This window comes from Phascolarctos cinereus, unplaced genomic scaffold, assembly GCF_003287225.1.
Source record: "Phascolarctos cinereus isolate Bilbo 61053 unplaced genomic scaffold, phaCin_HiC Scaffold_2;HRSCAF=192, whole genome shotgun sequence".
NCBI lineage: Eukaryota > Metazoa > Chordata > Mammalia > Diprotodontia > Phascolarctidae > Phascolarctos > Phascolarctos cinereus.
The window spans coordinates 46,762,708-46,906,886 of record NW_027555625.1 but is presented as its reverse complement, the minus strand read 5'-3'; the positions used below and the strand labels follow the sequence as shown (position 1 = coordinate 46,906,886).

The 144,179-nt window shown below is 41.2% G+C and overlaps 1 protein-coding gene across 1 annotated transcript in view; it reads left to right on the top strand.

The window, feature by feature from the left end:
* Positions 1-140,091: 140,091 nt before the first annotated feature.
* The window catches only part of ZFHX3 (zinc finger homeobox 3), a 318,956-nt gene continuing 314,868 nt past the window's right edge, over positions 140,092-144,179 (top strand). The window contains 1 exon segment of the mRNA XM_020963589.2: positions 140,092-140,168. The gene's annotated coding sequence lies outside the window, so the exon portion shown is untranslated.

The following is a 144,179-nucleotide window of genomic DNA, read 5'->3' as shown; positions in this document are numbered from 1 at the left end:
AGAAATCAAGGCAAATAATAGTGTGGAATTATATTTTATAAATAAAAAACCATTTAATTGGAACAAAAACTGAAACATAAAACAATAAACAACATCCTCAGTACCTGTTCCTCAAAGAGTACATTCCCATTAGTCCAAGAAGGAAACTTCCTCCCTCCAGGTTCCTGCCTACAAACTAGAGGAAGCAGGGCAAAATCTCCCAGTAGGACCAGTGCCCAGTGCCCAGCTGCATGGCCCCAGAGTCAGGATCTGTTCCTGCTTCCTCTTGCTCGTTGACTGCCTGTAGGTCTGGTCATCACTCTGCTCCCTGGCTGTAGCTCCACCCACAGTAGATCTGGGCAAATTTTTACAGTTCTTCTGGGTCATCTCCCCACAGCCCAGCCAACATCCTGCCCATGAAGCCCTTTCAGGGCTCTGCTCTTGGTTGGTTCCATGACGTAGAATCCACCACTGTCTGGGTTGTGTGGCTCTGCTGCTTCCTCCTAATTATCTCTTTGCTCTTTAACACAATCACCCTGCTTCATAGACAGACAGTCCTTTAGGAACCCAAATCCCGAGAATCTCCATTAGGCTCACCTGCAACACCTGGCATCACATGGGAAATATAGTCCTTTCACTTAGCTATTTCCCCTCATGTCTTCCCCAACCTCAGTTTAAAAAAAAAAATGCAGTCCCTTCAAATTGTAATTAGACTTACGTACAAGGTACGTGATACACCAACCCAGAAGTCACATGGCATCCAATATCAGAGTTGTACAGTGGTTCCATATACAGATCACATATGAAGAAGATGGCATCACATATCAAAGCTGGATACAGAGTATCACTACATATACTTCTTCCATAAACGTTGCCTGATTATACTTAACATCTTTCCCCATTCCCCTGGGAGCGTCATATGTCAGTCTGGTCATTGGTCAGACAGTCCTGGTACTTCTGTGGTGACCCCCTGTCATTTCTACATCCAGGGTATTCTCAGGTCTGTGGCCTGCAGTCCCATTCTGAGGCTTGTAGATGGCCTGGGCTGACTGGTACCATTTCTACCCCCTAATGAATCTGGCCCTGTAGGAGGTGGCTTCAGTTCCCTTAGGGACTTTACAGCTAGAGCACTAGACACAGAAGGGCTGCCTCAGAACTCAGCCCTGACACCGCTTAAACAGATGACCCCTGGACTGGTCTCACAAGGTTTCCACAACTCCCAAGTGAGGCACAATATTTCATGTTCTTCATCTGGATCATAATCCAGATCCTTGAGATATTAGCCAGTACCTGGTGCCATTTATGATTGGCTCTTTAGAGAGCCCATTTCTCAGTTTTCAATTATTCCTATTTTCCTGATCATCAGAGTCCAACTATATTCCCCATGGGTAACAGGCAGGTGGTTGCAATGTATTATCTTTGCATTGGCGATGTGTATACAGCATGATAACACTACCTTGGACTTCTGTTTTGGATCTCTTTGCAAACTGGCAGATCATCCAGTTTGTCAACTACTTGTCAGGAAATGGCTGTTTTCTTGGATTTTCCCTGGACCAGGTTTCATAGCGTATTCTATACACAGGCTAGAGGTCTTGATGGCTAACGACCTTCATACCATTGCTTGTTTCTCTTTGCGCTCTGCTAAGCTGATGCCATAAGTCAACAGTAGGTCCCAGCTCAGTAATGTAGTGTGAGTTTCCACATCTTCTACATCCCCTGAGACTCTGAAGTACAGATCAATAAGTAAATGTGGCTCTCACCCAAGCCTCAGGTGGTACAGAATAAATCCCATGATATTGTTCTTAATATCATTGTATGTTGCTGTCATTCAGTCATTGTCCAACTCTCCGTGACTACATTTGGAGTTTTCTTGGCAAAGTGACTGGAATGGTTTGCCATTCCTTCTCCAGCTCTTTTGATCAATGAGGAAAATGAGGCAAATAGAGTTAAGTGATTTGACAGGGGTCATGCAGCTAATAAGTAAATGAGGCCATATTTGAATTCAGGTGTTTCTGACTCTGGTGCTCTATCCACTGTGCCACCTAACTGTCCTATCATTATACATGCATACAATAAAAGGGCACAGATTGACTCTGCTGAGCCTTCTGCTCAGGCACTGGGGCCCTATGCATGTTTAATACAGTAATGGGTAATTAAAATACTCTGTCTCTATGTCTCCTTAAGGATGACATGGCATAACTTTAGATGTCATGATTCATGCCAAGTTATGCAGCTTCTTCAGCAATTTGCTTTCCAAAATTTGACCTTGATCAGGATGGACACTGGCAGGAAAGCCATGCACTAAACAATACCTCTCCAAGATGTTTCAGCTTCTATAAAGGCCTTGTGGTTTCTCAATGGATAGGCCAAGTGAAATGGACGGTCACCAGTAGGATGTTACTTATGTTCCTCTTGTCCTTCTCCACAGATAGGAAATCTGTTATACACATGCAGGCTTCCAAGTCAGACTGGTTCTTTTCCTCTCCAGGGATTGGTGGGTGGCCCTTTTTGTTGAACACACCAAGCCCAGGACTCACTTTTAGCATACATCTGGCACTATCTTGGGACAATAGAACCTTTTTTACACCAACCTCCAGAGCTTTCTCTTGTCCCAAGTGTCCAGAGTCATCAGACATTGCTTTCACAGCCATGGATCAGTGGGACTTCTCTAGTGCCAACTGCCTTACTGCACCTCACTTACCATCTGATACAAAACTCCATTACCAGCTTCCAATTTCTGCCACTCACTCAAGAACAAGGAAAGCTAAGCTTAAATCCCTGACATATTATTTCATATAGATATTCAACCAGCAGCTAGGCTCATTGACAGTCATTTACAAACAGTCAGGGCAAGGGGAATGGTTTGATGCCATAATCTTTTTTCCAGTGATGGCACCCTCTCTGTGCAAAGCCCCAAACCCTTAGATGAACTGTTCTTTATTTATATCCTATATCCCTTTATAATATGGGGATGTGATATCCCTACATTCACCCCTTCCATCAATATTATACTGAATTCGGACATGGAAGACTCCAGTGCATCTACGTTAGTCCTTCCTAGCTGGTAATGTATGCTAAGTTCATCTCCAATACTTATCTCTTACTAATAGCATTCAACTTCATTCTTGTCAAAATATATATCAATGGAGTGTTCTCCATCCATATGTGGACTTGAGTCCCATACACATGATCCCAGAATATGTCCGTGATGGCTCACTTCAAATTCAAGAACCTTAAATTGTGGATAAAATAATAAGTTTCATTGTAAATAAGTGAGTCTGGCAAATGTAGTAGGCTTTGGGTGGTTGTCATTCCTGAGTCAGATATCTCTAGGCTGGCATCAACTTGTAATAAATAGGTTGTGTTTGTATCTGAAAATGTCAGCACTTGTGCGTATGTGAGACACCTGATTAAGACCTTAAAGGCATGCTTCCTCCTTTCCTCCCAAGAAATTCCGAATGTGACCAGAGAGTTCTTCCCTTTTTTTAATCTTCTGCTTTGAGTTCTTCTCAACCACAGCCCACATCATCAAGAGGCTTTATAATTTTGACTTCTTTCTTTATAAATTTCCAATCATAGCCACCAAATCTTTGACTCTAGATAATTCTTCTGATCCAGACAGGTGATTGATACTCCTGCCTCCTCATGGTCAGCACTGCATTCAGGCTATAACAGAACAGTTCTGGATTTCTCTCTCACGTGTACCCAGAGCACAAAGGAACTAGAGGTGGAAAGTATCAGAGGCTCTCTGTTCCAACACCCTCATTTTAGACGTGAGGACACTGAGACCTAAGAAGGTTAAGTGTCTTACCCACAGTTGCAGCAAAAATACAGTGTGATCCCTTTGGGTGCATTCTCTTGATGGTGTTCCTAAACTTTCCAACTTTGACCTCTGACCTCTGGTTCTGGACTTCCTTCCTCTCCAGAAGTGGCTCTGCATGTTTTCCAGCTTCCAGAAGGCTCTGCCCATGCTTCCTCACCCTGAATTCATTGATTTCGGCCAACCTCCCTCTTGGTCATGGCTTCCTGCTCGTGATGAGATTTCCTGGGACCAACATGAAATATTTCTTAATATTCTTTCTGTTGTTCTCCTTGACTGCTCATATCAACTAGAAGTAGTTAAGAGGCTGTTCTCTCTGCTGAACCAGCACTATACACAGAAGCATAGTGTCCCATCATCTGCTGGCCCTGAGATCTGGGTCATCTCGGTGTGGTCCATACTATTGTTGGCCTTTTAATTGCTTTTCTGTGACGTAGCCTCTCTAAACTAAACGCAGAGTTGTAAGCCTTTCCCCCTCACATTCAGAGGTAACAAGGAACATCCCATACCTGTCCTCTACATTCTCAGCCCCACCAAACTAACTCTCCATCTCCCACAAACATTCAGGGGAAATGCATTTTCATGGTACGTACAAGATGGAAAGCAAGGCCCTTGAGGTTCCCCAGAATCCTCTTGGCTTCTCCACTTTGTTCAGTCAAGAAGCATTTATGAAGCCCTTACCATATGCCAAGCACTGTGCTCTGTCCATATTTCCTTGCTACCTTCATATATACTTGCATGTCCTCTCTGAGACTCAGTATTCCTTTCCAGGTAGGAACACACTCAGGGCATGCTGTCCTGAAACCTGGTAAACCTGATTTGACTGAATGGGTCATCTGCTGCTGTTGCTTCAGGCATTAAATCATTAGCTCCAGAAGAGAGTGTTTCTATACCGCTCTGACCCCACCTTCATTTTACGTTGTCCTCAGTGCTCTCCCTGAGAAGAATTTAAACTTACTCAGCAACTAATGATCCACAGTGGAAGACTTGACAACTGATTTCCAAGGGTCGTTTTTCCAGATATCTCTCTTTGAGTTTTGGAAGCTCCTACATTGTGGTTCTTTACCCTTTTTGTGTATGTCCTGGACCCCTTGAACATTCTGGTAAAGCCTGTGGGTCCTCTCAGTTGTGTGCTTGCATGCATAAAATAAAATACGTAGAATTAAAAAGGAAATCAAATATGACTTTTGAAATGTTAAAAAATGTTTTGAGGTAAAAATTTAAGAACACCTGCAAAAATATATATGCAATATATGCATATGTGTATGTATGTATGCATGTATTAAGGGCAGCTAGATTACATAGTGAATAGAGCACTGGCCCTAGAGTTAGGAGAAGCTGAGTTCAAATCTGGCCTCAGACACCTAATAGCTGTGTGACTGTAGGCAAGTCACTTAACCCTATTTGCCTCAGTTTCCTTATCTATCAAATGAGGTGGAGAAGGAAATGGCAAACCACTCCAGTATCTTTGCCAAGAAAACCCCAAATGGGGTCACACAGAGTCAAACAAGACTGAAAGGACTCAACAACAAAAGCCTTATATATTATAGTCACCTCATCATCTTCTTACCTATACTCTTTCCTCAGTATTTTACATGCCCTCAATGAGCTATAACATTGTAATGCAATGTGATTTCAATACTAAATTCATCTGAGACATATGTTTTTGGGCATGGCCAACATGGGAATTTGTTTTGCTTAACTATACATATTTGTTTTTAAAAAAAAAAAGGATTTTCTTTTCTTGTATTTTCTCTCAACAGGAACAGGTGGAGGGAGAGAAAATAAATGCATATTAATCAAAAAATACTGGATTCATCTCACTCGATAGGTCAGTCACTCAACTGGCATTTAAGTGCCTACCATGTCATTGCCAAGGGCATAATGCCATAACTGTGTACTGTTTCCCCAATAATTGAGTAGTTGTGTTGACTACTCACCCTACATATGAGAATCTAGTGTCACACCAGTGCCCAATTACCCAGTGTCATTTCAGCACAGTTATACAAGAATCACATTTTCCTAGATTGTTAGAAAGGTGTTTAGTGAATAAAATAGTGATAAACTATTAGCCTGGACTCACAAAAAAAAATTTAATTTAAAAAAAATAACTGAAGCCTAAACCCCAAATTTCAATATAGCTTAGAGTCACAAAAAAAAAAAAACCCCTACAAAATTACTGTTGTCACAGTAGCCTGAGTAGCTCAAGGCTACTCAGGTATAAGCAATTTATACTTCAGATCCATCGTTTATCCCAGATGAGTGCCCATGGTGTCATTCATGTGCCAGATGAAACCAGACTCTTAAAGACTTGGGTTTATGGAAAGAGGAAAGGAGGTGGGGGGAGAAGGATAACATGGTAATCTCTTTTCTTGGTGCACCACACTTTCATCTAGGTAGAGATCATCCACTTATGAAGTCAACTCAGGTCTAAATATTCAATTACTATTATGCTAGAAGAAACCCTGGCAAATAGCAGCCCAAAACCAGAATTTAAATGGAAACATAGAATAATGGAAATATTCTCAGCATCTATCCCTCAATTGAATACTCTCTCACTCCATCTCCCCTAACAGAGATAAGGAAGGAAGCTTTCCTACCTGAACACAGGAAAAAGCTGGGAAAAGTGATGGACTTAAGGTGTAGAATGAGGCATTAATTTTTGGACAAGGCCAATGGGGGGATTTGTTTTGCTTGACTATACATATTTGTTTTTCTTTTTTTCCTCATCAGTGGGTGAGAGGAATAGAAGTTAAGTCAACAAACATTTATTAAGTACCTACTACTATGTGTAAGGCATTGGGACACAAAGAAAGGTAAAAATAGTCCCTACCTTCAAGGAGCTTACAATTCAATGGGGAAATTACATCCAAGCAACTATGTACAAACTAGATAGACAAACAGATAGATAGATAGATAGATAGATAGATAGATAGATAGATAGATAGATAGATATGTATAAGATATAGATATAGACAGATAGATATAGATATAGGGATATAGATATAAATAGAAGATAAATTAGAGATTGAAAAAGAAAGAAAATAAATCCATGTTCATTGAAAAATAAAATTTAATCTCAAAATGAAAAAAAGCAGGACAATGCCTCCAAAGCCATGGAAATCCCTATACAGAGCCCAAATGCACTCACCCTGAGTCAGGTTTTAGTGGATCATTTGGTCATTGGATCTCTACTACCCACTGCTCATAACTCTATGCCATCATTCTTCCCCTTGACTACAGCTCATCACAGCTTCTACAGGGTATTTGTACACCCTGGCAGTTTTTGCAATAGTGTTGGCTAATCACTTCATTATCTTGGCTGACCGGGTACTCCTCTGGTCAGTTGGCCAGGTGAACTACATCCTCATGTCTTGAAAGAACTGATAGATGTGATTATAGAATCATTGTCAGCAATACATGAAAGATCATGGAAAATGGGAGGAGTACTACGAGATTGGAAAAGGACAAATATAATCCCAGTTTTCCAAAAAGGGAAGAAAAAAAAATCCACATTATAGACCAGTGAATTTGACTTTGATTCCTCAGAAAATTCTCTAAAACAACATCAAAAAGATGATTGGAAAATATCTAGAAAGAGAAGTGGTGATTATGAAGAGTCCACATGGCTTCATCAGGAACAGGTTGTGCTAAACTTACCTCATTTCCTTTTTTGATAGAATTACTGAACTAGGAATATAAGGGGAAGAGGATGCCAATTCTAGCAAAGCTTTTGAAAAAGTATATAATACTAATCTTGTGAAGAAGATGGAGAGAAGGGACCAAGATGAGAACGCGATCAGATAGGTTCAGAACTGGTTGGATGGCCAGACTCAAAGACCAGTTGTTTAATGATTCATTGTAAACATGGCAGGAGGTCTCCTGTGGAGCACCCCAGGGATCTACGCTTGGCTGTGTGCTATTTAACATTTTTATAAGTGGCTTGGATAATAGACATAGATTATATACTCATCAAATGAGATCATCAGATGACACAAAGTCAGGAAGGAGAGTCACAAGGGCATGATAGAACCAGTTCATATTGGCTCAAGAGAACCAATTATGAAAGTTTCAGTGTGACCATTTACACCTTGGAAATCAGCACATGGTCACACTGAAACTTTCATAATTGATTTATTGTTTTATTGATTGTCTAGATTTAATAAAATTATGAAGAAAGTGTGGATATTGCAGATAAAACTTAAAAGCGTATGGCATGTTCATTTTTCCAGAGAGCTGGTTGTAAAACATTTACTAGCACACTACTGGATAGCTAAAAAAATGAATGACAGTTAGGATTCAAAAGGATGTTATTAGGCTCACACATAGGGATGAACCTAATAAAATGAAATTCAATAGGGATAAAGGTAAAGTCTTATACTTGGGTACAAAAAAAATCTATTCCATCAATATAAGCTAAGGGATGGGAGGAGGAGAGTGGGAGACATGTATAGACAGCAATTCTGAAAAAGTACTTGTCATCTTATTGGACTATACATTCAATATGGGCAGACAGTGTGATATGATAGCCAAAAAATCTAGTGTGATCTTGAGCTTCATTAGGAGGAAATCAATTCCAGGAACATGAAGGTGGTAATTTCCCTGGTCTCTATTCTTGTCAGACTTCATCTGAAGTATTGTTCAGTTCTGGCCTGGATGGTGTCCGGAGAAGAAGAACCAGGATGGTGACCTTTAGTTTAGCCTGGAGAAAGATGAGAAGAATGGAACATGATAATTGTCTTCAAATATTTAAAGGGTTGTGATGGGAAGAGAAATTAGACTTGTTCTCTTTGTCTTCAGAGGCCCAAACCAGCAGAATTTGGGTGAAAGTTGCAAAGAAACAAATTTAGACTTGGTATCCAGAAAAATTTTCTAATGCTTAGGGCTGTCCCAAAGTTGAATAGACTGCTTCTAGAGCAGGGGTGGGGAACCCATGGCCTCAAGGCCACATGTGGTCTTCTAGGTCTTCGGGTGCAGCCTTTTGACTGAGTCCCCATGTTTTATAGAACAAATCCTTTTATTAAGGGGATTTGTTCTGTGAAGTTTGGATTCAGTCAGAGGGCCGCACTTGAGGACCTAGAGGGCCACATGTGGCCTCGAGGCTGCAGGTTCCCCAGCCCTGGAGATGGCTCATCAGATATGTTGTAGTGTGCATGCCTTTGTATATAGGTTGAATGCGATAGACCCTGAGGACCCTTCCAACTCTCAAATTCAGTGATTCTGTGATATCTGAGGCTCTGTTCATGGTCAACTTCATGACTAACGACCCGTTGCCATTGCTGATGTGTGGCTCAAATTCTCTTTTCTCCCACCTGTCCCTGTCACTCCTTGATGTGATCACCCTGAGTTCATATTCCAAATGTTTTAAGTTTGATATTTATTTCATCAAATATTTGGGTGTGTTTTATTTTTTCTCAACTGAGAATTTTCTCAATTTCTATCCTTCTTTCACATCTCTTCCTCTCCCCACCAAAAAAAGAAAAAGGAAAGGAAAGGAAACCCCCATATATCAAATATTTATAGTCACACAAACCAAATTCCTACATTGGCCATATCTAAAAATGGATGTGTCATTCTTCATATTGAGCCCATCATCTCTCTGCCAAGAGAGATGGTCCACTGGAATCATGGTTGGTCACTGAATTGAACATAGTTCTTAAGTCTTTCAGAGTTGTTCATTTTTAAATGTTTTTATTGTGTAAATTGTTCTCCTGGTCCTGCTCCCTTAGCCTGCATCAGTTCATATAAGTCATCCAGATTTCTCTGAAATAATACCTCTCCTCATTTCACAAAGTGCAATAATATTCCATTGCATTCACATGCCATAATTTGTTCATCCCTTCTCCAATTCTTTCCAGTTCTTTGCCACCACAAAAAGAGCTGCTATAAATATTTTTGTACATCTGAACCTTTTTTTCTCTTTCTTTGATGTCTTTTGGGTACTTTCAGATCACTTTAGTGTTTTGAATTAAGGTCTTATATTGCCTCAGGGGCACTAATAAAATAGAAATGCTTCGTGTCTTAATTGTATTGATGTCATGAATCTTAGTGAAGCATAAGGTACAACAACCAAGGACGTATGGGCTATACTTATTCTTTGCATGAAAAGAGGAGTCTCTGAAACCAGCCATGTAATCTTTTACATTATTACTGTATTATCTCTGATTGCAAAAAGCAGCAGGATTGCATTGGACCAGAATTTGATTGCAAGGCCTCTCTTGAAACTTAACTGTTGTTCAACTTATATTCTATCATTTTGCCAAATTCCATCCAAGAGGTGGCAGCATTTGGTGGAAAGAAAGAAAGAAAGGAAGAAAGAGAGAGACAGACAGACAGACAGACAGACAGAGAGACAGAGAGAGAGAGAGGAAGGAAGGAAGGAAGGAAGGAAGGAAGGAAGGAAGGAAGGAAGGAAGGAAGGAAGGAAGGAAGAGGAGAAGGAGAAAAAAGGAAGGAATGAAGGGGAATGAAAAGAAGACAGTAAAAAGAAAAGGCAAAGTGGGTTCTAAAAAAATAATTAGCAAAGTACATTAAGGATCTTTTTTAAAAGTAGGTTATTAATCAATAAATAATTTTAAAAATCACTTGAGGACATTTTCCATTTTGGTTTTCATGGCTGTGTCTGAGGTAGGAAGATTCATGGGGATAGATCAAGTTACCCCTTATTTAGCTCATGTTACCCAGTCACAATAATGCAATGTAGATACATAATGGGATGTGATAGGGATCAAAAATGGAAACTGTAATTTTGCCTCTACCTGGTTTCCTGCACTTGCTTCATGCATTCAGGTAAGGTGGCAGATACCCGATCTTAGAGTTTTCCAGACTAATTGCATAGGCATTGATCTTTTAATGGTGGAAGATGAGCTTAATTCATCCCCAAACCCTTCTAACTTAACAGCAGAAGAGGAGTTATTACTCCTTGCACTCACCATGGGCACTACATATTCTATTATTTATCATTTACATATTAATGAAAGTGTAGAAGAGTGAGCCTTCCAAAAGGGAAAATTAGCTTGCAAAGAATAGAAGACCACATGACTGAGGTGATAAGGAAGATCAGGGACTGGAGCTGCCATGAAGGATTTGGAGATTTGACATCACTGAAGGAACTTAAAAAGTGAGTTGGGGACGATTTGAGGAGAAGAGAGGAAGCACCAGTCAGAGCATGAGGTAGAGCTGGTTGAGAATGGCATCCATCATGAGAACATAGGAGTGTAAGGTGGTTGAATTGACCAGGGATCCGATAGAGAGCCAAACTCTGAAGATGCAGGAGAAAACATATGGATTCATTCCAAATGCTGGCCATCAATGCTCCCCAAGGACTTATGAAAGAATAAGATTTAAGAAATATTCTCCCTGGAACTGAAAACATTTCAAAAACCTACCTGGAATGTGGCTTCATTATCAATACAAGACACAAATACCTGTTCCTCTTGCGTTGACTGCCCTTCCTTTTCACATATGTTTATATTAAACACTCACAACTACATATCCACAGATCTCTCCTGTTTTATTGGGACTTTGGAGGGGGGGAGGCAGTAGAGAAGAGTCTTCTCCTGAGGCAAAGAACCCAGCTACCAAAGAAGCCAAGTCTCCCTTCAGTATTCATTTCAGGCATGGGAAATCAGGACAGTCTTGGCCCATTGAAGAAAAACCAGACAACAGGAAGGCGGAGATGAACAGTCACACTAAAGTATCCGAAGGGAGAGAAAAAAGCAGTGAGGAAGGCTTGACAGTTGGGAACATCCCCAGACTAACCTTCGAGGCTGAATATTCCCCTTTGCCGTGTTTGAAACATGAAGAAGAGCTGTTTTTCATTTGGGGAAATACAACCTAACAGAGGAATTTGTTTATTTTAAGACCAATGCCTGGGGAAGAAATATAAAGGGCAAAAATAACAGATACCAAAGGTTTTAACTACTTTGAAATGACTTGGAGCCAGTCACAACCTCTGTGGGTCTCAGTTTTCTCATCTGTAAAATGAGGGGGTGGAGCCAGATGACCTCCAAGGTCCTTCCCAAGTCTGAGTCTATGATTCTGTGACATTCTGCCCAGCTCCAGCTTTTAATCAGGTGCATCTAATTATGCTAAAGGAGCAGACTCTTGAAGGGATTTGTCTACTAGGGGCTTTGTTGCTTGGACTCAGGGCAGTTCAGCCTAGCCACTGCCTGATGCTTATAACCATTACATTTTCTTAATGGGAAATGTCAGTGTATAGATCTGTGGCCATTTTGCAACTTTGGCCAAACGATCCTCCCCAACACTTCTGTGATGAGTTTTCCGGGCCATGTTGGCCGTCTGAAGTTGCTGTCTGGTTCAGAACAGTAGCCACATCCTGATCTCCTGGGATATCATCTGGGTTTCATGTGATACTGCTCTTCATCTGGGGTTTATAGAGAACAGGGGTCTCGACCTTGGGGGCAGGAAAGAGCAAAGCCTTGTTAGGAATTGTCCAGGGAAAACTCTTGGGGAAAAGGAATGGTGTGGAGGAAAGGGAAATGGGAAGGATTGGGGGAATATAGACACTTCATTAAGTACCAGTGACTAATGGATCAGCTGGGTGTGGCCTTCAGACTGAGGTGAAATCATTTCCAACTCCACTGGATGTAGCAAGGAGAAAGGACAAAATATGTTAAAAATAAACTGTTAATATGACCAAATGAAAGTGGGTGCTCCAAGCCGGAGCACATCACAGACCTTAGGAAACACAGCTTTAAAAAGTACAAAAGGCCTTCAGTGTGAGGTAATGAGGCGCATCTAATTATATTTAAGAAAGAGCAGCGAGAACTCCTCAGGAACACAGAGCCCTCCCCTTTATTCTCTCCCAAACCAGTCAGAATTTGGGGCTGAGAGACACCGTTATTTCAGGGAAGGGTGAGGAATTTAGAGTGTATCACGGAAAACAAGGTTGTTATTTTCCCATAACTGGAAGAGAAAAAAAAAAATCACAAACCCTTCCCTGTCTGTTCTCTTTCCCCTCCCCAAAAACCTCTCATCAGGAAACAAGAAAAAAAAAAAGAAAAGAGAAAAAAAAAAAGAAAACCAAAGCAAACAAGCAGTACTACCGCCATGAGAAATCAAGGCAGTCAGAATGACATTTGACACCACCAGGCCACAGCTGAAGAACAAGGGAAAAGTTTTCGGACGACTGTCACTGACCCATAGTCCCTCACTCCTAACCTTGCTCTCCAACATATGTTTCTCATTTCCCTGCTTCTAGCTGGCCCAAGCTAATGATATGTGTTTTGGCAACCATCCCGTGCTTGGCATACAGCCTGCCTTGTTCTCATTGTCCCAGCTACTTACAGAAACCTCTTTCTCTGTCTCTTTCTCTCTCTCTTAGAAAACAGCTTTAAAGAACAGTAAATATGCAAAACGACCCATGCTCTATACAGCTACCATCTTGAATACTGTCCCCTCCACCCTAACACACCCCATCAATAAAGGCCTGAAGAGACTGCCCACGGGTGAGGGGTAAGTGAAATACAAAGGCAGTGGAAATTCAAACAAATTGGTCCATTAGAGTCTCGCACTGCTATAAATACTGTGGAACTTGGCTATTTTGAGGGACATGGCATGGGAAAGTTCGGCCTGAAATCTTGAATCTGTCAGAAGAGACAGATCTCCCGCTCAGACATGGGAAGAGGAACGGAGCTCGTAGCCTGCGGGAGGGAGAAGGGCATCAAATCTGGCAAATTCCAGGCTAGATTAAAATTGGAATAGGAGATGCTGTTACATCAGGTCTAACCCTTGTTCTGCAAGAGCTGCCAGTCTGTCTGAGACTTGAGCCTCTGATGTCACTTGGAGTGTCTGTAATCTCAAAAAAAGCCACACATGCCCTTTTGCTTCTCAGGGGTCAACGGATTTCTCCATTCTTCCTAAAGGAGCAGTTAGGGAAGTGGAGGAGGGGTGGGAAAGAAAGCCCCGGGATGATGCTCTGCCCTACCTTCAATGAAACAGGTTGGAATTTACAATTTAGGCTCTGAAATTGGCCGATTGGATCCCAACATTTGGCTTAGGATTTTGAAAATCAGATAGAGACTCAGTTGTCTGATTTACCTAAATACATTTGCATGGGAAAAGCCACAGTGAATACATACCAAAGCGGGCATGCCTGCTGCACTTGTCCAAGTTAAAATGCCTTGACGTTCTTTCCCAGGGTTTACTGGTAAATCTCAATAAAACACTAACATTCCATAATGAGTATGCACATTTATGGACATACATGTATGTACTGTATACATGCCCTTATCACATCCATATATACTTCCTCATTCACTCTCTCCTGCCAACTGACATCTGTGAAATTACCCAGAACCACCAGCTACATTCTGCCTTTTCTATCTCTACTGGGTCCCAGCTACTTCATATTTAGAAAGGAAACCCAATGGCCCCACTGTGAATGGATGTTGTGTGTCTATCCCCTCTATTTTTTATATTTTTAAAATAAATAATAACACCCCACATTTATGTGCACTCAGATTAGATTTGACTCTTTGAGACCTGGATGGATCTTGGCAGGATTACCAAGGAAATTATTTTGGCTGATTAGAGGACGATTTGTTGGCTATCAATAGCAAGTCTAGAGAAGGATTCCTTTTTATCTTACAGCCTCTATAAAAATGGAACAAACTATATTAGATGGCTTTTTGCGCTTTCAAAGAAATAAAAAATTGACTTCATTTGGCAGACTATCCGTGGCAAACCTAAGCTCCTAAAACTATCTTCCTATTACCACTGAACACAGGGGAACTGGGATAAGGGGTAGGATAGGTTGTCCTCCCCACACACCTCTGCTGAAAACCCTGGAGTGGTGCTCCATAGGGAAGCAAGAAGCACTGAGGGAGAAAAGCAGCAGCAAAAGAAGCATGTGTTCCTTACCAGCTCCACACCTGTCCCCTGCCCTCTCTGGCTTTCATCTCTCTCTCCCTCCCTCTCTCTCTCTCTCTCTCTCTCTCTCTCTCTCTCTCTCTCTCTCTCTCTCTCTCTCTCTCTCTCTCTCTCTCTCTCTCTCTCTCTCTCTCTCTCTCTCTCACACACACACACACACACACACACACACACACACACACACACACACAGAGCAAACCAAGTATCCCAAAAGACACTTAAGGCTACAATTGCTTTACAGACATGTTACCTTAAAAGTCCATATTTGCTTATGAAAGGAGAATAACATTCTAACATTACTTAATGTAATACCTTGAGAATCCATGAACCCACTGGTGTGGGGCTCCCTCCATCAATACAAGTTTCAGTCTTTCAGTACTCTAATAGATATAATTCTTGAGTTGCTGTGGTTGAAGACTTCATCATCCAGTGATGAGCCTCCCCAAACAAAGCTAGCTTAGTCCTCAGACAACAGGCAAATGGTAAGTACTTAATAAATGCTTCGTGAGTGACTGACACATAGTCCCTACTGGTTTCAGGCTCAAAGTCATTCCAGCTTGGTCAGAACCTGCCTGAAATTGCCCTCTGTTGGCACAGGTTTTGAAAACCAGCATCACCTCTGCTCCACAAAGAAGCAACAAACCAGGATTTTAGAGAAGGAATTTTAGCCAAAAAAAATTTACCAAAGATACTTAGAAAAATAAAAATAATTCCAAAATTGTGCAATACATTACAAAGCCAATATTAAATAATATTTTATTATCATAGTATCCATGTATTATCACATTATGTTTGTATTATATCAGTTACTATGTAATCTGTGGCTCAAAACCATAGCTCTGAGCTTGCCTGTACCAAGAATGATTTTATATATACATATATATACACATATATACACATACATATACATGTATTTATTCATAACTAGAACTCAAATAGTGCTTTAAGAGTTATAAAATATTTATATGTATTATAAAATAGTACATAGAACACTATTATTATCCCCATTTTTCAAATGAAGGAGCTGAGACTGAATGATCTGTCCAAGGTCACACAGCCAGTAAGTGTCAAAAGCCAGATTTAAATTCACACCTTTCCTGCCTCCAAGTCCAACCCTCTACCCAGGGTGCCACCTGACTCCTGAATGGCTCTCAATGATTGATATTCTCTTTGACTTCTTTTGATAACACCCAAAACTTAGAAACATCAGGATTTGATTCCTCCCTAACACTCATCAAGGTGTGCAAATCCAAGCACTCACTAACAATATATGGAACACAAAATAAATTGAGTAGATACAACAAATAACAGGGGGAAAATTGTGCCCAATGCCACCAATCAAAAAACTTTTCCTTTCTGGCAAGCCCCATGTTCTTCCAGTTACCCAAGTAATCACTGCCAAACGATAGTACTAACTGAGGTTGAAGTCTTTCCCCAAAGAGTGAAAAATCTCAGGGCTGCTAGGGATTTAAGCAACCCAGCCCTCTGGTAATTGCCACCTCCCCTCCATGACCTATACTGCCATCCTGGAATCAAGTCCTCCATGCCTAAATAGGGAAAGAACTAAAGGGAGCTGGATGATTTCTCCTGGGATTGCCCAAGTGATATGACTCATGGGATTGCTGAAGGCCAACGTCCCCATTGGCTCCTTGCCATCAAAGTCACAGATCTCAGAGGGACTCAAACCCTCTGCCTCATCTAGGAACTTCTCCATCACCTGGCCACCAATGACTCCACTATTACCTCATCATAGTGCTCTGTGTGTGTGTGTGTGTGTGTGTGTGTGTGTGTGTGTCTCCCCCTCTTTCCCTCTTTTGCTTTGCCAAGACCGTGGAAGTTTGATGACCCAATCTGTTTCCTGCTGCCATTGCCTGCTCCCTCTACTTCTGGGTCTCTTGCTGTCATGAGGTTCCCCACTGTAAATCTCCTCAGAGAAGTGTTACATCTCTGACATAGCCAGGACCAACCACAATCTTAGTGATACATTTCTAGCTTCTCTGTTAGGCCCACAAAGCATATGTGCAAATGCAAACACACACACACACTCACACTCACAATCACACCACCTATACCCTCACTGCAAAAGGGTCATCAAAGTCTGTGAAGATCTGTGTTGACTCATCTTAACCAAAAATCTCTAACCTTTGTGCCCAACCTCGCCAAGGGGAGAGACAGACAGCAGACAGACAGACAGACAGACAGAAGGAGAAGGAAGGAGAGAGAGGAGAAAAAAAGAGAGAAGAGGAGAGAGAGAGAGAGAGAGAGAGAGAGAGAGAGAGAGAGAGAGAGAGAGAGAGAGAGAGAGAGAGAGAGAGAAACATTTATTAAACACTTACTTAGTGCCAGGCATTGCTCTAAGACAGGAGATACAAATACTAGCAAGCATTAGAATTCCTGCCCTCCAAGAACTTGTGTTCTAATGGAAGAAAATAACCCAGGAAGGGAAGTGGGAAGCTGAAAAGAGAGTCATGGACAGTGTGGAACAATAATGCCCCAGAAGAAACATGGAAGCCTGGCTCCAGGTCAAAGAGAAGGGAAGAGCTGACAGTGAGAGCTTAGCGTGCCAAAGTCTGCATAGGGAGGGATGGCTATGAGACCCAGAGTGCAGGAGATAGGCAGGAATAAAAATTGAAATTCCATTCACTTGGTTTCTTCTGTGTCCTGTGCTACACACAGTCATTAACACTTGCTAACTCTCTGAGGATGAGGAAAAGCACCGTGTTTCTGTCTATTCTAAAGGTGGCAAATTTATTTCTGTGAAGGCAAAACTCTCCTCTGCTGCTATCAACTCTACCATAATGGCAAAGATTCATCCCCATCACAGTTGTTTTACTACTTTGATTCACCAGGATTAACTTGTTTAATTTTTGTATATTTATATTTAATCTCCCTAAAACTTTGGATATTTTCTCTATGATTTGCTGCAGGGTTTTGCTCCCAAGCCCACGATGATCCCCATTGCATCAGACTGGAGGCATGCCAAAAGCTCCTTTTTACCTATGCCTAGTAGTCCTAAGCATGAGTAACCTATATCCCATTCCACCATTCAGAGATGCTCTGTCTAGGATAAGAATATCCTCTATTTGGAGAAATGTGAGGAAAGTATCAGTGGCAGGAAAATGATGAAGGAGAAGGCCAGAGGAAAAAAAGAGATAATAACGCAACACCATCTATGTGAGGTCAACAGTATTTTGGTATGTGACAGCTGTCATTAAGATGCAGGTTCTCAGCAAAAATGTTTATAGGTTTTCAAAACTTTGGCTGTGACATCCTCAGGATTCTTTGTGACTCTAGTTGTACAACCAGTAATTCCATTCACTTCAGGAACATTCTGCTTAGAAAATCTAGCAGGCTGGTCAGATAGGGGAGCGTAATAGAGGCCCCCCTCAGATGGTGAGATATTCTTTGGGAACATCAAACAGATTCTGAGGGCAAGAAGGGATCTTAAATGGAGTTCAACACTAATCAGGCATGGCCTCCTGGCCTCAATGTACTTATAGACTCAAGGGCTCTCCTATCATGTCACTTCCCACACTGATCAGGACAAGGTCACAGTAAAGTACACCGGAGACAGAGAGAGAAAGAGGAGAGAGAGAGACTGAGACAGAGACAGAGAGACAAAGAAAGGGGAGACAGACAGACAGAGAAAAGACTGGACCTATGATTTCATTGGCATAGAAAATTCCCAGATGAGTAAGCTCTCTCTACCAAGGGCAGGTCAGCATTTTCATGTCAGTGGTGGGACTTAGGCACCATACAGGGAAAGAAAAAAAATATGCTAGAAAGGGTAATCCCAGTGAAAAATAGAAGGAACTGAGAAGAGAGAAGAGTTGTAGGAGAAACTGAACCAAGTTTATGACTGACATTAATAAAATCTTGAAAGATGTTGCAAATCAGCAGGATTGTTTTACAATGGAAATAATATTGCAACACCCCCACATTGGAAGAACTAGGTTGTGGCAGGGATGTACTAGAGGGAATTTTAGCAAAGGATAGATTAGAACCAAAAAGTTTCATTAAAGAGAAAGTTAAGACACATTGCAAGTGGGCTGTGGGGAGGGGGGAAGGGGGGGAGGGGTATTCATAGAGAAAATATTCCAAGGCAAACAATGTAGGAAATGAAAAAAGTTCATGTTAATGGGCAGCACAAAATTGCCTGACAATGGAAGGACATGAGATATCTGTGATGAGGAAGGAAGCAGGGGAGATGCATTTGTATTTTAGGAGGTTCCTCTCCTCTAAAATTAAAAATAAAAATTCTGTCTGAACTATTTAGATAAAGGAAGTTAAAGTGAAGGTATGAGTTTCCTTGCTCAAGTCAGGCAGCTAGAGTGAGAAGAACCATAGAAAAGAAGAGATGGAAAGTTGGGTCAGTTTCAGTGACATTTACTTTAACTTAACATAGAATTAAGATGAGGAGAGAAAGCAAAATTATTGAAAAGTATGAGGTAAATAGGTAAGAGAAGGACCAAAAGAAAGGCTCGTAAGGGTCCATGACATATGGGAGGGCTTTTTAATTATTACTCTGTTGAGTCCCCAAAGTACAGTGCAATCTGACAAGTTATGTAATTATGTCAGTATCTGTCTAGGGGGCAGCTAGGTGGAGCAGTGGATAGAGCACCGGGCCCGGAGTCAGGAAGACCTGAGTTCAGATCTAGCCTCGGACACTAGCTGTGTGACCCTGAACAAATCACTTCACCCTGTTTGCCTCAGTTTCCTCATCTGTAAAATGAGCTGGAGACACAAACAGCAAACTACTGCAGTCTTTGCTAAGAAAACCCAAATAGGGTCCAAAGAGTTGGATATGACTAAAATGACTGAACATCTGTCTCCATGACTTCCTTATAACAGCGCCATGAACATCTTTCACCAGCTACTGTTGGCCTGAAAACAACAACAACAAAAAAAAAAGATGTGGTGAGCAGGAGATCAGGACCAATTAATATGTTATTGGGAAGCAATGTAGAATAGAGAAAAGGGAAGTGGACAAGATCCAAGAGACTTGGGTTCCAATCCTGCTCTGCCATTTCATTGGAACATAGGATTTACAGCAAGAAGGCACTTTAGAGGTCATCTGGTCCAGCCCCACAGATGAGGAAACTGAGGCCCAGAAAGCCACACTGGTAGCATATAGCACAGCTGGCTTTAGACAACAAAATTTTAAAATTTCTTGCATTACACCCAAGGATACTGGCTTTTTAGCTGTGTTGGAACATGTTGACATTACTGACTTTGCTACATATTACAATTGCCAATACTTTCTCCTTAATTTTCTCTGACCACTAGGACTGAGAGTGAACTTTTGTAAACTGTGAGAGGAAAACCCACCATGGGTTTATTTGAGCTAGTGCTCAGGATCCTTCTTTTCTTCCAGCTTTACGGGTCACCAACCTTCACCTCTTCTCACATCTCGATGTACTTAAGGACCTACAGAGTCGTTTCCCTCACAACAGCTCCAGAAAGTAGGTAACAGAAATATTGTCATCCCTTTTTACAGATGAGAAAACTGAGGCCCCAAGAGCTTCAATCACTTGTCCAAGGTCACACAGCAAGTGTGAAGGAATGGACTTGAGCAAAGCCTTCTGCCACCCAAGTCCTCTTTTCATCCCACTATACTACGAGCCCTTAAATGGTTAAAATATCAGCACATTTCACTGGTCTTAGGTTTCTCATAAACATTCAGCAAACCAATTTCACTCAATCGCTCATATTAACTACTTAAGTTCTTCTCTCAGAGGATGTGGATTGTTATTTTATGCCCAAAGTCCTATAATTACATTTGACATAAGCACATGGATTAAATATGTGGTTGGGGGGTGGGGGTGGGGGGAGGAAAGGGAGTAGAAGGTTTCCTTCTCCTTCCTCTTCTCCCCATACAGAGACTGTAACCATGTAACCAAATCATGGGCACAGTATTTTAAAAATAAGAACAGTTTTCAATCTCATTAGTCAGTTTATTGTTTATTGGGAAAGTTTCTGGGCTCAGAGTTCCAAACCCTTTTCCCTCTACTGATTAAACAACAGCAACTACAACAAATTAACCATAAAAAATGCTCAGAGATTTCATACTTTCCACTGGGGGTGGGGAGGATGGGAAGTGTGTGTTTAGCACGTCATACAGCTATTAGAGCATCTGTTGATGGGCAATAGATAATTGTGAGAATTTGTTTGGAGCTAATTTGTCAAACTGACCTAATTCATGGGAACCTTTTAAAGGTTGGAACCATAAGGAGGAGGATGCGCATTTTACAGTTTTGTTAATTACATTAACTTACGCATCAGATCATCCATTTCACTCTGATGGGGCTTTTATTCAAGGTTTCCAAATGAGGGGTCCTCAGGTGACTTTGAAAGGAGCCCTAATTGCCTAAGCAGCACGCTAATAAATGTGCTTCTCATTTCGGGCCATCGTCTTGACAATTTCTTGTGGTTTCCAAAAAGAATCCTTTCTCCTCTCCCTTCTGAAAAACAATGGGAAACCACTTTTTTCAAATGTTTGATATAGAAAGCAACCTCCTTAGTCGATCATAAAACATTTATTACAAACCTACTGTGTGCTAGGCACTGTCTTAAGTGCTGGAGACACAAGGAAATGCAAAACCAGGGTCCCTGCCCTCGAGAAGCCCACATTCCAATGAAAGAGAGAACATGCAAAGAATTATATATACACAAGATATGTACAGTGTAAAGTAATCTCAGACAGAAGGCACTAGAAGCTGAGGGGAAAAGGAGGAGAGCCTCCTGCAGAAGGTGGGATCTGGGCTGAGCTTTGAAGAAAGCCAGGAAAGTCAAGGGGTAGAGGGGATGAAGTAGAGCATTCCAGGCAGTAGGGACAGCGAGCCAGGGAACAGGCATGGTGGCCCTGGGAGATGAATGGACATGGGTAAGGTAGGCAAGGGCCAGACAGGTCACTTTGTTTTTGATCCTGAAGGCTTTAGGGAGTCAGATAAATTCTTCTAAATCCATATACCCAGGAAGTAAAACTTTAAAAGAATGTTAGGGAGTGATCATTTGTATCCCTCCCCTTTTACATCCAACAGCACTTGCCCAATCTGAACTCTGATTTTCCTTTTAAAATTGTTTTACCTAATCTGGCCGCTTCCTCCGTTGGCATCTTCCCTCTGCTAACGTCCTTTAGTTCTCATGAAATATTACCCAGATTCCTGCCAGGCCCTGCCCTTTCTAGGATGACGTCTTTTATGTTTAACTGTCATTATGTGAAGAAAAAAAAATACTCCTATCTATCCTTTCTCCCTTCTGAATTGCCTCTCTTGCTATGAATTCCACTCTGCATCTTTTCCTGCTGTGAGGCCACAGACCATATTTCTCCAAGTTTTGGCTCCCATAAATCTGGCCGTTGGTACAGTGCTTCTGACTGCTTTCATTTCAAACTAGGTGGCTCAACCCATCTACAGTGTTCAGACAAAGCCTTGGAAATCCCCTCTATGAGGGCTAGCGTAATTCACTTAAGCTCAATCCTACTGTCCCGTAGTCCCCATAATTTTGATAATTGTTTCTTTTATTAGGCTGAAGGTTTTGGTTTATCTACCGCATCCCTCCAATGCTGATCCCACACCCTCAAGGTATGTTCTTGTTTCTTGGTTTATCTTTCTAGTTTCATAACTTATATTTCTGTTCATTCAATTACATAAGCCTGTTATGTGGCCCACAGCCCTAATCTAGTCCAGGCCTTTCTGAACTCTACTACCTTCCCCCACATTATCCCCCAATTTGCTATCAAATGCAATTACTGCAGAGCGTACTATCCTCTCTGGCCAGTTTACTGGAGTTGTTTGCCTTTTTTGAATTGCTTTTAAAAATGTCCTCACTTTAAAATCCTGGTTAGATCTCTTTTTACTCCAAAGCCACACTTCAGACTCTCTTGTCAACAAACAGGCCCAGTGACCAAGTGAGCATGTTTCTGGTGGCCTTCGGGGTCTTCTGTGTCAGCAGGAGAAAGACCTTCGGTACCCCTCCCATCTCTTTAATTCCCACCTAATAGGCAGAAAGTGTGAGGATATTCCCAATCCTCTTTGTGGGAAGTAGGCCAACTCTTCTTCTCTGGCTATGGCCGCTACTACCTTCTAAGGCCCTGAAGTCAGCCGTTTTAGTCAAAGCAATACTATATTCCTCTTCACTGATTCAGTTCAGTGTCATACCAAGGCTTTGATGAGTGTGGACTTTGCCACGAGTAATCAGGGTCTCTTGTGATTGGGGGTGGAGGGGGAAGGGGAAATGGAGTGGGGGAGCCTAAGTATTGCTTGTTTAGTTGGTGTTAATTGAGGGAAACCACAGAATGCTGTCTAGCTGCAGGCTTAGCAATACCTAAGCTCGGTCTTTCTCGATCCATCCTCTTCTCCCAGGTCCATTTAAGCATTTCTGTGCTCAAAAGTCCTTTCTACACTGATGATCTAATAAAGGTAAAATTAACCAATTTGCCCCCTCAGCACTAACCCCGTATAGTGTTCTTGCATATAGTAATATATTTCAATAAATACATGAGCTCCTTAGTATAGGTCCTCTTTCCTCTCAGCATAGAATGAAACCCATCCCTGCCATCTCTTCCTGGGCCACTCTTGCCCATGCTTTTCCAATGATAGTCCACTAAGGATTTCCCCAAAGTGCTTAAAGCCGTCCTTTGGGCTCTTTTAATTTGGGGGCACACCAGGAAAGCACTCCAACTATCCTCCTCGGTGCAATATAACTGACTTGCCTTATCGTTCATTAGTGCCTAGTATATGGTGAGCACTTCATGCTTGCTTTATCTATCTATGTGATTTTAATAGCTTGGTATAGTGGAAAGAGCACTGAGTTTAGGGCTTAAGTCCCATTTTTGACACTTTCTAGTTATGTGATAAAGAGAGAACCTCTGAAATTTCAGTTACCTCATCTCTAAAAATGGGGACAATAATAACATCGACCTCATAGGACTGTTGTGAGGATCAGATGAAATAACACATACGAGGTACTTTACGATCTTTAAAGGGCCATAGAAGGGTTAATTATTATTTTATTATCTCATTCTCACCTTTTCTGGATGAGTTTCACATTGAAACAATCCTGAGAGAAGTAGCCATTATTCTTTTATATTTAATGTTGTATAGACTGTTCTCAGTTAGATAAAATAACTTCTTTTTGTAGGTGAATAAAAAGTATTAGGATGTAAACTCATCCTTGGAGGCTCGCCGAAAGCATCTTTGGGGCAGCTCTGATAGCACACAAGAAGATGGGGATGATCTGTACCTCATCCTTGTTCCCACATGATTTTTATCCCCTCTTCTGGGTTCCATATTTTTTCATTTATATTTGTTAAGCTTTTCCTTCCATCCTAGAAATCACGATTATTTATGATTATTTATTTTATATTATTTATCTAATATGGTGATATCTCTTTAAAATGCTGTTCTTTTTTATACCTCATACCCAGCAAGTTGGCAAAGATGACAAAAAGTGAAGAATAGTCCATGTTGAAAGGGTGGTGGGAACATAGGTACACCAGTGTATTGTTGACATAACTGTGACTCAGCATAACAATTTTGGAAAACCATTTAGAATTATACAACTAAAGTGACTAAAATGTCCATATCCTTTGACCCACAGATGTCATGACTAGGCTAATAGCCCAAGGAGGTCATTGATAAGAACAAAATCCATATATACACCAAAATACTCTTAGCAATACTTTTTGTGGTAATAGAAAATTGGAAACAAAGTAGATGCCCATGGATTAGGGAATGGCTTAATAATTTGTGTCATATGAATGTTATGGAATATTGCTATATTATAAGAAATAACAAATATGATGAATGCAGAGAATAATGGAAAGAAAAGTCTGAAATGGAGTAAAATAAAAACAAGAAAACAATATCCACAATGACTACAACAGTGTAAATGGAAAGAATAATCACAAAATAATCAAAGGTTGCTGCTACAAAATTATAAATAACAAGCATGGCTCCAAAAGAAAAAGCTATGGAAAGATTGCCCCACCACACTCCTTTGCAGAGTGACAGATCCACAAATGTGACACACTGAATATGTTTTCAGACTTTTTCCTATATATGGGTGAGTTTTGCTGACATTTCTCTTCTTCCTCTTTTTTTTTCTTTAAAAATATAATTTGCTACATATGATAGTTCTCTAGGAAGATGGAAGAGTACTAGGGGAAATTCTGATCATATAAAGCACAAAAGATATTGATAAAATGTATTTCGATAAAATGTTGTTTTTAAGTTTTCATATATATATATGTATATATATGTATATATATATGTATATATATATATGTATATATATGTATATATATGTATATATATGTATATATATGTATATATATGTATATATATATGTATATATATATGTATATATATATGTATATATATATGTATATATATATGTATATATATATATATGTATATATATCTATATATATATATATATATATGTATATATATATATATATATATATATATATATATATATATATCTATCCAGGCTATCCAGGGCAACATCTCAGTCTGTGGTTATGGTCCAATTCCACTACAGTTTATTAGTTGAATTATCTAGTCTATTGGGGGATTTGTCATTTGTCAGTCCAATAATGATAATCAGCTTCTGATGAATAAATTCTAGCCACCAGAAAATATCTTGCTAGACATTCAGTAGGTGCTAATTTTCTAACCCTGAAGCAATAAGTTCCAAGGTTTCTAACCCTTCCTTGTATACTCTAAATCCAGGTTCCCTAAGGATAACCCTGCTGCAGTTTCCAGTGGTGAAGATGTAGTGCTTTCCATTCTAAGCCTCTGTTTCCAAAAACAAATCTGCATGAATTGGCTATTTGCTTGATGCTTCTTGCTGACATATTGCTGGTTAATTTCATGGAGATGTCACCCATAGATGGCCCTTTTATTCCCTTTTTGAATCTTATCCATTTCATTAGCTCTATGCAGCCACACACAAAAAAACAATCCTTCTGGTTATACTCAACAAATCCACTGTGTACCTCTTACCAGCCTTTACTGCTTATTACTCATTGAAGTAATGTACAAAAGTACATCTGTAGAATTTCCATCCTCTTATTGTTTGTTCTAAAAATGACTATGAATCTTCTTCCTATGTTATATCAATTAGGTGTTGATTTTTCTATAGCTTCCCTAGGATAATTTTGTTAATATTGTACAGGTTTTTGAGAGAATATTTTCCAAATATGTGTCATTCATTTTATAACTCCAAAAGTCTAAGTTAAGTCTTGTATTATGGAGTTGTTGGTTGTATTTAACATGTACTTCTCATTCATCTCTTATTTAGGATACCAGTAAGTCTTTTAACGTGTTTAACCACAGCCTCGTCCCTGATATCCTTATGTTTAATGTGTCTGTCAAAGTACTTCCTTTATGCATTGATTCAGAGTGTTTTCTGGATTCAAGATCAAAACCTTCAATCTCTATCTTTCCTTAGTGTACATTAAGAATTTTGTATTTATCAAGTCCAAATTTTGTTGCTTTTAATCATTGAAGAAGGATTTCACGAAATGAAAGAACTGTTTAATGTGTTTTTCAATGGCACCATATGATGTTGTCCGTTACTAATAAGAGATTCTAATTCTACTAGTTTGAAAGTCACACTTACTCCTAGTGGATTTAGTACTAGGAAAAACCAAAACAAACTTAAACCATCTCCCTAAATCAGTCCACAATTTGTATTGATTGTTCTTGATAGCATTGTGCAGGTGGCATGTATTAATTAGAGAACATATTTTTTTGTGGATATCAAGTGTCGTGTCATTTCCATTACGTTTGGGTCTATTTTGTGCTTTTGAAGTACATGAATGGTCATGAATTCAGAATTGAATCAAAGGCTTTGTGATCATCAACAGATACACACACACACACACACACACACACACACACATATATAAAGTTATAGGTCTTTCTTGCAGCTTGTTCAATAATTATTGAATTGACGTTTTCTAGTTCAAAACTGTGTTACTATATACATACATATGTGTGTGTGTGTGTGTGTATACATGCTATCTCCCCTAATAGTATGTAAAGTCTCTAAAGGTAGGGACTATTTCACTTTTTCCTTGTATCACTAGCTCCTAACAGTGTCTGGCCCATAGTAGGTACTTAATAAATGCTTGTCAATTTATTAATTGATAGTGTGTATTAAAAGAAACTCCCTAGCCATTGACAAGGTGGCTCTAAGCTAAAGTTTTCTATCTTACTATCGTTTTCTGGACCTGGACTGGCACATCCTGATTACCACTAGTTTCTTTGTGGTCCCCTAGATGGAACGGTGTCTCCTGCTCTCCCCCTCCCCAAATGTCTGAGGTGATGTTGAACTTTATCCGCCTGGGCTTTCTGGCCCAAGTTTACAGGGCTATTCTCCAAACCTAGTGCCATTCTCACTTTTTTAAAATTATGTTTTCTTTTTTTTTTAAATCAGCTAATTACTGAATTGATAACATTATTCTTTATACTACTGGGACTTCTAAACACATCTTTTTCACTCCTAAGTCAATATGTTGTTTTCTTGTAAGTCGTCATAGATGTTTGAATGATGCACACTGCAAATCATTTGTATGAATGCACAGACATGTAATTCATCATTTCTGACATACAATAATATTCTATTAAATTCATACACTCCAATGTGTTTCCCCATTTCTCAATTATCTAAAGGCAATATAAGGCATCCCCTTATAGCTCTTTTTTTCCTTTTCTTTTCTTTTTTATCCTTTCAATTCCCCTCTTCAAGATCTGGTCATTTGGATCATTTTTTTTTTTATGCTGCTACTTATTTCTTCTCTAGTATTTTCCTCTCTCCACCATTATTTGTTTCCTTGTTAAGTTTGATGTATTTATATGCCAAACCATTTGTGTGTGTGTGTGTGTGTGTGTGTGTGTGTGTGTGTGTGTTCAAACTTCCTCTGGACATTTCAAATAAGAGTGAGGTTCATTAGATGACCGCATCCACACCCTTTCATATTTGTATGCTTTTCTTCATATATGCTCCAGATATGAGAAATATCAAGTTTCACCCTCATCTTTCTCTTCTCTATTCTGGTGTATTCCTTCTACCCTCCCTTCACTTTTCTCTCTTCAACCCCTCAGAATAGAATCTAGCAACCTCAAGACTTTTATTTTCATTTTAAATTTGATCCCTTTAACAAACTTTGAAGTTCTAAAGGGACATTTCTTTCTTCTCTTCCTATTGGAATATTGGCATCACATCATGATTTAGCTCCTTTCAATTATTCAACAAATTTTATCTTTCTATTATTTCTCTGCATTCTCATGTTTCTGTTTCAAAGTTCCTACTCAATTCTGGTCTTTTCATCAGAAAAAATTTGAAAGTTTTCTATTCCATTAGAAAGGTTCATTTTCCCCCCTGCAGGATTATACTCAGTTTTGCAGATTGAGTTATTCTTGGATGTAAGCCTTTATATTTTGTGTTTTAAAATATTGTATTCAAGTTGTGTTTACAGCAGATGTTTCACATTTTCTTCTATTTTTCAGAATTTTGATTTTGTTCGAATATTTCTTGCTATTAGTTCTTCAAATTCTTTCTTCTAAAACTTTTATTTCATTTCATCTCTTGCTTCATTTCTTGTGCATATTCATATAGTCCTTATGGAAAATCTTTTTTTTTCTCTATTGAGTCTTGGCTTACAGTTTTTATAGTTATTCATTCCTATGGGGATTTGCAATAATTTTCGATACTGATTGGTGTGGGGTTTTTTTTATTTATTCATCTCTCCAGGCCTTTAACTGATGCTTTGCTCCAGGGCCAGACTCTGCCCCCTTGGCTATGCTTTTGTGTCAGCTGGAGAGTCATTTTTGGCTTCACCTCAGATTCCCCAGGGTTCCTGCACTGACCTCTACCTCAGAGGGTTAACCTCCCCCCCAACCCTAATCTTTGATGTGGAGAGTTCTGGATCATCAAGAGCCTCTCTGGTGTGTCAAGATAGCGTGTGAGGGATCTCATAACCTCTGGACTTGGGTTATCCCAGTCTGAGCACTCCAGTACTGTACTGGCTGCTGCCTACCGCACCTGCTCTCCTACCCCATTCTGGGGCTTTCTGGTTACCCCGGGGCTCTCTCAGAGAAGCCCTCTTCCCTTGTTGCCCCTAGACACAGAGCTTTGTAACAAGGTACTCTTATCGCCATTTTAAAACACATGAGGAAATTGAGATGAAAAGAGGTTAATTGGTTGCCTAGGGTTATACAACTAGTAAGTGTCTAAAGAAGAATGTGGACCCAGGTCTTCTTGATGCCAAGTCTAGCATTCTATCCAATATGCAATGGAACTTCCTCCTCCATCTAACATTTTCTCACACTGTATGACTCTCTCTCTCTCTCTCTCTCTCTCTCTCTCTCTCTCTCTCTCTCTCTCTCTCTCTCTCTCCTATCTATATATATTATATGTATGTATATGTATGTATGTGTGTATATATATGTATATATATACATATACATATGTGTGTTATATATACATATATACACATATGTATTATGTATGTATGTTCTTAGAAATCCTTCATAGTGCTTCACTCAACAGGTGGGAAGCCTTCTTCTAAACCATTTAAAATTATCTGGGTATTCACACAGTAGTGGGAGTGCCCACCCCTTATCCTTCCCTCTTGATCAATGCCTGACCCACCTCCTTTTCTAACCATATCTTTCAACATCACTTTTTGAATGAGCATCATCACTGATAACAGGCCGTGGCCGCCTTGTGCTCAGCACACATCTCTCCATCACCTTTCTCGCCATTCCAGCCTTTCACAGATGGTGATGTCCCATAATTCACAGCCATCTAAAGTCATCAGAAGAATATTAGTGTTTAAAAGACAGAGTTTTATCAATAAAAAGGTAACCTGAAAGTACATGCCCATAATGATATATACACAGCTAAACACAGAATCCTCCAGATCAAAGAAGTTATAGAGAGAGTTATTGAACAATTACCATTGGTGACTTTTTAAGTTTGCCTTTCACTATTGGAGAGCTAATCAAACACATAGAAATGTAAGCTGAGATCCTCTTGCCAACTTCTTCCCATTTTTCTTCTCTGATCTCGGTGTACCGAATGTTTGCTCACAGGTTGGCCTGAGATTCCAGTGCACTCTTGCTATTTTTCACTAACACTAGGGTTTTTCTTTCTGAAGGGCTAACAGAGCGGAGAACCTGTTGGGCTTCACTTTTTGAAATCTAACACTGTCAGTGAGGAAGCTGGTAGCAATCATCACTGAATTTTACACAAAGTGCCCTTCAGGCCAGACCTGCATAAGCTGGAGCGCAGATTCACAAGGGACCCCACTCTTTTTTAAAGCCTGTCTTCAATTCGAACTTTTCCACAAAGTATTGGAAAGGGCATCTTTGACATTTTTACTAGAATCGGCCTCTCAGTGCTAAGGACTCTCAGTGCCATGAGTGGTGAGCAAAACTGAGCCCCCCACATTGCAGTTCTGTTTATTTAGCAAGATAGGGTCACCATATCAAAGGGAAAATTGCTGTCAAGTAATGGCACACCAGTCCCAGATCTTATCTTGTGATGAATATCTCAATTTTGGAAAGAGGAAAAGCAGCATACATAGTTAATGCAATTATTTAATTTAAGCATTTCCATGTAAACAACAATAATAGAATTTATAGAGCACTTTAAGGTTTGCAAAGCACTTCACATATGTCAACAACAACAATAACAATAATAATAATTGGCATTTATCTAGCTCTTACTACGTGCCAGGCAGTATGTTCAGTACTTTATAATTATTATCTTATTTGAGCCTTGCAACAACCCTGGGAGGTAGGTATTATTTTGTTTCCCCCTCTCCTTTTACAGATGAGAAAATAGGGAGGTGAGAGAGATGAAGAAACTTTTGCCCATTGTCACACAGTTAGTATGTCTCTGAGGCTGGATTCAAGCTCAGGTCTTCCTGATTCCAAGCCTATATACCCTGGCTGCCTCCAGAACCTTGCCAGAATCCAATAATGGGACAGTATGGACAGAAACTCTGTTCCCCAGTTCTGCCACATAGCAGACATGTACCCCTGGACAAGTCATCTAACTCCTTTGAGCCTCAGTTTCCTTATCTGTAATATGGGCATAGTAATACCTACTCTGACCAAATCAAAGAGTTATTGTGATAAATAAAAATTACATGTGAAACAACTTCTTTAAAATTGTGAAAGGATAGACAGGGTATCATTAACAATAAATATTTTTAAATCTATGTTTGTGACTTCATGGGTAAAGGAAATTCCTAGTACAGATGCGGATTTGTTAATAATAAAAATAATAATAAATATAAATATTATAAATAATATTGTAAATATATTGATAAATATAAATAGTATAAAAATATAATGAATATAAATAAAATAAAAATAATAATAGCATTTATATAACACTTTCAGGTTTGTAAAGTGTTTTATACATATTATCTCATTTGATCCTCACAACAACCCTGGAAAGCAGGTTCTATCATTATCCCCATTTTACAGATGAGAAACCTGAAGCAGATGAAGGTGAAATGACTTGCCCAGGGTGGGACAGCTAATAAGTATCTGAGGATGGATTTAAACTCAAGTGTCCCCAACTCCAAGTCCAGAGCTCTATCCACTATACCACTTATCTTCCATTTATAGTCTTAAGGAGTCATCTACATCATTGGAAGGTTACATGAATTGTATACAGTCACGCAGCTATGACATGTTGAACCCAGGCTTTCCCAACTACCCTCTATCCACTCTACCACACCCCTTCCTTACTACCCATAATTTGGTGTACCTGTTAACATTTGAAAAATAAAAAATATAACTTTACATATTTGTAATGGTTTCATGCTCCTTGGTTATCTTTCCCCAACCTCTGTGCCCATCCAAACCCTACTCGCCCTCAGGATTTGACTCCTCTCTGACATCAACCCAAGCTCCTTCAGTACATGTGCTTTCTTTGTCCTCTGAACTCTTGCATCATTCACTGTCCACACCCCCCATTTTGGTACTTAATCATGTTTTGTTATTTAACCTTGATCCCAATAAATTATAAACTCCCCAAGTGAAGGGACCATGTCTTAAACTTCTTTTGTATCCTCATCACCAACATCTATCTAGTACAGCACTGGATCCAAAATAGATTTTTTTTTACCTGCTCAATGAGTTTCATCATTTCATGAGGAAACAGAATCAGCATTGTGAAGAAGTAGTTGTCCACAGGCAACTCTAGTAAAAAGGAAAATGTTTGTTTAATTAAATCCATAAAGAATACAAACATAGTGAAATGATAAAGAATTCATAGTCACTTCTGAATAAGAGATGGCCAGATGTCTTCTCTATCAAAAATGGAAACGTTGTGACTGTTTGGGAAATATGTTTGTAAATCCAATGCAAAACCCTGTGCGTAGAACTAGGGGAAACACCTGAAGAGTGTGTGTAGTTCCATGCAGAAACAGTGTCCTATAATGCCAAGAACATGATCCTAATGTCTCTTTCCTAAAGGTGGAGTTCCTGCATTCAAAAGTGTCTGGATATCTTCAATGGTCTATACAACTAAAACTATATTACTGAGATTAAAAGAAATCCTGCAGAGCTATGAAGTGGGAGCACCTCAGAATTAGAGTCAAATCTCATTATTCGTAACAATAATAATAGCTAGTATTTATATAGCACTCTGTGGTTTTCAAAGTGCTTTACAAATACTAGCTCATTTTATCTTCATAACAACCCTAAGGAGTTAAGTGCTGTTATTAACCCCATTTTAAGATGAGGAAAACTGAGGAAGACAAAAGTTAAGTGACTTGACCAGGTCACATTGCTATTAAGTGTCTGAGGCTGGATTTGAACTCATTTCTTCCTGATTCCAAATCCCACATTCTAGCCTCAGTACCACCTAGCTGCTAGAAACATTACTCAATAGATTCGAAGAAAGCAGACATTTCCTTAAGATAATGATGCTACAAATCTTGGTACTTCATTAGCTGTGCTCAATATTATCTAAGTGCCCAGAAAATCAGGCAGAAGTTTTTCTAGTTTAAGGATAACCCCCCAAGGGAGAATCCACTATTTGTTGTATACAGAAAGACATACAGGGTTAATTACAAGTGATTACTTGGAACTATAAAATCAATGACAATTTTAAATGTTCGGGTTTTTGTCTTTGTGTCCTCGGCACCTAGCTCAGTGCCCGACACGAAAGGAGTAGGAGCTAGATTTGTGATTATTCCCTGCAGGTAGAAACTTTCTGCAACTTCAGTCTTAAAAGGGTCACCTAGAATACTCAGATGTGAGTGACTTACCCAGGGTCACACAGCTAACGTGTCAAAAGCAGCACCTGAACCCACATCTTCCTGGATCCAAGGCCATATTTCTATCCAGTACACCGTGTTGCCTCAGCTGGCATGTAGTGGGTGTTTAATAAATGCTCATTGAATCAAATCTATAAGAGCTGCAATGAATTGTGAGATTGCAGCCAATCGCACAGACAACATACAATGAGTGAATTATGTTGATTTCAAAGGAAGAGGAATCTGTCACAAGTATTGCATTTAAAGTTTGTAGCTGCTATACACACATCCAGACTCTTAATCAAGGCCACTCTTGAGGTCCATTTGCACACTGGAATTGCCCCAGAGAACAATTGGGAAAGTACCTAGTTGCCTTTGAGGTGACCTGCAATCTTATTTCATTTTCAGAGATGTAAGATTGGAGTAGCGACTTGCCATCCCTAAAAACTTTGACACCTTGGCATTGTAAGATTCTTCCTTCTTTGTAAACATTATCCTACCCAGTCTATCTTTATACAATATATTGGGATCAGGAGCACAGAAATCTGACCTTAGCCCAGTCTCCAGGGACCCAGCAATATGTCAGAGCTACAGATGTCTGCAGGCTGGAAAGACCACAGTTAAGGAGAGGTGTGATGAAATTATATAAAATCACAGAGAATTGGGTAGAGGGAGGACGCTGGGCTGAATTTCATTTGAGCATCCCATCAGTGCTTTTATTGATCCCAAATTACTTGCTGCTGTTGAACTTTAATAAGAATATTCTCCCAGTGATATTATAATGCTCTGATATTAGAAGAATCAAAATTACAAATAACTTGGAACACGATGAAAAGAAGCAGAAAAGCTATAGGTAGACTGAATTGTGTTACCAATGGTGACATATGCAAGAAGAGGCAGAAAAATATATTGTCAGGAACACAGGAAAGACTGCAAAGAAACAGATCAGATGTATACTGAGCATGAGACCACAAGTGTACACAGATGTTCCAAATGTTCTAGGCTCTCCTTTACGTGCATACACCCTTCAATGATACAGATTCCCATCCATTACGCCCTTTAATCCTGTGTGACTCTTGTCCATGTTCTCCCATCAGTCCTCTAAATGTTGTCCTTCCAATATGGCAGTGTGATACCTCTAGACCTCTTGACATTGTTTGGATTTCAGAAGAGCACACAGACTGTCCGTCCACTGTTTGCAGTGTTCCATTTCTCTGGTGACATTTTTTATGTCACTTCTCTGATGCAATTCTTCAGTGGTAATATGATACCTACTGCTAATATCTACCTTGTCCTTTGGGTAGCCCTTGCCGATAATTCTGAGACTATGACAGTCTATTAATTTCAGCCATACGATATCCCCTGAAGAATATTAATGTTAAAAGATAGATTTGTTTCAGAAAGAAACTTGGGATCGTGAAGAAAAACAAAACCTCACCGTAATTTCCCAAAACCAATCCAGTTTTCTTTCTTCCTGCTCAACTCTGGACCCAGCTTATTGTCTGTGGTCTGAGAAACATACTGATAGACTAACTCCACGGGCTGTCCATCCAACTGAATGTTATAGTTTGGGCAATAGACATTCTTCATCCACTTAGTTTTTCCTGTATGAATAGTTAAGCCAAAACCTTGAGTGATCACAGATCTCGTTTAGGAGACTCTTTAATATTTCAGGGCTGGATATAATCAAAACAATGTCATTCACAAGCAGAAGCTTCTAGAAGACATCATCTTCCATGGGAGATCTAACTTCCATTTGGACTCTACATTGAACAACCTCCATAACAGTAGCAAATACTTCTAGCAAACATGCATCTCCTTGCTTTATTCCTCCACTGATATTAATGTGAGAGAGGTGTTCCATACTCCTACTTTAATAATTATGGGCAACCTAGACTTCCTGAGTGAGTCATTCAACCAGAAGTATGAACTCGGTTTGAAAAAGGCTTTAACGCTTCTCTTGAATCAATAGCCTTTCTACTGGTACAAAAAGTCCTTGATTAATTTAGAAGTCTTTGAAAGCAATTGAAATGATGCCACATAGGAAGAACTGACATTGATTGGGGAGATTCAGCCATAGGCTATGGATTTTAAAGAAAATAGCAAACCAGTTCAGAACCCAGAGATTTAAGTGCCTCAAAACAGAGAGGAAGGAGCTCAGACCTCAAAAGCTGAGTCAGAAAGAATGAGCAAGACAGGGGTAAAAGGTGAAAGGGAAAATCTGAGCCATGGCTGAGAAAGTAGAGACTGAGGAAAACCACCGGTCCTATAGACATCTCAGAGCGGATGACCTGGATGGCAGCCAGTGATATGTACTTCCTCTAGTATCATCAGGGAAGTTCTGAGAAAAGGTCTGCTCTTTTCCCAAACTCCCCACCCACCACCTGTTTATTAACATTCTTTGCTTGGTTCTTTATCCAACTACTTCTTGGTAACCTGAATTTTTCAGTCACAAAAAGGCCAAGGGTTACTTAGATAAAACTATAAATTTAAATTAAGGTACAAAACCAAATTTCTGGCTAAACATTAGGAATTTTCCGAACTGGAGACTCTAAATGATTATGTTAACATTACTATCTTTTCATTTTAAAAACAGTAGAGGAAGGAAGCCACATGGACCTGGAAAGATATTATATGGCCCTAAGGTTTTAAAATAAGCTGATTACTCTAATGGGTGCAGTTGATTACTTTCCAGAGACAAAAGAGGGAATTGAGGAAAGAGAGATGACAACTATCACTGATCACCTGCACCCTCCAGAGAAAGACTCAAATCCCCTGGTCAGAATTCCCCCTTCATCCCTCTGCCCCTTCTTGGTACTACTGGCCCTTTGTTCCTTACCAGCCCCTCAGTTGGCTCATGTCTTCTCTTGGGTGAAACAAAGGAAAGACATTACTATGATTCTACCTTTTAAAACATAATAGAAACAGAGCCATTTCATATTTACTAGTATTATAATACCTATTCATTTTATAAGTGGGAATTAATACACAACACCTATATCCATTGGTGTTTGGACCTATAGCGCATCCAAGGTTTCCCCATTGTTGCCTCTTGCATGATCTTTGACATATTCAAAGGACACCTCTGCTGTAACCTACTGTGTCCAACACAGTGCTGAGGCATACACTAAGATCTCAAGAAGGATTGTGTAGGCCTTGCATGTTAGGTTAACGACTCTGACTTTTGTCCTGCAGTCATTGGTTCCGAATGTGGGTCATAGAATCATAAACATAGAGTTGGAAGCAGCGTCAAAGGCCATCTAGACCAACCCCCTTCATTTTGCAGGTGAGGTAACTGGGATCCGTGGAAGTTAAGTGGCTTACTTGAGGCTACACAGGTAGTAAACACCAGAAACAAGATTTAAACCCAGTCCTATGACTTCAACAATGTTCTTTCCGTTGGACTACACTGATTTCTGAACTGGGGATTACCACTGAATCATTGAATCTTAAAATGCTAGAGTTGAAAGGGTCTTTGGTTCAATGCCCAGATTTTACAGAGGAGGAAACTGAGGCTCAAGCTAAAATCACTTAACTACAGTCACATGAGTAATTAATGGCAGAGCAGGGCCTAGAACCCAGTTCTCTTGATTCCCAATCCCACGTTCTTTCTACTCCATCATGCTGCCCAATGAGGAAAGAAGTGTTTTAGTAAATGGAACCTGACAGCCTTGTGTGAAATGAATTAGAGGGGAAAAGGAGACCACTTAGGAAGATCATTGCAACCATTTAGGAATCACATGCCCATCTTACCCCTCCTCACGAGTAGCCCTAATTGTACTATATTATTACATAATACTATATTATAAAATGAATGAGTATTATAATACTAGTAAATATGAAATGGCTCTGTTTCTATTATGTTTTAAAAGGCAGAATCACAGTAATGTCTTTCCTTTGTTTTACCCAAGAGAAGAAATGAGCCAACTGAGAGGCTGGTAAGGAACAAAGGGCCAGTAGTACCAAGAAGGGGCAGAGGGATGAAGGGGGAATTCTGACCAGGATGCAGAAATGGTGAATGAGAGAGAAATAGAGGGAGAGAGAGAGAGAGAGAGAGAGAGAGAGAGAGAGAGAGAGAGAGAGAGAGAGAGAGAGAGAGAGAAGGAGGAAAGAGAAAAAAGGAAGGAAGGAAGGAAGGAAGGAAGGAGGAAGGAAGGAAGGAAGGAAGGAAGGAAGGAAGGAAGGAAGGAAGGAAGGAAGGAAGGAAGGAAGGAAGGAAGGAAGAGAGAAAGAAGGAAGGAGGAAAAAGAAAGAACAAAGAAATAGGCAGGGAAGGAAGGAAGGGAGGAAGGAAGGGAGGGAGGAAGGGAGGGAAGAAGGGAGGAAGGAAGGAAGGGAGGGAGGAAGGGAGGGAGGAAGGGAGGGAGGAAGGAAGGAAGGAAGGAAGGAAGGAAGGAAGGAAGGAAGGAAGGAAGGAAGGAAGGAAGGAAGGAAGGAAGGAAGGGGGGAAAGGTGATTGTGGCATGGGGAGGAGATGGTTCCAGGGAGCTGAGCTATGCTGTCACCACCAAACACATGTCAGGAATTTGTAGTTCTTGTCTCCGGGAAGTTCCTCATGACTCCTCAATTAAGAAACACTATTTTCACCAAAAAAAAAAAAAGTGGAACTACCACGTCAAGAAGCAACTTTAGAAATGACAACATCTGGGACATTCGGGGACAGTACCAAAGAAAAGGTTCAAAATCAGCAAGGGAAGCATGTTGTCTAGCAGTTAATATTCAAAGTACACTCACAAGCAGCCGAGTAGGTAATGCATTATAGTCGAGGGAAGACATCAGTGGTTGTAAAGCATAAAGAAGGAAAATAACAAGCTTGGTAATGTGTCTAAAATAGCATCCCCCTCTCAGGAATGTTGAAGGAAATGGTAATTACCAGTCTAATTCTGGGTAAGGATTTAGAGAGCCTGGTAAGGATATCAGTCTCTGTTAGGCCTCGGCTTGTCCCAATAGGTAGATCGTAAATACATCGAAGTGATGTAAAGTAAAAAACGCCTTCTTGGCATATCCAGTTTCTGTACTTTACATTGGCAGAACTCAGCCCTACAAGTCTTATAAACATCCTAAACTATTTAGTTGTCATTACTTGTCTTGTAAAATATCCTTCCTATCTCCTGAAACCTGTACAGATCGGATTTCTGCTGTTGCAGAGTTGCTCAGCAGTTTGAGTCCTTGAGGGGCTTCGGAGAACAGAACCATAAATTTCCATTAATCCAAGTGGTAAACGTTCTCTCTGTTTGCCTGGCCTCCACCCGGGTGCAGAAGTGGATGACTGACACACTCTTCTTGAGGCATAATTAATGCCACTGTTAATTTTTTTTTTTTGCATCAACAAAGAGTAACCAAAATACCACATGATTTCCTTCAAAAATGTGGCCCTCCCTTTCCTGTCTCATTTTTCTTTTCCTGGATTTAGAAGTGGTTTCCATCGCCCTTACAAAAATAGCTATTTCTGCTCATTTTCCTTGACATGTCTCAGTTCCCGCTAGCCTGCGAGCCCAGCTCCAGAGTGTTCCACAAGGCTGCCTGTTACTGGGGACTGACTTGGCTGCCTCAGTGGCTCCGAAGCACCATTGCTCCATTTCCTCTTGATGATGCTGACGGCATCTCTCTCAGTCTCACAACAGGCCTCATGCTGTTTAAAAAAAAAAATCCTACCAACAAAATAATACCATAGGAATGCTTATGACTGGGCTCATTTTCCAAGCAATGTGACATGGGATTTTTCCAGAATTTATACATTCCAAAACACAAGATCAAATCTCATTATTATTATTATTATTAATATCCTATTATTATTATTAAAGCATTTAGACATAATTTCTACTGCTCAACATTTGAGTATAGTTTGCTTATTTTTAATTTCACAAGGTCAGAAATAATGACCCATTGCAAAGGTTAGTAAATTGGCATTTTCTTTTATGGGGAGGGGCACAAGTTTGAAGTAACTTATCTGTTCCCCTCCTTGAACCTATCTCCCTACTCTTACCCATGTATTGTACCGTATAAAATTATTTGAAGATTGTCCATATTGTACCTAACTTTTGCTCTTTCCATAATATTTTATGTCAACTTGATGGTATCATGCATGGAGCTGACATTCAAGGAATGAACAGTTAAGTTAGTGTCGATCTGTAGTTTTAAAACTCCATAAACTTTAGCCACCGCCATTGTTAGTGCAGAAGAGAAAAGAAGCCACACACGACTGAAGGCCCTTTTGTGTTTTTCTTGGCTTCATGAGTTTCCATGACCAAAGCATTGATCCCCAAGTTACTGATGTTGAAAGTTTCTGAACTTACCTAGATTGGGCCTCAGAAAGCAGACATAATCTGTTGTCAGGACTGTGGTCTTTGGAGGTATCATCTTCTAGAGCCCAGGCTCAACGCTGGAGGAGATATTGGAGGAGGTTTCCATGGAGATTGTCAACGTTTTTATAGTTAACTAAATTCACAAGGCAGCTCAGTGGCCCAATGGGTAGAGCAGTGGGCCTGGAGTCAAAAAGACCTGAGTTCAAATATGACCTTGGATGCTTACTAGGCATGTGATCCTGGGCACATCATTTAACCTCTGTTTGCCTTAGTTTTCTCATCTGTAAAATGGAGACAATAACAGCACCTACCTCCCAGAGCTGGTGTGAGAATCAAATGAGACAACACTTTTAAGCTCTTAGCGCAGTGCCTAAAACATAGCGAGTTCTATATAAATATTAGATATTATTATTTTAGAAATGCCAGAGTAACTACCAAGACCCAAAAGACTTATGTTGTTATTTATTTAGTTACCATGGAGGCCCCCCCACTATCAAGGTATAATTCCCAATATCTACATCGACTACTTCAGGGAAATAGGCACATCTAAAGAGTGCTGAGTTATTCATATGCCCCCAAATCATTCAATTCTTGCATTGGTTTGAATTGAAAAATTGGAAAGAACAATAGTCGTTTTCACTCCACATTCTTTTAGTTGTTTACCAACCTGGAGATGACTACTCCCCCTCACCCCCCCCACCCCCGCCTTATGTGCCCAGCTTAGTAATGTAAGAGCAGGAGAAGGAAATGCTGAAAAACAGAACAGGAAACAGATGGGAGAGATGATCTTTCAAAACTCCAAAAATTCTGAAAAACCTCAGACAAGCCGGGTCCCCTGAAGATCAGCGTTTGTCCTCAGTGTCCCTAGATTTGTACACTTACTCAAGGACCCAAGAAAGAGAAAATGAGGCGTTCATCCCAGGTGAACACCAAAACTCCAACCAAGTACTGAAGGAAGGTTAGAAAACAAGACAATTATTCAGACAATTTAGGCCCCTGAAAAGGTTTAAATTTCCCAGATAATTGCTTCAACCTTCTGCTTTCCATTAGCGCCAGTAATTCAGCCTAGCATAATGAAGAGCTCAGCAATTGTCTGATATTCCGTTATGAACTAGAATTGTACTTGTCTATTCCTGTTAAGGGTGCCCCCATCCTTCCTGGCACCCAGGTTCATAACCTCAAACCCCTTGAAAGTAGAGATTGTTTCTGTCCCCAGCGTCTAGCCCACTGTTGTACACAGTAGGAGTTTAATCAGTGCTTGCTGATTGATTGACCCTGGTGTCCTCACTCCATGTCACCTCACATATCCAATAACTTGCCCAATCTCGTAGGCTTTATCTATAGAACATCCCACATAGATCCCTTCTGTCTAGTCGCGTAGCCAGCACTCTGGAGGAGGCCCTCACCCCCTCTTCCCTGGACTATTGCTATATCCTTTCACTTGGTCTCCATGACTTAGATCTCTCCCCATCTAATCTCTCCTCCACACGGCCACCAAAGAGATTTTCCTAAAATTCAGATCTGACCCCATCACTCTCCCTCCCCCAACTCCATAAACTCCAGTGGCTCCCTATTACCTCCCAGATGAAATTTAAAATCCTTTGTTTGGGGTTTAAAGCCCTTCATAATATCACCCCTTCCTACCTGTCCAGTATTCTTAGATGTTATTCCCACACACTGATCTCCAGCCATAAAGGCTTTCTTGTCATCCCTTGCACAAGACTCCAGCTCTATACCTTTGCACGGGCATAATCCTCCCTCTTCTCCTCTCTGCCCCTTTAAATTCCTATTTCCCTTCGAACACTCAGTTCAGGCACCACCTTCTGCATGAGGCCTTTCCTAATCTCTCCCTCCCCCCTCCTTAACCACTTCCTAAAAATCTAGGGCCAGATCTTCCAAGATGACTTTGTGTCTGCTTTGTAAGAAAAAAAAAATTATATGCCTATAGATGTGAGTATTGTTTCCCCTACTAAGATGTAAATTCTTTGAGAAGAAAACTATGTCAACATAGAGGAAGAGGTAGATATCCCAAGAACCACATTTTCATTTAAATTGGACCACAAAGAGTTGAATACACACACACACACACACACACAGAGTGAGGTTTGGTGTAGAAATACATTAAAATCAACAGAAAATCAGATAGGAAAGAAGAGAGGGGAGAAGATTAAGAGAGATGGTAAATTCAGGGAGAGATTGGTCTTAAGCAAAACAGACTCTATGTTCAGAGGGTAAAGTGTGAAGGGAGAAGAAAAGGAAATTTTAAAAGGGTAAGAACCTATGACTGAAGACTGTGAAAAAAGAAGAGATGAGTAGTATATGGTGGAAGATTGTATCAAATATGGATAGCTAGTGTTGCAGACCCTCCTTATCTTTCAAAACCTTCTTCTTTCTAAAGAGAAACAGAAGTCAAAGAGAAGGAAAATTATAAAGGATCAGATGGAGAGAGATACAAAATTGATACTCGTAACTGAAAATGTGAATGAGACAAACTCAACTGGAAAATGGAGGAGGGCAGTAGAATAGATTAGAAAGAAGAATCTAACAATCTGTTATTGACAAGGAGCGTAACTTGAAACACAAAGCTTCACACAGAGTTAAAATAAAGGATTAGAGCAAAATGTATCCAGCATCAAGTGAACTCAGAAAAGCAGTGGAACCAGTCCTGAGTCCAAATAAGCCAAGAATAAAAATAGGCTGAATTACAAGAGAAAAACAGGGAAATCATCCTATCTTTAAGGACATTATAGACAATCTTGATAGGTAATATATATATATATATATATATGTAAATACTGCAACATTTGTCAAGTTACAGAGAAAAATAAAGTAAAAATCTGATTGTAGGGGCAGCTAGGTGGCACAGTGGCTAGCCCACCGGCCCTGGATTCAGGGGGACCTGAGTTCAAATCCGGCCTCAGACACATAAGACTTACTAGCTGTGTGACCCTGGGCAAGTCACTTAATCCCCATTGCCCAACCAAAAAAAAAAAATCTGATTGTAGAGAAACTAAGTGTACCTTTTTTCAAATGCAGATGAATTGAAAAATGAGATACATATACTCTTTGCAAAAACAGGAAAAGTGATCCTATCAAATTCCTTCTATGATATAGTATATTATTAAAAATTAGGGAGAGACAAACCAGAGGGAAAAAAATCATACCAATATCCCTAATGAATCGTGGAGGTAAATAAATAAAATATTAACAGTTTATATCAACACATCAAAAAGATTGTTCATTATGACCACATATGATTAATGCCAGGAATGTACATTTGGCTTAATATTAGGAAAACTATAAACATGTTAGACCATATTAATGAGAAAAACAGTAAAAATCACATAATTACATTAATAGAAATTGGTAAAATGCAACATCCATTTCTTTTATAAAAACACTCAAAAATGTATAGAAATAAATGGACCTTTTCTTAATGTGATAAACAGGATCTTTCTAAAACCAAAAGTCAGCAAGCATAAAGCAAAGTTGTGTATTATCATCATATCATTTAATATAACACTAGAGATGTTATCTATAACAAGACAAGGAAAAAAGCAATGGATTAAAAAAAGATAAGTAATGAAGAACCAGAACTATCACTTTGTACAGACGATATGAAAGTCTCCATAGAGGCCCCCAAGGGAGTCAACTGAAAATTAATTGAAGCAAATAATAAGAAGGTTGAGCCAAGATGATGGAGTAGAGGCAGGAATCCAGCTGAACTCTCTCCATGCTCCCAACTCTAAAATAATGCCTCAAATCAAATTTTAGAGCAGCAGAACCAACCAAGGTGTGGGGTGAGGCATTTTTCCAGCCCAATACAACTTAGGAGGCCAGTAGGATAGATCTGTGACACCATGATAGGGACCAGCCCAGAACACATGCACAGAGAGCACCAGCAGCTGTCTCTTGGAGGCAGCTATGACAGCAGCAGCAGCTTCAGAAGCTGTCAGCCTGGAGACAGGAAAGGGGTCAAACAACTGGTCAGAAATAGATTACAGGACACCTTAGGCTGGCATGAGGTACAGCTGGCACTGATTGGCACCTCTACTGCCCATACACAGCTCTAGGTGGCAGTTCCAGTGTGAAGAGAAGTGCTTGTAATCAGTCACAAGGGAGCAGGGGCCCTGGTCACAGTTTTGAGGTGGAGAGGAGTACTAGCACTGTGGTTACAGGAGAACAGAGGTCTTGGTGACAGTTCCAGGGCCTAGAGGGGCAGGAGCCCTTCCTGTATAAACACCAGAGCTCAGACCAGCAGAGCACTGGCCATACCTCTCCCCAGATCACACCATCTTGCAAGCACTGAAAATGTGTAGACCCCCAGAACTAATTCTAAAAATAGTAGTATGAAAAAGCCTGAAGCCTGGGACAGTCTCCCACATCCAGTGAGCAAAGCCCAACTTTAAACATAAAGTTCAAAGACAAGAAATAACTGGGGGAAATGAGCAAACAAAAGAAAAAAGAACTTCACTATAAAAAGATACTACAGTGGCAGGGAAAAACAAGACACAAATCCAGAAGAAGACAACAATGTGAAAACAGCCACAAGCAAAGTCTCAAAGAAAATGCTAATTAGGCAAAAGCCCAACAATAATTCTTGGAAAAGTTAAAGAAAGAGCTAAGAGTGGTAAAGGAAAAATTGGGAAAAGAAATGAGTGATACAAGAGAATTAACAGCTCAGTAAAAGAGATATACTAAGACATAAAATACTAAGATATACAAAAATATGTGTAGCAGCTCTTTTTGTGGTAGCCAAAGAAATGGAAATTGAGGGGATGCCCATCAGCTGGAGAACAACTGAATAAGTTGTAGCATATGATTGTGATGGAGTACTATGTTCTATTAAAAATGATGGGGAGGGGGAGAACATTTTTCAGAAAAACATGAGAAGACCTATATGCAAAATGAAGTGAGCAAAACCAGGAGATCATTGTGCACAGTAACAGCAATATTGCAGCGATGATCAATTGTGAAAGTCTTAGCTACTCTGTTCAATGCAATGATCTCGGACATTCCCAAAGACTTATGATGAAAAATTCTACCCACCTCCATCTCTGAGTGCAAATGGAAGTTTAATTTTCTCACTTTATTTTCCTTGCCTTTTTTTTTGGTGGCATGACTAATATGAAAATGTTTGGCATGTTTTCACATGAATAATTAATTGATACATTGTTTGCCTTCTTGGTGAATAGAGGAGGGGTGGAAGAGAAAGAATTTGGAACTCAAAAAATATTTTAAAGAATGTTAAAAACAAGTAAATAATAAATATTTTTAAAAAGCAAATAATAACCTCAGCAAAGTAGCAGGATATTAAGTTAAAAACCATATAAATTGCCATTCTTTCAATATATTGCCAACAAAATTCAGCAGGAAGATAAAGAGAAATTCCATTAAAAATAATTATAGAGTGCATGAAATATTTAGAGGTTTACCTACCAATAGATATAAAAAAAACCTACCTGAATAAAAAGGTTTAAAATACTGTACAGAAGTAAAGACAGGCCTGAATAAATGAAAAGATATTGATTGCTCATGGCCGGGTCATGCCAATAAAACAAAAATGAAAATACCACTCAAGTGAATTTATTTATTCAGTGCCATCCTGAGCAAACTATTAAAGGATTTCTTTGTAGAACTAGAAAAAAAAATAACAAAATTCATCTGGAGGAAAAAAAGATTCTCAAAGGGAAATAACGAAAAAAGTGGGAAGGAAAAGGGTCCAGTAGTACCAGATCTCAAACTTTACTGAAGAGCATTCATCATCAAAATTATTTGGTACTTACTAAAAAAAAAATAGAAAAGTCAACCACTGGAACAGATCAAGTACACAATAGAAGTGAAATGAACATTGTCACATAATGATAAACCCAACAACCCCAAATACAGAAGTAAAGACTCATTATTAAACAAAAACTGCTGAAAAACTAGAAAGCAATCTAGCAAAATTTAAGGACTGGATCAAACTCTCATAACCATATGCCCAAATAAGGACCAAATGGATACACAACCTAAAAATAAAAGATCACATCATCAACACATTTGAATAGCAAGGAAGAAAATACATTTTGAAACAATGGGTAGGGTAAGAGTTCATGAACAGACAAGGGATGTAGAAGATCGTAGAAGATAAGTGGAAATTTTGATTCTATAAAATTGAAGTTTTTGTGCAAACAAAATCAATACTGTTAAAATTATAAAGATACCAATCAGCTCAGAAAATAAATCTTTGCAGCAAATTTCTCTGATAAGGGTCTAATATCCAAGCTATGTAAGAAACAGATTCAAATATGTAAGAATGAAAAGTGTGCCTGATAGACTAAAGGTCAAAGGGCATGAAGAGATAGTTCTCAAAGGAAGAAATCCAAGCAATCAACAGAAAAAAAAAATGCTCCAAGTCAGGAATAATTAGAGAAATGCACACTAAAGCAAAGCTAAGGTTCCATCTGACACCTATCAGATAGCCAAATATTATAATTAAGGAAAATGATAATTGTTGGAGGGAAAGATAGATGCAAAGGTGCCTTGTGGTGGAGGTATGAATTGGTAAAGTTATTCTGGAAAGTAATTTGGAACTATGCCTGAACAGTCACTAAATTGTGTATACCCTTAGAATCAAACACTCCTACGCCTACCTGTATTCCAAAAAAAAAAAAAATCGAAGAAAGGCAGGGAGGGAGAGGGATCTACCTATACAAAAATATTTATAGCTCCAAATGGAAATATGACTTGAATATAAAAAGGTGTATCATACAAAGAACTAGAAACAAAAGAGGTGCCCATCCATTGGGAATGGATGAACAAATTGTGATATATGAATGTAAAGGAAATTTTATTTCACTGTAAGAAATTACAAAAGAAATGGTTTCAGAGAAACCTGGGAAGACTCATGTGAACTGGTATAGAGTGAGATGATAGGGGCCAGGAGAAAAATGTATACAGCAATGATGATATAAAGAAAATATTGGAAAGATTCAAGAGCTCTAATGAATACAATGGCCAACCCTAATTCCATAGGATTCATTAAAAAAAAAAAAAGCATGCCATTCATCTTCTGACAGAAAAGTGATAGACTCAAGGTGCAGAATTGGGCATGCATTTTTGGATACAGCAAGTATATGGCTTTGTTTCTACAAGGACTGTGGCTATCTTTTTATTGGTGGGAGGGGAAGGTTAGAGGGAAGGTTGCCCCAAAAAATAAGAAGAAACAAAAGAAAAGGGAATCATCAAATCATATTTTAAATGCACTGAAGAGAGCTAAATAAAGGTCAAAAGGAAATACAGTTAAGTAGGACAGCTTTGAAAGTAGCATTTTGAATTAAATACAAGACTTTTTAAAAAATGTACAATAGAAATGCACATTTTCATATATAATCCCCTTTTTGTTGTTTTGTATATGTGTGTGCATGTGTGTGTATATATATATATATATATATATATATATCAACACATGTAGATATATATATATATATATATATATATATATATATATGAATGTTCTTTTTTGTTGTTTGTTAAATCCAGAATAAAAAAATAAAATTTAAAACGTGAGGGAAGGCTTGAGAGTAGGACCTATCTTGCTTTTTGTATTTGTATTCTCAAAGCTTAGCACAGTGCCTGACACATACAGGGTAAGACTTTAATTTTTTCATCCATTGCCAAAATAAATATGAGTTCCTCGAGGGCAGGATTGTTTTGCGTTTGCTTTTGTATCCCCGGACTCTAAGATAGTGCGTGGCACATGGTAGGCATTTCATAAATATTTGTTGATTGATTCATTGATTTCCCCATGTAAAATTGATGCTTTCTTGAGAGAAGGCAAAGAATAAAGAGAAATTGAATCAAAGTCACTCTAAAAATGAAGACTATTTGAAGAAGGATTTTTTAAAAAATCCTTTCCATCATCGGCAGTCTTTATCTGTAACGTAAGAGAGCCAAGTGAGAATGGTATCGGGGCCACCCTCAGTGACGCTTGGGAAGGACCATCAAACCATTCGAATTTGGTTGTAAGATTCTGATGCCCAAATACAGAGAGCGTGGGCAGGGTTGGACGGCTCACATCAGTAGGTGTCTGGGGAGCCGAGTGGGTACCACAAGAGCTGGCCTCCGACTGTAACCCTAACCCCTAAATCCCTCCGCCTCTAACCCTTGATTAGATGCAAAAACCTTGTGTTCGGACCAGCCTCCTCCTAACAAAGCCTGAGAGCCAAGCTGTCCGAAAATCTCTGACACCCCTCCCCCTCCTCTGCATCTGCATTTCACTTGTGACCTTGCACAGCCTGTGGTCAGGCAAGATCCTTTGAACACAGCCCCAGAGCTGTGGTGATTAGAAGCCCTTTGATTACCCAGCTCAGCTGGTCCTCAGTTCTTTATAATACTTCACCCCCTCTCCCCCACCCCTGCATCTCCCCTCACCCATTAGCCCAGGCTGTTAAAGCAACAGATTTTTTTTCCTCTTTTCATTTTCCTATAGCATACTAAACCCCAAGATTCAGTTAACACTAATCCTGATTTATTTCAGACTTATCTGCATTATTAATTCCAGTAGGTGGGGGTGGGTTGGGGGGGGCGAGAAGAGTACTAAAGTCTAGTTTGTCCACAAATGTTGCATTTGAGAGAGGGAATTTACCTGCGGAGAAGCCATTCTTCCAGAGTTACTTAACCCTACACTTTCCATTTTTAAAAATATACTTTGAGATGGGAGGTAGTCATAATGTCATTTTTTATTATTTTCTCCCAGCAAATATTCTTTGGGCAGCTTCCTGCGTTAATCTGGTCTTAATGTGGATTTAAACATTTACAATGAAAATAATTTGGGTTAAAAATAATCTCTCTTGATAATGCAAGAAAAACCCTAGAACTGTCACCATCTCTGACAGCTAGAAATAGAAGAAGATGCTTGAATATGCAAAATGTGCCAAGGGGTGGTGGGGAAGGAAGGGAAGGGAAGGCCAAGATGGTGGATATCTTTATGTTATAACTGACTAGTGTTGACTGAAATGCAGGATTTTGGGGTATTACGAGAATGAAGTCATCATTTACTTTAAACATGTCGACAATTGCTTAATACTCTCTGTGGTAAATTCAAGAGAACTTCAGTTTGAGGAAGGGACTTCTTTCTCTCCAAGATGTATCATTTCACACATTATCTTACCCCCGTAAGAAGCATCCTTAATAAGACGCTTCATCTTCTCAGTAACAGACAAAATACAATGAAGCCAACTGTCAATGCAAGCATCTTGCCTGTCATTTATCTGAGAGAGCATTTGTTGTTCTAACCCAGGAAGGAAGGAAGGAAGGAAGGGAGGGGGAGGAGGAGGGAGGAAGGAAGGAAGGAAGGAGGAAGGAAGGAAGGAAGGAAGGAAGGAAGGAAGGAAGGAAGGAAGGAAGGAAGGAAGGAAGGAAGGGAGGAAGGAAGGAAGGGAGGGAGGAAGGGAGGGAGGAAGGGAGGGAGGAGGGAAGGAAGGAAGGAAGGAAAAAAGAAAGGGAAAAGACAACACACAGAGGAGGTTTCAACTAGAAATCAGATGAGAAGGTCTGATGCATAATGCAGCAGCAAAGCAGATGTTAATGCAACTTCTTTACTTTCATTTCCACCAATAAAACCGTAACTTTCTGATGTCGGTCTTTCTTAACACTGCCAAGAACCTTGGTGGTGAGAACTTTCTTTTCCTAATGTGTGGTAGCTGTGGCTGTTAAGGAGGCAGGGCCTGTCACTCAGTTACCAAGGTCATGTCTCCATGGCAGTTGCTTCCTATGATAATGGATCTGGGAGCTGGGCTAGAAGTAGGGTTGATAACACTTGAGAGTAGGTCTACATTTCATCATAGACCTGCAGGAAGGATAGTATATCCAGGTAAATGATTCCTTATGGTTCTACCCCAGGATCTGGCTCACTTAGAGAAACCCCAGGAAAGTGAACTATTTTTCAAGATCACTTTAGAGATTAAGGCCCAAGAGTTTCCCCAACTGGCTGGATCCTTAGACCCGCCCTTGTATACCTGGACCACACCTAGAATTTCCTTTGCCTTTCTTGGTCCTTCGTATTAAGGATGATAACCCAAAGAATCACTGAAACTTGGAGGTTGAGGGGACCTCAGAGGTCTTTGCCTGGTCAGGAATCCCCACTCCAGCCTCCCCAATAAGCAGGCACTCATTCTCCACTTAAAGACCTCTAGTGATGGGCAGCCATTGCTGTATTGTTGTATGAAGTGGCCCATGCCACTTTTGAGTGGCACCATTTGGAAGTTTTACATTCCATAGACCTGAAATGTACTGCTGTAACCTCCGTGCACTGCTCTTAAGTCTGGTCCCTATAGTCAAGCTAAAAAAACTCATCCCTCTTCCATTTAATGCAGTCCTTCAATTAAAAGACCCTACCTCAGTCTTTTCCCAAATAAATAGCCCCATTTCCTTAAACAGGCACTTTTATATAAGGTGGTTTTCTGTTTTCTTGCCATCTTGCTCACCATGGTGTGGATGCGCTAGTTCTCCCATGCCCTTCCTAAAGGGGAACAGATTGAGAACATAGTACTTCAGAACAGAGTACAGTCAACAACCTCCCACATTCTTGACACTATGCCTCTTGGCTCTTATAGCCTAAGATCTCATTCACTTTTATTGGCTGCCATATCTCCCCACTGATTCTTCTTAAGCTTGAAGCCTATTAACACTCTTAGAGTTTTTTCACACCAACTGTTATCTAGCCATGCTGCTCTAATCCCTTACTCTTACAAGAATTTTTTTAACCTAATTGCCGGGCTTTCCATTTGTCTCCCTATTAGACTTTAGCATGTCAGATTCAGCCCATTACTAGCTTGTTGAGCCTTTCTGGATCTTGACTCTGTTGTCTAGCATATTAGGCATCCCTACCAGCTTTGTATTAGCTATAAATTTCATCATCAAGCCATCTATAACTTCATCCAAGTATCTAATAAAAATATTGAACAGAATTAAGCCAACAATTGTTCCCCACAGAACTCGGCTGGAGATTCCTAACCAGGTTAACATTCCATTGCTGTTTTAGGAGGACCCATCATTCAACCAGTTCTCAATACCTCAAATTGTACCATCACCTAGCCCACAACTCTTCATCTTGTCCACAAGGATAGAATGCGACACTGTCAAAAATCTCGCTGAAGATTACACTTTGTCTATAGCATTTCTTTGTTTTACCAGTCCAATAAGTTTGTCAAAAAAAAGAAAAGGAGATTGATATGGCACGATGTGTATTTTAATGAAGCTGTGCTGGCTTTTAATGATCACTTCCCTTTCTAAATGCTCACTTACCCTCATTTAATAATACATCCTAGAATTTCATCAAGAATCAAAGTCAAGTCCACTTGGCCCCATCCACCTCCAAGTTCTGAAGTACTTCTCTATTTCTACAAAATTTTTCAAAGAGCAGCAAAAGCAACTTAGCAATCTTATATACCAATTCTTTCAGCTCCCTGGAATGCGGTTTACCTGGGACAGGTAAATTGAATGCATTGGAGCACTTAATGTCCTAGATACTCTACTATCATCCTTTTACTTCATAGATTTCAACTTCTTGCTAAGCATTTTCATTCTCTCCTTCCCCAATCTAAGATTCCTCTTCCTAGTAGAGAAAAGTGAAGCAATGTAAGATTGCATAGTCCTGCCTTTTCTCAATCATCCCATCTATCCCAAATAGCAACCCTCTCCCTTCTTTGATCTCCCCCTTGCCTTACACACAACTAACCTTGCTTCCATTTTCTACACTTGTCTTTTTAAAATCTAAGTTGTCCCAATCCAGGCAATTATGCTGGGAAATCTGCCACTGCAACAGACTTATCACTCCTATCCATCCTATACATAATTGAGAGATTTCTACTGTCCTCCATGAGGAAAGAAGGAGGCCTGTGAAAGACACACACACGCGCACACACACACACACACACACACACACACACACACACTCTTATATTGCTAGTGCATTTCCTCTGAAATTAATTTCCATTTATACTATATATGTCTTATATGTTCATGGCTGTTGCATGTTATGAGCTCCTTGAAAGCAGGTTCTGGGTTTTAGCCTTTCTTTGTATCCCCACACAGCAAACATAGAGCTTTGCACGTAGAAAACACTCAATCAATGCTCTTTGACTAACTTTTAAAAAAAATTTTATCGTTCTTAACATTTGTCACCAGCGTCAATTCCTTCTGAGCTCCAGCAGTCTTGACAGAAACCATTGGTGAACGCACCCTCGGGTATATGCACCTACTTCCATCCTCTCTACATGTGTTCTGAAAATCTAAGCTGTCCAGACCCAGAAAGTTCCAATGTGAGCTGTGCTACTTATTGTCCTAACCTTCTTGCTTTCCCCTCCTGTCCATCTCACACATAGTTGCAGCTATTTCTCTTGCTGTCCTTCACATTGGAAGATGATGATAGTGGTTGTCACTTTGATTTCTGGCCATGGGAGGAACTCTAAAGATTAATACACGTGTCACAATCTGTTTTATACCATGCAGGTGAAGACCTGCGCAGTGCACCACCCCCCAAACACACACACACCCCACTTTAGACTACTTTGTTCACCATGTTGTTTCTTTGACTCACAGCTGGCCTGAAGCTTTCGCTCAAAAAGAGCTATTCCATGACTAGGTGTCAAACTTGTTACTACTGTTGTTTCCCAATACTAAGTTCTCAGTTACAACCCATTATGAACTATTCTTCATGTTCCACTTATATCTGGTACCATCCCAACTCCAAGCCCTGTACCACATACCCTCCCTTCTCTCTGCCTGTTGAAATCCCATCCATCCTTTAAGATCCAGGTCAACTGTTATCCCTTCTATGATGGCATCTCCTATCCATCAACTCCCCACCCCAGTCAGTAATGATTCTTCTTCCTTCATACCTCCTATTGTACTTGCCTTTCTCCTTTTCTATTCACTTACATGTGGTTTTGTATTAGACTTATTTGTGTGTTCTTCTACTAGATTGTCAGTGCCATGAGGACAGGAAACTTTTGTTTCATCTGTGTGTCACTTACAAGCCTAGCTCTTTATACATCCTAAGCATCTTTTGAAGTTGAAATTGAATATCAAACTCTCTTCAAGGTTAAATAAATTTGTTCATCAACCCCATACACACACACACATAATTGTATTTACATTTTTTTCCCACCTGGAATGCCTTCTTTAATTTCTGTCATCATTCCCTTACCACAAAACCTGAATTAAAATTTACCACCTCTAACCTAGCTTTCCTTAACCCCATTCTAATTATCCTTTACTGCATGACCATCAACACAATGTACTCGGCATTATATTGATTTAATTAATACTCATTTATAAGCTAAGCAAGGTGCACGACTCTTGTACCTGCTTCTGGGGAGGCTGAGGCTGGTGGATTGCTTGCACTGGGAAGATGCATTAAGAATAAGGAGGATTGGCTATCCACACTATGTCCAGCTCCAATATGGTGAGGCCTTCAGAGCAGGGGGACTGCCAGACTGCTAAGTGAGAGGCAAACTGGTCCAGGTCAGAAATGGAGCATGCCAAAACCTTCAGGCCAATCAGCAGTGAGATCAGCCTGTGGATAATAACTGCGACTCTTCTTTCCCTAGAAGAGATAAGAAGACACAGTTTCTTAAAAAAAATTTTTAGTCACTTATAAATGGATTTATAAATTTTCTTAAAGCTTTTTCTATTCCTACATATCTACACAAAGCTAAATTATAAGCTCTTCATGGGCAGAGCCCATATGTTTTATATTCCTACTAGTACCAAGAAAGTAAAAGGATCAGTGCTCACTGGGGGAAAGGGAATACTCATCTATTAAGTGCCTACTATATGTCAGGCACTGTGTCAAATGCTTTATAAATATTGCCTCATTTGGATCATAGGATCATTGCTCTAGGGACCTCAGAGGTCTAACTGCTTCATACCATTTTTTACATAAGGAAAATGAGGCTCGGGGGCGGAGCCAAGATGGCAGAGTGAAAGCAGTGACTTGCTTGAGCTCTCCTCCAAACCCCTCCAAATACTCATAAAAAATGGCTCTAAACAAATTCTGAAGCAGTAGAACCCACAAAAAGACAGAGTGAAACAAATTTCCAGCCCAAGAAAACCTGGATGATTGATCAGAAATGTGTGTCACGCCGGGCTGGGAGTGCAGCGCAGCATGGGTGCACAGGCCACAGCATGGGTGCATAGGCCGCAGGGTGGGCGCGCAGGTCGCAGCAAACCTGGAGCAGGCCTCAGAGGACTGAATCATGGGCAGCTGTGGAGGTTTGCAGACTCTTCAATCCACCAATGCCAAAGACAAATTAGATCCATTCCCCAAGAGCGTGGCCCTGTGGGGGGGGCAGCTGCTTCCTGAGCTTCCAGCCCACAGACTGAGGGGGAATCCAGTGGCTGATCAGAGAGGGACCGCAGGGATCTCTTTGCCAGTGCTGAGGCAGGAATCTCTTCCTTTGCCCGTGTGTGGATCTGGGTCACAGTTCTGGGCGGCAGGGCTGGGGTGAGGAGGAGCTCTGGTGTGGTGGAGCTTGTAGTGGCTGTGAAGAGGGACCCCTCCTCACAGTTACGGACAGAAAGGAATACTTGTGGTCACAGGCCAGGAAAGGAGTAAACACCTCGCCCCTTATCATACCACCTTGGAAGAACTGAAAATTTACAGGTCCCTACAAGTATCTCTGAAAACAGCTACACAAACCCCTGAAGCTTGGGACAGTACATTCTCCACACTGGAAGCAGACTCTTACCTTAACAAGGAGTTTAAAACTCCAGTAATTGGCTGGGATCATGAGCAAGCAGCACAAAAAGAGTCAGACTATATTATCTTACTTTGGTGAAAAAGAAGATCAAAATATACAACCAGAAGAAGACAACAAAGTCAAAGCTCCTACATCCAAAGCCTCCAAGAAAAATATGAATCAGTCCCAGGCCTTGGAAGAGCTCAAAAGGGATTTTGAGAAGCAAGTAAGGGAAGTAGAGGAAAAACTGGGAAGAGAAATGAGAGTGATGCAAGAAAATCATGAAAAACAAGTCAACAGCTTGCTAAAGGAGACCCAAAAAAATACTGAAGAAAATAACACCTTAAAAAAGCCTAACCCAAATGGCAAAAGAGGTCCAAAAAGCCAATGAGGAGAAAAATGCCCTAAAAAGAAAAATTGGCCAAATGGAAAAGGAAGTCCAAAAGATTACTGAAGAAAATACTTCCTTAAAAATTAGAATAGAGCAATTGGAAGATAGTGACTTTATGAGAAATCAAGACACTGTAAAACAAATCCAAAAGAATGAAAAATTAGAAAACAATGTGAAATATCTCATTGGAAAAACAACTGACCTGGAAAATAGATCCAGGAGAGAGAATTTAAAAATTATTGGACTATCTGAAAGCCATGATCAAAAAAAGAGCCTAGACATCATCTTTCAAGAAATTATCAAGGAAAACTGCCCTGATATATAGAACCAGAGGGCAAAATAGAAATTGAAAGAATCCACAGATCTCCTCCTGAAAGAGATCCCCAAAGGAAAACTCCTAGGAATATTGTAGCCAAATTCCAGAGTTCCCAGGTCAAGGAGAAAATATTACAAGCTGCCAGAAGGAAACAATTCAAGTACTGTGGAAACACAATCAGGATAACACAAGATTTAGCAGCTTCTACATTAAAGGACTGCAGGGCATGGAATATAATATTCCGGAGGGCAAAGGAGATAGGATTACAACCAAGAATCACCTACCCAGCAAAACTGAGTATAATCCTTCAGGGGAAAAAGTGGTCATTCAGTGAAATAGAGGACTTTCAAGCATTCTTGATGAAAAGACCAGAGCTGAATAGAAAATTTGACTTTCAAATACAGGACTCAGTGGAACATGAAGAGGTAAACAGGAAAGAGAAATCATAAGAGACTTATTAAGATTGAACTGTTTACATTCCTGCATGGAAAGATGATATTTATAACTCATGAGACCTTTGTCAGTATTAGGGTAGTTGAAGGAAAAAAAATTGTATATATGTATATATAGATAGATAGAGGGCACAGGGTAAGTTGAAGATGAAGGGGTCATATCTGGAGAATAAAATGAAGGGATGAGAGAGGATTATATGGAGAAGAAGAAAGGGAGAGGTAGAATGGGGTAAATTATCTCACAAAAAAAACAGAAAAGTCTCTTACAGTGGAGGGGAAACAGGGGAAGGTGAGAGGGAATGAGTGAATCTTATTCTCATAGGATTTGGCTTAAGGAGGGAATAACATACACATTCAATTGGGTATGGAAATCTGTCTTACCCTACAGGAAAATAGGGGGAAAGGGGACAAGAGAGCAGGGGGATGATAGAGAGGAGGGCAGATTGGGAAAGGGGTAATCAGAAGTAAATACTTCTGAGGAGGGACAGGGTCAAAAGAAAGAATAGAATAAATGGGAGGGCAGGATAGGATTAAGGGAAATAGAGTTAGTTTTTCACAACATGTCTACTATGGACGTGTTTTGCATAACTGCACATGTACAACTTATATTGAGTTGCTTGCCTTTTCAATAAGGGTGGGGAGGGAGGAAGGGAGAAAATTTGGAACTCAAAGCTTTAAAAACACATTTTTTAAAAAAATGTTTTCACATGCAACTGGGAAATAAGAAATACAGGAAATGGGGTACAGAAGTCTATCCTGCCCTACAGGAAAATAGAAGGGGAAGGGGATAAGAGAAGGGGGGAGAGATAGAAGAGACTAGGGGAAGGGATATTCGGAATGCATGCCGTCTTGGGGTGGGGGGAGGGGTGAGAAATTTGGAACTCAAAAACTTGTGGAAGTGAATATTGAAAACTAAAAATAAATAAATTTATATTTTAAAAAAATAAGAAGAAAATGAGGCTCAGAGAAGCCAAGTGACTTACCCAAAATCACATACATGATTAGCATCAGAATCCAGGTCCTATAACTCCAAAGTCAGCCCTCTTTCCACTGTACCACATCAACCCTCATTTGCATTGATCTTCAAAGTATATTATGGAAGAAGGGGAAAGGAATAAGCATTTATTAAGTGCCTACTATGCAATAGGCACTGTGCTAAGTGCTCTACAAATATTGTCTCATTTGATCCTCACAACAATCCTGTGAAGTAAATACTATTCTTCGTTCCATTTTACAGTTGAGGAAACTGAGGCAAACCGAGGTGAAGTGACTTACCCAGGGGCACAGTAAGTGTCTGAGGCAGAATTTGAACTCAGGTCTTCCTGACTTCAGGTCCGGTGTTCTGTATACTGTGACACCCTGGTTGCCTAGTATAGCCATTATAGTTGACTACTATATTCTGTCATAGACCTGTGCCCATAGGTCCAACCTGTGCCCGTAGGTCCGACCTGTGCCCGTAGGTCCAACCTGTGCCCATAGGTCCAACCTGTCCTGAACTCATCTTTGGAGGGGAATGGGTGAATACATACTAGCCCAAGAAGCTACCCAACTACGGTTGTGGCTTTTCCCATTTTAGTATGTCCTGATCATAGTACGAAAACCTAAGGAATTTTAGTTAATACAGGAAATTATTAGATACCATTATTGACTGGATTCTACTACTTTGGAAACAAGCTTTAAACTGATGCTCTCAAGGATAAGAAATTATGAAATTGTCTATGAAACAAAGGAGCCACTTGGCAAAGCAGAAGGTCAGTTGAGAGGTGATGTAGTAGAGTCGAAAGAGCCTTGGATTTAGGTTCAAAAGAGCTGGATCAGTCATGTTCTGTCATTTTCAATCCATAAGACTACGAGAAAGTTACAATTTCTCTGAAGCTCAAGAAAATGGGAGTAATACTACTTGTACCATATTCCTCCCAAACTTGTTGTTGACAAATACTTTGTGAACCATGAAGTGCTCTGTAAATATGAACTATTTCATATTTAAGTGAAACTATTGTATTATTGCCAACAATATACAATGTGTCCCAAAAGCCATTCTCTTTAAAACTGCACTAAGATTTTGGGTACGCTGTATTAAGACAAGATGATAACTTAAAGTCTTTGGATGTGTCCAACTTGTATGTGACAATGAGACTTCAGTTTATGGCTACTGTCATCTTTAACCATGGGGCACATTTCATCAATGCACTGCCCTAAGCACAAGGGATATAAAGAATGGTAAAAAAAAAAAATCAGTCCAGTGAGGGAGAGACAACATGCAAACCATTCTGTACAAACATGCTACATACAGGATAAATAAAATTATCAGCAGAGAGAAGGTACTAGCAATAAGAGGAAATGAGAAAGGCTTCCTGCTCATGGGTAGTAATTAAGAATGATTGTTTCTTTTACATTTGTCGATAGGATAACTTCTCTAATTAAAAAAAATGGAGGTGGGGGAGGTTAACTATAATTACTCAGTCACATTGAAGCCATATTTACATACACCAATGGATCTATGATCTTATCGATTGGACATTCCCTCCAATGAAGCTGAGTGCGGCCTACCCATGTCTGCCCATCCTGCACAATTATCATCCATTTGTATCCATAAATTCACCACTGGAGGGTCTACCGAACTTTCTGGTGGCTTTCCTCACTGGCTCAACTTCTTAAGGATGCCAGTGGGGCACACAGATTGTCTACGGGCTACCCCTCACTCTTGACACGTGAACATAGTGCAGGTTGAAAAATTCATTATGAAAAAAGAAAAAAGATGGAGTAAATTAGTTTGAGCACAACTGTTGTGCTGACTCAAGACAAATACCATAAACAGAGGCACTGCAGACATGATATCACTTAAAGAACAGACTGGATATGAAGCTGGTAGGGAAGGAAGAACCTTCAGTCTTTGTATTGATCTCCTTAGCCATCATGACATCCACAGGAAATTACACTGTGATTAGGACCAAAATTAACTACATAGAGAGTATGTACAGAGTGCTACTGCAATCCAAACCATAGACAGTCTTCTCTGATCTCTTAACATGTACCTTTATATATAGGCACATAAAATTGGAAGGGTTATGTAGTCCACCCCTCTGTCCCCAAGTATGGGGTTTGGTTTTTTGGGTTTGGGGAGTTTTTTGCCTCAATTGTTCCAGGCAGAGATTTGTTTGTTCTTGTAGCAAAGGAAAAATGCCCAACCTCTCGTGCTCACACGGTCCTGTGTTTAATGACCCTCAACATCAGAAAGTCCTTGCTTTATTTTAAGCCTCTTCCTTTCTGCCTGTCACTACATAAAGCCTCTTCATCCACTTGGAGGTCACCATTAAGCTGCCCCTCATTCTCTTCCCAGGTGAAATAATTCTCATTCATTTCTTACTCCCTGCTCTTTTCCCTCTAAATCCTCTCCATGTTCTTCACACTGAGTTGGAAACCCCAGGACCAAACCCTACTCTTCCTGTAAGAATCTCTTACAGTACAATGAATACAAAGAAAGAATTAACTTGTAGCTTCTACGTGTATTCTCCTAGTCATGTGTTCTAATGCCCCATTTCTAACAGCAGCATAATTTGAATCCGTTTGAGCTGATGATCCACCAAGACCCTTAAGTCTCTCTCTCTCTCTCTCTCTCTCTCTCTCTCTCTCTCTCTCTCTCTCTCTCTCTCTCTCTCTCTCTCTCTCTCTCTCTCTCTCTCTCTCTCCCTCTCTCTCTCTCTCTCTCTCTCTCTCTCTCTCTCTCTCTCTCTCTCTCTCTTTCACACCATCCATCAATCAATCCCCATCTTGTTTTCCTATAGTGTTTTTATTTCTTCTAAGTTCATCTCCCTGCCCTCATCTCCAAACAGAGCTTCCTTTTGTCCTTGATTCCTTATACACTGTAATGAGGTCATTTACAAATGTGGTGGTGGTGGTTGGCATTGTTTGTCCTTCATTCTGGAAGAGGACCATGACATCAGGAAGATAATGCCATGACTCGAAAGTGAATTGGATTTAAGTGAGGGAGGGCTGTACAAGGTGACCACCCTCACTGTCTTCTCTGGAGCCATCTGGGTCCAGTGGCCAGATATAGATCAGGATGACTGGAGATGCCCCCCCACCATTTACAAATGTAAGCAGAAGAGAGATACCTTGGTCAGTACAGAGAAAACTGGTCTAAGAACCAGGAATACCCAGGTTCAAGCCCTGCTACCTCTGGGCTGCATGACCCTAGACAAGTCAGTTACCTTCTTAGTGCCTTCTGGCAACTCTTTCTAAGCAATAAGTTACAGGGAAGGTGCCATTCAGCAACAAAGGAAGTTCCTCGCCCAGGAGCTCTCTGTGCTGATGAATTCATAGGTCCAGTTTGAAAAAAAAAAAATCTATTTGAAAAGTCTCTTTGTTTCAGTAAATATATTTAAGACACCACCAATCTGTTGCCAACAGACAAAAAAAAAAGTCTTGCAGGTGATATGTTGAAAACCAAAGGGCCTAGGTTCAAAGGTGGAAATATTAAATTTCTATGGAAATATTCATTTTCTTGGACCCTGTTCAACCTGGGGTCAGTTCCTTGCATCTTGGACTCCAGGCTGGAAAATAGAAGGGTCACTGAGGAAGAACATTCTTGGATAGTAAACATTCATTCCCTCACACCTCCTTTCAGCTCATTCTTTTGACCCCTTCTCCAGAGCCAATCAGGCACAGGTATCCAGCTGATAAGAGGTGGAGCATTCTCCAAGTCAATGAGAGTGACATCTATAATGGTCTGGGCTCCAGGGAAAGCACCATCCAGGAGCCAGCAGGCTGTTAAGCTAGAAGCCTGTGACTATAACTGAACAATGTCCCAGCTGCCCGCAAAGCTCAAGAGAGATTCATCAAGTGAGGAAAACCCAGCCATCAATAGAAGCAGCTCAGTACGCTCAGTCAATGAACTGCCTTTCAGATGGTTACCAACCACTGAACTGGTTCTCCAGCAACAATCCAACAGTCTTTAGCTGCTATCAGCCACTTCCATCACCTCTGAGACTGGCAGGTTTCCAATAAAACCAATATCCCCCCTCCTCCCCTAGGGTAAGGTCATCAGCAGGAGGTGGGCATTGTCTTTTGACGCCAGCAATTTGACAACAATGTTAGCTTACTCTATTAGCAAGCAGCTACACCCTGACCCCTGACCCTGACATTGACCGGAGACAGACCTCTGATCATTTAAGGTGGTCCAGTGACGTCTGAGAGCCCTGTGCCAGCGGGTTTGTACCAGAGACGGGCCATCAGGACTGCTTGTTCTGCTGAGTGACAGAGCTGGATCAAGGGTATTCCCTGCTCCCACCAGGAGGCTTAAGGCATGAAGCTCACAAGCAAATCAGAGTTGAACCCAAGTCCTGAAAAGGGGGTAGTAGAGGGGCCCATCCATCAACGACACGTCAGGCAAGGTCCGTGGAGGAACTGCGTTTGGATTTGAGCTTTTACCACAGGGATGACAGTTGTCTCCAGACATCTCTGCTCCTTAATGGAAAACACATATCAAAACAGAGCCTACAAAATACAGAATAATAGACTGAAATGTGCATTATATGAGGGTGTTAGATCGCAATGTACTTTATAGTGGTGGAATTAGATTGAAGTGTTATGTCAGGGTAGTTAGGCTGAAATATGTATTATACTAGGGATATTAGCTGGAGATGTGCTTTATCCCATAGTTGTTAAATTAAGATGTGCACTTCACCGTAGGCATTAGCTGGAGATGTACATTATAGCAAAGTTGTTAGAGGGAGATGTGAATTACACTTGGGGAGAGGGGAGGGAGCCTGGAGAGAGAAGGCACAAGGACTCCACGTTGAATTATTCTAAGTTCTGGACCATCTCACGCATTAGCTAGATTAGTGATACATGGGGTTAAAATGACAGGGGGACATTGGGGCAGGGAGAGCCCGGGGACCCACCGTTCTTTGAAAATCTCGAATTCTCCATTCTTCCTCCTTCCCGCTCCTCCGGCTCCCTCTTCCCCAGCCAAACGATCTGCCGCTTTCCCCACTTTTCCTGGTGAGGACTTCAGGGCCTCCCCCCATCAATAAAAACATTAGCTCACTAAACAGCCTGATGGCTTTTCCTTCCCAGGCTTAACCCTTCGGGAGCTGGGGTTTCCTTTGGATTTGTAAAGATATTGATCACAGATAATGTTTGCCTTTCTAACTCTCTCTTCCTTTAGACTTGATGGATAGGTTCAGGGCTGCAACGAGGCAGCAAATTCACCACAGCTACCCAGGGAAAGAGAAAGAGAGCGGGAGAAGTGTTCAGTAGTTAACACTGTTTGAATTCTTTTCATAGGATGGACAGGTTTAAAAAAAAAAAAAACACCGTTGCCTAGAGGGGTAAAATATACCAGTTTTAATCAGCAGGAAAATTAACTTTTGCCATTATTTCTTTAGCTTGGTTCAGCAAATGTTGTAATTTTTTTTCCTCAATTACACAGAAACAAAAATTTTTAACATTTTTTTAAATTTTGAGTTCCAAATTCTCTCTTTCCCTCCCTCTCCTCACCCCTCCTTGAGAAAGCAAGCAATCTGATGTCAATTATACCACGTGCAGTCATGCAAAACATTTCCATGTTGCAAAATAAAATGCAAACAAAAAAAAAACCCAAGAATAATAAAGTTTTAAAAAATATACTTCAATCTGCATTGAAACTCCATAAGTTCTTTCTCTGGAGGTGGATAGCAGTTTTCATCATAAGTCCTTTGGAATTATCTTGGATCATTGTATTGCTGAGAATAGCTAAGTCATATATAGTTGATAATTGCACAATATTGCTATTACTGTGTATGATGCTTTTGCTCGTTTCATTCTGTATCAGTTATGTAAGTCTTTCCAGGTTTGTCTGAAAGCATCCTGCTCATCATTTCTTATAGCACAATAATATTCCTTCACAAATGTAACCATTCCCAATTGATGAGCATCCCTTCAATTTCCAACTCTTTGCCACCACAGAAAGAGCTACTGTAAATACTTTTGTACATATAGTTCCTTTTCCTTTTCCTTTGCTCTCTTTAGGGTACAGACCCAGTAGTGATATTGCTAGGTCAAAGAGTATGCACAGTTTTATAGCCCTTTGAGTATAGTTCCAAATTGTTCTCCAGAATGGTAGGATTAGTTCACAACTCCACCAATAATGCATTAGTGTCCCTGTTTTTCTATATCTCCTCCAATTTTCCTCTTTTGTCATATTAGCCAATTTGACAGGCATGAAGTGGTACCTCAGAGTTGTTTTAATTTGCATTTCTCTAAATAATAGTGACAGCTCAGAAAATGCCATAATTTCTAATTAATGTTAGATTCTGTCTTCAGGTAGACAACACTGAGTTTCATTTTTAAAACATTTCTGTTAAGAATCTGTGGTAGAAAGGTTTCTGTTGATTAGAGAAGTGACTTTCTCCAGCATAATATCAAACTTTCTGAATTATATGGGTCTCCATGTTAGTTGCTAGTAAAATTAGCCTACATGATGGTGATTTAACATTCCTACATACTGATCTCCCAAAATGACCTTTAGCAAAGGAGGAGAAGGACGAGTCAAATCATTGACCACTTCGTCAGAACCTTCCAGTGATGCCTAATTCATGATATTCTTTCCTCTTCTTCCTTAGGATTTGAAGGCCTAATTTACATTATCCAGTAGTCTACTCCAGCACAATTGGATGGGATCCAGTTTGATTGGAAACAGAAAGGTGAGTTCTTCACTATTTCACTTCTCAGTGAAAGAAAACATCTGCTCAAATGAATTAGACATGGTGCAGGTAAGAGAACTAACTTAAGACACCTTCACATCACACCCTAGGGACTCTTCATCCCCTCCAAGGGGGCACTTCTATTTGCATATTTGGAACCAAGTTTTTCCAGTTAATTATTCTGTGGTCCTGAGTTGGTTCATTATGTTTTCCTACTCTAATTGAGCTTCAATAACTACAAGATAAAGGGAGGTAGTGTGGGGCAGTGGCTAAAGCATTGGCCTCAAAGCCAGGCAGGCCTGGTTTCAAGTCCCACCCTGACACATACTGGCAATATGACCCTGGGTGAGTCATTTAACCTCTAAGTGTTCCAGGAAACTCTCCAAGACTGTACATTGTAGAGAAGGTGAGAACTGGGAGAGAAAATTCTGCACCAACAAAATTAAAGATCTATCCCTTGTTCTAGCTAGTAGCCTGAACCTCAATTAAAGGAGGAAAAGGGATCAAATGAGGTCATGGATGGGAAAATACTTTGTAATCTAATAAGCCAATATCCCAAAGCTCTGCTTTCCCTTCAGATCCCAAATCTGGTATGTTTTCTTTTCTTCTCGATGTCACTTCCTGTGGACATTTCCTGAGAAGCCCCTGGAAGGGCATTTTGGTTTTTCATTAAGAGAATGTGAAGCCCACTCCTCTCCTTTCAGGCCAGTGGAAGGAGACTTAAAGCAGTGATTCATCTGGATACTATACAAAAGCAAGATAATTATATCAGCAAGTGGAGTGGCTTAGGGCCCTCATTTTTTGAGGAAGGGCCCAGACCATTTTCTGGCTTTCATCCGCATGAGTGCCTTTCTCCTCCTCCCCCACATGTTGTATTCTCTACATTAGAATGTAGGTTTCTTGAAGGCAAGGACGTAGTCACAAAGGCATATAGTCAGAGCCTAGTAAATACTTATTGATTTGACTTCTGAGAAATTGGGTGACATCTTGCCTTCCTCATGTACCAGCTGAAATCCCTGTTCAGCAATGTTTCAGCCACAGCTTCAAAAATAAGGTATTTTATGGCCCATTTAGATACAAATCTTTTGCTTACCAGTAGTTTCTCCTCTGGGGATGGATTTCAGGTGGGGCATAAAAAGGGGGCATGATGCTTCCCAGCTTCTCGGAAGGGCCCCAACCCTTTCCAAGTGATGACAATATTGCAATATCTTTGTGAAGATAGGGGAAATCCCTAGAGCTGTGTCCTTAATCATCTTGGCCATCTTGAATAAATAGGACCTATACCTTGAAGAAAGGGGCACCGAGTTCACTTACTTTGGGTACCCATGGCATTGGCCCAGTATATAGCACAAAAACTTTAGGTATTAATTTCCTGTGCCTGACTGACTACCAGTTTTCAAGAGTGAAAACATCACTTTCATAGCTTCCTTCCTTCAAAAGGTTGTTGTTTAAAAGGATTTCGCCAATTCAGTGACAGCAACTACCCTATTAGTGAGTATAGAGGCACATTATAAGGGACTAACTATTAGAATATAATCTTCACTCTGTACTAAGTTAATTCTAGCAATGATTGTTTTTCAAAGGTAGCATCTCGTCTCCATTCTGAGTATTGGTGAACAATCCATAAACAGGGGCTTAATAAGGTCTGACAGGCATGATTTCTCTGGCGATATATTAAAACAACATGCCCAGTCCTGATGGCTTGAAGGTCCTGACCTTTAACAAGGACTTGTGACGTAGGGCAAACTGCCCAGGAGAGCCAGTGGGGCAGAAGGCCAGAGGAACAAGGTCATTGGATAATGAAGTGGTCAGCATTGAATTTCTGTCACTCACCCTGGTTAAGAATAAGACTGAAAGGAGTAAGAGAAAATGGTTAGAAGCCTACAGCGTTCAATAGGAAGAGCCATGTATGAGCAAAAAGCCTTCAGGTAATCATGATGCTGTTAAGAAGATGTTGCCATACAGGCTGTGGTCACAGCTTTGTTGGCCTGTGGGTGCAAAACACAGTCCCATGGAGCGATTATGTCAAGGAGGCCGACACTAGAAAAAATCTCTTTTCTGAAGGGAAGGAAGTTAATATTAGACAACTTTACCCCTCCCTCCAAACCCTAGGCCCTGCCATAATAATGGGATCATAGTACATTAGAGGTAGAAGGAACATTAGAGATCGATCAGTAGGCCCTTAAGTGGAACAGTACACAGAACGTTGGGCCTGAATTCAGGATGGCCTGAATTCAAATCCGACCTCAGAAACTTACAAGCCATGTGACCCTGGGCAAGTCACTTAACTTTTGCTCGCCTCAGTTTCCTCAACTGTGAAAAGGAGATAATATCAATCAATAAGCACTTATTGTGCCTACTGTATGTCAGGCATTGTGATAAGCACTGGGGATACAAAAAGAAGCAAATGATGGTCCCTTGCTCCCAAGGAGCTCACAATCTAGTGGGGTGGAGGGAAGAACATAAAACAAATATGCACAAAACGAGTATATGCAGGATAAATGGGAAATAGTTAACAGAGAAAAAGCACTAGAATTGAGAGGAGTCAGAAAGATGAGATCTTAGTGGAGACTTAAGAGGAAGACAGGGCAGTATTTGGAGTAGAGCAGGGAGAGCATTCCAAGCATGGGACAGCCAGAGAAGATGCCCCAAGCTAAAGGATGGAGGGTGTTGTTCTTGGAACAGCCAGGAGGCCAGTGTCCCTGGATTGAAAAGGACATGTCAGGGAGTAAGGTGTAAGAAGACTGGGGAGGTTGGAGGGGGGCTAGGTTATGAAGAGCTTTGAATGCCAAACGGAGCACTTGGTATTTAATCCTGGAGGCACTACGATGTCACTGGAGTTTACTGAGGGGGAGGGTGGGAGTTGGGGTTGACATGGTCAGACCTGTGCTTTAGGAAAATCACTTTTAGTGGCTGAATGGGGGATGGATTGGAGCGAAGAGATACTTGAAGCAGGCAGACCTCCCCTCCACTGGTAGCTATTGTAATAATCCAGGCATGAGGTGAGAAGTGTCTAGGGGGACAGGGAGGGCAGTATCAGAGAAGAGAAGGGGGAATATTCAGGAGATATTGTGAAGGTGAGTTCAACAGGCCTTGGCAACAGCTTGGATACTCGAGAGATAGTGAGGAATCTGGGGTGATGCCTATATTGTGAGTCTGAGGGACTAGGAGGATGGTGTTGCCCTATATGGTAATAGGAAAGGTGGAGGGGGGAAGGGCAGAGAGGGTTTAGGGGGAAAGATAATGAGTTCATTACATTATATTAACCTATCTTTAGTATATGTATACATAGATATAGATATATAGATATAGATATGTATACATACCGACTGATCTCTCTCCTGATGCCTGAGTCTCACATCTCCAACTGCTTATCAGACATCTACTGGACACCAGTAGACATCTTAAACTCAACTTATCTTTAGTCTATATCTATATTTATATCTATATAGATATATAGATATATATATATGCAGAGAGAGAGTCTAGATCCTATATATATAGTATAGATCCAAGCTATATATAGATATAGATGTATACATATATTTATATCTATATGTATATATAGAGAGAAATAGTCTAGATCCTATATATGTAGTCTAGATACTATATATATATGTATATGTATATATATATATATATAGTATAGTTACTATATAGAGAGAGTATAGATCCAAGCTATTTATAGATATAGATATAGACTACAGATAGGTTGAGTTTAAGATGTCTACTGGACACCAGTTTGAGATGTCTGACAAGCAATTGGAGATGTGAGACTGGGGGGTCAGGAGAGAGATCGGTCAGGATAGGCATATTTCAGGATCATCAGTACAGTCATAATAATTAAATCCTTGGAAGCTAATGAGATGACCATGTTGAAGTAGTATGGTAGAAGAAGAAGAGAGAATGCAGGACAGAACTCTGAGGGACATCTATGGTTATAGAGTGTGATGAGGGTCCAGCAAAGGAGACAGAGCAGGAGCAGTCAGAGAGATAGGAGAAGAACCAGAAGAGAGGAGTGTCCTGAAAACTTAGGAGGAAGGGAGTATCAAGGAATAAAGTGTGATCAAAAGTGTCAAAGGCTGCAGAGAGGTTAAGAAGAATGAGGATGGAGGAAAAGGCCATTGGATTTGGTAGCTAAGAAATCACCAGTAACTTTAGAGAAAATAGTTTTGGTGGAATGATAAAGTCAAGAGCAGGATTGTAAGGCATAAGGGGTTGAGAAGAGAGTGAGGAGAGAAAGCGTATTTGTAGGCAGCCTTTTTGAAAGGTTAGCTACAAAAGGCAGAAGAGATATGGGATGACAGCAAGGATGGAAGGATCAAGATGTTTTCAGAATAGGGGGACATAGGCGTGTTTGTAGCAGTAGGGAAGGAGCTAGTAGACGTGAAGAGATTGAGAATAAGTGAGAGTGTGGGGATGACAGGGGGGCAATCTGTTGAAAGAGATAGGATAGAAAAGATCACGTCTTGGTAAGGAGTAAGGCCACTTCATCATGTGAGTGATGAGCGGGTGAAGAGAGTGGCAGAGGGCCCCTGAGTGACAGGAGATGAGAAGAGGGGAGAAGAAGGAGCCCACTAAGAATGGCCCCAATTTTTTCTGCAACAGCACCCATCTCACAGGGCTGCTGTGAGAATCAAATGAGGTAATATTATAGAGTGCTTCGCACAGTGCCTGGCACACAGTAGGTGCTATATAGATGCTCATCCCCTTGCCCTCCCCACCCATCATGCCTGATCCATTACTTCATAGGTGAAGAGTGACTTGGATCCAAGCAAATGACAGAGCCACAGCTATGCCTTACTTCCCACTGGGCTAAGTTTTGTAAGCAAATACAGCCAGTGTGACTATTCAGGAATGAAAGTGGTCACCACCATAAGTCATGCTAGAGATATCACCTTACTCCTCAAATCACACCTTGCATTCCCTTACATTGTCATGGCGTTCAGCTTTTCAAAGCTTATCGCTGTCTAGTTGCTCATTTGATCCTCAGGACAGCCCTGTGAGTATGAGTCACAGAGGGAAGAGGTTATCATCCCCATTTTACAGAGGAGCAAGTAGAGACCCAAGGAAATGAAGCCGATTACCAAGAATCTCCCAGTAGGACCTCTGCCTTTTAGAAACCCCAATCTCCTTTGAGATTCAGCTCAAGTGCTACTTTCTACACGAACCAGCTTCTGGTTCTCTCCCTCCCAACACTACTAGCCTTCCTTTTGTAACTATTCTGTAAATTCTTACATATGTACATGCGTCCCCTATTAGAATGTAAGCTCCTTGAAGGCAGGGACTGTTCCACATTTTTCTTTATATGTCCACTGATTAGTGTAGTGTCTGGTATATACTAAGCACTTAAAAAAAATGCTCATTGACTGATTGGTGAACCGACTGATTGGTACAAAGCTCTACTTAATACAAGGGGAGAAATCCTCTCGGGTGGTTATGGATTACTGCATTGGTTAGTGGATGGCTATTGAAGGCCTCAGACATTTTTTTTTTCAGGAATCATTAGCATTAGAATCAAAGCTGAATTCCAACAAAAGCAAAATCATAGAATGATAGATTTAAAGATGGAAAGGATTTTTGAGGTCATCCAGACCAACTTTTTTACTTTACAGTCGAGGAAAATGAGGCACAGAGATTTCAAGTGACTTGCCTAAGGTCATACAGTTCCTGTGCCTTCAAATACAGTGTTATTCCCACTGTACCTCACTGGCTCTTTTTAATTACATTCAGCCTTATGAATTTCCCCAAGCATTTGGATGAATAGAAGGTGTCAATGCCACTCACTGAGGTCCTGGAGAAGAATGTGTAAGTGGTGCTTTTGACTCTTTTCTCTTCTCTTTCTAAGTGTGAAGCATAGTGGTCTAATAAGAATCAATTGAGGGGCAGCTAGGTGGCACAGTGGATAGAGCACTGGCCCTGAAGTCAGAAGTACCTGAGTTCAAATCCAGACACTTGACACTTACTAGCTGTGTGACCCTGGGCAAGTCACTTAACAAGAATCAATTGAACCAGGAGTCAGGAAACTAGTCTTGGTCTCGGCTCTGAAGCAGACTATATTATGCCTTAACTTCTTTCTATCTCAGGTCCTTTAAGCAGCATAAGTTAATATTCCCTATCCCCACCTACCTTACAGAAATGTGGTGGTAAAGATGAATAGCCAAATGATGGTGCTTTGAGTGTTTAGGAAGAGTATGAGCTCCTTGAGGATGATGATTATGCCATTTTATATAATAATAAACATTTATATGATCATTTATATAAATAACACTTATATAATCTTTATATCTCCAGTACCTAGCACATACAATGCTTTATACATAATAGGCAATTAATAAATGTTTGTTAAATGGAATTTAATCAGTGGATATTATGTTATACTATAATATAAATGTTTATCAAATCTGGTAGCAGCAAAGAAAGTATTGAGGCAATGACAAAGAAACCTGTGTTCCATTGTCGTGTTCACCTTTAAGTTGTTGATTAATCTTGTTCAAATCCCTAGCAACTTGACACAGTGGGCATTTAGGGTCAGACTCAGGAGCTCTGATCAGTCCAATGACCAACCAGGACTCTAGAGGACTTAGGATGAAACTTGCCATCCTCCTCCAGAGAGAGAGAGATGAAGGACTCAGAGTGCGGAGCAAAGCTTATGTCTGGGGCTTTGTTTGGGCATGGGTTGGATTTGGCTTGGTTTTGCTTAGATGTGACCAATGAGGAGATTTGTTTTGCTCAACTCTATGTGTTTGTAACAGGTTTTGTTTCCTTGCTTTCTTTCTGGAGGTGAAGGGGAAGGGAGTTGGGAGGTAAAGAATTCAGACGTGAAAATTAAATTAAATTGAAAGAAAAAACCACGTAGGGTCAGAGGACTTAGATTTTAATCCTGTTTTGCAACTTACTACCTAAGTAACCTGAAGTAAACTGTTTAACTTCTCAGTTATATTTTTGTCATCTATAAAATAAAGGAATTAGACTAGGTGATTTCTAAGACTCTACTGCCTGAATTCCCATAAACGGTACCCAATATTAGAACTCTGCTTCACTACCTATGGCCCAAGAGGGCACCATAGCCAAAGAGAACAACAGATTCCCTGATACAGATGTTCCTGCGCTGACACCTACTCTCTCTCTTTGGTCACTCCTTGGGCCAAGCAGGCACCCCAATCCTGGCTCCTCTCAGGGACTAGTATTGGAAGCCTCCTCAACAGCAGGCCCTCTCAAGCTACTGGTGTAGGCAACACCCACTCTCCCCTCCATTACAGCCACGTGCCTGTCATTTCCTTCTGAGAAGAAAATACCTTCATCCTACCTCACCACCAAAGATCCAGATAGGTAGGGCCTACTACAAGTAGAAGAGGGCAGCTGAGTCACGCAGTGTGTAGAGTACCAGGCCTGGAGTGAGGAAGACTCATCTTCCTGAGTTCAAATCTGGACTCAGATTAGCTGTGTGACCCTGGACAAGCCACTTAACCCTTGTTTGCCTCTGTTTCCTCATCTGTAAAATGGAGAAGGAAATGGCCAACGACTCTAGTATCTCTGCCAAGAAAACCCCGAATCTGGTCTTGCAGAGTTGGACACATCTGAAAAACAACTGAACGACAACAGCACAAGGGGGAGGAGCAGCTCTACGACCACTACCCCTCCCTGAGATCATGGGAAAGGGAGAACGTGGAACACAGAGGCAAGAAACCTGCTGCCTGGGCCCCCTTCGTGACCTGGCCATTGCCACCCTAGCACGCCTCAACCAGAACAGCGACCGTTACAATGGAAACAGCACTCTTCCAAGCTTCCCTTTTTCTACCAAAGGCATCGCCATCCTTCCAGGCATAGCTCTCCACCTCAGTGTCATCATCAACCCCTTGCTCTTCCTCAACCCCCAGATCCAATCAAAGTACAGCAAATCGTGCCATTTTCATGTCCATATCTCTTGAATCTGTTCCATTCTCTCTATCCACATGGCCACCCCTCTAGTTCAGGCCTTCATCACCTCTATCCTGAACTCTCCCAACAACCTCCCAACTGGCCTCCCTGCCTCAAGAACCTTCTCTCCACAATCCCTCCTCTGCCCAGCTAGCAACTATTCCTAACAGCCCAATCTGATCACATCCTATCTATGCTCAGCAGACTCCAAGGCCTTCCTATTGTCTTTAGGATCAAATTCGAATTCCATTTGGCATCTCAAATCTGTCAAACCTGGCTCCAACTCATTACATATATTAGAATCACACACACACACACACACACACACACACACACACACACACGCACACACCCCTTGCTTTACACCCTCCACGGTCCAGCCAGGCTGGCCTTCTGACTTTTCCTCACATTCAACACTTCCCTCCCCATCTCTTTGCCTTTATACAGGCTGTCCCCTTTCCATGCCTGGAATGCACACCCTCCTTCCCTCTGCTTCTTAGGATGCTGAGTGTCCACCAAAGCGCAGCCCCAGCATGACCTCAGTGAGGTCTTTCCTGAACCTCCTCCCCCACTCCTGCTGCTGATCTATTCCCTCCTATGATCTATTTTCATGTCGTCCCCCACCCCAGTGGCAATGTAAATTTCTTGAGAGTAGAGACTGTTTCAACCCAGTGCCCTTCGTGAATGCTTGTTGAATTACATACAATAGAAAATGTTAACAATAGATGCACATGTTCTTTATTTGTGTATTTTACCTTTGTGAGGAATCTGATGAGGATTGGATTTGTGAGTTCATTGGTATAAGGAAATTCCAGATGAGGAAATTCCCTCTAATGACATAGGTTGGCACTTAATCTACTGTGTATAATCTTAGAGAATTGCCTAGGGATAGTAAGAGGCTGAGTGATTTGCCCAGGGTCACACAGCCAGTGGGATTCAGAGGCAGAAATGGAACTCAGATCTTTCTGGCCCTTAGGCCATCTCTTTAGCCTCTCAGCCAAGCTTCCTCTCATTTGCTTTCGTTATAACAGAAACTTGTATAACATACTTAATAGTTAAAGGAAGTAGCTCAACCTTAGCCAGGAAGTGTCCCATTTTCTCTTAGTTTGACTTTTTTTTAATCATTTTTTTTTTGTCTCTGTCCATTTGACCCCCAGTGGTTGATTTCCTTCTTTGGATAAAAGTGAGCACTAAAGCTAGGCGAGCTGTTAGGAAGTTCAGATGTATGATCACATTGCAATGTTTTAATTTGTCTTTGGACAAATTCTCATAAGCTTTCATGAGAAAATCTCCCATTAGGACTATGCATTTAATTGAAGAACAATTGGGAGAGGAAGACGAGCTAAAATGACAGATGGAGGAGTGTATGTGTTAAGACAAAGAGCACTTATACTTTTGGAGAACAAAGTTGGTGGCTTCTGTTGCTTGCATTGCCCATATCTGTGGGTTAGGACAATTTTCAGGTTCTTTTTGTTCCAAAAGCCCCCAGTATCAAGGCCAATGTTTTCTACTTTGCTGTTTAGAAGGATACAATGATGGCAAAAACAGAGTCACCACCCACCTTTCCCTCCCACCCTAGACCCAAGGGGAAGAAAAAACAATTAATAGCCCAAGCCATGAGTACCAATTATGTCCCAGATAGCCTGGTCCTAACTTTGGATACTAAGGGAAAAGGAGACCTTTTTTCAGGCCTTATCCCTCTAGAGAATTTTCCCCTTTTATGTTCATTACTATTTCCTTCAGATAAATTTTCTAGATAGCCTAATGTGGTCTTTCCAGAGTTCAATGTCTTATTATCCTATGTCCAAAATCATTATTTTAATTGGAATTTAGAGTTGCCAGAGGTCATTGGGTACCTTAACTGAAATAAATGAAAACAACCTGCAGTTTTAAAAGGTAACATGTTTATATGGAATTCCCAAAAGTCTTTCAGCTGAAATATCATTTAAAAAAAAAAACTTTCAAGGAAACTAAAAATGAAGAAAAAATCTTTTCCTAATTCTTCTTTAAAAGTCAACATCATAGGAGGGAGGTGGGAAGGAGGGGGAAAAAGAGATTTGTCAATTAAAAAATAAAGTGAAATTATAGAAGAAGAAAAAAGACAGCAGCTGGATAGATGTTTCACTGAACCAAGGTTTGGTAGGAGAAGGCCTCCTGATGGAGTCAGAGAGTGCCAAATTTGTTACCTTTGCTTAACTACCTAATTTAGGAAGGTTACCATTGTCTCTCAAGGCCAGCCCTTTGCAACATGATTTGTCTGACCATTATTCTGTATTTACAGAAATTGTACCTTGCACTAAACTTGGCCATTAAGATTCAGTTCAGGGCCTAGTTTGACACAGAAATGGTTAAGTACTTGACAAGACAGCATAGGAAAGTCACTGCACTTTGAGTCTAGAGAGCTAAAAGCTTGGCTCTGATCAGTACTCAAGGTATCACCCTGGACAAGTCACTTACCCTCTTTAAATCTGATTTCAGAGTCTATAAAATGAAATAATAACACAATCTACTTGGCAAGTTTGCTGTGTGGGAATCACTTTGTAAAGCTTAGAGTATCACATAAATGTAAGTTTATGTAAATGTGGATTCCAAGTTGAACCTAGATGCTGCTTCCTCTTCTGAATCCTCACAGTGGTTCTGGGGGCCTGTAAAAGAACATGGAGGTGTTAGCAATGGATAATCAGGTTCGGTATTCAGAAATGTAAATGACTAGAATGACAAATGCTATAAAGTAATTGTTGTATTTGGGAAGCGGGCCCTTTCACTTTCATCATCTTCTGAGTTTCCATAAGAGAGAGCAAGAAAATAACCTACATTTTCAAACCCATTTGCAGCCACGTGAAATCAGAATTGTTATGGTTTGTTAAGCATAGGCATTATCTAGGGGTGGAGATGAGTGGGCAGGAGGAGCACGTGGTTCCATGACCTTCTGACTACACTGTTATGCAAATCAGGAAATGCAGTAGAAATGATTAAGCAAAAAAATAGCCAGGGAAGCATTTGTTTCCACCACTGGAACTGTTTAGGTCTGTTTACAGTGACTCCTCTGGAAAACCAAAGAATGGAGTTAGTAGGTCTAGAGCAAAAGCTCTTAACCCTTGGCCCACAGACCTCCTTGGGTTCAGGATGCATTTCAGAGGTTCTACGCACTTAGAACTTGATATCTACAATTCATTATAGTTGGTTCCTTGGTAATCCTATGTACTTTTATTTTATGCATGTAAAGACATTATTCTGAGGAGTGTCTAGGTTTCACTAGATTGCCAAAGGGGTCCAAGACACAAAACAAAGTTAAAACCCATGGTTTAGATGCTAGAGGGCTACAGACAATCCTGCAGGAAGAGGTCATCATTGGGGGGGGTGCTCTTCAAAGAAGGAGAGGAACAGAGATGATGATAGATGGAGAAATGGGGAACTGTCGAGACAATTAAAATTAGAGAAAGACCCAGAGAAAGACTGAGATGCAAAGATCAAGAGAAACAAGCCAACCCTGAGTATTGAGCTCTGAAAAGAATATTTTAAAAATTATTTTTAAAAATAGAGGGGGGAAAGAGAGAGATTTAGGATGAGATAGAGATGTGAGAGCTACTAAGATAGAGTCACACAGAGACAGGAAAATGAAGGAAAAGAAGCCAGAAGCAATTTGCCAAAAGCAAACCCAGGGAGATGGTTTTAAAAAGAAAACGTCTTAGGCTCAATGCACACAACTTGATCTAAAGTCAATCTTATGCAGAAACTCAGTATTGTTGCAAAATGTTCGCATGTGAAGAAGGAATAAGGGATCAATTAGGTGAGATTGATTGGGGTGACTGTAGTACAGAGACCTAGCAGATGAGTACCCACCCAATGTATGTTCCCGATTCCCTGCCTTCTGGAAAGGCATCAGGAGACTCATGCTGTCTATGTTCTTAAGGATCTGTAAATATGTTTCTGTACCTCAGAAATCAGTACATCTGCACCCAAGTGACTAGATGTGATCAGATATCATGCTCAGGGTCAGCAGCTACTATAACCATTAGAACCCCCTTTGTCGGCCACCCCTCTATCCTAAAGACCTTCTGTATGAAGGTCCTTGCCATCAGAGGCTCTAGGGACTCTGACAAATTATATAGATGCTTACTTATCTGTTAGGAATTGAGGGATAGCAGAAGTCTTTTTGGCCAAAAATACTTTATCTACTACCTGTTAAAATGACTAAAGTTCCAGTATTACAGCTTCATTCCTTTGGGTCTTAAAGGTTTCTCTATCTGAACTCCCTATGAAATGTAGTCCCCTCCTTGGGGGGGGGGGGTGGAGGGAAGGGGGGTGCCCTGCAGGGAGTTTTTACCATCTAGCAAATTCCTGGAGATTAGTTTTGCCCTGGCTTCCAAACACTGTCTAGTGGCACTCACATACTTTCCTCCCCTTTTATAAATGTATGTATTTATTTATTTTTAATGTTCATTCTTTCCCTCCCCTCTAGCCCTTGTCCACTCATTGAGAAAGGCAAGCAATATGATCCTCGTTATACATGTGAAGTCATGCAAATCATGTTTCCATATTAGCCATGTTCACACACACTTTTCATAAAACAACCTATGAAAATAATTACCTAGCTCTTATTTTATTCAAATAAAGATAAAAATTAATTACAATTCTTATTAACAACACAGAAACAAATCTTAAACACAAAAAAATTAATGGAACATATACAGATATTGTTAAAATATCCTTTATAATTTTCAAAGCTACATCTTATAAAAGTAATAACCTTAATATTCATATAATAGTAGACTTTTGTTTTGGCGTAAAGTTTCTTCAAAACGTGGTTTCATTGCTATCACTACTCATAATTCTTTTTCATCCACTAATCAAAATCAATATTTAATCTTTATAACAGCTGAAAACCTGGTTTCACACAAATGTTACAAATGGTACCATGATTTGTATCATTTTGTTTAATAAATCAGAGAACTCTTTATTCACCCATAGCATAGATGAAAGAAGAAATGTTCAGATTCAAACACTTGTGTCAACACACTATCGCAAGACAAATCAGTCTTGCTCAGATGGATTAACTCTTATAAAAATGTATCATATTTGTCCATTGCAAATGAATTTCTTATTCATATTTAGAATATTTAGACTTTAAAAACAAAATGAGAATTGTTTTTAGATTGGTTGATTGGTTAATAGGCATGTCTTTTACTTTCTTCTATTTCATTCAGAGGGTAGGAAATTTTTAAATTGGTCAAAATATTATTTTGTAAATTTATTATCCATAGCCCTTTTTTCATAAATACAGTTACTTTAACTTTGGGGATCAGAGTAGTGATTTACAGGACCTTGAATTGAATTATATAGCATTTTTCTAAAATATCAATCTAATGTACAAGTTTCAGGAGGAAAATCTTGTTATAAAATAAATTTATTTTAATTTTGTTATCACAGAGAAAAATATATTTTTTTCTTTCAACTCAAACACTTTGAAGTATTTTCATACGAAAAATTCAATGGGTTTCACAATAATATGAAAGGTGCCCTGTGCTCTGCCTCCATATCATCACATAATTTTAACAAAGATCCTTCCCTTTGATGATTTTTTTGTAAAGTTTTGATTACTCTTGCAAAACCTTAAAAAAAAAACTACATGTAGTACATTCCCTTTGACCCAGCAAAACCACTACTAGACCTGTATCCCAAAGGGATCAAAGAAAAGGTAAAAGGACCTAGATGTACAAAAATATTTAATAGCATCTTTTTTTTTAATGGTGGCAAAGAATTGGAAATTAAAAGGATGACCATCCACAGGAATGGCTGAACATGTCATAGTACATGATTGTGATGGAACACTATTCTGCTATGAGAAATGATGAGCAGCATGATTTCAGAAAAACCTCAGAATTATATGAACTGATGCAAAATGGAATGAACAGAACCAGGAGAACACTGTATACAGTGACATCAATATTGTAACAATAATCAATTATGAAAGCCTCAGCAACTCTGATCAGTACAAGACAATTCCAAAAGACCCATGATGAAAAATACTATTTACCCCTAAAGAGAGACCTGATGAACTCTGAGTGCAGATTGAAATACACTTTTTTTTACTTTACGTTTCTTGCTTTACATTTTTTTTTATTTTTTTACTTTATTTTATTTTTATGTTTTTGCAATACGGCTAATACAGAAATGTGTTTTGCATGAAAAAAAACTCCTTGTTCATATCAAGTGATTGTCTATGAAAAATGCAGTGTGTCCAAATTACATGAGGCCACATTTTTAACTAGTGTTAATAAACCTGCATTTCATGAAAATGTCAGTTGAGTTGTATCAATGCAGACTCCAGTGTCATTCTCCCCCAACATATTGTTTTCATTTTTAAAAATGTGTCAATTCTATTGAACATTTCTCCAGATGTGATGTTTCCATCAAAAGATTTGCAAAGTTAGCAAATCTTTTCTAATATCTGTTTCAACAATACACGGCATACATGCAATCAAAGGAGCATCTTTACATCTGTTGCTTTGTGTACCTGCAATGCAAAATAGGAAGATTTTAGTTTCTTGATTAATTATCCCCAAAAGTCTTCAGACATGAAAGCTTTTCTCCTTGCTGTTATATTATCTACAAATGGAAACATTTAAAGCTTCTTTGCATATGATTCAGCTAGCATTGTTTTGAACGTATCAAATGCAGATAACACTGACATTTCTCCTTTCAAACAAGGTCTTTTCGCTGAGAAATTCTGTAAGCAACTGAATACTATGCAAAAAATCTTTTTGATGTTACAAACATGATATTTTTAAAAGTTTATTTTTTATTATGAAAATCATCTAGTTTTCTCTGGAAAAATTCTCATCTTGTCAACATATTCTTCATTTATACTTTGTATTTCTGCATTTCTGTTATTTAAACTATATTAGCTTTGCTTATACTAGTTCCAGCAGCTCTAGTAGATTTTCTCTTAAAACTGGTTCTGTATCTATCCACCATATGATATATTGAAACAGCACTTGTAACTCCACTTTGCCTTTATCCACCACTTTGTGAAATTAAGTTCCAACTTCTTGTAAATCACCTGATCACAAAATCACAAGACTACTCCTCCCCCATTCACCTCAGTGTCTCCCAGTCCTCTCCATCAGTAAGAAACAAGGTGACTCAGTCCCTACATCTTGTATTTTCATTCCCTTTAACTGTATATTAACTGTAGAAACTTTGGTTCTGGATCCTTGTGCTAAATGACAGCCTTGGACCCAATTTGTTTTTTCGATTGCATGCGTTGCTAAATAAATCATTGCCTGAATCCATTCTCAGAATCTTTATTTCTGTGTAACACATGAAAAGGTATTATTTCACCTTTTAAAAATTAAAAACAATAAATAAAAATTAAGAGCACTGAATTTAAATTTAATTGTTGAAAATTTTAAATGATTTTCTATAACCATTGCTAATTATTTCAACTTTTTTAACTTACAGGATTATAGGGGGGTCTTTTTGGAAACCGATTTATTATATTGTATTTAACCAAACGAAAATAGTGAAATACAGTAGACACTATGGTGTTTTTAACTCCCACACAAATATTGCTTAACTTGGAATTTGCCACCTCTCATTCAAACTCAGCAAGCAACATGATGCCACAATTCACTTGACAATATATGGCTGACTGATTACGGTGGCATGCCAACCCAATCTGATCTCATTTGAACCCACCATATTAAATAATTACTTCGGTGCATTCACCATCAGCTGAAACAAATTTGTCTTACTTTTGTTGACTTTGATTTGGAGATTGTTTTCATGGGGAGGGGAGGAAGTGAGCAGGTATATTTATTCAGGAGTTACACAAAAAAATATATATACAGTATTTTGGTGATTGTTTCATATATGTCCCAAGGAGTGTCTCATGCAATCTCAGTGGAGAACTCCACCGCAGTTTGAAAAATTCAGAATTGAAGAGGAAAAAACCTGTAGCAGTAGAACATAGGGTAGGCCCCCAAGAGGAAAGAAAACACACTAGGACTGAGGAAAGGGAACTAAATATAGTCAGACATTGAAAGTGAAAATGAGAGGGTGCCAAAGACAAGCTTCAAGAAATACACTCTATGAGGAGAAAGATGAAAAATCAGAGGTTGCAAACAAAAGTTCTTTTCCTGATAGAGTCAACAAAATGATCATGAAATGTCTTTAATTGACATCCTTTCACAATGGAAACATGATTTGAAGTCAAAGGACATGAATTCAAATCTTACCTCTGCTATTTAGTACCTGTGTTGGTAAAATGTGGAATTGCAACAAGATGGCCCCTCATGCCCCTTCACTCTCTAAATGTATAATCCTGTGACCTTAGCCAAGTCACTTACCTTTGTTTACTTCATCTCTAAAAGGAGAGGATGGGACCAGATCAGGGATCCTTAACCTTTTAGTGATCTTTGGCACCCCTTCAGCTATCTAGTAACAGATATCACTTCTCCGAATAATGGGTTTGTTGCCTACATTAATGATTGAAGGAGACGCTAAATTTCAGTTAAAGGTTAGTGAAAATAAAGATGCATTTTTCCCCACCCAAATATCCCCTGAAATCTATCCACAGATCCCTTGTAGGGTATGGACCTCAGCTTAAGAAATTCTGGAAGGGGTCATGTCCAAGATACCTTATAGCTCTAAACCTATGCTCACTCAACAGTTTTGCCCAGGTTTGGCTCTGTCAGGGCTATTAGACCTTCCCTACTTTGACCCTTCCTTAGACCTAACTTTCCTTCCTCAACCCTTCCAACTTTCAACAAACTAGCTGGACAACTCTTTCAGCTCTCATTTCTCTGGCTTAGTCCAGCTGAACAGATCACATAGCCTACAAAGAAGCTGGGAGGGTCAGGCAGACAAAGCCCAATATCCATCTTTCCTCCCACACTGATTTATTATTTTACAAAATAATCAAACTTGTAAAAGGTTGAGCCTGAACTGAGGCTATGACTGTGACACCGTTAATCAAACTCTTGGAGAATCATTTTACATTATGGGTTCTAAGCATTGATCCAGCCCACTAAAAGTTAGCCTGAAATACAACCTTGATGCTGGATATTGGATCCAGGAAAAATGCCTGCGCTCCGGTCACTTGCTTTGTGTCTTCTTACAATACGTAGCCATGCAACATAACAGACCATAAAGTAGAACTAATCCCAGCAATTCAGAAAGGAAGACAACTAGGAGGTGGCTTGACCTGATTTGCTCAGGGCGGAAGCGATGAGAACGGAGAGAATTTATTATTGGTATTCTTCTCAACCCTGCTATCACTACAGTTAGATAATAATAATAATGTACCTTTTCATCACCCCTTTCATCCACAAGGTTCCCAAACCTTTTTACCTACACTTGAACTGATTACAGACAGCACAGTTCCAATAATGCTTGTCATCTATGGAAGCCCTGCCACCAAAAACACTCACCCTTTAAACCCATCTTTTCCTCTGGACCTATGAAACAGAAATCACAAAAATTGTCCCCTCTTTATTCCAATTTATTGAGCCTCTGTTCCCAGATGACCTCTAGCCAAATATGTTAGAGTTGGGCCTTCCTTTCTGGTACGCATTGGACTACATGATCCATGAGATCTCTCCCAGGTCAAAAGTCGGTGATCCTCTATATGCTCCAAGCAGTGGGTGAAATAATAAGGAAAGCACACACCTATACAGTGCTTTAAGGTTTACAAAGGGCTTTTCTCATAATAACCCTATAAAATAGATAGTGTCCGTGTTATCCCCACTTTAACAGGTGAGGAAATGAAGACTGAGACAGGTTAATTGAGCTGTGGTTAAGGGACTCTGATGAGATCACTTGGCTAGTGGGTGTTGGAGCCAACACTCAAAGCCAGATCTTCTCCAAGACCAGTGCTCTTTTTGTTATGCCCCAGGAAAAACTATGGAGTAGGCAAAATGTTATTGATACCTTCTCATCTGTAATTTCTGCACCCTCCTCTCTGCCCTTATTGTCCATTTTCCTACTCTTCTAAAATGAAGCAATATATTAGCAAATCTATGCTACGGTGTACATGACTGATACATTTGTACCTGAGAGTATTTTCTCCCAGAATTATAAATCTTTTCTTTTTCAATTTAGTTGAATGAACAAAAGCACTGTATTTGAGGATGAAGTAACACTGTACCTGCCCTTAAAGTAAGAACGGTACAGTAGGGATAATGAATGTATCAGACCATAATTACAATACATTTTAAAATAGTCATTAATAAATAGTCAATAAAAAATTATTAAGCATGTTGCCAGACAGGAGAGGCCAAACTGAGTAGCATGAGACAGTCAAAGAGCTTATAGAGACAGCTAGGTGGTGCAGTGGATAGAGCCCTGCACTTGGAGTCAGGAAGACCTGAGTTCAAATGTAGCCTTGCACACTCACTAGCTATGTGACCCTGGGCAAATCATTCAACCTCTGTTTGCTTCGTTTTCCTCATTTGTAAAATGGGGTGATAATAGCACCTACCTCCCAGGGTTGTTGTAAGGATCAAATGAGATAATAATATTTGTAAAACACATAGACTGGCACGTAGTAGGTGCTTAATAAATGCTTTTTTTTTTAAGATGGGAAGGGATGGCTTCCATTCAAGGATCAAAAAAAGTATCATGGAGGAGGTGGTGCCTGAGCTGGAACTTGAAGGAAGAGGAGATTTCAATAACAAGAGATAGGAAGGAAAGACTTTTTTGGTTATGGGCTCTAGGCCACAAAAATTCTGAGCCAGAAGGGACCTCAACCGTGGCCTGGTGCATGAGGCTCTGCAGGTATCAATGCAGGGCCCCTGAGAATAGTAGAATTGGGGAACAAGAAGTAACCCATTTTGGCTCGAGTTTGGAATATCCAAAAGGAAGTACAATGAAATAAGGCTAGAAAGGTGGCTCAGAGCCAGATGGTAGAAAGCCTTGAACATCAAGCTAAGGAATATGGAATTTTATTCAGCAGGCAATAGAGAGACCTTGGTCAAGGCTATGATCATATCTGTGGATTAGGAAGATGACTTTGACTGCAATGTGAAGGATTGATTGGACAGGAGAGCAACTATAGAAAGGGAGAAGGAAGATGCCACATATAGTCTGGGAATGAAGAAGAAATAGACCAGAGCCATCTCTAAAATAGAGAAGATAAGACTTGGCAACTAATTGGGACGTGAACTTTGTATGAGAAAGTGTGGAAAAGGGGGCTTGGTTTTGACCCTGGCTGGTTGGGCGAATGACATGCCATCAACACAAGAAAAGTCAGAACAAGAGGCAGATTGGGGGAACGTCAGAGGAGCATAGACTGAGAGTTAGATGGGACCTAGGAGGTCATCTAGCCCACAATCATCATTATGAGGAAACCCAGAGAGGCACAGAGATGAAGCTACAAGTCCAAGGTCATGCAAAGAATGGGAAGTAGAGCCAACATTCGACCCCAGGTCCTATGCTTCCAAAGCCCGGGCTCTATATGGTATCCCACCTTACCTCTAAGATAAGAAGCTCCACTTTTGTCATTTTAGTTTGAAGTAGCAGAGGGACATCCAGGTTTAGCTATCATCAAGCAGACAGAGATGTGGAATTAGAGGAAGAGAAAAAGAGAGAGAGAGAGAGAGAGAGAGAGAGAAAGAGAAAGAGAGAGAGAGAGAGAGAGAGAGAGAGAGAGAGAGAGAGATCAGCAGAGAAATAATAATTAATGATGATTATAGCTAACTTTTATATAGCACTCTACCAACTTTATGTTCTTCAATCCTGAGGACAACCCTGTGAAAAAAGTGTTTATTATCCCCATTTTATAGATGAGGAAACAGAGCTTGAGTTGATATCAGGAGGATACTTCCATATCCCACCAAAATGATTTAGAAGTGGACACGCTGTCTAAATTATCACTTAGAATCCAGTTACAAAAAATTTCTGCTACATCTGTTTTAGAGCATAAATATAATCACAAATGGGGCTCTGTGAGTGTGACCCCTGTTTCTTTGGGAGCGGTTACACAGACAAGTGGAAGGGACCGAGGGTCTAAAGTACAATACAATAAGCTATTTCACTTGGGATTCATGGTTTAGGTTTTTGCAAAATAATTTTTCTGGCTCTGCCTTTTTTTTTTCCTCACTTGGCAGTGCCCTAGAAGTAATCTCCTCTTCCTTCCTCTTCCTTCCAGTAAAAGATTGTAGGATACCCACCAACCCTCTCGTCTTCAGGGGGAGATCAGAACACCCAGAAGCACCTTTAATTTGGATAGTACTTTATTTTGCTCAATAACTCAGGCCATGATAAAACCAACATTGATGTTTTAAAGAAAAGGGGCGGGGGGGGGGGGGGGGAAACCTTTAAGTACTAGCCCATTGTTTCTCCAAAGTCCACACTTAGCTCTACACCTTTTGACCTCCTTATTCATGAAAAGTGCTCTAATGACTAAAGAGATAACCTAGGAAAAGACTGGTACTTTACATGCAGTTAAGGAATTTAAGTGAAGAGCCTTAAGGCAGGGCAAGGAGGGCTTTGCACCAGAGCACCAAAATTTTGGAGGGCAAGAATTTAACATGTACAGTCTTTCAACAATAACTGAGCTCAGCAGCTAGTTAGCATAATTAGTGAAAAGGAGACAACAAGAAGGGCATTGTTAATAACACCCATCTGTGCCCCACTGTAGTAATTAATTCCCTCTCCAGCTCAGTTGAGTTTTTCATAGTTGTTCCCTGTATTATTTTCACAGCGTGAATTACAAAGTTGATTTGAGGGTGTTTGGGGTACTGCTTGCGCTGGATGCCAACATTGCTCCTTAGAGCCCTACTGAGTGTTTTGCCCAAGACCTTAGGAGAATAAATAGCAGAACAGGAACCTCGTCTTCTGTCTCCCAAGTCACTTTCAGCCCATTCTACTGAAGCACTTAGCACAGTGTCTGACAGATAAGAGTCACTACCAAAACGCTTATTCCTTTCCTTCCCTTTCCATTTGCATTGTACTAGCAATAATTTGCCTATTCCCAAACCATATTTACTATTTTAATAAAGAGGGCTACCTCACATATAGAAAAAAAAATAAAGCCATTTCTTTGTTATTTGGGCAAAATGTGACATCAATTAAATTTCCACAGAAAGAAAAACATACTCTATATATGTATATGTGTGTAACTATATGTACATTTATGTGTGTGTGTGTGTGTGTGTATATATATATATATATGCATATATATATATATATATATATGTGCATAAAAAGATTTGGCTACCAGCCCTGACCACCTTTATCAGTAACAGAATAAGCACCTTTTCCCATCTGGTATAAATATAAACTTGATGCAAAAATGGACATTTTTAAATAGCTCTAAAAATATATGAAATAAAATAATTAAGGTGAAAAACCTCACCTATTTGGCATAGTATTGTAGTCTTTATCTTGTCAACCATACCAACTACAATATATACAGTGGAACACAGAGCCTTTCCCAAGAGTAGTACAATGCAACACTAATCTATGTGCCATTGTAATAGCGATTCAGCAGAAGTTCCCAAACTTATTTGGCCTACCCTTTTAAAAAAAAAATTACTCAGTGCTCCCCTGGAAATCTACTTTCATTAACCCTTTAACTTTTTTTTTAATTTGCATCATTTCAAAAAAAATTAAGATATTTTTAAATGATGCATCTTAAATTTAATAGTTTATTGTATATTTGTGGGTTTTTTCCTGCACTGAAATTTCGATGATACAATATTGTGTTATGTAACCATATAGTATCATATTGTAAACAAGTCATTAAACATACAAATTCTTGCCGATGCATGCTGGACTTCCTAACAATTTGCAACACACTCGCCTGCCAACACTTGCTTGTTAAGACCTGTTGGTGGACTTGACCACAAATTGTTATAACTTGCATTTTGTGTGTTTATTTGGAAAATAATGTGATCACTATGACTTTAACTGTGTTACACAACAGATGAAACATGTACTGATGGTTTTTCAAAATTTTCTTGGTTTTTTTCTTTCCTTATGCTTTCACTGACCCCTAATTTTTTATTCAATGCCCCTCAACTGCACCCGAGGCTACTACCACCCCCCTCCTATTGTTCAAGTGCCCCCTTGGAGCCAGTACAACCCACTTTGGGAACCTGTGCAAATCTAGAACTCAGTCTTACTTCATTTTGCTGCCCAGTAAGAATTCATGCCTCTGTAACTGACAGCCCTTCCGAGGTGGGGCCCTAACAAGGGTGGAGTTCAGGATTTGCTCCTCCCCTTCACTTTCTGCGTCCCCTTGCTTACCTCCTCACTGACCCAATTTACTCTTTTGAATGTTTCTGCATCCCGTAGCTTACCTCCTTTTGGGGTTTCTGAAGTTCTGAACCTTTCTAACAGGTAACATGTGTACTTTCCATAAGGAACCCTCTAACTAGCAGCTAGCTCACCTAAAGAGACTACTCTAAATCTCCAGTCTCCCCTAAATGGACTTAAAAGTCAAAACTGTGCCTTTCACCCAAAATAACTATCCAGCTGAGTAGAGTAATAGCTTGAGCTTTAGAGTCAAGTCAGGAAGCTCTCAGTTCAAATCCAGCCTCAGACACTTAATAGCTATGTGACCCTGGGTTGTCACTAAAAAAGTTAAGTCGCCCCTCAGCCTCAATGTCTTCATCTGCAAAATGGGAACAATAATAGCTCCTACCTCAGAGGGTTGTTGTGAGGATTAAATGAGATACCCTATATAAAGTACTTTGCAAACCTTAAAGTATAATATAAATGCTAGCTATTGCTAGTATTGTAATTGGGGCATATGGAGTATTCAGGGAGGTTTAGCATCTCTGGGATGAGGGCTTACTGAGCCCTTTTCAGGACTGTTTATCCATCTTTGGGGTCCAACCAGTCACCCAACTCTCACCACTCCCAGGTAAAACATTCACAGCAGAAGGGCTAAAGCAGGATGATGGTAATTAACATATCTCATATCTGTTGGTCAGTTAAAGGGGTGTCTATTCTAAGCATCTGAAGACTTCCCCGGTGGAATGGGCAGACAAGAACAATTTATTCCACTGGCCGTGAAGGGGGCTAAAGCTTGAACTTGGTCAGACATCAAAGACACCAAAGTCATCCACAGCATCCCGGGCCATTGCCGGTCATCTTGACTTTCATCTTGCCACTGGACTTTGATAACTCTGAAGGAGAGAATGAGGCTGACTTTGTGCAACTCTGCCTCACTTAAATCCAATTCGCTAGCAAGTAAAGACATCACCCTGTCATGTCATTGGTCTTCCTTGAAAACGAAGGACAAAAATAACATTGTCATTATCTGAGTGCCATAATCCTACCATCAAAGAAAAAAAAAACACAATTCATGAAGAGTTGGTCCCATTTACTCTTTTCTTTACCCACTGTCTGCGCGATGTGCCTCCCACTGATTTCAGAGCTCTTCTCTCTCTCTCTATTAATGTCTCATCCGTCTTTGTCCAGGGTATCTGGGCCAAGTTATTCAAATTATCCCAGAGTTGTTTCTGAAAAGATCTCCAAAAGGGAGCAGGAGGGATAGAGCTGTTTGAGGATTCTCCTATGCAGAGGGAAGAAGCTTGAGTGGGAAAGGGGTGGAACCATCTACTGCTCCCTTAGGATCAGCACCTGCTCTGAGGAGATATTGTTAAATATATGAAAAATTAAATATTAATAATAAATGTTTACCGATGGAAAGGTTGGTAGCAATACAAGAAGTAAATAAGTATTCAATAGCACCATGCAAGTTTATAAGTACGTAGTTAATTGTCAGATGAGTGGTACAGATCGTATGAACTATAGGGGTTCAGAGGAAGAAGAGATTGCCTTGCTTACGGTTGTCAAATTTGAGAGTTGGAAAAAAACATTAAAAGTCTTCTAATCCAACTTCCTCCCCCAAGGAAGTATCCCCACTACAACATCCCTTCCTGTGGCAGGGAGCTCACTACTTTGCCCCCCAAAAGAAGATGGGGTTTCAGCTGGATCTTGAAGAATCCAGGCAGCTGGGTGGCACAGTGGGTGGAGTGCCAGCCCCAGAATCAGAAGGACCTGAGTTCAAATCTGGCCTCAGAGGCTAACTAGTTGTGTGACCCTGGGCAAGTCACTTAACCTAATTTGCCTCAGTTTCCTCATCTGTAAAATGAAGAAACTGAAAGAGGAAATGGCAAACCACTCCAGTGTCTTTGCCAAGAGAACCCCAAACGGGGTCATGAAGAGTCAGATACGGTTGAAATGGCTAAACAACAACGACAAACTTGAAGAATCCAGGATTTGGATAATTCAGTGGAGAAGAAAAAGAGAAGTACAGAGAAGAGAATTGGTCAGAGAAAGTCTCATGAGGGTCACACGGGTGGTAGAAATGAATGCCGCTGCCTCTCTTCTCTCTGTGTCCAGCCTGAATTGCTATAGGTCTGGGCCAGCAGATGAGTGACTATTTCCAAGGCTGGGTTGGACTCTAGGCAGTTCTCTCTTTGGGAAGACGGTACAACTTTCTAAAAAGCCATTAGTGTTGGACTTGCCTTATGTAAGACCAGAGGAAAGGGCCTGTAATTAAAATTAATTCAGCTGCGATGGTCTCACGAATTCTACCCTGTTCCTTCTCTTGTTCCTTCCTATCTCTGGCTATCTGGACGCTGACCATCCCTCAACAGCTCAGCAAAATACAGTGCCCTGCTCCCCCATCCATCACCAGCGTCTCTTTTATCTCACCTGTCGATGCACAGCACAGACTTGATGTCTCAGTTCTGGAACAGAGACGCTTCAGCTGCTATCTGGGAAGGATCCGGCCCCCAAAATATTTAGTTAGCAGCCATTCAGTTAAGTGGAATTGACTTTTCATCGGCTTTCCTCTGTACGGCTGCCACCAGGCGAAGGCTGTTTCCTCCTTCCCTCTTCTCTGCCTGTCAGTTCACTTCACATTCCTATCGGCAGCCTTTAGCTGTGATCAATACTAACCGCTGTGTAACAGCTCACGCATGGCTGCTTCAGTTTGCATCGATCACACCCTTCTTCCAACAGGTAGCCAGCTATTTGAGGCAATGGCTTGAGATAAACACCTACTTTTACTTCAGGCTAATTCCTTACGGGCGGATTTCAAGGAGGCCTTGCCCCCGTCTCTAAGAGACTGGTAGAAATCAGAGGTTTGCGAGCAACTTCCCTCGTGCTGGAGATGCAAGGGCACCCTTTTTCTCTTACATCTGCTTTTTCCTAGAACTTGGTAATGCTTGGCCATCACCAGAAATGGCTTCAAAAATCGTGTCTCTTATCTTCCTTTTGTTTTAATGAGATGGAGACAGAACTACTGGGGAAAAAAGAAGACAATGGGTAGAAGCTAAGCGGGACTCTTTTCCAACAGCCTCTTCTTTTCCCCCAAATCAGTCTGAAAGGAGGCTGCCACCACGGCTGTTTTGCCCCTCCAGAAGTTTTTAAATCCACAACCTTCCCACTTCTCACCCCCCCCCTTTTAAAGCAGTGTTCTTGATCCCAAATTTTGGTCTTCCCAGAGCTGAAATGACAAGATGGGGAATTATTTTACAACCAGTTATGATTTCTTGTAGATAGTATTGCTTTATAAGCATACTTGATATCCACAAAGCCAAACCCTGGCCTCTGGGTGCTTATTCTTCAAGGGTAATAACAATAACAATAATAAAAAAAAACATTTATATAGTACTTTAATGTTTGTAAATTATTATACATGTGTTATCTTATTTAAGCATCACAACAGCCCTGTGAAAGAGGTGTTATTATTATCCTCATTTTTTTTGTTTGTTTTAGTGAGGCAATTGGGGTTAAGTAATTTGCCCAGGGTCACACAGCTAGTAAGTGTCAAGTGTTTGATCTGAGGTCGGATTTGAACTGAGGTCCTCCTGACTTCAGGGCCGGTGCTTTATCCACTGCGTCACCTAGCTGCCCTTATTATCCCCATTTTACAGATAAGGAAACTGAGACTGAAAGAGGTTAAACTGTCTGCCCAATGTCCCACAGCTGCCAAATGTCTGAGACAAGATTTGAATTCAGGTCTTCCTAAGACTCCAAAGTCAGCATTTTTACCCACCGTACCATCAAGCTGCCAGGATCTCCAGTCTTCCAGTTACCCAGAGTCAAAATCTGAGAGGTGCATGAGCTTTGACTCTTCCCCTCACTCCTTCCCTTTTCCCTTCCACCATTATTGGTCACTCACCAATTCCTATTAGTTCTTCCATCTTAATGTCACTCATACCCCTTTCTTGTTTTCTATTCCTACTGTTACCACACTCATTTAGGCCCTTTATTACTTCACCCCTCCTGCCTCTTCCTTACTCTACTCTGTGCTATCTGCTACAACCAGATTAATCTATTTTATTCTTAAATTTTATTTTTTCAATTAACAAAAAACTATTTTGATTCTCCCTCCCATTTCTCCTGCCCGGTGCCAAAAAAAAAAGAAAAAAAGAACAAAACAAAACCTTTATAACAAATGTGCAAAGTAAGGCAGAAAAAAATCCTACATTGTCCATATCCCAAAAATGTCTATCTTAGTCTTCACCCTGAGTCCATCACCCTTCTGTAAGGAATGGGTAGGATGGTTCATCTTCAACCCTCTGGGATGGTGATTGGTCATCTCACTGATCACAATTCTTAAGTCTTTCAAAGTTGTTTGTTTTTACAATGTTGTTCTCATATAAATTGTTCTCCTGGTTCTGCTTACTTCACTCTGTATCAGTTGATACAAGTTTTCTCAGATTTCACTGAAACTACCCCCCCTTCATCATTTCATATGGCACAATAATATTACATTACATTCATATAAATTAATTTGTTCAGCCATTCCCCAATTGATGGGCACACCCCTTAGTTTCCAGTTTTTGGATGCTATAAAAAGAATTATTATAAATATTCTCTGATCACTTTGCGTTATAGGTCTAGTAGGCATTACTAGGTCAAAAACACAGTTTAATGACTTTGGGGGCACAATTCCAAATTGCTTTCTTGAATGGCTGGACCACTTTGTAGCTCTACCACCACTATATAAAAGTGCCTGTTTTCCTATAGGCCCTCCAACATTCATCATTTTCCACTTTTGTCAATTTTGCCAGTGTGACAGGTGTAAGGTAGACTCTCAGAGTTGCTTCAGTTAACTAGAGTAATATATCACTATTATCACGAATTCTCCCTCTCCTCAAAAACTTTCAGTGGATTCCCATTGTCTCCTGAATAAATTCTAATCTCCTTAATTAGGTTGTCAGTACCCTTACAATCTGACACCAATCAGCCTATCCTTCCTACTCCTCCACAGCAACTGAGAGGAAACTCATAGTGCAGATGATGCGGATTATTTACTTCTTTCCAAGCACACATTAGATTTCCCCATTTTTGTGTCTTTGCTCACAGTGGACCCCTGTGCCATCTCTGTCCTCTCCATCCTTCAGGATACAAGGAAGAAAGGGATACTCACAACAAAGGTATAACTCAAAGGCCACCATCTTTTACTATTCTCATCAGCCATTTCAGCTGGCAATGAATCCTCCCTTTCTCCCTATTCCCCAAATTCCTTGAGTCCTTACTTTGTGCTCCTCATAGGACACCTATATGTATTTGTGTAGCATATTTCCCCTGCTGGACTATAGGATCCTTGAAGGCAAGGGCTGTATCTTACACATCTTTGAATCCTTCACAACACAGAATAATGCCTCTGCCCATAGTAGGTTCTTGGCTTTTGTAGAATGAATGGACCTTCTGTCTTTGTAACTTGAGTCAGTGAGGAAATTAGAGTATGTTATAAGGGTAGGCTGTGTACTGCATTTTATTTGTGGGCATCCTCTTTATAGCCTAGTGAACATCTGACATTCATCCTGCCAGTGACCACTAGAGTGAAAAGCATACCAAGTGGAAAGTCTCTTAAGTTTGGATGGGGGGTGGAGTGTTTTTATAAGGGTTCAGCTCAATTTTTAAAGAAGCATTTTATTTTTTAGCTGCTGCTCTTCCATGAGAATTTTTAATCCTCCTCAAAGGCTAACCATTAAACCATCTTCCCTTTCCCGATTCCCCATCCCCTTCCTCTGCCCTTGCTACTCATAGCTTACCTTTTTAGCAGAAGGGCTGGGCTCATGCCACAGGGGACAAGGATGTGCCTTTTTCTACTTCTTCCATTTCTTTCTTCATCTTTCTTGGCTCCCACTGGATTCTTATACTCTATTGGTGAATACCTGCTCTGAACCTACCCATTGTTCCCAAAGCAGTGAGATTTGGGAAAAGCTGAGGCAATTTGCCTTGAAGACCCAGGCAGTATAAGGAGTCTCCGGTAAACTGAGTTAAAATGCTCAAGTATAAAGTAACTATGTGTGAAGTTATTTTTAAATATGATGTGGCCAGCCTCTTACATACCTTCCATCCAAAGACCTTGAGGGAACTTCTTAGCTACTCGTGTTGAAAGTTAGGGGGCTAATGGATTGGGGAGTGGGGAGGTGGTAAAGAACAAGTTAAAACAGAGAGGGCCAAGAAGGATACAGAGCCAAAATACTTTCCCTCTAGGCCAGCTAAAGTTCAACCTAAAGTTCTTCTCCTGTTCCTTTATAATAGTTTTAGGATCTGATATCCTGTTAGTTGCTGCCCCAGTATACGTAAAGTGGTAAAAAGATCTATTGTCTCCACTTTACAAATAGGGAAACTGAGGTTCAACAGGCACAAGGGATTTGCCTGAGATACAGAGCAAAACAGTAACAGCTTATTTGTCAGGAGCTGTCACTGCCTCTCTTATCAGTAATGGTAATAACTGACATTTATTTAGTGTAACTAAAGATTGCTAAACCCTTTTCTTCTGTTAGTTCATCTGAGCCTCACAACAACTCTGTGGGGCAATTACAACAGGTACTATTATCCCCATTTTACAGTTAGGGAAATTGAGGCTCTACAAGCTTAAGGGACTTGTGTTTGTAGACTAGTTAAATAGGAGAGATAGGATTTGGACCAGGACTTTCTGACACCCTTTCACCACCTCCCCCCACCCCAAGTCCCACCTTCATGCTGCTTCTCTTAGACAGGAATTCTGAAATCAAGTATCTTGCCTGATGAATTAGGCCCACAGTGTGGGGAAGAGACACGTCTCAGTTGGCTTGTACATATGTACATATTCATCGTTTGGGTCCCGTATGTCTAATACGCCACATGAGCTAGTGGCGTGATGTTGGAAGGAGCTTAAAAGGCCACTCCAGGACCAATAGCTGGCTGGGTGTGCCCCCACAGAACCATAATTAGACTCCATATTCCCTTCCAACCACTCACTCTTGGCAACCTTGTGTGGCGACCAAAGGAGCAGGCAGCTGGGGTGGGGAGGGCAGGGCCTTGACAAAATATCAAAGTAGGCAAAACACATCCTTGGCACTTAAAAAAGAAAAAAAAAAAGCTTTCCCACTTTCTAGTTCCATCCAGACTCAGCTTTATTGCCCTCATGAGACAAAACCTTGGATTTGGAGTCAGAGGTGCTAGGTCAGTCACCTACCCTGAGCACCTTGGACAAGTCATTAAGCTTCTGGCTGCCTTGGTTTCTGTATCTGTAAAATGGGGATAATAATAGCACCTACTGGGAGGGTCAAATGAGACAAAAATCGTGAAGCGCTCAGCACAGTGCCTGGCACATAATAAGCACTATAAAATGTTAGCGTTGAGGAGAAGTAGTAATTAGTATTAACCCTATTTACTCCCGGTGTAGCTTTGGGCAAGTCACTTGACTTCCCTCTGCCTTCCCTTCTTCATCTATAAAATGAGGTAACTAAACTAGGTAAACCCTAAGGTTCCTTCCAACTCTAACCTGCGATCCTGTGACTCTACGTGATCCTCCAGCCTCCGTAACTAGGTACTGGTCCCTGACAACGGACCAGTCTCTATGCAGAAGTTTACCATATGGCATTGAATAAAAGACCAAGATGGGCTAGTCTGGTTGTTAGACGTACAGTTCATTGATACACAAATGGATGTGTTATCTCATCGATTTGGAAATTCCCTCCAATGATGCAGTTTGCATTTCCTTCGTGTCCTGTGCGAGCCTTGTTCACGCTCTCTCCCTAATGCACCTCAGTGGGCCTACCCAATGTGCTGGAGACCTTGCACCATGTCTCCTGACATCCCTGGATGCGGGGGAGTACTCTGGCCCTCCAGCTGCCATATCCTTTGTCCTCACCATGTGACGAGACCATTGAGGGAAAAACATGGATGAGTTTGTTGGAAAAAAATACAACTTGATTTTAGCTTCTATTTGACTGTGATAGTCCTTTTGCCCTCATGTAGGCAATCCTGACCACCTGGAATATCCTCACTCCTCCCTCTCTGCCTCCTAGAATCCTGAGCTTCCTTTAGAGTTAGCTCAAGGACCACTTACTTTGTCAAGCCCTTCATCTTGCCCACACTTGTTGGTATTCTCTACCGACTCTCCAATTACCAGTTGAATACTTACCTGCTTATGTATTCTACCCCTCTTCCCCAATAGAATGTAAGCTTCTTGAGGTCATTTCATTTCTATCTTTGCTGTTTCTAACACACTGCCTTGAATGTAGGCACCTTGTAAGTGCTTCTTAGACTAGACTGGATTGGTAACTGAATATCAATGTGTCAATGTAATATATACATTTATGTGTGTGTGTATGTATACAGTGTAATATATATATGCAAATATATACACACATATGTGTATAAATTACCATTGCTATGAGACAATCACACTGTAATTTTTAATAACACTGTCAAAGAAGACCAGAAGCATATCACACACACATACACACAAAATCTTTTGGGAATAAAATCTATTATACAGACTGCTGCTAGATTTGAGTTTTTCTGCCTTTCAAAATCTTGATATGACATCACAACCGTGGCAATGATCAGCACCTCTCATCAACAGCTGATTCCACTCCATACCGTCTCTTCAGTAGCACCCCTGTGCATTTATGACACTCCCCTGTTTGTCTCTTCCAAGCAGTTCATACAGTAGGCGTGTATGATTATACCCTATGGCGTGTTCCTGCTTAATTATAATTACGCTCATTAGAGCAACACCTTTGATAATGCTTCATTCTCCAGGCTGTAATATGGACATGGGTGTGGATAGATGTGGACCATGTGGACCATGGCATGCAATTTTTAATTTCTGGGAGGCAGCAATTTTATGGCAGCTAGCAGACATATTTGTTCTTCCTCAGGCCTTCTACTAACCTTCAACTAGAGTCCACTCAATTTTCTTGCTAGTGCATCAACCTTCAGGACGTGAGAAAAAGCTTATATTTGTATAGCATGGTGTTTCCTTTTAAATGTAAAACTGCTTCCTCTCTTCCTTTCTCCCACCCCTTTCCTTGTTTTTCCTTCCTTCTTTCTCCTTTTTCCTCCCCTTCCTCTCCTCCCATCTTCCCCCTCATTCATCTTCTCTCCTAACTTGTTTCATTTCTCACATTTTTCCTTTGTGAGTTATAATTCCATTCATGATTTATAATAACACTTCCATATTATTATAACTGTTGCTGCTGTTGCTCTGTTTTGAATGTATGACTATATGTGTTCAGATTGAGGGCAAACTGTGAAAAAACAAAGACAGTGATAGACACATTGCAGTAGCTACCACAATAGGCCAGACCTGGAGAATATCAAATGTCACCAGTGTGTTTAATGATTCTGGATATTGAGGGGTCAGTAGGCAGGAAAACACACCTTCCCATTCCCCTGCAGCCATGACCTGGGACTGGTGACCTCAAATGACCTACTCCACTTTAGAGCTAGGTGACATTGGGATTGGATTATGGAAAAACTGGATTAAGCATAATGGTGAAATAAATGGTCTTCCATAAGATTGCCTTGACTTCGCTTTGTCACTATTCACATGTGACCCTGCCTGTGGGCTCCCTTCCCCAGGCAGATGCTAGAACTTGCAGGTTGGGTCCCCAGAGGGTGATGACCCATTGCTTCCATCAGGGTTATAAGAGTAACAACTCTAAGGCGCTGGAGTTTCTAGTACGGTTGTTCGTGGGCCCCCTTCCAGTGTTCCCCGTAATTGATCAGAATTAGTTGTATTTCATTAGCCTTTAGATAAGGAGTTTACTGAGAAGGTAGAAGAAAGGTAGTTACAAAACAATTCCCTGACGCTCTCCCTTTTTACATACAAGGTCCCTGCGGGCAGTGGGCTCCCATTTTAAATACCAAAGTAGTCAAGCACATGTGTTGAGAATATGCAGGGCCAATGTAGACTTCAAGACTCCAAGCCCTAGAAGTTCTTTCCTCCCTTCATAGAATCCTCATGAAGCCCCCTGTAGGTATACCTTTCTTCTGGGCTACAAGAATCAATGGCTTTGCAAAGGACATAACTAGCATTTCTCTCTGTCACCAGTGGGTCACAGTGCCTGATTCATGGGCCACCATCACTCTGGCAGACCCAGCTGCTGAATCCAGTTGCTGGTAGAATCTCTGATGGCCCTGATGGATTGATTTCCTAGTCACCTGGGCACTTGCTTCTTAGAATACTCATTCACCTAGTATCAGGAAAAAAATAAATACAAAAGAAACAAATGCAACTGGAGTGGGAGAAGAAGCTTGCTACTCCTTCCCCACCCAACAGCTCCCACAGTTGTGCTTCATTCCACACCAGGTAGGAGAAATGAAAGAAGACCAATAGAGGGGCAGATCATTCCTTTCATGTACACAGTCAGTTCTAGCTCAGCAACCCATGAATCATCCATGCCAATAGCCAATCAGGAAACTTTTCATCATTACATAATAACAGCCCCTCAAGTCATGTATTGGATTGGAACTAGATAAGGAACCTACACTCCTGCTCAGTGTAAACCACGTAGAAGGGCAGAACCAAACATGTTCCAAAGGCTGAATCATTACTGGCCAGTCCTCCATTAGAAAATTATTAGGAAAAATACCTGCCCTTTCCCCCCTATTTTTAATTTCTCAAAAGCAAACTGGCCATGTAATCCATCACACTTAAATCTATCCATCCTCCTCCCTTTTTATCTTATTCTTTCCCTTTCCTATCCATTTCCTCTTCGCTTCTAATTGTATACACCTTCCTCCTTAGTTTTCTCTCAGACTCCATTTTTCTTTCTCTCAAGATTGGGGAGAGAGGGTAGCCTTGGAAGCCACAAAGAGAAACAGGGCATATCTGGCCAGGATTTTTTCTAAGTTAGAGGACATTTTTTTCTGAGGTTTACCCTTAGAAATGAAAGGAAAAAAAAATATTAAAATTAAAATACATGACTTCCTTTTCTGTAATGACCAGTAAACTACAGAAGTAAAGAGTAATATACTGTATCATAATCATTTGATAGGATCTGATTGCTTTTGGGTGAATGTACCTGTGTAGGCAAAGGTGGTGAAGTACAAAGGTGTCCAACAGAGACCCGGGGCTGCATGCGGCCCACAAGGCTCAAGTTCAGCCTGAACTAGATTGAATTCTGATTGTAAAATATTTAACAAAATACATAAAAATACAGTACTACATAGATAATATTAATATGTGGTTTTCTAAATCAACATGCAGCCCACAGATTTCCTTATCTATGGTTTAGTGGCGCTGTTTCTGTTTGAGTTTGACACCTTTGATGCTAGTAGATAGAGATTGGAGCAAGGAAGACTTGGGTTTAGCCTCCAACTCAGACACTTATTAGTATGTGACTCTGGGCAAGCCATTTAACCTCTCTCAGTCTCAGTTTCATCTGTAAAATGGGGGTGATGATAGCTACCTCCCAGTGTTGCTGTGAGGATCAAATGAGAAAATACAGAGTACATTGCTAACTTTAAAGTGCTATTATTTTGTGTGGAAGAGCGTAGCTGGGTCTTTTGTTGGGAAGTGTCAATATTGTTGAAACTTCAAAAAAATAAATAGAAGAAATGAGAAAAATAAAAAACTAAATCCATATATTAATTGTCAATTCTGACCCAGGTCTCCTGTATCTCCAAATCATTTCCCACCTCCTCTCACCCTTTACTCCCTTCTCATTCCCCAAAGAGCAAAGAATATAGGCTAAAGAAAGGCTGAGCAGCATTGCAAAGCTGAGGACTAAAGACTTAAGAGAAAACAACCTTAGATATAGTTGTTTCCACATTGTTCTGTCATGCTCTTTTGGATCATAAGGGCTTGTAAGGCAGTGGCCATGTCTCTCTGTAGTCTGTATCCGTCCTTGTGCCCATCTCACTGGGAATCAATTCTCCAATGGTCTTCCTTTAATGAACTTCTCTAGGGCTGATGGTGGTGGTGGTGGTTGTGGTGGTGGTGATGGTGGCAATGATGACGATGATGATGATGATAGCTGGTATTTACATGGCACTTTAAGGTTTGCAAAGTACTTTACAAATATGATCTTATTTGAACCTCACAACAATCCTGGGAGGTAGATGCTATTATTATTCCCATTTTATAAATGAGGAAACTGAGGTAAACAAATAGTGGCTCCCCCAAGGTCACACAGCTTGTAAATGTCTGAAGCCAAATTAGAACTCAGATCTTCCTGATTTCAGACCCAGGGTTCTATCCTTTATACCACCTAGCTGCTTAAAAATGAATACATGTAGGGGGTGGAGCCAAGATGGTGGAGTGAAAGCAGTGACTTGCTTGAGCTCTCCTCCAAACCCCTCCAAATACTCATAAAAAATGGCTCTAAACAAATTCTGAAGCAGTAGAACCCACAAAAAGACAGAGTGAAACAAATTTCCGGCCCAAGACAATGTGGATGATTGATCAGAAAGGTGTGTCGCGCAGGGCTGGGAGTGCAGCGCAGTGCGGCGTGGGGGCACAGGCCGCAGCGTGGGTGCGCAGGCTGCAGCAAACCTGGAGCAGGCCTCAGAGGACTGAATCGCGGGCAGCTGTGGAGGTTTCCAGACTCCTCAATCCACCAGTGCCAAAGACAAATTAGAAGGTCAGTGGGAAAAGTCTGTTTCTGTCGGTGCCTGAGAAAGGAAGGCGGGGTTTCAGCTCCATTCCCCAAGAGCGTGGCCCTGTGGGGGGGCAGCTGCTTCCCGAGCTTCTGGCCCACAGACTGAGGGGGAATCCAGTGGCTGATCAGAGAGGGATTGCAGGGATCTCTTTGCCAGTGCTGAGGCAGGAATCTCTTGCTTTGCCCATGTTTGGATCTGGGCCACAGTTCTGGGCCGTGGTGCTGGGGTGAGGAGCGCTGGCTTGGTGGAGCTTGTAGTGATTGTGGAGAGAAGCCCCTCCTCACAGTTACAGGACAGAAAGGAGTACTTGTAGTCACAGGCCAGGAAAGGAGTAAACACCTTGCCCCTTATCATACCACCTTGGAAGAACTGAAAATTTACAGGTCCCTACAAGTATCTCTGAAAACAGCTGTACAAACCCCGAAGCTTGGGACAGTACATTCTCCACATTGGAAGCAGATTCGTACCTTAACAAAGAGTTTAAAACTCAAGTAATTGGCCGGGATCATGAGCAAGCAGCACAAAAAGAGTCAGACTATATTATCTTACTTTGGTGAAAAAGAAGACCAAAATATACAACCAGAAGAAGACAACAAAGTCAAAGCCCCTACATCCAAAGCCTCCAAGAAAAATATGAATTGGTCCCAGGCCATGGAAGAGCTCAAAAATTTTGAGAAGCAAGTTAGAGAAGTAGAGGAAAAACTGAGAGTGATGCTAAAGGAGACCCAAAAAAATACTGAAGAAAATAACACCTTAAAAAAAGCCTAACCCAAATGGCAAAAGAGGTCCAAAAAGCCAATGAGGAGAAAAATGCCCCTAAAAAGCAAATTGGCCAGATGGAAAAGGAAGTCCAAAAGATTACTGAAGAAAATACTTCCTTAAAAATTAGAATAGAGCAATTGGAAGATAGGGACTTTATGAGAAATCACGACATATAGAACAAATCCAAAAGAATGAAAAATTAGAAAACAATGTGAAATATCTCACTGGAAAAACAACTGACCTGGAAAATAGATCCAGGAGAGAGAATTTAAAAATTATTGGACTATCTGAAAGCCATGATCAAAAAAAGAGCCTAGACATCATCTTTCAAGAAATTATCAAGGAAAACTGCCCTGATATAGAACCAGAGGGCAAAATAGAAATTGAAAGAATCCACAGATCTCCTCCTGAAAGAGATCCCCAAAGGAAAACTCCTAGGAATATTGTAGCCAAATTCCAGAGTTCCCAGGTCAAGGAGAAAATATTACAAGCTGCCAGAAGGAAACAGTTCAAGTACTGTGGAAACACAATCAGGATAACACAAGATTTAGCAGCTTCTACATTAAAGGACGCAGGGCATGGAATATAATATTCCGGAGGGCAAAGGAGATAGGATTACAACCAAGAATCACCTACCCAGCAAAACTGAGTATAATCCTTCAGGGGAAAAATGGTCATTCAGTGAAATAGAGGACTTTCAAGCATTCTTGATGAAAAGACCAGAGCTGAATAGAAAATTTGACTTTCAAATACAGGACTCAGTGGAACATGAAGAGGTAAACAGGAAAGAGAAATCATAAGAGACTTATTAAGATTGAACTGTTTACATTCCTGCATGGAAAGATGATATTTATAACTCATGAGACCTTTGTCAGTATCAGGGTAGTTGGAGGAAAAAAATTATATGTATGTATATGTAGATAGATAGATAGAGGCACAGGGTGAGTTGAAGATTAAGGGGTCATATCTGGAGAATAAAATTAAGGGATGAGAGAGGATTATATTGGAAGAAGAAAGGGAGAGGTAGAATGGGGTAAATTATCTCACAAAAAAAAACAACAGAAAAGTCTCTTACAGTGGAAGGGGAAACAGGGGAAGGTGAGAGGGAATGAGTGAATCTTATTCTCATAGGATTTGGCTTAAGGAGGGAATAACATACACATTCAATTGGGTATGGAAATCTGTCTTACCCTACAGGAAAATAGGGGGGAAGGGACAAGAGAGCAGGGGATGATAGAGAGGAGGGCAGATTGGGAAAGGGGTTAATCAGAAGTAAATACTTCTGAGGAGAGACAGGATCAAAAGAAAGAATAGAATAAATGGGAGGGCAGGATAGGATTAAGGGAAATAGAGTTAGTTTTTCACAACATGTCTACTATGGACGTGTTTTGCATAACTGCACATGTACAACTTATATTGAGTTGCTTGCCTTTTCAATGAGGGTGGGTGGGGAGGGAGGAAGAGAGAAAATCTGAAACCTAAAGTTTTAAAAACATATGTTTAAAAAAAATGTTTTCACATGCTACTGGGAAATAAATATAGGAAATGGGGTACAGAAGTCTATCCTGCCCTACAGGAAAATAGAAGGGGAAGGGGATAAGAGAAGGGGAGAGATATAGAAGAGAGGACAGAGTAGGGGAAGGGATATTCAGAATGCATGACATCTTGGGGTGGGGGGAGGGGGAGATGGGGTGAAAATTTGGAACTCAAAAACTTGCGGAAGGGAATGTTGAAAACTAAAAATAAATAAATTTATATTAAAAAAAATGAATACATGTAACACTTATATGTGCTTCTCTCTTTTAAAAACCAGCTTTTCATCTAAATTTCTCCAAACTCCAAAATCTAAACTACATTTATAATTTCTAGGAGTATGCATACAGGGGAAAGTCAAGGAATAGACTTGGACTTAGGGTGGAGGAAAACACAAGCCCTAGAAAAAGGATCAGTTATAGTGGAGAGGAGAGTCCAGGAGTAATCCCTTGGTTAATATCATGTTCCCTGAGGCCTATTCTCACTTACAATATGGACCAGGACCTTCTTCAGTAAGATGATAACAATGATGATGATGATGATGATGATGAAGAAGAAGATAAAAATGATGATAATTTATTGATGGATTTATTGATGAAAAATACTTTACATTTATTTACAACTTTGGGATTACAGAACACTGGTAGAAACATTATCTCCTTCGATCCTCTTAATACCCCCTATCTGTTAGGTAATTATACAAATACTACTACCCCTGATTCACAGAGGACGCAACTAAGTCTCAAAGAGGTGAACTCAGATCTTCTCAATCCAAGCCCAATGTTTTCCCCACTCTATCACGCTGCATATTTTGGTGTACCCTCCAGCCATCCTGGACATTGCTTCATAGCAGCCTGCCCCACATCTAAAAGAATTTTGCATGTGAAAGCTCCCAGTCCTGTCCTTAATCCTCTAGGGGCTAAAAAACTCTCTTTGAAAGTTGCCAACGAACTGGTAAGCCATTATTTCCTACTGAGAGAAAATTAGAAGAGATCACTGCCTTCGTCCCTATACACCCTACCACTATCTTGAGCTCTTCTGCCTTTCTCCGGTAAAATAGATTCATTTCAGTGTGACAGAATGGACAGAGTGCTGGTCTTGAATTCAAGGCTCGGATCCTTACACTGTTACTAGCTGTGTGACCCTCAGTTTCCTCATTTGTTAAAAAAAAAAGGAATATTTATTGTTACCCTATAGTACCTATCATCATGTAAGGTTGTTGTGAAACTAAAGTGAGATATTGTGTATGTGTATGTATGTATATGCATCCCTTTGTAAACTTTAGACCACTATATAGTTTTGGGGGGGCTTTTTGTGCTGATGATAGTGATAGTAGTAATAGTGATGGTGGTGGTAGAGGCTTCCTGGAGAAAATGATCCATCTTTGTTGTCTAACCAGGAGTTAGATACAGTAAGTTCTATGTTCATCAGATCACACTATGGAGGCAGCCACTTACTCTGCCTATGCACAGGTTTAGCCACTACAAACACGCATTGATCCATCTAGTTTGCCAATGAGCTAACCTATGCAGTGATTGAATCTAAAAAATGATCTATTTACCCTTGACAGTTTTGAAAGAGTGAACTGTCTATTACCTATTTGAAGATCATAGTTGACTGAGCCAAATTTCTGGGACTTGTTAGCGAACACCAGAGAAGTAGAAAGAACAGGCACCAGATACGTGCCCAGACTGAGCATCACACACTGATGCTCTCTAACCCCCCAGAACTAAGAAACATTGCCAGAGCTCCATTTGAGGACTAAAACAAAGAGATGGAGGGAGGCTCTTTCCACCAGCAAGGAATTTCAGGCAACCTTGAATGAGCTTGCTAAATATTCCACAGGCCTTGAACCACACAGTCTGGAGGGGGAGGGAGACTTCCAAAAATGGGGAAAGTGAGTCTCAAATAAACATGTTTCCATTTCCAATTTCACCCAGCCTGGCCACTGTCGAGGCACTGGGCTGCAGGGCAGGTGGGTCTGGTCCCAAGTTTCCAGTGAAGTGAGTGTTTATTACTGTTGTAGATTTGATGCGGTTCCCAAAAGGAGCTAATCAACAACTAATAAGGCCTCAAGAGAGCAATTAGAGACCTCAACTTTAACTCTGTTAGAAGCACAGCTCTGTGAGCTCTCACCCACTTCCACTCCGGGGCATTACAATGTTTCTCCTTATTGGAGAAGAATTAGGTTGGGGGATGGGAAAATGTTGGAATCAGGAATTAGGGAATTAGGAGGGAATGTGGGAGATTGAAAGGGAACTAGGGCTACTTAGGGAAACAGGGTAGACCTACATAAGAAGAATTCCTAGATTCATTTCAGAAGGGAGGCTGAAATAGTCTGGAATGCTATCCATTCTACTTGAGAATTTGAAAGTAAACCAGAAAGAAGGTCCTAGGTTTACCTGGCACTGGGTTCAATCTTGGGGTATGCTCACAAATCACTCTCTTTGGCTCCTTTCCCCACCCAGGTATTCCCTTAGGAACATCATACTCTAGCTCACACCTTGGTCTCACGAAAAGGGAAAAGGGTCTCAGTTCCCATGTAAGCACTCAGACTAACATAATATCAGATTTCACCCAACAGAAAATAAAGAGTCATATCTAACCACATAAATAATCAAACTAACTCTCCTTCCTCTTAGATGAGTCTCTGCCTCCCCACCAAAGACCTATAAACTTCTTTAGACTTATAATTCTACCATAGAGTTGAGAGTGCCTGCAAGCAAAAAACATTCAAGGTTGTTAGAAAGTCAAAATAAAATAAATTATTCTCTCACCCTAAATGTACTCCCTTCTTTCTGCATCAATCAGTTCACAGAAGTCTTTCTTGGTTTCTCTGAAATTTTCTTGCTTTCTTGTTTTCTTTCTTCCTTTTGACAGCACCATACATTACACATGCCCTGATTTGGTCAGCCATTCCCCAATTCATAGGCGCCCTCTTAGTTTCCACTTCTTTGCCACAACAAAATAACTGCTATAAATAGTTTTGTACGGACCTTTTCCTCTTGCTTTGATGTCTTTAGGATATAGATCTGGTCCTGTGATTTCATCCATATGGGCAGCTCCCAGTATGGAAATTCCTTCTTTGGATGCATGTTTGTATCCACAATCTGATCATCTGTAGATTATAGTTTTGGAGAGTCAGCTGAGGGTACTAAGTATATGGATATGTATCTTTGAATACCACAGACTCTAAGGAATCAAAATTTCAAGTAGCCCAAAGGGCAGTGGAGAGATGCTTAGTGAATATACCTGGGTTTCAGTATATTTCCTATAAGGTCTGTATTCAAGAAATGGCATAAAGGATATGACTGGACAAACAAAGGGTCTTGAACTCATCACGAGGTAAGAGTGAGATATAACAGATGGAGAAGTCAAATGACCCCCTGCTACTCATGAAATGTACCAGGAGGAAGGGCTCCCAGATATTGGGTGGGAGATCGATGGAAGAGTACCAACAAGCATCACACAAGATGGATCACATGAGGGCTGTGATTAATATGGTAGGAGAAGATTCCAGACCCAATGAAGTCTCTCAGCACAACTTCTAAATTGACGGGTGTTCCCCTTTTGAAGAACAGCTCAGTTTGCAGTATCTAGCATAATACTTAAGAGCTACTTGTGAAATGAATGAATGAATATCCAATATCTTTCCATAAAGTGAACAGACATAAGAAGAAAGCCACTGACCCCTGTCTCAGGGCCAGGGCCACAGGTTTTCAGGTAGAATAAACAGCTCCCTTTGCCATGTGATTTGAGCCACTTATGCCCCCTACATACCCTAATCACTAGCTAGTTAAGACATCACCCTTTACTCTCAGCTGACCTGAAATTCACCACCAAACACCTCTTTAGATGAGAAAACACACTCAGAGACGTTGCCTCATGCAAGCTACTTCTAACATGCTCAGATATTGCCTAGTAGGAAGGATGGACTGGAATAGTACCCATGAATGCATCACTGTACCTTGTCTCATCAAAGCAGAGATCTTAAAGGCATAGGACATGAGACAGCTACATTTTTATGAGGAGAGTATGGAAGTAACAAGAAGAGATTGAAATATGAGGGTCTGTGCAGGTAAATTACTGCAGGGCCTTGGGCATGGGGGGGCGGGAAGAGGGACAAAGACTAAATAGGGGTGTGCTGGAGGTGAGAAAAAAAAAACAAACCATGAGTTCCCCACCCCTCAAGAAATCGACATGATTAAATAAAAGATAGACATTCAAGACTACTTATGAAATGGTCAGCAAGATCATGGGGAGGAGAAGCATCCATTCTAAAGACACAATCAACTTTTGATGATGTTGACTGATTTGCAGGTCATCCAGGCCCTTCTCTTCAATTCTTTTTTCGCTTGCTGCTCACCTTTTGACCATTTCAGTGCTCATTAGTGCCTCTCTCCAAGGTTGAAAAGGGGGAAGGAAAGAAGCCGAAACTCATGTCAGTCCGATTTGCTACTTATTAAGTACTTTGGTGAGAGGTTCAGTAGTGGAAGTTGAAATGATTGACTAAAATGGGATTTAAAGAATCACTATAGATTTCCTTTATCTCTGTTATCCTCCCCCTCTAGTACCATGTAGAACTGGATGATGACAATGATAGTTGTGAATTGACCTGAAGTAAGTAACATAATGAGCCCTGGAAATGAGGACCCTTGAGGAGGAAATTCCACAAAGCAGGTCATAGATCCCTAGACATAAAAAAGCCAATGGGATGATACCAAAGTTATCTCTGCAGCCGGTGATGAACTGAAAAATTTCCTAGGAGAGCAAACAGGGAGCGTAGAGATGATCTAACCCAGCAGTTCTTACACTTTTTGGTCTTAGGACCCCTTTGCACTCTCAAAAATTATTAAGCACCCCCAGTGACCTTTTGCTAATGTGGGCTTTATCTATTGACATTGACTGTGTAAGAAATGAAAACATCTTAGTATTATTGTGAAAACAGTTTTGACCTCACAGAGCCCCCAAAAGGGCCTTGGGGACCCCAGGAGTCCCCAGACTAGACTTTGAGAACTACTGCTCAAGTCTAATCTCTTGATTTTACATATGAGGAAACTGAGAGGGAGATTGAGTTCCGTGGCCAAAGTAACACAGAGAGCAGATAACAGACTCCACATTTGAACCCAATTTGCTTCCAAATCAAGCATGCTTTCCCTACACCATGCTTCCTCATCATTCTCATGCAGCACACTATTTCTTCATCTATTACCCAGGGTTGAGATTAAGTACATTACCAGTGTGCCTACCATCTTCACATACACACACACACACACACACACACACACATTCCTCTAGGTCTGTTCCTTCTAAGAGTGGAAGCAAAAAAAACCTTGTCCTTCTCTTTGTTTTCCATAATAATATAGTGTAAAGAACCTGGTTATCTGGTGTGTGACAAAAATAACAAACCTCTACAACAAAAATTACTATTCAAAGAAAAGTATTATTTTAAGGTGACAGTACTTTTTAATTCACATTTTTCGTTTGTTATAAATTGGAGCAGTTCTGTGAACGCACAGATAAGAAGATACAATAGATATTTGACAGTGCAGCTCTCTGAATATTTGCATATGCAAGAGAGTATATTTCAGGAAGTATACTTAGGCTGACCCTATTAACCATTCACAATATTTTGTCTTAGATCCAATTCACACTCTATCGATGTGTCCAATTCACATTTCAGCTCTTACACTGTTTTTCCTTTTAGACTTTCTGTTAGGAAATGAATCTATAACATCAGGTTCCATGACAACATCTGCTCTGGCTGACATGATTGAAGGAAAATTTTACCTATTCTAGAAGATTTTGCTTCTTAATTTGCTCTTTTGCATACCCAAGAAAACAGAGAAGCCACAATTTCTCCCCTAATGCCCTGTGGGTAGAGAGTACAGTTGTTGGGCATGTTTTTTTTTCTTGCCAGCTTCTGGCTGGTCTTACCATGCCAACCATCCATGGAGTTCCTAGATTACTATGTAGAATTTACCACCAAACCCAGCTTCCAGTTTGCCAGAGGACATATTGGAGGAGGTTCACATGGCAGATAAACTCTGAGTATGTGGAAGGCTATATCCACAGGGTGATTAAAAGAAGATCTGGTACAGATATCCCAGCTACATGTATCTAAAACCAACACTGCTGAGCTATCACTGGATTTCGCTCTGCGAGGGACCCTAAAGCTCATCTAATCTGGCCTCCCTCATCTTACAAGGGGGAGGAAGCAGAAGTCTGGAAAACCAAGTGATTTGTATAAGAGACACAGCTAGCAAGGAACAGACAGAGTCCAAATGTGAATCCAGGTTTTCTAACTGTAACTTCAGCACTCTTTCCACTATACTACATGGTGCCAGGTCAACAAAAATATACTAAGCACGTGTGCTAAGGACTGGGGAGAAAGGAAGGAAGAAGAAAAGGAAGAAAGGAAGGAAGGAAGGAAGGAAGGAAGAGAAGGAAGGAAAGAAGGAAGGAAGGAAGGAAGGAAGGAAGGAAGGAAGGAAGGAAGGAAGGAAGGAAGGAAGGAAGGAAGGAAGGAAGGAAAGGAGGGAGGGAGGGAGGGAGGAAGGAAGGAAGAAAAGAAAAGGCAAAAAAACAGTCCCTGCTCTCAAGGAGTTTAGTCTAATGTGGAGAGACAACATGTAAACAACGCTGAACAAACAAATGAGATAAATGCAGCGTTGATTACAGATGTAATTACAACAATAATGTCATGCATTTTGTATAAGACATGATAGTTTACAAAGAAATTTCACATATAATATGTCCAAATAAATAAATAAATAGTATCTCATTTGAACTTAACAACATTAATGATAAATATAGGTAAGCCAAAAAAAAAAAGACAAATTCGATAATATGAGCAACAATAATAATGGAAGTAGAAAAGGCCTCAGTAGATTATCTGTGCCATTCCTTCAGGCAAAGCAATATTCAGACCATCTGAAAGAGCTAGGCATAGATTGCATTTTCTTTTTCTTTCCTGGCCTAGCTGTTCTCTTAGATATTGGTCTTTGTGGATTATATCTCACTGAGGCCTGCTTTCCAGATCACAGCCCAGATGTTGATGTGACAGTGCCCACAGTCATTGACTGGGCTTCCATTTGGGTTACTGACACAGGTAAAATGAGAAAGCAAGTCCCCAAGTGAGAGCTTTCTGGTGATGTCCCTTCATCTGGACTTCTCCTGGGCTCACTTCAACCTTGTAGAAGAATTTTAATGGTGATGTTCCATTCCTTATGCTAACTTTTCCACAAGTCTGACCTTTACCTTGTAATCATTTAAAGGCTTGTTATTACTTTTAAATGGTTTTGGTTCTTCATGGTAATTGGTATCAAAAGCCACAAAGAAAGACAGATAAGAGTCTTTGTTATGGAAGGAGGCCCTTAGTACCATTATCCCTCTTACTGGTTACCATTCAGCCCTATGACTTCTTGCATTCTATACTAGGAGAAAAGGCAATTCTCAGGAATCTCTTTGGAAGCCCGAGGCCAGGGCAGGCAAGCAGCAAAGATTTCCCCAAACTGGCATATGTACTTACATCTTGGGGACTGTAATAGAATTCTAGCAAGAAGAGAATTTGCCATTTTCCAATCCTCTTGGAATAAGACCAACTTTTTCCAGGCTTTCCTTGCCCCTTTGGCCCTTTCCCATCATCTTTCCAACCAGAAGCTTGTTAACTGTTTTTCCTCACTTTTCTTCTCAATTCAATGCACTTTGTATATTAAACTTCAAAGACAATTTTTCCATAGCGAGTGCCATTCAGTGACAAGCAGGAGCCCCCAAAGGCTCTATGGAGAATTTGTTGTGTTTATGTTCAAATGAAAGAGTTGGAAATTCCCCCCCACCTCCTTTCTTCAAGTGAAATTGTATTTGGGTCTGGATTAAGTTGTCCAGTATCAATCCTGAAATTTTAAAGATGAAAAGCAGAACAGCCACAGAAGTATTTAAAAGGTAAAATGATTACATGATGGCACTGGGCCAGGGTTTATGAATCATTGAATATGATCATAAAATCATAAAAAATAATCACCAAAAGGTAAATAAATTACCCAGCTTACTGCTTATTTTCACGTATGGTTTGACACAAAAGCTGCAGCCATGAATGATTTATACCTGTTTTAACAATAATACTCATTTTACTGAAAGATGGTCAGCACTAAGGCTGCTGTGGGCAAGGTGCCAGTAGTCGAAAGGTTAATGTTTCAGCAGCAATACATTAAATTATGAATAATACCAGTCCCAAAATGGAAGGTTATTAGCTCAGTATGCTTAATTAGCCCAGCTAGAACTTTGCCATCAACTAGCATTGCCCATTATTCCAATGTGGTGATGGGGAATGGCAGTGTTGAGATCCTAATGCCCAAAATGGGGTGGGGGGCTGGGGGAGGGGGAGAGTCAAGGGAAGAAGGGGTGGGTTCACTTTGTTTTAATCCAGCCTAACATTGTGAGAAACCTATTCTATTTCTAAGTGCTGGTTTTCAGGGCTTGGGACACCATAGAAGTTATGCTAGAACATATAACTATGGAAGCTATGTTTTAGGGTCCAAACCCAGAGATGGTTTCCGCTTTAAGAGTCTTGAAACATACTGGGGAATAGCATGGACTAGCTCATAAGTATTCACTTGGGTAGACATAGTTGTGCCATGGTTTGGAACCAAAGCAAAATTGTTTTTGAGTCCTTGACTCATCTAAATTCTGTTGCCACATGCTAAAGTGAGGGTGTCAGTCATAGGAAAGGTCATTCTCCTCTGGAGAAATAAAGGTACACAATGATCCAGGTGTTCTAACAAAGTTTATAGAGAATATTTAAAATAGTATCTGCCTTCCAGAATGAGAGATGCAGAGACACAGAGGCAAAATCAGAGAAGAAGAGAAGGAGGAGGAGAGAGGAAAGGAGAGGAAGAGAGACATGGACAGAAGAGGGGTGGATGAGGAGAGAAGAGGGAGGGAAGAAGGGAGAAAAAGAGAGAGAGAGAGAGAGAGAGAGAGACTCTGTGTGTGTGTGTGTGTGTGTGTGTGTGTGATGACCACAATGAACACTCTTTCCCCACCCCTTCCCTGGACCATACTGCCAGGTTCAAGAAGAAGAGAAGTCTGAGGAGGGATGCCTAGCCACCTCCACACTCTCCTTGTCACAGCTATGCAGGCTGCACAGTCATGGCTCTAGATAGTCCTTTTGGTAGCTTATTTTCCTAACCCCTGAAATTCATTTTCTTTTCCCACTTTGCTTCCAGAAAAATAAATAAAACTGAACACATCGCTCATTTAAGGAGAGGAATGGAATTTAGGTTGCATTTTTCTTTCTATTTTTATGATTAGTTTGAATTTTCCTGGGAATGCAGCCAGGAGGGCATTATGATGAGATAATGTCCTGCATTTAATCGGCGCTGGAATGGTGAGCCATGTTCAGGAGTGAGGGGCTGACTTAGCTCATCTTTCTCTCTTTTGTGTATCTTTTAGGATGGTACAGTTTAGCCAACGACAGAGAGAGGCCTGAGAGGTGTCCTGAGTCCTGCTGTCTTCTGACAAGATGCAAGTGGACAAGATTGAGAAGTGATTCCAAGATTTCTATTCATAGAACTCCTCAGAATTAAGATAATTGAAAATACCAAAGGAACTGAGTTTAAATTAGAAAAAAAAAGTCCAAAGACATTCACCAAAGTAACAAACTGTGGCTCTGGACCCATTGGACTCATTTCCCAGCTCCTTTGACTTCTGCAACTTTGATATATCTGTTGGCCTATGCGCCCTTCTGGTCTTCAAACGTGCGTTGTTCTTCTTTGGAATCAAAACATAGAAGGGAAGTACAAGGCATTTAAGTGAGACTGAAAGTCAGCATCAGGTAGGGCCTAAGCATCTCTTTTATTCTTTAGTCTGTCTTTGTCGAGAGTTCCCTGAGAATTTCAGCAGGACTCAATGGTCATCGATTTGAACTGGGTTTAGTTGTTTTTGTTTGTTTGTTTGTTTTAGAGTTGGATAATCAATCATAGTGGGGACAAGTCCTGGCATCAGTGAAATGGGAGAGAAATATTTCAAGTAGATGACTGACAGGAAGAAAAATAAAGAGAACTCACTAAAGGGGAGACCAAGGAGAAAACATGAAAAGTAAGGAGAAACAAAGGAGACATATCCATGTGCAGATCACTCCTCCTTCTGTGTAATTAGACCTGGTGACTGGGGAAACAGAAGCTTGCATTCTATGGCTAGCCAGTCAGATTTACTGCAGTCCTGACTCCAAGTGAAGGCTGGGGCTGTCTCATGTTCAGGTAAGGGAAGCAAAAGGAGCAAGGTGCCCCTAAGCAACCTATAAATAGGAGGGTGAAGACAACCTGTTTATTACTTAGCCTTATGAAGGCCATATAAGTGCTCTCCCATGGTGTGAAAGAGCATGCGTGTGTGTGTGTGCATGTGTGTGCGCACGCGTGCGCACCCTGCGTGCTCATGCATGTGTTCAAGCTCACGTGCCCAAGTCCCAATGTTTGTAAATTTTAGATAGGTTTGAGTTCGGCTTTTCCTTTGAAAACCTCCTATCCACTGGAATTCATTTAATATTTCATGCTGGTCCATTGAACCTGGTACAGAAAAGATTTCTTTTTCCTTTTCCATATCTTGGAGAGAATAAGACATTTCTCTTCTCTGCTCTTTTTCCAAAGGAGGCCTTACAGGGCTATCATCCGCAAAAAAGCCTTTTTTCCACTCAGGGTTTGTCTCTCTAAGCCCTCTGTTCTCTAGGGGCCACTGGGCTTCTTGGGAGTTCCCTTCTACCCTTCTTGACCAGACAGTGTGAAATTTAAAAGGGTTATTATTTGGGGAAGGGTTGCATTCTTCTTCAAATAATTCATCAAAAGCAAGATTTTTCCTTTTTCATATAAAGCGTCACATATAACCCATACTCATAAAGCCGTCAACTAACCAAAGTTACTTCTTCTACATGATGTTTTACATGGTACTTTTTTAAGGTTTATGAAGCCCTTTACATGTATTATTTCATTGGATTCTCACAATATAGTACAGTGGAAAGAATACTGATCCTACAGAATGTGGCTTCAAATCCTGCGTCTGATGAATGTTAACCGCCCAACCTTGGGCAAGCCATTGAATCTCCACAAGCCAGTTTCTTCAAATGTTAAAAGAAAGAGTTGGGCTGGAGCGTCTCTGAAGTCCCGATTTATAATCCTACTGAACAACTCAGGAGTGTACATGCCATTATCCTTTGGGGAGTGGGCTAGGGACTGTGTCTGTGATGTAGGGAACTCCCAATGAGTAAGCTCCCACAACCAATGCAGGTCAGCATCTTCTTTGCAACTTATCCTCTTAACGGGTTGCCTTGAGTATTGAAGGTTAAATATAACCTGCCCAGGGTCACACAACATATATACATATGTATGTATGTGTGTGTGTCAGAGGTAGCACTTCAACCCAGGTCTTCCTAAACACAAAGCTAGCTCACCATCCAATAGGCCGCACTGCCTCTCTCATTCCCATATAGCCACCAACCCCCATTTTACAGATGAGGAAACTAAGTTTCAGAAAAGTTCATTGCCCTTTTCAGGATAACATACTTGGGAAATTGTGCAAAGCTTTGAATCTGGGTCTCTCTTGACTCCAAATCTCCTTCTAGTTCTGCTCTACTGCTCTGAAGCTCTAAAACTTATACAAGCTCACTCATACAAATGCAGTCACAGAATGTTCATCGACACAAATACGTATGAATGGCAGGCTGAGCTCATAAGAAGATCCATCTGGATGCACATAGCCACACACAGTGAAATAGAATCTCCCTTTCGGTGGATGGCTTTACAAGCATATCCCTTCATGGGATCAAAAATCGTGGGACCTTAGGAACATAGGTTTAGAGCTGGAAGGGACCTCAGAAGGCCATTTATTCCTACTCTGTCATTTTTACAGAAGAAGAAACTGAAGAGCAAAGGGGAGAAATTACTTTCCTAAGGTCACACGAGGAGCATGTGATAGAAACATGATTCAAACCTGCATCTTCTGACTGAATCCTGTGGCCTTCCCACCATACCGTGCTTCATGGAGAGAGATAAAGTAATTTGCATAATGAGAAAGTCCCTGGTGTGCCAGGACTTTTTAAGACACCAAGTCTTAAGGCCGTCATTATGCCACATGCGCTAACTCCCAGGGATTATTTAGACTCCAGGAGAATCTAGTTCATTTGTAAGTATAAACCCCTTGACACCTTTAATCTGATGAGAATTGTCAGATACCAACAGATCATTTCTCAGAATGCAACCAGACCGTTTTTGTTATCATCAATCACTACTCATCAAACAGGACAGCTAGGAGAAACAGTCAATAGAGCACCAAGCTTGGAGTCAGGAAGACTCATCTTCCTGAGTTCAAACCTTGCCTCAGACACTGTACAAATTATATGACCCTGGGCAAGTCACTTAGCCCTCTTTGCTTCAGTTCCTCATCTGTAAAATGAGTTGGAGAAGGAAATGGCACACCACTCCAATATCCTTGTCAAGAAAACCCTAACTGTGATCATGAAGAGTCAGACATGACTGAAAACAACTGAATAAAAAAACCTATCAAATAGCTCCACGTCGAACTGTGAGTGCCCCAAAAAAAGCATAAAAGGGGATGGAGGACAGCAGTAACAAAAGATACAAGTTCCTCCAGAATAGGAAGTGCCGACATCAAATGGATGGAACCAGACTCGTAGGAGAACACTAACTTTGCCAGTGCCTAAATAGAGATCAGATTTCTGGCTTTCAGGCAAGATAAGTGATTAGCTGGCTTAATCTGTCAGAGAAATTCCCTGCGGGTCCAACCAAGAAGCCCTACTTACCATTGGCAGCTCCCATAGACTCCTTGGAAAATTGCCCAGACAATTCTCAGAGGAGCTCCACCCCTCGAGGGTGGTCTTTCCCCGGGTGACGAACAAGCTACATGACTGTAAGGTCAGTGCTCAGACCCTTAGTTGGGCAGCAACCTTAGCTCCTTATTCTGCATGGCTCTGGCAGAATCACGGTGGCTACAAAACCAACTTTCAGATGCAATTTTCCTGCCCCACTTCTGCAAACAGTTCCCAGTTCCTCAGGTTTGGATATGGATGATGGACCTCCAGATTGTGGTCCTTAAGAGTCATCGGTGAAATTTAGAGGTCCATCTTTTGGGACTTGGTCAGCTTTAGGTACCTCAAGTCTGAGCAGATGGGAATTCTGCTTTAGCATTTATCCCATCCTAGGTCTCATCCTAGACATCGGATGTAGGTGTTGATTGTTGGCCAACGTAAGGTTACCTTTATTAGATAATTAGGCCACTAGGAGCTAGGATTTAATCACAGCTTAAGTTCATGATGTCTCTTGTATTGCTGAGTATTTGCTAAATAATGCCACTGACTCTCTCTCTCTCTCTCTCTCTCTCTCTCTCTCTCTCTCTCTCTCTCTCTCTCTCTCTCTCTCTCTCTCTCTCTCTCTCTCCAACATGATGTCTATCTAGTAAAAGTTGAAAATGATCACAAAAGCAGATCATGAGATCCAATTTGAAGTTGGAAGAGACATAAGGAATCATTAAGACCAACCTACTCATTTTATAGGTGAAGAAAAGGAGGCCCTTCTAGATGATATGCCCAAGTGGTCAACAGAAGAGGCAGGATTTTGAACCCACATCCTCAGACTCCAAATGCAACAACAGCTTTTAAAAATTGATTAGCTAGGGGCAGCTAGGTGGCTCATTGGATAGAGTACCAGCCTTGGAGTCAGAAGGACCTGAGTTCAAATCTGGCCTCAGACACATAATACTTAGTAGCTATGTGACTTTGGGCAAGTCACTTAACCCTGACTGCCTCATCAAAAAAAATTAAAAATAAAAAAATAAATGAAAGATTGATTGGCTTTTGTGCATGCCACAAAGATTGAGGCTGAGAACAAGGCCCCGCTTAAGCTGTGAGGACCTCCATGGAATCCTATTCTTGTGCCCATACTTCAACTAGATTCATTGACTTCTAGAGAGGCCAAGGTTCTATTGAACATAACTTTCTTCTTTGCAGGTGGAACAGTGTGTGTTCTTTGATCACACAGGAAAAGGGAATCTTGCAATAATTTTGCCCAGGAGCTAAAACTATGTTTAGTTCTAGGAGTGGACGACCTCTTTGCTAGTGGCGAAGTAATCAATCTTCCATACCAGACTCCTAACCTAAACTTTCTGGAAAGATAGGCTAATGATGTCGTCTCCTCATTTAAAAATAATGACAACAATGTATTTTATAGCACATGCATCCAATGAGTTATTTAAAAGACTCAATAGTGACTGGCCATCTCCAGGATTATTCCAGGCCTACTGGGCTCTGATAAAAAATCACAGCCACTGCCTCCAACTCTTTTATGTATATTGGAGAAATATTCAGGGAGTTAGGCAATCCTGGGAGCATAGATCTACTGTCAAGGCCTAGGATGGGAGAAAGAACATTGGCCTTTGAGTCAGGATGCCCTGGCTCTGCTGCTGACTCATCTGTGGGAGCACAGGTGAATCATTTGGCCAACATGAACCATAGTTTCATCATCTTGAAAATAGCAGTAATGATACGTGTGCTCCCTCCCCTCCAGGGTTGTGAGGAAAGGGTTTTGTAAGCCCTGAAGTTCCATAGAGAGGCAACCTGCTGTTTGTGACCTATAAAAATGCAGGAAAGGAATGGCCACATTGGGTTCATGATAATTTACAAAGGGTTTTCTGATCTGGTTAGTGGTGGCTTGGTCTCAGTCCTAGAGGTCTGAGGTCAGAATTTGTCGACAGTTATGACGTTTAGAAACTTACGCCCTTGAATATAATGCGGGCTAGAATTCTGGAAGACTTCCATTGGCTACCTGGTGCAATGAGTAGAGATGTATACCTGGAGCCTGGAAGACTTGAGTTCAAATCAGATACCAACAGATGGTTTCTCAGAATGCAACCAGACCGTTTTATCTATCGTCAATCACTACTCATCAAACAGGATGAAATATACAGTGAACAGAGCACTGGGTTTGCAATCAGGAAGACTCATCTTCCTGAGTTCATATCTAGCTTCAAACACTTACAAACTGTGTGACCCTGGGCAAGTCACTTACCTTCTGTCTGTCTACCTCAGTTTCCTTATGTATAAAATGGGGATAACAGTAACACCTATCTCCCAGGGTTGTTGTAGGGATAAAATGAAATATTGGTAAAGCGTTTTGCTAATAGCACTATATAAATGCCAGCTATTAGTAGGAAGAAGAGTAATAATAATAATAATCCTGACTCTGCTGCTTTGTACCTATGTGACCTATGGCTTTCTCCTCCTCTTCCTCCTCCTCCTCCTTCTCCTTCTCTTTCTCCTTATTCTCCTCCTCCTTTTTCTCCTCCTTTTTTCCCCTCTTCCTTTTTCTCCTCTTCCTACTCTTCCTCCTTTTCTTCTTCATTTTCCTTCTCCTCCTCCCCCTTGTCCTCCTCCTTCTCCTTCTTCTTTTCCTCCTTTTCCTCTTCACTCCTTCTTCTCTCCCTTTCCCTCTCCTCCTTCCCCTCCCTCCAGCTACTAGTGCCATGCCTTCCAAGGTGATTTTGTATCATCTTTCTTTGAATCTTGTATACACCTACGTGTATATGTGCCTCCCCTTTGGAATGTAAAACAGGCGCTGGTTCTAATTTGTAGCCACAGCACTTGGCATATAGTAAGAGCTTACTGAAAGGATTGGAGACCCTTTGAGCTGGAAGGGCCCCTGGAGGCAGCTAGAGGGCGCCCCACTGTGCCCAGCCTTGAGCCTATAGTCTAGAAGACCTGAATTCAAATATGGCCTCAGACATTAGCTGTGTGATCTCCAGGTGACCATTTCTGTCTGCCTCAGTTTCCTCAACTTGTAAAATGAGGATAATAATAGCCCCCACCTCCCAGAGTTGTTCTGAGAATCAAGCATAGTACCTGATGCATATAGTAGGGGCTATAAAAATACTTACTTCCCACCCTCCACATACCTGTACTGCCTTCCTTTTTGTCTTCTAACCCCTTCACAATCTGGCCTTTGACCTCATCATTCACTCGATTTAGAGGCCGGTGAGTTCCATCCTCTCATTTTACAAATGAGGAAACTGAGGCTGAGACACAGTAAATGACTGACCCATGGTCATGCCATTATTAAATCTAGTCAGGATTCAAACTCAGGTCCTCCTGACTCCAAGGCCAGTGTTCTCTCTACTATGCTAGCTAGTGGCCAAATAAATGAACAAATTTCAGTTTCCTCAGATTGGTCTAGGAAATCTTTCAGCAGTTCCATGTCATGTCCACAGCAGTCTTCTTCTGATGGAGCTTTTTGGAAAACTGGAAACCTCAGGATGACGTTTCTTCATCCACAGTATTGCCTGAGGCATTCTTTTCAGATATCTTAACTAGCAGTTAATCACGACCCCATGAAGTTGGAGAGTTAATGATTTTTAGAGTTATCATTAACGTATCACCATCATTATAACTATGAACATATTCCTATATAGTCACATACCACCTTGAATGATGGGTAGTTCAAGGAGTTATTTGGGAAAGTGATCATCCCTTCAGGCTTTCCCTGTGAAGGACCCAGGCTGTCCCACAACCTTCTACGACCCTGAATACCTTGGCTTCTTCAGGAGCATTCTCTAATTCCTGCAGTGCCTGGATGGGGGGGAGGGGGTTTGGTGGTATGCATAGGGTCAGAATTTGCTGTCTCAGATATAGGCTCTATAAAGGCCTGTCAGCATCACGTCCCACCTCAGCTCAGACCTTTCCATGGGACCAGAGCACTAGGGATCCAAAGCTTATACCTGCTCCCTCTTCAGTGACATCACAATTGACAGCATTTATTAAGTACTTACTATGTGCTGGAGAAGTGCTGTGATAAGTGCTGGAGGGACAAAGACAAAAGAATAACAGTCCCTACCCTCAAGGTGCTTATATTCCCCTGGTGCAGACAACATATGTAAATCATGACCTACAAGATGAATATAGAACAGATAAAAGGCAACCTTGGAAGGAATGCCCAGCAGCTGAGGAGGGTGGGTGGGAGGGGAGGGGACTGAAGGAGGTGCCACTGGAATTTTCCTAAAGGAAGCCAGGGATGCTAAGTGTCGGAGGTTGGAGGGGAGGGTATTCCAGGCAGGGAGAGCAGTCTGTTCACTGTCACAGATAGGAAATAGAATGTCCTGTTGGAGGAATAAGTAGACCAGTATGGCTAGATCATAAGGAAAGGAGTACTTAAGGTGGGCCTTGAAGTATGGGTAAGATTCCAACAGGTAGATAGATATGTTGGAAAAAGCAACAAGATGTGCTGAAAATAGCACCAGATTTGAGTCAAAGAGGATGAGTTCAAATGCCACCGGTCAGTACCTTTATGACCTTGGACAAGTCACTTAAACTCTCTTAGCCTCGGTTTCCTCATTTGTAAAATAGGGAGTTGTACTAGATGGCCTCTGAGGTCCCATCCAATTCTAAAGCTATGAGCCTCCTGTGAGGATTAGGAAAATTCTGTTGAGTTTACCAGGAGGATCTAAATAAAAGTGTGCTCATAGCAAGGAACAAATATCGAGCTATGATTTTTCCTGGGTACTGTTTGCTTTTGCCTTCTGAACATGTTAATCACCCTTTATAAACAAAATGTGCCATTTGCTTATTTATTTTTAGTCACAGAACTCTTTTCCCCTCCCTGGCCCTTCCACCAACCACCCCTCCCCCACTCAACCCCTTAGGTCCTAAAGATCTTCCAAAGTGCCTTAGCACCTTCTGCCTTGGTCTTTTGGACTGGCTTCTTATAGTGTGTTCTCCTGGACTGCTGTTTTACGCAAAGATGCCAAGAAACACATTAATAATTTGACTTACGTGCCATGAGTCTCATTCTTATCCTCCAAGTCATTTGCTTATTCATAATTGCTTTTCAGTATATTTAGAGTCAAGCATTGATTCTGACTCACAGAAGCTCTCCATTGTCTGCATTCTACCCTTCTAAAAATCTACCTCATCTATTTTTCACCTTGACAAGAAAGCTCAGTTGAGGAACATCTTCAGATAGTAGCCACATTTAAATAGTGTGGCAATGGGAGATTGCTTTTTAAAAGAGAGCCCCCAACTTTGTACATGGGCTTTTTTTTTCCCCCCTTTTCTTTTCACATGGGCTTTTGAATAAGCTGTTGTACCGCCTTCATTACAAACTAATGGGGGCGTATTTTGTTCTTAGACTTTTACGTCATCAGGACTAGCTGAAATCATTGAAGAGTCACTAGCTTAAAAAAAAATTTCTGGAAAATTGAGAAAGGTTGATGCCAATTCTGATGTTTTGTTTTATTTCCTTTCCTTTGCTTTCATTTTTACAAAAAGAATCAAAGTTTGAACATTACCGACCTCTAGCCTTTTTCTTTTAAACCATACCTGTGATTTCATTGGTGCAAAATAGAGTAGCCCTTCTCAAAATGTGGTCCAGATACCCGACGAGGACCCTGAAACCCTTTCAGGGGGTCTAGAGGTCAAAACTATTTTTGGAAACTAAAAAGTTTTCATTTCTAATATTGTAAATATCAGTAGATATAACCCATACAAAAAAAAGCTGGAGGAAGGGCACGGGGCACAGGGCAGAGGCATTCAATCATTTTTTGGAAAGTAAAAGGATTCAGGGACCAAAGAGTCTGAGAGCTACTGGTGTAAAGGAAGGCAAATGGTCACCTTCTCTGCAATTTCAAGTCCAAAAGAGTTGCCTGGGGCACTCAGCTGTTAAGTGTATTGCCCAGGGTCGTGTTGGCATTATCGTTGTTCAGTTGTTTTTTAAGTCACATCTGACTCTCTGTGACCTCATTTGGGGTTTTCTTGGCAAAGGTACTGGAGTGATCCACCATTTCCTTATCCAGCTTATTTTACAGATGAGAAAACTAAGGCAAACAGGATTAAGTGTCTTGTCCTGGGTTACACAGCTTAGTGTCTGAGAACAGATTTGAACTCAGGTAGATGAGTCTTCCTGACGCCAGACACCAGACCACCTAGCTGCTCCTGGGTCACATAGATCCTGGCTTCATTTGTGTCAAAGAGAGAACTTGAATCCAGGTCTTCCTACTTCCAAGGCTAACTCTCTATCCATTCCTGCACCCTTAAGTGGGGGTGGAAAATCAACAATCATTATCCCAGAAGCACCATCAGCTTTGGACTCAAAGCTCATTGGAACCCTTCATAGCTTCTACCTCTCTGATAGGATGGCTGGAAGGGGTGGGACCAAAGAAGTCCTCCCAAAGTCCTGCATATAAAGAGGGCTCTCAAAGCCAGCCATTTCCCACCTGCTGCCCTCTTAGGATTCTGCGCATTATCATCATGCCCCCCCCCAAGGATATTCGACACCCTCAGCTTTTCAGCTTCCTTTTGTGTTCTCTTCTCCAATAAAATTGCAAGGTCTTGAGACTCTTGGAGATCCTTAAGACTCCAGGGATTATCTTTAGCGTAGTACCTGACACATAGTAGGTGCTTAATAAATGTTTGTTGAATTGAATTTTAAAATTACTTAAATTGAATTGACTCTTGGGAATCTGTGTGACCACCAGCTAGAACAAGTCCTTTCAGATTGATTGCATCTCCTATGAAAGACTGACAGGATTTTAGTAGAATGAGGGGAAGTGACAGGTAGATTAATCGCATATTTAGCAAGCTTCTCTGATTCTATTTCACATGACATCCTTGTCAATAAGTTGAGAAAATTTGAGAAGGACCCACACTCAGAGTTGGAGGGTCCCAAGGGGCAGTCAAGCATTTATCCAGTGACTTGTGGGATAACCTTTTGTACTTTGCAGAGTGTAAGAAATTCTATCTTTGTAGTCCAGCATTTGTGAGAATTTGCCCAGTCTTCCTTCTTAAAAAGAAATAGTGCTTTCCTTGGGAGAATCCATTGGTTTTTGATAAGTGAATATCTAACATGTTTGTCATTCATGGTTTTGATTTTTCTGATATGCTCTGAAGGCCATTTTGAATACTTTTTCATAAAATAAAATAAATATCATGTACTCACACTCTCTCCTACCCAGAGCCTGCATATGCTTCTGAAATATCCACCAGAGCCTCCTGACAAAATGTGTTCTCAGACTCCTTAATCACACGAAAAAAACATAAGGAAAATAATAATTCTGAAAAGAAGTGAAAGGTAGGAAAGTAAATCTGCCATACCTTGTGATTAGAAATGGGGAAGATCCTTTTGGAAATTCCAGTCTAGAGTGAGAAAGGATTGGAGCTGGTGAGAATATTATTGCTTTTATTATTACTCCTCAGACTTACATGTCTCCTCTACTCCAGAGAGCTCAAAGCACTTTCATAACTTACTGGGTAATTTTAAACCATTAAGCCTTAAAACACCCCAGTGAGGTAAGCTAGTGGGCTCTCATAGTCCTCATATTTCAGAATTTTATGGGTAAAATTAGGTATATGAGTGTTCCCACAGTCAACACATTAGGTATCTGTGTACAGGGCAAGTTTGTCCAAGCTAATAATTTATACCCACAATCCCCTTTTCACAGTGCAGTGAATTCTGATTCAGTATCTAAGAAATACATTATTTTATTCTTCTCATTTTAGAGGAAAGCCTTTGTTTCTTCCAAGGACTTGAAGAGGGCTTTTTTTTTCTTTTCTTTTGTACATTTACAATGGGACATGACTCTTTCACTCTTGTCTCTTTCTTTATGTGTCTCTGTCTCTCTCCATCTCTCAGTCATTCTCTGTGTATGTGTCTATCTCTAGGTCTCTGTCTCTTTGTCTTTCAGGTCTGTCCCTGCACTGACCAGAAAATGTCTTTGCTTATTCTTCCTTTTAACACATTCTATAACATGAGCTAAAGGTCAGGGAGGCAGCTCAATGGTCAGTGCACAAGATGGGCTAAACAGTTCTGACAACTACTTCCATGCATGATATCAGTGTGTTTTAAGTAGTTCATATAGTACAATGAGATCTACATATGTGTTATCTATCTATCTATCTATCTATCTATATAAATATCTATATCTATATATAAATATATATGTATATATCATGTATATAAATATCTACATATACGTGAGTCTAGATAGGCTTAGCACAGTGCTTGGCACAAAGTAGACACTTAATAAATGTTTATTGAATTGAACTACGGAAGTGTATAGATACACACACACACACATCCATACATACACGCACACACACACACATACACACACATGGTGGCCCAAAAGTCTTAGTGCAGTTTTGAGCCTTAATAACTCCAGATATATATAAATAAATATATACCACTATAGAAATGTTTTACAGATTAATTAAAAACATAATTTGAGATTTCAGTTATTTAAATTTCTTGCATGTTCATTATATTTTGTGAATTTTGAATGCTACAGTTTTCATTTTCATTGTAACAAGACAGGGTACCCTGTCATTAGGCACTGCTTTGCCACAGTTTCTGGATGATACTTTTTCAGAGTGGTAGATTGGTAGACCCTTTCTTGGCCACCTTGGTCATGTGACCTATTCCCATTAGACTTTTTCTTGTGGGGTCACATCAGAACTCTCACATGCACACCAAAACCTTGTTCTTTGGATGATCTTAAGACTGGGATTACAAATTCAATCCTTTCAGTCACTGAGAAGTAGCTGATGAACTTTTTTTTTACAAAGTTTGGAAATCGACTGCAATAATTGAGAGCACAAGATGGCAGTGAGATCAAATGGTATAACTGGTCAGTCAATAAACATTTATTAAGCACCTACTATGTGTCAGGCACTATGCTTAGTGCTGGGCATATGAAGAATGGCAAAAGACTGTCCCAGTTCTCAGAATACACTAACTTCCTTCTGTCTTCTGGTCCTATTTATACTAAGAATGATCAGAGTTCTTCCAGTAGTTGGCTGACTCATTGGTTATTGGACAAGGACTCGGATCATTTGAAGTACCAAGGACTTAGTTAATGTTTACAAACTGTCTAAAAACTGTGTAATCCTTAGCACTTTGGGCCCCTTATTTTAATCTTCTGGCACTACAGAAGTGGAAGGAAGAACTGCAGGTCATTTTTCTTTGTTTCATGAGTTGGCATGGACATCATATCATGTTAGTTGTCCTGCATGAAAAACCAAGCAATTAATCCATAAACATTTATTAAGTGCCTACTATGTGCCAGGCACTGTGCTAAATACTAGGGGCTTCTATTTTATTGAGTACTTTGTAGCACTATAGGTTGTATGGACATTAAAGAGTTCCCACTTGATAGGAAGCAACAAAGTGCAATAAAATGAGGATGGGGTTAAAAGCTTCAATAAAACACAGTATCTCCACTCATAAAGCTTACAAACTAAAGGGAAGGGGGTTCACATACATACAGGTAATTATAATACAGAATCTTTCAATGACTATCAACAAGCAATTATTAAGCACCTGTTGTGTATACAGAGACAAAAAATGAAACAATCCATACTCTCAAGTAGCTCACATTCAATCAGAAGAGACAACATTTGCAAATATGGGATGTTCTAAATATCTTGGTGTAGACCTAAGCTATTAAAGCTTGAAACTGCACCAAAATTTTTGGAACATCTAGTATATAGGCACAAGGGAAGGGGATGGAAAATTAATTAAGCACCTACTATCAGGCACCATGGTAAGCATTTTACAAATATTATTTCATATAATTTACTGAATATGCGGAATAAAGACAAGGTAGATAGGGAGGGAGAGCGCTAGCATTTGGAAGGACTAGGAAAAGGCTTTTTGTAGAAGGTGATACTCAAGTAGCTTCTCAGAAGGAGTGAGGGTTTCTATGAGCTGGAAGTGAAGAGGAAACGCATCCTGGGTATGGGGGATAGAGTAGAGTAAATGCTCAGAGATGGGAAATGAGAGATAAAGAGAAGGCCAGCTTGACTGGATTATAGAGCGTATGTGTAAACAGATAGCGACCAGATCTCTCCACCTGTTTGTCAGCTAAAAAATGTCAGCTCTTGGAGCTTTAAAATATAAGGAGGAGATAAGATAATTTTGTAGTCAGTATAAATATATCTGCATAAATAGACATAGCAATACATTAGCGAAGAGACCTAATGATCAGGTTGTATTTATTGCAGTTTCTACGTATCTACAAAGTAGTTAAGGGACAACGTCTCTTAGAGGAAGTGAAACCTGAGTATGGCCTGGGCTGGAGAAGCTGTTCAGTACCTGCAGGACACCCTGAACCAAGGCTAAGAGATGAGGAAAGAAAGCTGTGAGTTCAGGATATTGACAAGGTCTTTCTGACAAAAGGGGAAGTTGTAGACCAGAATATAATCAGTGCTCTTGCCTCTCCACAGTATTGTTCCACTTTGCAATTTCTGAGTGGGTGAATGCTACTGTGATCAACCTTTAATCAATTAATCAACAAATATTTAAGCACCTACAGTGAGCTAACTGCTGGGGGTGCTTACATAATAACAAGAAAGTCTTCCTACCTCGAGGATTTTATATTCCATAGTAAATACAGAATAAATGTAAAATAAACACATGATACAGGGTGGGGTAGGGGACAGAAGACTAACAATTTATTTTCAACTCCCTTCTCTTTCTCTATAAACTGACCTTGTTCAATTTCCACATCCCACCAAGTTCCAAAGTGGCCAGGATTGGAGGAGATAATTGTACTTTCTCCTTTTCCTGCTCTAAACCCTTGATCTACAAGAGATGGCAGTGAGAAGTTAAGATAGAATGACAGAAACCCTCAAAGTCTCCAGATAGAAGTTTTGAACCCACATGATTTTTTAGACCAGAGATGGGGAACCTGGGGCACGTGTGGCCCTCTAGGTCCTCAAGTTAGGCTCTTTGACTGAATCCAAACTTCACAGAACAAATTCCCTTAATAAAAGGATTTGTTGTATAAAACCTCGACTCAGTCAAAAGGTTGAACCCCTGGACCTAAAAGGCCACATCTGGCCTCAAGGCTGCAGGTTCCTCACCACTGTCTTAGACTATAATACCTTTGATTCACTGGGTGCTCAATAAATATTATGGGTGGTAAGGAGGAGGAGTCTGGTGACAACACATTGCCAACTCACCTATTGCTCTAAAAGGCTCACCTATCGCTAATCAATGAAAACAAAATAATTTCTCTTGACCCTCAGAATTCTTTTCCACGGCTGAAGACAATCTTTGGAAGAAAAGATTTTACTGGAGAAAAAATAAAACTAACTCACCACCTATTCAGAGAATGGTAGAAACCCCTAACTTCTTCAATTGCTTGAAGAGAATTTGCAGATGCTAAAAGGGCCCCCTTTCCTTTTTATGGAGTGCTGATTCACTCTGCTTCCCTTGCTTCTTACTGCTTCCACCAGTTCCTTCAGAATCACAAAACGTCCAGCCTGCAATCTTTCCCACATTCTGTGCTGGGTCCAGCTCTGACTTGAAGGATTTTTTTTTTAACTGGTGTAGGACTTGGACACCACAAACCAATACTAGCTTAAGAGTTGAATGAGGTAGTAGGTATTGTTGGCTAGCCTTTTCTTTTCTTTTTTCTTTTTTTCACCTATATTCCTTCAACAAATCTTGTACGGCTCTTTTAACAGAACAGCGGTTCTCTGTTCTCTTCACAACCGGCAAAGTGGTAAATGTGCCTAGTAAAATAGTGGTAAAAAGTGGTAAAAGTGCTAATGTCCTCCTGGTGGAATCCCACCTCGGAGTGTATTAGGGTAATGAGTTCACACCTAACTGACTGCTACTTAATAGACTCAGTAATAGTTCAATTCCACCCCCCTCCCCATTCCCCAACAGTTTATGAAGCCTCAGAATGGCTGTTTGGGGCTGGAACTGGAAGGGGGAAGGGACAGGTTAGAGGCTGAGCTTTGTCCAATGGCCTAGGCCCTAGTCAACAAGCAATCCCCTTTGATTCCCTGAGTTTTTTTCACCCTCTGGCCTCCCGGACTTGCTGAGTTTCCAGGGACACTGTATCTCCACCTTTCTGTGAGGATAAATAAACAGTTTGAGGCTCCTGTGTCTTTATTAAACATTTCTTCTAAACTGCATACTTTGGCCTCGTGCCCAAGTGCGCCAAGAAAGCTTCCACAGAGCAACAGAACCCCAGAGCCCTGCCACATGGTTCCTAATATAAATTATCCTCAGAAGAGGCAGGAGGCACCTGTGTTGTTGGCTGCCTCCTCTTTGCCTTCAGGGGATTTTCCAGCTCACAAGGTCCCGGGCAGTAAGACTACTACTGAAATCTGCTTGGCCCCTCACCTAACACTCAGAGCACACTTTGGGAAGGAGAAGTGACAAGGAAAATATGGCAGTGGCTCTGCACAGAAGGAAAGACTGAGAGTCCACTAAATCCCTCTCCAAATGCAAAAGGCTCCTAAGCCTTGGAGTTTGGCGATGGAGAAAGGGCGGTCAGAACTGAGGGACCAAGCTACAATGGCTCAGTCTTCATGGGGTTGGCAGTGGTACTGAAGATGAAAATTTCAGAAAGAGAGAAACAGGGAGAGACAGGGAGACAGAAAGAAAGAGAGACAGACAGACAGATAGACAAGCAGAGAGAGACAGAGAGAAAGAGAGACAGAGACAGAGACAGAGAGAGACAGGCAGACAGAAAGAGAGAGAGAGAGAAAGAGAGACAGACAGAGAGAGACAGAGACAGAGAGAGACAGAGAGAGACAGGCAGACAGAAAGAGAGAGACAGACAGACAAACAGAGAGAGACAGAGAGAAAGAGAGACAGAGACAGAGAGAGACAGAGAGAGACAGGCAGACAGAAAGAGAGAGAGAGAAAGAGAGACAGACAGACAGAGAGGGAGAGAGACAGAGAGAAAGAGAGACAGAGACAGAGAGAGACAGAGAGAGACAGGCAGACACAAAGAGAGAGAGAAAGAGAGACAGACAGACAGAGAGGGAGAGAGACAGAGACAGAGAGAGACAGAGAGAGACAGGCAGACAGAAAGAGAGAGAGAAAGAGAGACAGACAGACAGAGAGGGAGAGAGACAGAGAGAAAGAGAGACAGAGACAGAGAGAGACAGAGAGAGACAGGCAGACACAAAGAGAGAGAGAAAGAGAGACAGAGAGGGAGAGAGACAGAGACAGAGAGAGACAGAGAGAGACAGGCAGACAGAAAGAGAGAGAGACAGACAGACAGACAGACAGAGAGGGAGAGAGACAGAGACAGAGAGAGACAGAGAAAGACATAAAGAATGTCCATTGGAAGCATGAAGGAGCAGGAAATGGAATATCAAATCCCTGGTATACTTTTTACCCCTGTCCCCATCCCTAGCAGGGCATGTTTAGTGGGTCCATTTTATTCAGAGACCCTGGGCCTATGGGAGAGGCAAAGGAGCATTTTAAAGACAAAAAGAACAATAAATGGCCAGAGACCTGAAAGAGATGGAGAAAAGAGGAAAGATTCATTAAAGAAAATACAGAGATGAATATTATTGATGTGTAAAAAAAAAGAGACAAAAGAATATGTGAAGCAAAGAAAGAAAACAAAGGAATGTGTGAGAGAATTGGGAATGTAGGACTGTGGAAAAGAGAAGGGAGAAAAAATGCAGGAATGCATGAGGGCTCAGCCTGCAGCCAGTGAGGGAGCAATGCACATGTGAACGAGAGACAGTGATGTCAGCATCTGCTTCTGGATTGGTCATGTGGTGCTTGCCAGGTAAACAGACTGGAAATAGACTCCATCAAGGCTGAGCCTGCTGGATAAGGGAGGGTGAGAGTAGTTAATGCTTTTTCTTTTCCTTTTTTTTTAACCCTTTCTTTTCTGCTGCATCTTGAACAAGCAGGATTTTGCATCCCAGGCAAGATGGCCTGAGACTAGCATAACTAAATTTTATTTAAAAGCAAAAAAAAAAAATTAAACATAAGAAATATACCACAGGAAGGAAAACTATTCCATCAAGTAGGTTTTTTATTTTTTTATTTTCCAGTCATTTAGAATTATGGGGGAGGGGCAGGAAGAAAGAAAGAAAGAAAGAAAGAAAGAAAGAAAGAAAGAAAGAAAGAAAGAAAGAAAGAAAGAAAGAAAGAAATAGACATCTGAGGTCAAATACTATTAGTATCCTAAGCACCAGTTTTCTCATCTTCATTTGTCTCTTTGTGAAGGAGTTTAGATTGGTCTAGATTAAGAATGGATTGGAAGTCTGCATTTTAGGATGAAAGGATCAAATGCTGTGATTATCCACATTAGGAAAGAGAAACTGTTCAGGGACTCAATGAGAATATACTAATGGGGTTTGATATAGTTCAGCTAGAGATCTTGGTGCCACAAGGAGGAATTAAAACCCCAGGGAACAGATTATATGGGGAGAGACAAGTTAATATGACTCTCAGACAGAGTAAAAAAAAGGGGGGGTTTACAAAGGGTCCCTGAAGTAAAATATGGCAGGAGTTGAAATGGTAAAAGGGGGAGGGGGTCCTGACCATTTTGATAAAGTGCAGTGAATTGCACCAGTAATTCCTCCAGGCCAGGAAGTTATTGATTCCTTAGGAGAAGACAGATACTTAAATACAATCATAATATTAGCATGTATTTTAATATTAATTTCCAGTTTACAAAGTGCTTTACACGCATTATCCCATTTGGTGGTCATTATGACCCTATGAGGTAGATCTCACTATCCCCATTTTACAGATGAGGAAACTAAGGCTCACAAAGGTAAAGTGGCTGCAGGTCAACTGATTTAAAAACAAACCAAACCTTTCATCTTTCTGCTTCATCTCTGGGCCCTCACTCAAAGTGTAATGTCTTTGCATCAATGCAAAGATATTGCATGTATAGTTGCATGTACAATGAAGGCCATTCTCTGGATTATTCAGGGTTAGGGCAAGGGGGAAGAATCTACTCTAATTATGGCCTTAACTACTTTCTTAAGGTTAAAACTACTTTCCTAAGGCTAAGAATGTGACCAGCTTTGTGGTATATGGATAGCATGGAAGATGGCATCATGCTCAGGATAATATTGTTCTCCTACCTCCCTTTCCCCACCAAAAGAAAAAAAAAAAGAAAAGAAACCAAGCTGTTTATTTCACTCTCTTTCTCTCCCTCCCTTCTGCTCTGCCCTTTTTCTCTTCCTCCTCACCCCCTCCCCTACTTTCACTTAATCCAGATCATAATAGAGAAGGTTACATGGATGATTTGGGATATTTCTTACTGTGTAAATCTGGCCTAGGAGACAGAAAAAAAAAATCAGCCAAGTTAAACGGTGGGCTGCAACACCACCTGGAAAGGAAAGGAAAGAAATGGCAACATTTTCTCCTGGGATTTGATTTCCCTAATTGGGGGAGGGGGAAGTATTCAGATCTGTAGCACAAATGTACTATCAGGCTCTGAGTTTAAAAATGCATATTTGATACCTCCCTCTGTTAAGGAAATACATCACCCTGACATGACTCCCAGCTCCTAGTAGAGTTATTTTTTGAAGCATTATGTAATTGGATTGCATGGTCAGTAGTGCTCCCCTAACAAGCCTTTCAGCAAACCCTCTATGGCAGCTCCGGCCAATCCTTTCTTGCTACATACACACTCTTATTCACGCAGGCTCAGTCGAGAGTAAACTCTCGACCAAATACAGTAACAAGAGATGAGATCACATCTCTTAAACTGACAGTCCTACCCCCTTATTATATTTTTAATGGTTCAGTGCCTGATTCTGAATGTTCAGCCTACGTTTATTGCGAATTTGAACACTAAACGCTAAAGCCAAAAAAAGAAGCCAAAGCTAGCCAGACTGAAAGGGGAGTGGACCTTCACACATATCCCTGCATCCCCCTCCCCCAGCCCAGCTTCTTTCTTGAAGGTGAATAGCTTCAAAGTGAAACACCCAGGGAAAGCTCCCTTCTCAAATTCCGGACAGCAAGAGGCTGCATCGTTTTGTTACTTCTCCACTCTCTCTCCTTCTGTCTCTTACTCACAGTTCAGAGGATTTTCTAATTCTCTTGAGTATAGTTAGCCAACTAGTCATCCCTTCCTGTTAGCTTGCTGACTCAGATGAGTAGGGAACTAACTGGCTCACCCACATCAGGAACTGTAAGAAAATTGCAAAAACACAATGTGACTTTCCCCTGGTACCATAGGGTGTAGCTAGACACTGGGCCTGCAAATAGAGCAATATCATGGGCAATTGTTTCAGGGGATAATGCTCTGCAGCTGCCATTCTTTTCTTTCTTTCTTTCTTTCTTTCTTTCTTTCTTTCTTTCTTTCTTTCTTTCTTTCTTTCTTTCTTTCTTTCTTTCTTTCTTTCTTTCTTTCTTTCTTTCTTTCTTTCTTTCTTTCTTTCTTTCTTTCTTTCTTTCTTTCTTTCTTTCTTTTCTTCTTTCCTTCTTTCTTTCCTCCTTTCTTTATCAGGCACAGACCTGTTTGCTTTGCTAATGTCTTATCACTAAATCCAGATCAAAACTAGAGAATTTCTCCTTCCTCTAACTTTTCAGTCTTCACCTATATTCCATTGCCCCTCTCAATCCATCTCCTCCTGCCCCTCCCCCATTTATTCCTTGTGTTCTACCCATTTCTGCCTCATTTCTGTTCCTCCTTATCTTGGCACTTTTTTAATGGGGAAGGGGAAAAGGGGGTTTTGTGGGAATTAGAACTGGAAGGAACCACGAAGACCATCTAACCCAAGCTCCTCATTTTACTATGAGGATACTGAGGCCCATGGGAAGGGAAATGTCTTGCCTCAGTTTATAGGTAACGTGCAGCAGAGCTAGGATTCACACTCAGGTCCTCTGATCCAAAATCCACTACTTTTCTCTTTATACCATGGAACCTTTCATCAACAAGGGTTTTTTTTTCCAAGCTATTAACTTCTTACTCTGAAGAGATGACTCTTATTCTCCCCCATCTCCCCTCTACACACACACACACACACAACACACACACACACACACACACACACACACACACACACTTCCTTTTCTATGGTGCCTTTTTTGATGGACACCATATTGAAAGTGCTATCATTTTTCTGTCCTCTTTTAGGGAGGAGAAAGTGGAGACCCTTAGCATCAATTCCTCATAGGAATGAGAACTTTTCATTCTAAGAATTTTTTTTTTATGAATGGAATTATTTTGCCTCCTCTCTTTATATCATAGTGATGCTCTGTCATCATATCATTCACACACTGAGCAGCTTTATTCTTTTTTTTTTTTTAAATGTCATTGAACTGGCTGATCTCTGACTGATAGTCGAAGATGTCTGTAGCAGTAGGCTATGGGCAGAAATGGACAGGAGTCTCCCAGATTTTCCTCTGATATAAATGTTGATTAGTGTATCCTTACTGGGGAAAAAAAAGTGAGTTTAGATGTGAAAGCAGACTTTCTGATAACCAGTTGGAACATACAGTTGATCACAAAGGCAAACAGAGGTAAAAATGAATAGGGAGGCAGAAGCAGCATGAGCTCTGTGGCAGTCAGTGAGGGAAAAAAGAATCAACACCCAAGAGCACCCCTCATTTATTGTGACAAATGCTAAGAACTAGAAGCCTTGGGGAGACAAAAAGAAGGAGGAATGTGGATTGTAGATGGGGTAGGAGAGAGCAAGAATGAGGAGAGGCCCATGGTGAGCACACAACACAGTTCAAGTTGGCAGAGAGCCCTGTCTTGAAGAATGTAAGTATAACCTTTAGCATTCAAGTGTCTGGGCTTAAGTGTCATTATGAGCAATACTTTGCTGCTGCAGCTTCCCCTGACTTCTGGACAGATCCACCAGCTTTCCCTTTTCTTCTCTAACAGAATTGGGGATAAGGGCAAGGAGAATAAAGGAGGAGGATGAAGGAGAGGGGGGAAGGGAGGGGGAAAGGAAGAGAGGAAGAGAGGGAGAGGGAGAGGCTCGATCTCCAAGCCCCTCCAGTCCTCAACACTAAACAGCAGCATCCTTTGCAATGCTGTCTTATCTGAGATGCTGTTGCTCTGTATGTCTGTGGACAAGAGGACCACAGTGTTCTCTCCTGCTCCTAATTTTGGCTCTCCAAATATTCAAGTCAGAATTGCCTACCAATGATTGACTGAGAAACCCAGCAGGCAAGACCACCCTCCCTGCACATGCTGCAACCCAGAGAAGCTGAGCCTATTCCCTGGGCCAGGTTTTGTTAGCTCCCCACTCACTCTCCTCACTTAGGAAACTCAGGTCAGGCAGGAAGGCCAGGCTACTTGTGGAGTGGCAGGTAGTTGGGTTGCAGGGGCTGAGAGTGGTCGAGGAGGGGAACATTTCCCATCCCTGTCTGGGAGTCAGTTTAATGATCCTCATCTTCTCCATCATCTGCCTTCTGGTTCAGGACCCTGGTGCCCCAGGGCAGAAGCAGCAGCTGGTGGATTTCTGCCGCTTAGAGAGCCTCCGGCAGTGATAGTAGGGAGTGGATATTTGTTGAATGAATGGAAGAAAGAATGGAAGAATGAATGAATGAACGAATGAACGAACGAACAAATGAATGAATGAATGAATGAATGAATGAATGAATGAATGAATGCCCAGCCACAGCGAGCCTGAGGGAAAATATCTCTCACTTCAGCCATGGTGTGGGGGCAACCGGAGAGGAAAATGGCAGACTTCTTCAAACCAGCTGTTAAATGGGAGAGGACAGTAAAACTAAGGGGGAGAACTCTCATTATTTTCCTTCCTTTGGGCCTTAGAAGGGAAACAGGGCCCTTGGGGAAGGGTGGGTTTCAAGATAGTTGCTGAGGAGGGGGGAAGGAAAGTAGGAAATCTCTCCAGTCATTTCACTAGCTCCCAAGGGCCCTCTGGACCAGGGTCCTGGAATCAAGGTAACCTTGGCTTTCTTGGCTGGGGAGCGGCACACGCCTCTGTATGAAGTATGTGGCAACCAGGCAATGGTCCCCAGGAGGGTCTCCCTGAATCGCTGGCTGAATGTCACTCTCCCAAAGCTTCCCCTTTTGCCCACTTGAGGAGTGACATAAGGAAAATGTCAGAAAATTATTTTTTTAAAAATAGGGTGAATTTTTGCCATTAAATTTAAAGAGTTTGTATTTGATGTATTGATTTAAGCAACTAAAAAAACCCCTCAAAATAATCTCCTTTCGTGATGTGGGCGCTAGCAGACTATCCCGAGGAGCAGGAAAATACTGTAGCATCAGAAAAGTGAAAAGGCTGTTTTCCGTATCTCGGATCTGGAAGAGGCTAGATCGAAACAACCTGTAGCTGCCCCGCCTGGCCCCCGGGGGTTTCTGGGGGGTGAGGTGAAGTGAGGAAGGAATGGAAGAAGGCTACTGGGCAGAAGTTGGAAGGGTAGGTCAAGCGGGCAAAAAAAGCGGCCAAGGTTCAGCGCCCGGTTCACCTGAAGGAGTCCGGAGACAGCAGGGACTCACTTTATGGGAAGGAGGAGTGGTCCCCAAATGTCACCCTAACTCCATCATGATTGAAGAGGACCAGTGGGCTCCTAGCTGACTGTTTTCTAGACGAACGGGGTCTGGGCGGCGCTGCTCCTCGCGCCTCCGAATTCCTCTTAGTCAGAGGGGTGTCGCCTGAAAGTTCCCCGTGTGCTTACTGACCCCACTAGTTGCCCTCCTGTCTTGCATTTTTACTAACCGCGCCTTCCAAATTTCGCGGGATCCGCGCCAAGGAAGATTGGATGCTCCCTTTTCTCATTTCTGAGGGTAGAAAATAAACGAATCCGAAGATTATTGCCTGGGAAAATAGTCTCTTCGATGTTGTTCGTTGCTCTAAGTTGTTCTTTGATTTTTTTTTTTAAGCTCCATTTGGAAAAAAGAAAAAAAGTTGGTGCGTGTCCCTAAAACATTGTTTCTTTTTAAAAAGCCTTCCTAAGAGGTGCAGTTAGATTTACCTTAGATGTTTTCTTAGGGTAAAGAGAAGAAAATGGGATAGAAAGGACCATAAGCAGGATTTTTTTTTCTCATTTAAAAAAATCTCATTGAATTGGGAAGAGGCACACGGGCGCGCACATATACTGGGAAAAGGGAAAAAAGACCCCACCGATTTCCCTAACTCCCCTTTTTTTTTTCCTTAGGAAAAAACAATCTGTTGGCTTCAGTTATTTCTCTAGAAGAAACACACATGTCTCCCAAGAATATGTACAAGGATAAATCTCTTTTTACATTTCTCAGCAATAAAGGTATTCCGTTCCCTGTCCATTAAGCAATACATGCCTACAAGAAATGCAGACATCTGGGTGGAATTGCTCAGCAGTGCATCTCTCCATTATCAGCTCTGCTGCATTTCTGCCTCTCAGCAATGAATGTGCCACCCTTGGCATCTCTCTCTCTTCCAAAGTCCTTCGCTGGACGTCCATGTGTAAATGGGCACAAGGTATCAGGTTGCCTCCTACCCCTACCCCCATGCCATCCACCTGCTCCCAAGTTCGCTTTCCGAGACTTGTATGGTTCCCCTTACCTCTCTGGCAAATAGATACACTGTCCTTGATCATTTTCCCAAGTTGTGTACCCTTTGAAATCCCTAAGCTACGAATCTACTGCGCTCCAGTTGTTAACTTCGTTCAGGAGAGACGTTATTTCTCCCTTTACTTCCCTTGCCTCTGGTTTCAGATTTAATGCAAACAGAAAAGTTACTATATCGAAAATAACAACTAAGGGCTTACTGATCATGAGGGTAATAAACACTGGGGCACACTACAGCCTCTCACCTGCTCCGGCTCCCAAGGTTTCATTGCAGATTTCCATTGCAAAAGTGGAGGAAACTCTGAGAATCTGACAAATGCCGCAGAATTGACTATTTTGACCCGTATTTTCACAATATGCACTGTATTAAAAATGAATGGATGGCTTGATCATTTGGAACTATTTCAAGGACTTTGGCGAGCCAAGTTTTGTGTCAATTCTTTAGAGTTTTTTGCTTCTAAGAATTAGGACACACACACACACACAAATATATAACGTCTACATCTATACCTACATATAGATATACACACACATATATCTTAAATCTATGTGATGGAGTGACCCCATGTAGTAGGTTGTGGTCTCTTTTGAAGTAGCTAAAAAAAAGAAGGGGGGGGAAGCTTGTCCCCTCCCCCTTTGCCCCAGGGATGGAACCTCCGGGGATTCAATGGCCAATTTGGTTTGATTTCAGTGGTTTGGAGTCTCTCCCTGGGTTAGGGGTGGCTCTCCTAGAACTGTGTTCTGCTTTCTTGAGGGCCGGCCAGCTGATCAGTTTCTTTCTGCCCCAGCGTCAGAAACTGTAATCAGTGGGAATCTCTCTCACCCTAAACAACTGAAGAACAAGGAAAACTACACTCCCATGGGATATCCTCCCCCCCATCCCCGCCCCCAAACCGGGAATTACAACCTAGGATATCGGGTAGCTCCCCCAGTCCATCTTACTTCTTTCTCCCTCCCAGCTCCGCCTCCTTTCCCCAGGGTTCTGTCTGCAGTCGCCCCTCTCTCGGGAGTTCGGTTATTTCGAGCCAGCTTTCTCCAGAAAACTCCTTTTTCTTTAAGCAACTTTCCAAAGGAGATACTGTGCTAAATGTTCAGTCCTTCAGTGTGTATTTGTGAATGTCGCTCTGAATTCAACTGCACATATTGCCCTGCAGCATGTAAATAGTTGCATCTGGGCGCGCTCTTACATCCAACACGTACCGGGTGTACACGGACACCCACCCACCATAGTGTGTCCTGCAGAACCCCAGGGGCAGGATGGATACATAGCAGATTGCCCCTTCCAGTCAAATGCCTGAGAAACAAATACCTATGTGCTTTTCATTAGTCCGAGTTGTGAAAGTACCTTGATAAAGTCTTCTCCAGGCTATCGAGTTTGGGGTAAAGCTCTTTATCAGAAAGTGGATTGACAAGATAGAAACAAAATGAGAGCGAAACGCCTTATATACTTCTATGTACATTCAACACTAGAGGACAGGCGCTCTGCCTGAATTTCAGATCTATGTACAAGCATTTCCATGAATACACACACTTCCCTAACTTTATCGAACACATACACACACACACACCTGTTTTCTTTATGCGTAAATACATAGACACAGCTACAGATCTTTACGATCTGGCATGTTTGGAGCAAATTCCTTGTTGATTTTCTGCGTGCGAGCCCAGTATAAATAACTGTAGGACAGAGGTACCAAGTTAACATTTTTTTTTCAGCGCTCAGACTGGCTGTACCCCGATGGGAAAGGGGAACAGTTCGATTTGTTCGGATGTTACTTCTCTATTCTGGGGGCGAAAGGGGCAGACGGATCGCAACTGCCTAGCCTGATTTTATTTCTCTCTCTCTCTCTCTGTCTCCTGTGTTTCTCTACCTCATCTTCTGCCATTTCCAGAAGCAGGAGAAAGGTGTCGAAGGACTTGACCCCTAAATCAGAGCTGCCTGCGGCTGGACCTAGCTCTGGGAAGAGTGCTGCCCCTTCCTCTTGCTTTGCAGCTTAACCCTTTAGACTCCTCGCAGCAAAGGGCAAAAGCAGTGGTGCCTCTGACCCTAGCCGTGCAACCAACCCCCCCTCCACGCCTCGGCTCTTTGGATCACTTTAAGAGCCCACAAAAGGACAAGAATGGGAGAGCAATGAGCGAGTGACACTGAACGGGAGAGCTCCTAGAGCCAGAAGAGTAACAGGGAGTTGCCGAAATGAGGGATGTTTGGTTTGTGTTAACTACCCAGACAGATGCACTTCGGCATGTTTGCATTTATGGAATCCATATGTTGTCTTTGGGAAAAGAACAGCCACACATATACACATACAATAGATTTAGGATAACAATGCAAATTCAAAAAGGTACAAGGTATTGTTCTACATGTAACCATTCTGAGATCTAGCTACGTCTATCTAGTTGCATTGAACAGGGACTTTCCACCCCTTCCTGCTTCCACATGTGTGTGTGTGTTTTTTCTGCCCCCTGCGGAAGAAAGCTCAGGGCCCCAGAGGTAGGATCTTTCTTCCTCTCGACCTCCCCCTTCCTTTTCTTCTTGCCTTTTCAGACTGACCCACCGCATCTTCAGCCTTTGGACCCAACGATCCCCCCCTCTCCCTATTTCAGTCCATACCCTGAAGATTACAGGGGAGCAGATTATTATTCAGTTATCAGCCATTATTCGAATCTTCATTATTAAACCAAACATTTCTATTTTATACTTTCAAGGAATGGAAGCTACAAACGTATCTATAAATACAAATAGTCACACATGGATGTTACATACAACCAGGTACCATACCTTTATTTATACATACCTTGTACGTGTAGATGTTTGCATTTATGTATACACACATACTGCTTATATATCCATCTACAAACACATATGTATATTTATTTATACATTTTCTTTTTTGTGTGTATCCCTCTTCATACTTATGTCTATACATTCATTTGAGAAATAGGTTGAGAAATATACAAATGAATGCAATATTTAGCATACATACCACATTCCCTACATTCTGTGAACATTTAAAAAACTGATTTGTCTAAAATATCCTTCCTACTTGCCAGATAAATACAAGATTTAAATTCTGAATTCCTTGGTCTTTTTTTCATTTTTAAAAGTAAATTAATCTTTACACATGCTGTATAATCACTTAAGCATTATTCAATCATATAAGCTTGGTACCTCTCCTCAATATAACAAATTCACTCAGTAAAATTAGCATAAGTATTTACAAGATTAAGCTGGCATTTTCCTATATTGCAACATGACATACATTTATGTCCAGATTTCTCAAAATAACCAACACCAATGGAGACATAAGCTTTCTCCGGTTCCTTTTGTATAAGAAAACAAAATGCAAGTTCAGTCCTAGTTAGCATTGCTTTCTTGGTAGATACTATTTACATTTCAAATCGAAAATAAATAAATGCTATTTAAGAGATTTTCTAACCCTAAAAACAGAGATTTAATTTTGCTGCATCCTTAAAATATAAAGCAAAACTAACAGATTAATGAAGGTTCCTGAAGGCAGATAAATATGAAAAAATATACGTAACATACATACTCCTGAGGTTCTGAACAGTTTTCCTTACCTGATGTTTTACGAAAAAATTCAGACACACCAGGCTCCCTTCATTCAGCTACATTTTACACTGACCTGCACTTTGGGCTGAAAGAAAAAAACGATTAGCTGTTGTAAATGAAAATTTTAAATAATAATCAGAAACTGGGTATAAACTAAAGGTAAAATATACAATGGTTACAATAAAGATAAATATTTATTTAATCAAAGTAGAGGTTGTGTTTGGACTGGAGGAATGTTTCATCCTTCCCTTAAAAAAAAAAGCCAAGAAAAGAAAAAAGGCAGAGGCTTGGCAGCCTCCTGGAGATCCCCATTGTCCAGGGCTATAGAAAGTCCCAGAATGGCATTAACCTCACAAAAGGCACATTGTACGGGGGACAAAAAAAGCCCCTTCTTCTACAATAACTTTTAGCTTTTTTATTTTTAGAAAATGACAAAGGTTTTGCAAGCAATGACTGGTGAAACCTGTAGCAAGACAGGCTGGACTTGGCTTTATTGATCAGCTGTCCCGCATGGAAAAGCAACTAGGAAAGTTTGAATGGCAACTCAGATTTGGCTCATAGAGAGGAAACCCTCAATTTTTCTAAACATATTTTTTTTTCCTAAATAAAAACAGCATTATTCCCAGAATGAGTTCAGAAGGGCTAGATGAGGTAACCCTGAAAACTCCTATACCTTTTCCTCACTCTGGGCTTTAATGAGAGGCTTCATGCTCTTAAGATCACTAGGAAATCTCATAAAATTAAACATCAGATTCTAATCAAACAGGTTTCACTATTAATCCCCCAATTCATTATAAAATAAGTTGGCAATAAAACTAGACTATGGCAAAAAAAAAAATACCAAGAAAAGTTAGCTGTAAAGCTTTCTTTCCCTAAACAATGTTACATGGTTTACTAATAAAGCCTTTAATAGTACAAATTTTGTTTTTATGTTTGTTTTGAGTCCACTTAAAGTGTAAATTGCATTTTATTTTATTCCGGACATTGTAATCTCAGTGTTACTAATTCATATTTAGGACTTACATAAATACATACTTGTCATTAAAAATCTATTGCAGCAGCAGTGACGCTGAGACTAGAGAGGGAGAGGGACAGGGGGAGAGGGAGAGAGGGAGAGAGAGAGGGAGAAAGAGAGGGAGAGAGAGAGGGGGAGAGAGAGGGAGAGAGAGAGAGAGGGGGAGATAGAGAGAGAGAGAGAGAGAGAGGGGGGAGATGAGAGAGAGAGAGAGAGAGAGAGAGAGAGAGAGAAGAGAGAGAGAGAGAGAGAGAGAGAGAGAGAGAGAGAGAGAGAGAGAGGAGTTTCTTGTTCTTCGGTTGTTTGCTTGCTTTTTGGAGGTACTGTACACCAGCCTAAGTGATGGCTTTGATGTGCTGGGAGCAGGTACAGTAGCAGTATCCCTGGCTGCTGCCTTTGATTTCAGAGATCTCCTTTGGGCTCTGTTGCGATGTGCAGCTCCTAGTCTTTATCTGAAATCTATCCCTTCATTTCAAGCCCTTTGGCTTCCAGACTGCTCCAAACTCTTGGAGGTAGCTGTAAGACTTTTTTTTTTTTTGGGGTGGGGTGGGATGAGGGGGAGGGGGAAGAGATTAGAGGAGGTGGATGTTATACCCCCCCTTTCTACACTACAGACCTTTCCTCACTACTTAAATACATTAGCTTTTCTTTCTTAAAAATTTAGTCTAAAATCATTTTTCACTGCCTTCACTACATTCCTGCTTTTGATGGCAAAATAGCTCTGTGCTCTGAAAACATCTGCTTTCCAGGCTTTACACATGAAAATTGATTTTACTTTTCTCCTAAACCCAGAAAGGTTAAAAAAAAAGTTGTGCTTGTTTCCAACTACAACTTTCCCCTTTCTTCTCCCCCTTTTTTCTACTTCCTCCTTCTTTACTCACCCCTTTTCCCCACTAATTCCATTTAGTTCTTATTCACTTCTCTCTTTTTATTTCTTCTAATCATCACTAACCCCCTCCCTCTCTTTCCAAACAGCTACAGAAGATTTCATCTTATTTCCGAAGGCAAGCTTAACATCTTTTTTTTTTTTTGGCCAATCTGTGGAATATGTTAAAGTTGCTCCATTAAGAAAAAATACATCCTCTTCATTTGGGGGGGGGAGAGGGAGGGGGAAAAGAAGGTTTCCTCACACTTTCCTTAGAGAAAATCTCCGAGATTTGCAATTTAAAGTGTCTCCATCTACGTTTCTGATACTTCTCTATGCTTTCATTTAAACGTAGGCATTTAACTGTCCCCCCCCTCCACGTCCCCTCCCCCCTTCACTCTTGCCTTCTGTTACTTTCTTCCTATTTAAACACCCGCAGCTGCATGGGGGGGGGGGAGAGGGAAAGAAAAGGAAGGGAAAAGAAAGAAAAAAAGAAAAGAGAAAAAAAGGAAGAAAAGGGGAAAAGAAAAAAAAAACAAAAAAATCTTGTTATAAAAAATCCCAGGCTGGCTCCCATTGTTGCTTCTCTGCATCTCAGTCGTGTGTGTGTGTGTGTGTGTGTGTGTGTGTGTGTGTGCGTGTGTGAGAGAGTGTGTGTGTGTGTGTGTGTGTGTGTGTTTTTAATACATGCATAAACTTTTGGTGCCTCTCTCCCTCTTCCTGGTCTCTTCTCCCATCCTCTCTTCCTGCTCTCCTTGCCCTGCTCATCACTTTCCCCTGCTTTTTTTTTTTCCCTTCCTCCCCTCTGCCTCCCTCCACCTCCCCCTTTTCTTTTTTGCTGAATCTTATTGATCCAGAAGGTGGCTAATTAGCCCTTCCCGTCGTGCCTGGGTAATGAAGCACATGCGCACTGAATTAATCACAGCCATTTTTTGCAGGAAACTAATTAGCAGAATAAAGATCCAAAGACTTTTTTTTCTTTTCACTCATCAGCTCCCACTTCCAGCGCGTCCCCTCCGACCGCTGCAGCCACCGCCGCCACCGCCGCCACCGCCGCCACCGCCGCCGCCGCCTCCTCCTCCCGGCAGCCGCCGCCGCCGCCGCCTGCTTTGCATCCCAATTACCGCCTAGAGCCGCCGCCGCTCCTCATCGGCGGCCCCTGCCCGCTCGGGGGGCTGCCAACTCCCCACCGACCATGCTGCTCGGCGGCAGCGGCGGCGGCGGCTCGGGCTCCCAGGCTGAGGCTGCCTCCCGCCCCGGGCTCCGCCGAGCGCGCTCCCCGCCGCCGCCGCCGCCGCCGCCTCTGCCTCGTCCGCCTCCGCCGCCGCCGCCCCCCGCCAGCCGCTGCCGCTGCCGCTGCTGCCTTGATGGGATCTGCAGCCCGAGCGCCTCTGGTCGGGATTCCGAGCGCCCCCAGCTCCCGCCGCCGCCGCCGCCGCCCGCGCTGCAGCCGCCGCCGCCGCCGCCGGACAACCAGCCGCGTAAGTGCCAACTTTTCCCGTGTCCTCGTGCCGGAGCCCCCGGCGAGCTCCCGCGAGCTCGGGCTCCTTCGCCGCCGCCGCCGCCGCCGCTCGTCCCGCGCCCGCCGCGCTTGGCGCCCGCCCCCCGCTCCGCTCCCGCGCCCGCCCCGCGCTCCTCCCCGGCCCGGCTCGGCGGGCTGCGGCTGCCCCGGCCGGCCGGCTCGGCCCTGGGCCGGCGGCCGCCCCGCTCCGCCGCCGCTCTGCCCCTCCGCTCTGCTGGCTGCCTGCTCCTTTCCCCCCCCCACCCGCCCTGCAAACTTTCTCTTTCTCTTCTTCCTCCTCCTGCCGCTCCCGCTCCCTCCCCTCCCCCCTCCTCCCAGCTGCCCGCGACCCCCGGGCCGGCCCGGGCCGAGCGGAGCCCGCGCAGCGGAGCGGCCCGGGAGCAGAGCAGAGCCGAGCCGAGCCCGAGCCCGAGCCCGAGCCGAGGCGGCCCCGCAGCCGCAGCCAGCCGGCCGGCCGCACGCTGCCTCGGCGGGGCTCGGGCTCGGGGGCCCCGCGGGGAGGGCACGGCTGGGCAGGGCAGGGCTGGGCAGGGCTGGGCTGGGCAGGGCGCTCCGGCCACGGGCCGGCCCGGCGGGCGCCCAGACAAAGGCCCCGGCGGCCGGCAGGGGGGTTCGGGGCCCCCGCCCCCTCCCCCCAGGGCCCCGGGACGAGCCGGGCGCCCGCCTGGGCTCGGGGGACGCTCTGCCCGGCCGCCCCCCTCCACTTCCCCACTCGCGGGGGCTGACTCGCGAGGACGGGGACGCCCCGGAGCCGAGCGGAGCGGAGCAGGGAGCAGCGGCGCAGCGAGCAGCGGCCCTGGGCACGGCCGGCCGGACCTCTCTACCTGCAGCAGCAGCCGCCGCTGCCGCCGCTGCTCCCGCTGCTGCTCCTGTTCCTGCTGCTGCGGCTGCGGCTGCGGCTGCGGCTGCTGCTGCTGCTGCTGCTGCTCTTTGCGCTGCCCCGTGGGCAGGCAGGGCTACCAGCCCCCAGAGGGGGGCCCTTCCCTGGACACTGGGGGCTCCGGGGGCTGCGCTCTCCGGCCAGGGGGAGACACTCCCTCCTACGCCTGGGCTCGCCTGCCCAGCGGAGTTGATAGACATCGGAGGAGCCCTCTTGTTTCTCTCTCATTCGAATAGGAGATTGTTCATGTTCTGTCTACTTTTCCCCCTTCTGCTCTTTACCTGTATTTTATACATTGGATGCAAGATTATATTCCGTGATTTTTAGGCTCTGCATTTTAATGTGTCCTCTTTTGCATACTATATTTGAGGGCAGCTATAAATGTATAATGTTTACAGGTGTATTTAAATTGTGTATTGACACCTAACTGCTACGTCTTATACGTGGATGTTATTCTATGGAGATACTAGATTTGAATGTATTTTTAATCTCTTATCTGCAAAATGAAATCTGATGCCTCTGATCTGAGTTGTGTAAAGTGATGTAATTCCACCTATTGTATAAATTGCTGTAAAGGAGGTTTATAAGGGTTTTCAAGACAACAAAAAGTCTTGACCCCCCCCCCCTTTAAGTTAGGGCAAATAGGACAATTTTTATTGGTCTCGATTATTGGGACGTGGTCTAAGTAATATGTGAAGGAAAGAGTGTGACTGCTTTTTCTTTGCAGTTTTGGAGACTTTTTAAAAAAGGGCCTTGTTAAGGGCATTTTAAGAAAGTGACACAAAATAAGTGCTTAGCTGTGATACCAATTCCAAAATCTAAATTCACTTTGGAAAATTGTATTTCTTAAACCTTTGAGTGGAAAGATTTTGAGGTTTATCGCGGTTTTTTTTTTGTCTTTCATTTTCTTTTTCTTCCCCTCATCTTTGAAAAGTGGCCAGTAACAGGCTAACTTGTTTTCTGAGCATCTGAAAACAGAGCCTTGCAGATGGAAAAGGGGAAAAAGATTGATCAGAATCTGCATAATCAATAGGGCAAATGTGCTGAAATCGTGTACCTACATTTACTGTAAATTTCTACAATATCTGCAGGGTGGGTGCTCAAGTGGCTTTTCCCTCTCCCCCCAGTGTGGATTTAATTGCAATATAGCAAACTCTAGCATTTACTGCCCAACCCTATGGAACTGTTATAGAGGAAGTAGACTATATTGTCTTATTTTTAAAATTACTTTATTTTACTGTTAGGTTTAGTGTCTGTATGTGAGTTAGTATGTTAGTGTCTGTAGGTTTCTTAGGTATTTAACATCAAAACGTCCCGGAACTTTATGGATTGGAAGAGAGTAGTGTGGGGAGGGTCGTATATTGAGAGAATTGCTTGTATGTTCAATTAATTACACTTTATGGGCCTTCCTATAAGGTAAGACTAGATTTCTTTGGCCGATGTGAGTAACTAACTTAGAGATGGTATAAGAGAAAGGTTAATACACCAGAGACTAAAGCCTTATAACGAGAAGATAGCCTCCCTCTCCCCCCTCCCCCCTCCTTTCTTGCTAACCCCCCCCCCCCCCCCCCGTGTGTGTATGTTATGATGCAGACACTGTTGTAGTCAGCCTTGAGATCTTGGTGGGTAGGTGAATTCCTATTCAGAGATGGATTTTGAAATAGAATAGCAAATGGTGCATGAGCAGTATTTAGTAAAAAGTGTGCACTAGGTCAGTTTTGAAAGGATTTCAATTTGGGGGGATGGGAGAGGTGTGGATTAAAAAAAAACCTCCTGTAGGCAGGCCTTTCCTTTCCTGTCTGTGCCCCTCCCTTACCAGCCTCTCCCCACCCCCAGTTTTAGGTTTTAATTACTTAATGCTAAAATGCACAGTGCTTATCTAAATATTTGCAAATGCTCTTTCCTATTGATTCCTCTGAATAAACTGTTCTGCCCTACTTCAGACAGTAGACAATTCATGAACTTTTTAAACATATAAAATCCACTGAGTAATATTCTTGTGTGCATTTGTGTTTATATGTGTGCATAGAGAGTTACAGTAATTTTCTTTTGGGGGGGGTAGTGATGGAAGAGGCTCTTTATTATCTGTGAGTTCTCCTTCCTGGGGCCAGAAAGGGGTAATTCTTTAGTGCTGTGATTGAAACAGCTCTTATGGATGTGTGTATGTCCATACATGACAGTGTGTGTATATGTAGTTTGTCTGTATGCATATGCAATTATATTTCTTCCTCTCACCCCTGTTTAATAAGGAGCAGTTTTTCAGGGGCTTGGTAACTCCCCCCCTTAGGGTCACATTGAGTTCGAATCTGACTGAAGGTACAGGAATCCTGCAATGGGGAAATAAAAGGATAGAGAATGGGGTCAAGTCAGCTGCTTAGAGGCCAAAACCCCTACAGCTGCTTTCATTTTATGTGTGTGTGTGTGTGTGTGTGTGTGTGTGTGTGTGTGTTTATTTTTGGCTCCCCCAACCATGTTACAAATTGCAGCCTCCCCTCTCAGGTGTTTGCTCTGTAGTTTAAAGCACCCATGCCCTGGCACCCACAATTTACTCCTAACAACACCCCCACCCCCATACACACAATACAATATCCAAAACAACAGAGGAGGAGGGGATGAAAACCCCCTACTGAGTTCAGGCAAATAAGGTTGGGTCTCCATATCCTATTACAAAGCAGCTTTGAATATGCAAGACATCACACAAGACCAGTTATTCCAGTTACAACAAACTATTAAAAAAAAAAGAAAAGAAGAAAAGGCATGTTTAGATGGTAATTTGTTAGTACAAGAAAAAGGATACCCCATCAAGCTGCCTTTTTCCTTTGCTTGTCTTAGGCTTCACCAACCCTTTTCAGATTGGTCGAGCATATTTTTAAAAATGAAAATCTTTTGAGTTTGCAAGATCGCTGCAAGCAACACATTTTCTGTATTTTTTTCCTTTATCTTGGAGGAGAGTTGGCAGGGATTCTGTGGTTTGCAGTTACACAATGTGTTATCATGTTTTTAATCACTAAATCATTGCAGTGGTTATAGATTTACAGTCTTGGGGTATTACAGAGAGGAGCAGCGGCGGCTATATCTCTCTCTCTATAT